Genomic DNA, 123294 nt, shown 5'->3' with positions numbered 1-123294 from the left:
CTCATCTGTAAAAATGAGCTAGAGAAGGAAGGAAGTGGCAGACCACTCCATTATCTTCAAGCAAATCCCAAAACAGGTCACGTAAGAGCTGGACATGACTGACAAGGACTAAACAACAAATCAAATGGATAGTAGACATGCTGAAAAAATTAAAGGAAGAAATTAAATAAGCCTAAAAATATCATGAGAAGAAAAAGGGAAGAAGTAGAAAGAAAAGGTAGGTCATTTCAAACCAAAAGGGAAGAAGAATATAATGATGATGAGGAAAAAACTCAGCAGATTAAAAATCAGTATCAAAAAATCTTCTGCACCTAATGCCACAACAAGTTTATAGCACAGGCCAATGCATAATACTTTAACAAGGAACATATACAACACAATAGAGAAACACAGAGAAAGTGATCCAAATAACCAGAACCCCCAGAACTGCACTCTTAAATAAAAATGAAGCTCTCAATCTCTCTCTTCTGTCAACACATTCAACTCTAGAGTCACAGTCACAGTGTGTCCTTATGGAATTTCTGAACAGAGTGGGCAGCCTCAGAGCAAGAGAGAGGTTAATACCCTCAACAGGTACTATCCTCTTGATCTCACAGCACAATTACCCCGCCATGTCCTCCCCTAGTTGTGCTAAAAGTGTCTCATGTCTTTCTAAATCCTGTCCTTTCCTTCCCTTCCTGGGAGGTATGATATGGTCAATATCACAATGAGATTATGAAAATCTAAACAATAACCAGCATTCATCCATTCCTGTTATGTTTTGAGAATACTCTGTTTTTACTCTCTGGTAGATCGATGTTATGGTCAGTCCAAAAATGTAGGTCTTAGAGAATAGAAAATCCCATTTCCTTCTTACCTAACTTTAAAGACACAATGGCTCCTGTTTATAGGCCAGTCAGATTCCATATCCCAACTACCCAAGAACACAAAAGGACATAAACACCCACACCAAAAAAAAAAATAAGGGCAGGGAGTTCTTTACTTTTTTGTGACATGGAACCCTTTGACAATTTGGTATAGTTTACGGTCCCTTCTCAGAATGTTTTTAAATGCATAAAATAAAATGCATAGGATTATAAAGTCAATCAATTATTTTGAAATACAGGTACCAAAATATATTTTAAAACATGTCCACAGACCCTAGACTAAGAATGCCTAGACACAAAAAAATACCAACTCCATTTTCCAAAACAGCAGATTTTATCCAACAACTTTACAACCTAGCTGAATAGAAGGCTATAATAAACCGTACTTTCACGGAAGTTGGGAAGATTACCCTCTTATTCCCCATCCCAAAATATTTCATCCTCTACTTATCATAATTCTGAACATTCCGATGTTGGAATCCAAAGATTTCTTTGGATCTTTAAGGCTTTCAACCTTAAGGAATCACAAAATGAAATGTAATGAGTGCATTAACAACTTAAGCAATTACCAGACAACATCTTACTGTACCACTGAGTGTACTATGGAAATATGACAAAGGTAGATAAATGAGATTACGGAAAATATGCAAAGTGATTAGAAAGAGATCTAGGATCCTGTTGCAACAATTCGGCTAGCAGTTGTTGTGTGGGGGTGAAAGACCAACACAAGCCCAACAACAAGAATGCTACCAGCACAAGATCTTTTGATCTGTTTTACTAAGGAAAGCAATGTTAAGAGGTTAACAATCTTATTTCAATCCAACATACAAATATCATTCACTTAGTTCAGGAGAAAAAAGTCACCACCTTGAACTTCAGAGCAAATACAAACAAATTACAAACATCAACAGACAGACCTTGTCTGATTCAAATCTTAATGCATAGTTACGAGGGTTTAACAAAGTCCCAACACCCTGGTTTACAAGCTGGAGATGAGAGCTCTTAACAACAGCTCCCCAGAGTCTCCACATCAAAACTCCTCCATGAGTGAGAATCCCCAAGGGAGAATGCCAACCTCTGGGTTTATATATCTTGTTCAGGGTCGAAGGTGAGTCACACATGCAACTCACCCATGTGACCTAAAAGCATCACAAAAATTCGACTTAAACCCACATGGTCTAAAAGCCTCTGATGCCACAAACATGTCACTCAAACCCATGTAAACTAGGCTTTCCCTTGAGACAAGGAGGTCATCAAGGACTCCTAATTTAATCAAGGAAATAAAGGCCAAACTCTTCAAGGGCACTTGATTGAATAAGTGCTAAAAGCCTTCCTTAATTACCAATACAGACCCAGAAGAAGAGACTGAAAAGAGAAGTGGGAAACCAAAGAGGAACATTGCTGACTTCACAAATCAGCTGCAGTCATACACCTCATCATTAGTGAAAAAGATATCCAAAGTGGCCAAGAAATCAAGCCAAGAACTTATAACAGAGCATCTCACTTCATTTATTTCCCTTTGACAAATAGAGAAAGGTGAGGGATGAAGAAAAGGTCACTATGGAAGGCAAATCTTGAATATTTGAGAAGTAATTGTTTTCATAGGTCATATATTTTTAAATAACTTTTTAATCACTGCCCTAACATGCTGCAACATCTCAGCCAAAATACAAACATTTATTTTGGGATGGGAAAGGAAATTAGCACCCATATGAGCCAGGCACCTTATAAAAGCAAGACAGTCCCCATTGGTACAACTATTCTCAGAATCTTCAACCTGGCATCCCCAGGTGAAACACTTGTCATAATTAACAGCATCCTTTGAACTGAACTTCATGATTATGATGATGACACCAAAGAATCATTTCGAGTCTGGTTTTACATAAAGAGAACTGTTCAAGATGAGGAGTTATTAATTGCTCGGTTTGGGAATTTATCAGAGATCCTCTTCTCCCTTCCAAAACTCTAGTCTTTCCTTCTCAGGCTACCTAGAACACTAAACAAGAAATCAAAGACATAATAGCTTTCTCTATCCAATGTCTTCTCATGTTCTGAGAGTCCATATAAATCTGTGTCAGTCTCTGGCTTTCTTTTCACAACTCTTTCTGTTGCCACTTCTCTATCTCAATGGCCAGGAATAAGATGACGGAAATGATGGATCTGGAATGGAGTTCATGGCCGCTTCATGAAATTTACCAAGTAAAGGCAATTACCGTGACAAAGTTTATTTGTGACTATTAGGATCAAATCTGGGATTGCAAAGCAAGACCTGCTGTTCTACTCATTTCTTCCTACCCAAAGCAAGTGTGTAATGAGGCCTATAGAACAAGAAATGAGAACTCAAGAATTTGTCAACTTCTCTCATGTTTACAAGCTGGCCCAAGGAACGGGGAAAAGTTTGCTTGCTTTATAAAATGGGTGTTTGGGAAAACCTACACTGTGTCTATGGAATACAAAGCTCAATCTCCCCAAAGTACTGAAAGGTATGTTAGGAGGACCTGAGTTCAAATCCAGCATTAGACACATTCTGGTTTTGTGACCCTGGGTAAATTACTTAATCCTTACTGCCTTCAAAACAAAAACAAAGTACTGAGAGATCTATTCCTTGTCCAAATCCTCCTATTTACCTAACTTTTGTAGTGTCTGAGCAAGATGTCCCATGGATTATTTGCAGAATAGCTAGCAGGAAAGTTTGCTCAAACAAAAGGTATAGACGTTTTTAAGGGAACCAGTGGAAGATTAGGTTAGGAAAGCAATCATAGAGGCCAGACTGTAGAGGACATTGAAGATCAGGCCATAAAGGCTGAACTTGATCATGAATGTTTATCAGGGTGAAAGGGTGAAATTAGGAGCTAGGGAAGAGACTGAGAATTTTAATGAAAGCATCAAATCAATGGCCTCTATCTGATGCACTTGAATGTGCATTACCTCTTACACATTCAGTGGTATAGCAGATAGAGAACTGGGCCAAGTGGTCCACTTGTCAAAAAATTAAAAGAACTAACAGAAGGTCCCTCACATGTTGAGGAGATCCCCTATGGAGAACTTATAGATGGACATGGACAGGGACAATTCAGGGTAAGAAAGCATGGATGAAGGGGGCAGAGCCAAGATGGCCATGTGAAAACAGCGTCTTACCAGAGCTCTCTCACAAGTTATGTCAGATTCCTATAAAAAAAGTGAATCTGAGCAGATTTTAGAGAGTTAAAAACTGCGAGCAATCTGAGTGAGGCAAATTTCCAAGCCAGGAGAGTCCGGAAGGCTGAGGGGACGAATCTGTAGGCTGGGAGAGCGCTCTGTGTGTGGAGCTGCTCCAGACAGCACCAAAGCAGAAGCAGCTGGCCAGGAAACGCATGTGGGAGACAGGCTGGAAGAAAGTTGGGTGCCTGAAACCAGCGGAGATCCCCAGACCTCCCAACACAGGATGGCAGTCTGTGGAAGCGACGAGAGGCAGCAGCACAATGCCACCAGCCATGAGACATCAACTCCTGAGGCTTGCAGCCCAAAGGTATGAAATGCGGATTCTTGAACTTCCGAAAGACATAATGGCCATATCAACGGCTCTAATCCCTCCCCACCCCCACCCCGACCCAGAGAATTCCTCAGAAAAAAATGAGGGAATCGAGGAGACAGAAGTGGGGCTTCACTGGCTCAGCAGTGGGAGTTCCTGAGTTCCAGAGGGGCAGAACCAGCAGGGGTCAACACCAGGAGCCCAGACATATACTTGCACCCCAAAGGGAAGTGGCAGACACCCGCACAAATAAAAAACAGATGAGACCATTGCTGAAGAGCAACAATGCTGGACAGCAGCCCCAGGGGAAGAGGAGTCTTCAGGTAGCCAGACCCCTCCCCCACACCTCAGGAAACTGAAGGCTATAATACACAAAGCCAGTAACTAGACTCACAATCCCCAGAATAAGAAACCCGGGACAGAGAGCCCTGAGCCCCAAAAGCAGAAATTCATTTTAAAGCCAGGAGAAGGCTAACCAACATGAAGAAGAACACAAAAAAACCGAGGACCATTGATTCTTTTTATGGAGACAGGCATGATCAAAATACCAGTTTGGAAGAGGATAGCAATGACACTATATCCACATCTGATACCTCAAAAGGGAATATGAACTGGACTCAAGCCATTACTGGAAGAGCTGAAGGAGGATTTTAAAAACCAAATTAGGGAGGTAAAAGAAAAAATGGAAAAAATGGAAAAAAAAATCACTGACGAAATCAAGTCCTTAAAAAATAAGATTGGTGAAATGGCTGTGGAATTTCAGAATCTAAATAGAGAAAATGACACCCTGATAGATAAAATCAATCAATTGGAAAAAGAGACTCAAAAGCAAAATGAAGACAGCAACTCATTAAAAATTAGAATTGAGCAAGTGGAAGCTAATGACTCTATGAGGCATCAAGAAGTAGTCAAACAAAATGTAAAGAATGAAAAAATAGAAAAAAAATGTGAAATATCTGATTCGAAAAACAACTGACCTGGACAATAGATTCAGGAGAGACAATTTAAGAATTATTGGTCTACCAGAAATCCATAATGAAAAAAAAAGTCTTGACAGTATCTTCAAAGAAATTATCAAAGATAACTTCCCAGAGGTCCTAGAACCAGAGGGTAAAATAGTCATTGAAAGAATCCACTGATCACCCCCTGAATGAGATCCCAAATTGAAAACACCAAGAAATATTATAGCCAAATTTCAGAATTACAAAGTCAAGGAGAAAATACTGCAAGCAGCCAAAAAGAAACAATTCAAATATTGTGGAACTACAGTCAGGATCACACAGGATCTTTCAGCTTCTGCATTAAATGACAGGAGAAAATGCAATATGATATTCCAAAGGGCAAAGGAGCTGGGGCTACAACCAAGGATCAACTACCCAGCAAAATTAAGCATAATTTTTCAGGCAAGGAGATGGACATTCAACAAAATAAGGGAATTCCAGACCTTCCTGATGAAAAGGCCAGAACTCAATGGAAAATTTGATCTTCAAATACAAAACACAAGAAAGACATAAAAAGGTAAATGGGGGAAAAACCCCACAAACCTTATTAGTCAATAAGGGCTAATTATTTACATCTTTATATAGGATTATATCATCTTATGTATGTGATATATATATGTATATATATTTATGTATATATATGTCAATCTTGAGAATAGTACAGCTATTATGACAATTGAGAGGGATACACATAGACTGTGAATGTCTGTACAAAATAACTGATATGAGGATAAAAAACATAATTAAGAGATGTAAAGGGAGGGTTATGGGAGAAGAGGTAAGGAGGTAGTAGAAAAGCGTAAATTACATCAAATGAAGAGGCACAAAAACACATTACAGTAGAGGGAAAGAAGGGAGGGAAAAGAGCAGTATTTGAGCTTTACTGTCATCAGATCTTTTTCAAGAAGGGAATAACATACCCTGATAAGTGTAGAAATCTAAGTTGTCCTACAGGCAGTAGGAGGGAAAAGGGGGAAAAAGGGGAGGGGGATGGTCAGAAGGGAGGGAAGAAGTAGCAAGAGGAAAACGGTAAGATAAGGGAGGGGAATCAAGAGGGAGGGTAAACTGAGGAAGGCATCAGGAAAAACAAAACTTTGTTGAGGAGTGGAAGGGGAATGGGAGAAATAAAAGCATAAACAGGGGGAAAATAGGACGGAGAAAAAGACACATATAGAAATCATAACTGTGAACATGAATGGGATGAACTCTCCCATAAAACAGAAGCAGATAGCAGAATGGATTAAAAACCATAATCCTATAATATGCTGTTTACAAGAAACACATTTGAAACAGAGGGATACACACAAAGTAAAGGTAAAAGGCTGGAGTAAGATATATTGTGCTTCAGCCAAAGTGAAAAAGCAGGTGTAGCAATTCTAATCTCGGACAAAGCCAAAGTAAAGATAGATTTAATTAAAAGAGATAAGGAAGGACATTACATCCTGCTAAAAGGCACCATAAACAATGAAGCAATATCATTGTTTAACATATATGCACCAAATAGTATGGCATGCAAATTCTTAGAGGAGAGGTTAAGGGAGTTACAGGAAGAAATAGACAGCAAAACTACAATATTGGGAGACCTCCACTTCCCCCTGTCTGAACTTGATAAATCTAACCTCAAAATAAATAAGAAAGAAGTTAAGGAGGTGAACAGAATTTTAGAAAAGGCAGATATGATAGACCTCTGGAGAAAACTGAATGGGGATAAAAAGGAACATGCTTTCTTCTCAGCAGTACATGGCACATAATCAAAAACAGACCAGGTACTGGGGCATAAAAACTTCACAATCCAGTGCAGAAAGGCAGAAGTAGTCAAAGCATACTTTTCAGATCATGATGCAATAAAAATTATTTGTAATAAAGAACCACGAAAAAATAAGCTAAAAATTAATTGGAAACTAAATAATCTAATTCTAAAGAATGAGTGGGCCAAAGACCAAATCAGAGAAATGATTAATAACTTCATTCAAGAGAATGACAATAATGAGACAACATACCAAAACTTATGGGATGCAGCAAAAGCAGTTCTTAGGGGAAATTTTATATCTCTAAATGCTTACATTAATAAAATAGAGAAAAAGATCAATGAATTGGGCATGCAACTGAAAAAGCTAGAAAAAGAACAAATTGAAAATCCCCAATTAAATACCAGATTTGAAAAACTGTAAATCAAAGGAGAGATTAATGAAATTGAAACCAAGAAAACTATTGAATTAATAAATAAAACGAAGAGCTGGTTTTATGAAAAAACCAATAAAATTGATAAAACTTTGCTCAATTTGATTTAAAAAAGAAGAAAATCAAATTACCAGTTTCAAAAATGAAAAGGGTGAATTCACCTCTAATGAAGAGGAAATCAAAACAATAATTAGGAATTATTTTGCCCAATTGTATGCCCATAAATTTGACAATCTTAGGGATATGGATGAACATCTACAAAAACATAAATTGCCCAGGTTAACAGAAAAGGAAGTAAAATTTCTAAATAACCCCATCTCAGAAAAAGAAATTGAGCAAGCCATCAACGAACTCCCTAGGAAAAAATCTCCAGGGCCAGATGGTTTTACATGTGAATTTTATCAAACATTTAAGGAACAATTAATTCCTATACTTTGTAGGCTATTCGGGAAAATAGGTGAAGGAGTCCTACCAAATTCTTTTTATGACACAAATATGGTACTAATGCCCAAACCAGGAAGAGTCAAATCAGAGAAAGAAAATTATAGACCAATTTCCCTAATGAATATTGATGCAAAAATTTTAAATAAAAATATTAGCAAAAAGATTGCAGCAACTTATCACAAGTATAATACACTATGATTAGGTAGGATTATTCCAGCAGTGCAATGCTGGTTCAATATTAGGAAAACTATTAGCATAATTGACCATATCAACAACAAAACTAGCAGAAAATATATAATCAACTCAATAGATGCAGAAAAAGTCTTTGACAAAATACAACACCCATTCCTATTAAAAACACTAGAAAGCATAGGAATAAATGGAGCCTTCCTTAAAATTATAAATAGCATCAACCAAAAACCATCCACAAGCATTGTTTGTAATGGAGATAAGCTAAACGCATCCCCAATAAGATCAGGGGTGAAACAAGGATGTCCATTATCACCCCTACTGTTCAATTTGGTACTAGAAACGTTAGCTGTAGCAAAAAGAGAAGAAAAAGAAATTGAAAGAATTAGAATAGGCAAAGAAGAAACTAAATTATCACTTTTTGCAGATGAGATGATGATTTACTTAGAGAATCCTAGAGAATCAAGTAAAAAACTATTTGAAATAATAAACAACTTTAGCAAAGTTGCAGGATATAAAATAAACCCACATAAATCCTCAGCATTCCTATACATTACTAACAAAGCCCAAGAGCAAGAGATAGAAAGAGAAATTTCATTCAAAGTTACTGTAGACACTATAAAATATTTGGGAGTCTATCTGCCAAGACAAACCCAGGGACTATATGAACATAATTATGAAACAGTTTTCACATGAATAAAGTCAGATCTAAATAAATGGAAAAATATCAGCTGCTCATGGTTAGGCTGAACTAATATAATAAAAATGACAATTTTACCTAAATTAATCTATCTATTCAGTGCCATACCAATCTAACTACCAAAAAATTGTTTTACACAGCTGGATAAAATAATAACAAAATTCATCTGGAAGAACAAGAGGTCTAGAATATCTAGGGTATTAATGAAAAGAAATGCTAGGGAAGGTTGCCTAGCCATACCAGATATTAAAGCAGCAGTCATCGAAACTACCTGGTACTGGCTAAGAAACAGAGTCATGGATCAGTGGGATAGTGAGGTACACAAGATGGAGAAGTCAACGATGATAGCAATCTACTCTTTGATAAACCAAAAGAATCCAGCTTCTGGGCTAAGAATTCACTATTTTACAAAAACTTCTGGGAAAATGGGACAATGGTAGGGCAGAAACTGGACATAGACCAATATCTTACACCATATACCAAAATAAAGGCAAAAATGGGTTCATGATTTAGGAACAAAGGCTGATACTATAAGCAATTTGGGAGAGCAAGGAATAGTTTACCTATCAGATTGAAGGAAAAGAAAAGAATTCATGACACAGCAAGAAATAGAGAGCACTACAAAATGCAAAATGGATAATTTCGATTATGTTAAACTGAAATGTTTTTGTATAAAAAAGCCAAAGCAACAAAGATTAGGAGGGAAGCAGAAAATTGAGAGAAAATCTTTACAACTAGTATCTCTGATAAAGGTCTCATCTCTAAAATATACAGGGAACTGAGCCAAATATATAGGAATACAAGTCATTCCCCAATTGAGAAATGGTCAAAGGATATGAACAGGCAGTTTTCAGAGGAAGAAATTAAAGATATTTATAGGCATATGAAAAGATGCTCAAAATCCCTACTGATTAGAGAAATGCAAATCAAAACAACTCTTAGGTACCACATCTCTCCTGTCAGATTGGCTAAAATGACAAAACAGGAAAATGATAAATGCTGGAGAGGATATGGGAAAATTGGAACATTGCTACATTGTTGATGGAGTTGTGAACGGATATAGCCATTCCAGAGACCAATTTAGAACTATACTCAAAGGGTTATAAAAATGTTCATACCCTTTGACCCAGCAATACCACTTCTAGGGCTGTATCCCAAAGAGGTCACACAAGTGGGAAAGGGACCCATATGTACAAAAATATTTATAGCAGCTCTTTTTGCAGTAGTAAAGAATTGGAAATCAAGGGGATGCCCATCAACTGGGGAATTGCTAAACAAGTTGTGATATATGAATGTGATGGAATACTACTGTGATATAAGAAATGGGGAAGATAGAGACTTCATAATAACCTGGAAAGACCTACATGATCAGATGCTGAGTGAGGGGAGCAGAACCAGGAGAACATTGTATACAACCACAGACATATAGCTTCTGTGATGACTAACTTTGATAAATTTGGCTCTTCTCAGCAATACAAAGTTCAAACACAGCTCCAAAGGACTCATGATGGAAAGAGCTATCTACATCCAGAGAAAGAACTACAGTCTGAATGCAGATTGAGGCAAACTATTTGCTCTTTTTATTCCCCTTTTTTTTGGTTTTCTTTCTTCTTTCCCATGATTCATTTCATTGGTCATAATTCTTTTTTACAACTTGACTATTATGTAAATAAGTTTAATCTGAAGGTATGTGTAGAATATATATTGGATTCCGTACTGTCTTGGGGGGAGGGGCAAGGGAGGGAGGGGAAGAAAATTTGGAACTCAAAAACTTGTGGAACTCAGGGCTGTAAACTAAAAAATAAAAATCTAATTTAAGAAAAAATGTAAAAATGTACAGATTTATAGATATAAATATATATATATATATAAATTTTTTTTAAAAAATAGATAAACCATACCTATGGCAAAAGTTCCAATATATGAGTAATAGAAATATTGTTTTTGTTTAAATGGATTGTCTGCCTATGGAAAAGTACCCACTTCAAAAGTTCTTTGATCAAACTCAAACCACATTCCTTCAATTTTTGCCTAATAACATTTCTCGCTGAATCATTTATTTTGTTGGTTTTTGGTTTTGCGGGGGTTGGGTTTTGTTGTTGTTGTTGTTGTTGTTGTTTTTGCCTTAGACTCATAATTCTAAATGCTTTCTAGGATCCCACCTTGTCTTAACCTCATAGTGTCATGGATTTAGACATTTTAAGTCATCTAATCTAACCATTCTATGTTAAATAAGGAAAATGAAGCAGAGGAACACCAGAAGATCATAGAACTACAACATTTGCCTAGACTGTACGCAGCCGTTATGGAAGGCATAGAAGGAAAGAAAAAAAATTGACATGACACACCATCCCTACATTTAAGGGGCATAAAGCCTAGTTGATGGCAAAGGCACAAATGCTGATAATGATAATAATATTAGGATCACAGTGTAAGAACTATAACAAAACTTGGAGTTCATCCTGCCCACTTCCTTATTTCACAGATGAAAAAGGTATGGCTCACAAAGATTTAATGATTTGCCCAAAGTTTGAATCCTCCTACTCTTGAAATCTTTCCATTGAAGTCAGTCAGCCAATAAACATTTATTTAAGCACCTACTATGTGCCAAGTGGGGCAGCTGGGTAGGGCTGTGGATACAGCATAGGGCTTGGAATCAAGAAGATCTGAATTGAAATCTGGACTAAGACACTATCTGTGTGACCCTGCACAGCTCACTAAACCCCTATTTGCCTCACTACCTCATTTGTAAAATTGGAGCACACTGGAGAAGAGAATGGCAAACTACTCTAGTATCTTTGCCAAGAAACCCCCATGAACAAAAGCCAAGGAGTCACTTAGAGTTGGATACAATTGAACAACTGAAAAACAACAAAGGTCCCAGGTACCACACTAAGCACTATGTATACAAATAAAAAAATAAAGAAAGAAAGGCCCTGACCTCAAGGACCTTACAATCTAATGAGGTAAGACAACATACAAAAGCAAGCTGAAAAAAAGTAGGTGTACCACAGGGTACTGTGGTAGAAGCATGATGGGTGGAAGTATGCTGCTGATAGGAGTATGCTGCTGGGGAGTCAAAACTAAGTGTAGTAGATGATAAAAAATGTAGAGTTTACTGAAAAGTTCTGAGTCTCTAAAATGGAATGAGTCCTCTAAGTTCCTTGCTTTGCCCACCAGTCCTCCATATAAGTGCATCTGAAAACAAAGAGTGAAGGGGGGCGGAGCCAAGATGGTGGCTGGAATGCAGGGACTTGCTTAAGTTCTCCCCCAGGTCACTCCAAAAACCCATAAAAAATGACTGGGGGGGGGGAGCGCAGAGCCAAGTTGGCAGCTGGAAAGGAGGGATTTGCTTACGCTCCCCCCCAGGTCCCTCCAAACACCTATAAAAATGTCTCTGAACAAATTCTAGAGCTGCATAAGCCACAAAATAGTAGTGGGAAGCAGGACTCCAGTCCAGGCCAGCCTGAATGGTGGGTGGGAAGGGTCTATCACTCAGAGCTGGGACCAGAGAGGAACACAGCCCACCACAGCCCACCTGGGCCGCACCAGGACCAACCAGACCAGGAGCCAGGCGGAACAGGGTAGGGCCCTAAATTATTGAGCTGTGGCAATTACGAGACTTCTCAACCCACAAATGCCAAACACAACAGAGAAGGTTAGTGGGAAAAGCTATTGGGACAAAATGAAAGGACTTCGCAGTCGGCCAGCAAAGTCAACAAAGTCAAAGAGCATACATCAAAAGCCTCCAAGGAAAATATGAATTGGTCCCAGGCCATGGAAGAGCTCAAAAAGGATTTGGAAAAGCAAGTAAGAGTAGAGGAAAAATTGGGAAGAGAAATGAGAATGATGTGAGAAAACCATGAAAAACAAGTCAATGACTTGCTAAAGGAGACCCAAAAAAATACTGAAAAAAATACTGAAGAAAACAACACCTTAAAAAATAGACTAACTCAAATGGCAAAAGAGCTCCAAAAAGCCAATGAGGAGAAGAATGCCTTGAAAGGCAGATTTACGCAAATGGAAAAGGAGGTCCAAAAGACCACTGAAGAAAATATTACCTTAAAAATTAGATTGGAGCAAGTGGAAGTTAGTAATTTTATGAGAAATCAAGATGTTCTAAAACAGAACCAGCAGAATGAAAAAATGGAAGACAACGTGAAATATCTCATTGGAAAAACCACTGACCAGGAAAATAGATTCAGGACAGATGATTTAAAAATTATTGGACTACCTGAAAGCCATGAGCAAAACAGTTGCTTAGATATCATCTTTCAAGAAATTAGCAAGGAGAACTGCTCTGATATTCCAGAGCCAGAGGGTAAAATAGAAATTGAAAGACTCCACCAATCACCTCTTGAAAAAGATCCCAAAAAGAAAACTCCTAGGAATACTGTCACCAAATTCCAGAGTTCCCAGGTCAAGGAGAAAATACTGCAAGTAGCCAGAAAGAAACGATTTGAGTATTGTGGAAACACAATCAGGATAATACAAGATCTAGCAGCTTCTACATTAAGGGATTAAAGGGCTTGGAAAATGATATTCTGGAGGTCAAAGGAGCTAGGATTAAAACCAAGAATCACCTACCCAGCAAAACTGAGTATAATGCTCTAAGCAAAATATGAATTTTCAATAAAATAGAGGACTTTAAAACTTTCTCAGTGACAAAACCAGAGCTGAATAGAAAATTTGACTTTCAAACACAAGAATCAAGGGAAGCATGAAAAGGTAAACAAGAAAGAGTAATAATAAGGGACTTACTAAAGTGGAACTGTTTTGTTGACATTCCTACATGGAAAGATTATGTGTGTAATTCATAAGACCTTTCTCAGTATTGGGGTACGTGAAGGGAATATACATTACATAATGTATAATATATATAATGTATAATGCATAATGTACACATATATATGTGTATATATATATATAGACAAAGGGCACAAGGTGAGTTGAATATGAAGGGATGATATCTAAAAAAATAAAAATTAAGGGATAGGAGAGGAATGTATTGAGAGAGGGAGAAAAGGAGAGAGAGAATGGGGTAAATTATCTCACATAAAAGTGGCAAGAAAAAGTATTTCACTGGAAGGGAAGAGGGAGCAGGTAAGCAGGAATGAGTGAATCTTGTTCTCATCGGATTTGACTTGAGGAGGGAACAACATACACACTAAATTGGGTAGCTTACCCCACAGGAAAGTAGGGCGAAGGGGATAAAAAAGGGGGACAATATAAGGGAGGGCAGACAGGGGGAAAAAGTAATCAAAAGCAAACACTTATGAAAAGGGACAGGGTCAAGGGAGAAAATTGAATAAAGGGGGACAGGATAGGAGGGAGCAAAATATAGTTAGTCTTCACAACATGAGTTTTGAGGAAGGGTTTTGCATAATCATACATTGTGGCCTATGTTGAATTGCTTGCCTTTGTAGGTAGAGTGGGTGGGGAGGGAAGAGGGGAGAGAATTTGGAACTCAAAGTTTTAAAAGTAAATGCTCAAAAAAAAAGTTGTGTTTGCATGCAACTGGGAAATAAGATATACAGGCAATGGGGCATGGAAATCTATCTTGCCCTACAAGAAAGTAAGGGGAAAAGGGATGGGGGAGGGGAGTGGGGTGACAGAAGGGAGGGCTGACTGGGGAATGGGGCAATCAGAATATATGCCACGTTGGAATGGGGGGGAAGGTAGAAACGGGGAGAAAATTTGTAACTCAAAATCTTGTGGAAATCAATGCTGAAATCTATAAAATATTAAATAATAAAGTATGGTATTAAAAAAAAAACAGAGTCAAGAGAAACCTGTTAAAGGGTCAAGTGAAGTCAGCTAACACCGATTTTGAAAGGCTTCCTGGAAGAACTGGCAACTGAATTAAGTTTTAAAGAATGGGGAGGAATTTAACATGGGAAAATGAAAAGAAATACCACTCCAGGCATAGGGAGGAACATAAGCAAAGTTTCAGAGCCAGGAGAGAGGATAGTGGATGTCTGGAAGGCAAAACATTGCCCACTTTGACTGGAAAATTGAGTGAGTGGAGGAGCTATATAGAAAATAAAGCTGGGAAAGTACCCTGGTGCTAGATTGTGTAAGGCCTTGAATGAGAGGCAATGGAATTTGAAATTTCCTCTTTAGGTGGTAGTGATTCAATGAGAGTGAGGAGGATACATGTGGTTTACTTATAACCATTAAAATATTTCCCCACCTATGGAACGAAAGGTATTTTTTGTTACTCATACTTTCTGCAGTTGAGTAGTGAAACAACAATGTTGCTAGCAGCTACTGTGGCTGTGTAAGGCCAATAACACCAGCACAGAGAAGGGCTGCTAGCACAGATATTTTGATCTGCATTTCTAAGGAAAGCAACCTTAAAGGGTTAACAATCTCACTTTAATCAAACATACATATATCATTCGGGGGGAAAGCCAGCACCCTGAACTTCAGAGAAAATACAAATAGAAATTACAAACAGAAAATATCAACAGATCAAATAACACAATTCAACAGACAGGCTTTGTCTGATCAAGACATCACATATATAGTTACCAAAAAGAGAAGCACCAACATCTGGGTTTTCTTCAAAGCCAGGTGGCTCTTAACAATGGCTAGCCAGAATCTCCACACCAACACTCTTCCAATGAGTGAGAGCCCCAAGTGAAATGCTAACCTCTGAGTTTATGTACCATGTTCAGGGTCAAAGAGCATCACAACCATGCCACACAAAACCATGTGATGCTTCTTCAAGTGTCACAGCCATGAGACTCAAACATATGTGAACTAGGCTTTCCCTTGATATAAACAGGTCATCAAACACTCCCAGATTTAATCAAAGAAACAAAGGCCAGACTCATCAAAGGCATTTGATTACTTCAGTGCTCCAAAACGAAAAACAATAAAAAAACAAAGTCCCACCTTAATTACCAATACATGTAGACATCTCTGATGACATTTTTTTATCTCCTTTATCTCCTGTCAATTTATGGGCCTCATAACCGATGTTCACTTTCCTACACTATGAGTACTTTCTATAAGGTTTAGCCCTTTCTCTGTCTCCATTCCTTTCCAATTTAAAGTTCTCCTGATTAAATTTGCAGGATCTCAAACACATATATTTTTACTAGTCTTTCACAAGTATACTCAATTGTGAGAAATGACTATTAATAACACATATCTTGGAGCATTCCGAGACTCTCCCCTTTTTCTAAATTCCTCATTTTAAAAAGTTCAGCTCTTCTTCAGAAGGACATTACTGATAATGAGATTGCATTGACTCTCATCCATCTTGGTCAGACCCCACCCAATCTTGTGTTCTGCTCTGGCTTGGATGGGGTATACATTCTTTGAATTGATAGTCTAAAGCTCTAGGTGGTCTGGTATAGAGATACTTTCCCTATCCAAAAGATGTTCAGCCCTTCATTTTAATATAGTCCATCTCCTTCCTGCTTTCCTTCCTTCCTTCCTTCCCTTCCCTTCCTCACTTCCTCCCTTCCTCTTTTCTAAAAAACAAACCATTTCACTCTACAACTCATAGATTGGAGCACAGTAATTCTCTGCCCAAGCACCACTTAATGGCTATATTTTTGGGCCCTCCTGGCTCAGAGTGAATGTAAATAATAACTGTTTCTCCTTTGACCAACAACCCTGAGGGTCTTCCCTCCCAGTTGATATTTTTTTTAATTAACGGGGCCATCCCTTCACTCACTTATTAAAGAGGCCTATTCACTGAATGGGCATTACCTCACTTACAGTGAGCACCTGAAAAGACTTTAGCCTAAAAGAGCCAGGGTCTCCTCTTGCATCCTGGGCCACCTCCAGTCCTCCTAATGAATATCTAGCCACTGGACAAAGATGACTCTGGGGAAAAAAGTGAGGCTGGTGACCTTACACAGCCCTCCCTCACTCAAATCAAAGTCAACTGCTAGTCATCTCATCATTTCCCTGAAAGTCACTGGTCCTCCTTGAAAATAAAGGACAAACACAGAACAACAGCAACAACCAGTCCCTCTCCAAACAAATTATTTGTTTTGATTTGATTAGATTTTATTGCTGTTTGATGGACTACCTACTGTTTTGAGTCCCAGCTGCCATCATTTTCTTGGTCTGAGAGAGACAGGTAAATGGCTATCCTTTTATTAATAACCTACTGGCAGTATTAATAAATTAATTACCCAGAAACTATGTCTCTAGAACCTATTTAAATGTCACACAATCCTTTGTCAAGAATTTAGCATTCCAGTAATTTATACCATGGTTCAGAAATCCAAATCATATCCTCAGAAAACAATGCCTTAATATCACTGAAGCACAGAGTAATGAAGGGGAATCAAACAAAATAAAGCAGAAAAGATAGGCTTGATCCAAGCTAAAGAGTTTATACTTTATTGAGTAAACAACAGGGAGGTATTAGAAGCTTTATTTAGTAAAGAAATAATGAAAAAGAAGCTGGAAATGGCATATGTACACACAGAATCATCTCTGCATTTGTCACTCTTATTAAATAAGTCAGAAAAAAAATATGCAAATAACCAAGTGTTTACACTCCAACGTTTTTATTGACTGTTTTTGATCATGTCTTTGTCAAATGTATGCCTCACTTCCTATAACTGGCCGGAAGCTTTATAGTTATAGATGCAAATGCAGATGGGGTGGAATGTTGGCCTAAATGACTCTGTGATCTAAAGTCTATGGCTTTATGACTTACTTTGTCATTGTACTTCCAGGTATGGTGAAACCTGCACTCAAACTGCTTAGTTATGCTAGTTAGCTCAACCTTCAGGGGGATCTAAGATGAAAGGGGTGATAAATATGAAGAGAACTAGGTTAGAAGTCCCTCTGAGATGTAGATTCTGCCTAGGTCTGGATAGATTCAATATGTACCGTTTAATCAGATTTGGGAGTGGGGCTGAAAAAGGGGCACAGGCAGAACTTGCGCCTAGGATGCTATCTGAAGTGCAAGGAGGGAAACAAAAAGGAGATCTAGAGATTCTCTTTTCTTCTGCTTCTTCATCAAGGAAAGGGGAGTGTGTTTCTGGGTAACTTATTCTGAGAGAAATTTGTGTAACCAATTTGGGTGGGGATGGTTCTACAAACAAAAAACATAAATTAATGTGAGTGAGAAGGATAATTTGTGAAGACTTCACAGGGTAAGAATACAGGGGCTACTCTCTTCAAATATTTCTGGAGTGGGGAATGTCTGAGGGAGTAGGAGAGGCTTGGAATTTAACCTTGTAATGACTTGGCTAACTTCTGGAAAGTCAGGGCCTGAAATTGTAGGTGCCCCTCCCTTCACCCCTCTCGGTGCTACCACAAGAATTTTAACAAATAGGGACATAAAGGACTACACCTGTGAGCTGTTTGTCCTCTGCTCCAGGAAGGTCCCCCTCTCCTTCCAAATCCCTTCTCTTTAGCCATATCATCGCCACATTAGTAGCCAAATAAGAAAAGTATGTATGGATTGCCTCTGTATTTTCACACCTAGACTGTAAGCAAACCACCCAGCCAAAGGTGAGAAGGGATAGAGGTGGGAGGCAGGTGGGAATCTTTGCAATAAGAGTATATCTAGTGCTGCATTTCCTTGGTACTTTACCTCCCTCCACTAGTTTCCTAGCGGAGGTGACCACCCAAATATCCCAAGGTTTGTAAAATAAATTCACTTTGCTTCTCCTAAAGATGTCTCTCCTATTATTTGAATTTCCCATCCCAAACAAATGTATATGTATGGAGGAGGAAAGGAAACAAGAAATGAATGAGATGAGCTTGTATCATGTTTGTCAAAGAGCAACTATTAAGACATTATACAGTTACATGTTTTCCTTTCCTTACTTTACTCCCTGCCCCCAAGCACCTTCTTCTTTCCCCATAAAGTTTAGAACTAAAACCATGAGGGAATGGATGAGTAGTGGAGAAGGAGTCATTAAAGAAAGGTTGTTTGGTTACAAGGAGAGAAGAAAGGCCTGCATCTTCTACAAAAGACTAACTAATTGAGGAAACTCAAGAGGTGAGCTGGTGGAAATAAGAAAGTAGAAGGGAACACAAGTTGGACTAATCCTGAAGCTCGATCATGGAGCCAAGTAGAAAGTGGCTGTAAATGGCAATGAATAAAGAGCAACGGGAAGGAAGAACATGGCATAAATATACCTACCAGGCTAGATATCATTGTTGCTGTTCAGTCGTTTTTCGGTCATGTCCAACTCTCCATGACCCTATTTAGGTTTTCCTGGAAAAGATACTGAAGTGGTTTGCCATTTCTCTCTCCAACTCATTTTACAGATGAGGAAATTCAAGCCAATAGGGTTTAGTGAAACTGAGGCAAACAGTTTAAATTGCCCTGGTTCACACAGGTGGTAAGTGTCTGAGGTCAGTTTTGAACTCAGGAACAAGTCTTCCTGACTCCAGGGACAGCACTCTGTCTGGCTGCCCTAGATATCATAGAGAATAGACACAATGTAAGAAGACAAAGAACAGTAGAGATGCCCAAGAAAATGATAAAAGATTAAAACCAAGAAAAGAGTTGGAAATAAATTATGTCTCATTCTATTCCTATGCTATCCTCGTCACCCTTAGTTCACACTGCTGGAAGGGGTGCTTCACAGGAAGTGAAAACTAATATCATTACACCAAAAGAGATTTCCAGTTAATATTAAAACTCAAAAGAAAAAAATGATAAAATCCTTATAACACCTTTGCTTTGGCTTTAAAAAAGAAAAGTGAGAACTGTTATTGCAACTTTCCTACCCTATTAGTTCCCTAGCTCTCACAGAAATCTGTCAGCCACAAATTTCTGAAAACTTTACATTCTCCCCTTTCTGGAGAGGCAGCTAGGTGGCCCAGTAACCTGGTGTCAGGAAGACTCATCTTGCTGAGTTCAAACCCAGTCTCAGACACTCACTACCTGTGTGACCCTGGGCAAGTCACTTAACCTTCTTGGCTTCAGTTTCCTCATCTCTAAATGAGCTGGAGAAGGAAATGGCAAACTGCTCCAGTATCTTTGCCAAGAAAACCCCAAATGGGATCACATCAGTCAGACATGACTGAAATGACTCAACAACAACTTTATGGAGATCCTCAGGTCCCATCTCTGACACATACTTGCTGTGGGACCCTGAGCAAAGCTCTTCACCACTCAGTGTGTCAAATAACTCTCTAATTGTTTAAGTGGTAGAGAAGGTGCCATATTGCATTCAGAAAGGATGTTTACTCACCCAGGAGTTCCCTGGGGAAGGGAAATCACACGTCCAGCCACTATCCCCTATATAAACACCTTATTCACTACACACACAATTCCTTGAACAAATGAAAGCGAGCAATACTTGTACATCTCCCTCCACTGCCAGGTGTCACCTGTCTTATTTACGTCCAAGCTTAATACTGCTTACATAGATATATACTGCCCTGCCTGAAAAGTTCTCTAGATCTTACCAGGGGAAAAGAGAGGACTGGACTTACCAGAGTTGCCACAGAGACTAAAGTCCTTATTGATCATAAGATCACGTTACTACAGATTTAGGACAGGAAGCAAACTGACAGACCACTTAATCCCGTTATTTTACACAGCAGAAAACTGAGATTCAGAAATGTTAAATTACTTGGTCAGGGTCTCAGGTAAGATCTGGACCTAGATCTTCTTGATTTATACACTTCTTTCTTGAATTATATAATGGCAAAAATCATAGAAATTACATTTATCAGTTTTTCCCCAGACTCTGTATGAATCACATACCTATAACAAGAGCAGAGACTCATTGTATTTGCTTGATTATAAAGGAAGTCAACACCTTTGGTCTTGGACACCTAGGAAGCAGGCTTCTTTTGGCTATTAATCTGGTGCTGACACTTGACAAGGGCCCCAGAGTTTAAAAAGTCTTGGCCCAGAACACATCATAATAATCTTCCTTGTTTGTTTTTTGCTTCCTGTCATTATCAACCCTCCCTCCAAGTTTGTATTGCCCTTAGGTGGCATTCAACAAACAAGCAAAGATTTGCATGGCCGACACTTCCAGAACTCATATAAATCTGTGTGAATCCAGAGTTAATTTTGCACATTTTCCTTTGCTGATTCTCTGCCTTGATGTCCCAGGAAAAGGAAAAAGAGACAATGGAGCTGGAGTGGGATTTGATGCACCGAGGGGAAGTGTCCCAGGTGAGAGGAGTTACTCTGCTGAAGAGCACCTGTGAGTACTGGAATAAAATCTGGGAATTCCAAGCCAAACCTGATGATCTACTCATTTCTTCATATCCTAAATCAGGTATGTCTCTGGGAATGGGGAAATGACAAATAGGAGACAGAACATTTTTCTCAGCTTGTCTCAAGTTCATATCCTGCAGCCCAAGTGAAAAAAACATAGGATACTTTCTAACATAAGACAGGACTTGAGGAGACCTAAGCTGTTGGCACAACTTGGAAAGGAAGGGAAATAGCAATTATGTGGTTACTATCAATTATTCTTCCTTGGTCAATTAAAATTCTCTTTGTAGTGGTTGTTCCAAAGCTTCCAGAACTTTCTTCCTCAATATTCCCAAACCACCCTCACCATCTTGTGTCTCAGAAAAGGACCTCAGTTGTTATTTTACTAAGAAAATTAGGCTGTACTTGGGAAATCTACCACTTCCTCTCTTCTACACCCCAATATCCCTCTAAACCTTTTCCCATTCTCTCCTCCTTTGTGCCAATGTCTAAGAAAGAGGTGGCCCTTTCTTCTTGCTAAGGCCAACTTGTGCCCTTGATTCCATCCCCTCTGATCTTTTCTGGAAGCCTGATCCATTCATTTCCTCTCTCTCTCTCTCATCTTTAATATTTCTTACTTACTAGCTTCTTTCCTGCTGCCTAGCAGCATTCTTAGTTCTCCCACATTCTTAAAACTTCACTTAAAATCCCCACTATCTCCTCCAAATACCGTGTTTATCTCTTTCCCTTTTCACTGCCCACCTCTGGGGAAAAAATTATACTTACTGGCCCGATTTCTTCACTACCTATTTACTTCTGAAATCTTTATAATTAGGTTTTCTCTTTTAACCACAATACTCTATTCTCCAGGGTTATCAATTAATCCCTAAAATGCTGAATCCAATGGCCATTTTTCAATCCATAAGTCTCCTGCCTTTTCTCCTTTTGACACTATTGGCTACCACACCCCCATACTCTTTCCTTGCTTTGCTGCTATGACACTGCTCTCCCCTGATTTCCTCCCCTACCTGTTTGATTTCTCTCAGGTTCTTTTGCTAAAGGAATTATTTCCCAAGTCTTAGATACTCCCTAAAGCTGTCCTAGGCCATCTTCTCTCTTTATACTGTCTTACTGATTCCACCTACTCCCATGTGTACAATTATCATTTTGAGATCAAATGACTCTCAGGTCTATATAACTAATCTAAATATCGATCCTGAATTCCAGTCCTATACCACCAACTGCCTGCAAAACACCCTCCCTCTGAAGCTTGATATGTGTAAAAACTGAATCCATTTTCTTTCAATATTCTATCCCTTCTCCAAGCTTCCTTGTTTATATTGAGGGCTCCACCATCCAACTAACCCCCCAAGGTTTGTAAACTAGACTCTTTTCTCTTATCTTTTATATCTGATCAGCTATCAAGTCCTATTAATTCTGCTTCCAAAATTTCTCTTGCCTTCTAACATCTTTCCTAAATTCCTACATAGAACGTTCACTTCTCAGATAGCTTCCCAGTTGGTCTACTGACTTCTAATTCTTTTTCTCTCCAAACAATGCTCCACATAGCCACCAAAAGAGGATAGGACAGGGGCTGGATCTGTGATTTCATTGATATGGGGAATTTTTGAAACTCCTTTCCCTCCCTTCTTCCTTCTAGATTCTTGTTACAAGGAATGGCTCTCTGGGTAGTGGGTTGAGAGATGTATTTAAAAATGGAAGTGATATTAAAAATAAAAGATAACAATGAAATTTTTTTAAAATAGTCTCAGAAAAAATTATTGTCTTTTTCCCTGGCAAAGAACAGATCCATCTAAAATTCCAACTCCATGAATAAAGCATGGTAGATATAATAGTAAAAACCCTGGCTGGGAAGTTGAAAGATATACATTTTAGTCCCAATTCTACCAAAAGACAGAAATGGGTGTGAGTCTCAGCTCTGTTACTATCTCTTAGATGTGTGACTATGGGCAAGTACCAGGATGTTATAGAATAGAGATTTGAATACACATTTCCTGATTCTAAGATGAGCATTCTTCTCATAATAGCAGACTGCAAATGGGATAGTACACCTAAGAGTTGTATAGATGTATTTTATAACATCTATACACCTCAGTTCTCTTCTCCGTAAAATTTCTCTACTTACTTCATAAGCCTTATAAACTAATGCATGTGAAAGCACTTTGTGAACTATAAGGCATTTAGGCTTCACCCTACTCCTTTTCTACTCCTGCAGACATCCCTCACATAGGTTATCAGGAAGGGGGAAGTCAATTAGGTTTTCCTCCTCTGCATGGCGTATACCTGAGTTCACAGGTTACTTAAGAGTATTGTACCCCCAGTAAGAAGCACTAAACAGCTCTATGATCCCTTTATAAATGCAGATTAAGTCCAGGTAGGGGTTTCATGGAACAAAAGGTATTTGGGAGGTTTGGGGTTCCTTGCACCTATCCAAGGGATCTAACACCCAGTGGTTCCACTGGCAAGTGAGCAATAAATGAGCTGTTTCTTTGCTTGACTTCTTTTCTCATAGAATACAGGCTCTCTAATAATGCCAGAGAAACTCTTCTACATCCATTTCAAAAATGACTAATAAGGTAAAATGGAAAAATTAAGTGCTTCCTGACATTCCCTGTGCAAAGGCTGAATGAAGCAAATACATTCTTTCTGTTCTAGAACTTTTCAGAGTACTTTTTTCATGTTAACTTTGTAAGGTAGATAGTGCATATATTATAATCCCCATTTTGCTGAAAAAGAAACTGAGGCATAGAGAAAAGTGATTGGCCCAAGGTCACAAAAATAGCAAATAGCTGAATAGAGATTTGAATACAGATCTCCTGATTCCAAGATCAGCATTCTTCCCATAATGGCAAATGATAAATGGGATAGTATACCTAAGAGCTATATAGATGTAAATTTCCACATAAGTTAGAGTTACTACTAAAAACCCTCCTTGACGATTCATAACATTCTACCATTCAGTAAATACTGACCTAAATCAGTGGGAAGTGTTAATTTAAGACTTACAAGTCACAGAACATTAGTAGAGTCATAACAACCTGACAGATATTAAACTTCCAGAAATTTTTTTTAAAAACTGTTGTAAAAAACCTCTCTTATACACATCTTATTTTCAGGAAATAGAAGGAAAATGAGGAGAAGGGACATATTACTTTTTATTCTTTTTTTCCCTCTATAGTATTTTGATTGATGATTTCATCAGTTCCCATAGTTTCAAGGATCACTTTATGCTGAGGATTCTCAGATTTACCTATCTAGACCTAATCTTTCTCCTAACCGCCATACTTTCATGTCCAACTGCCTCTTAGATATCTCAAACTGGATGTTTTACCAACATCTTAAACTCAGTATGTCCAAAACTGAACTCATTATCTTTCTTCCCAAAACTACCCCCTTCAAACTTCCCTGTTTCTGTCTAGGACACCATCCTTCCAGTTACTCAAGCTATTTAAAATGGCCCCAAACATAGGGCTGAACTGCTGTCTAGTGTCCCTAAGTACAAGACAGCTCTGATATGCTGTTGCAACAATTCGGCTAGCAGCTGTTGTGGGGGTGAAAAACCAACACGAGCCCAACAACAAGAATGCTGCAAGCCCATGTTCTTTTGGTCTGCTTTACTTAGGAACGCAACATTAAGGGGTTAACAATCTTACTTTAATCCAACATACAAATATCATTCACTCAGCTCAGGGGGAAAAGCCAGCACCCTGAGATTCAGAGCAAATAAACACAAATCAAGAGATAGATTTCTGTCTGACAAAATCACAATGTACAGTTACCAGAGAAGCATCAACATCTGGGTTTTCTTCAAAGCCGGGAGCTCATAACAATGGCTTGCCTAGAGTCACGCACTACTCCTGCTGTGGCTCAGTGCTCCAAAAGAGAAAGCCAACCTCTGGTTTATATATCTTGTTCAGGGTCAAAGGTGAGTGACACGTGCGACTCACCCACATGACCTAAAATCTTCACAAAAATACAACTTAAATCCACATGGACTAAAAGCCTCTGATGTCACAAACATGTCTCTCAAACCTATGTAAACTAGCCTTTCCCTTGAGGCAAGGAGGTCATCAAGGACTCCTAGTTTAATCAAGGAAACAAAGGCCAAACTCTTAAAGGGTACTTGGTTCAATAAGTGCTAAGAGCCCATCTTGATTCCCAACACATATGCCTTAGAGAAAATATGTGTATCAGTTCAGCTTCATTCAGGCATGAGTTATAATGCTATTGAATGGAAGTTCAGCAACAACAATTGGATACATCCCAAAAAAAGAGAGAATTCCTCAAGCTGTATGTGAGGCTGCTCTGGAAAGTGCTAAAGTAAATATTATGAATATGCTTCAACCCAGAAAGACCACTACAGAGTCTAAACACTAAAGAGATCAAAAAAGAGGAAAGGGATCCATGTATACAAAAGGTCATGATCACCTTTAATGCTTCACCTAAAAGCAGGATGAACAGATACAACAGTGACAGAATCAACACTAGGACCATTCGCTTTTGAGACCACATACAAATAATCTCAGTGAAATAAATTCCTGAGACTTTTCTCCCTGTTGAAGGCTTACAGCATGTCTTTCTTATCTGAACAGCAGGTAGGTGGGAATAAGCAAGAGCCTTAGCCAGTTAATCTCTTTTGAACACATTCTCAGTTCCAGCTCAGCAGCCAATCAATCTGTCGAGTCATCACATACTTAATCAACTGGAACCAGTTACAGAATGTCTGTACATGGTCCCAGTTGGCTAGCAGGGCCCTTCCATTGAACTTCATCATGTCTTTTCTGGAAGTAGGCTCCCCAGTCTTTTCCACATGGGCTAGTAGCAGACAAAGCATACCACGCATCTTCTAGAGATGAAACAATAAAATAAACAATTTTGATAACATAAAATTGAAAAAATTACACCAACAAGATCAATACAGTCAGAATTAAAAGAGAAACATTGAACTGAGGAAACATCTTTACAGAAAATGTCTCTGAAAATCTGATATTCAAAATACATAGGGAATGATAGAGATATAGATAAGTTTTGAAATATGAAATAGGAATGTAAGTAATAATGAATGTTCTTGCTTGTTTTATAAAACTTGAAACAAAGTCATCTGCTACAAGAAAGAGAATAGATTAATACAGGAGCTTGAGAAGAAAGGATATGTTGTGGAATAGCTGATTTTGAGAGTTTGATGGAGAATTAATCAGATGCCTAAAAGAATTATCATGTAATGTTGAAGACCTACAGTGATATTATTTAGCATGCCTTCATGTGGTACATATGTAAGCACAGTTTTGTGACTCCCTTGCAGTCCTCAGAGAAGTAGCTGAGAAGAGAGTTAATGGGGGGTGACTCGGGCAGAAGATTAAAAGAGTAGGGACAATGGAGGACAAGGGACCAAGGGATTAAGGGCTGCTTGGAAAGGCTGATTGTATGATCCTGACTGAAGGAAGGGAAGGAAAGCTGTAAAGAACAGTGGGAGAATGGAAAGGGATGGAGGTATTGGAGATCAGGATGAGATTAAAGATCTGCTGTAGGAAGAGTGAGGAAGAGGAAGGGAAGGAAGAGGAAGGAAAAGAGACAGTGATGAGAAAGGTATAATTTTCTTCTCTGTTTTTACTGTTCCTGGTTTAAGTATCAGCACTACATTAGTTTAATAAAAGGGGTTTGGTAGGACTTCTTCTTTGCCTATTATTCCAAATAATTTTTTAATATTGTAATTAATTGATCTTTAAATGTTTCATAGAATTCACTTGCAAATACAGATGGCCTGGGTGCTTTTTTCCTCGGGAACTTCATTTATGACCTGTTCGATTTCTTTTTCTCAAATATTCATTTAGATATTCTATTTCTTCTTCTGTTAATCTGGGGGTTTATAATTTTGTAATTATTCTTTCATTCCACTTAAATTGTTAAACTTTTTGGCATATAATTGGGCAAAATAACTCCTAATAATTGCTTTAATTTCACCCTCATTAGTGGCATAGTCACCATTTTCATTTTTGATACTAATGATTTGTTTTTTTCTTTTTTAATCATATTAACTAATAGTTTATATATTCTATTAGTTTTTCAAAAAACCAACTCCTAGTTTTATTTATTTATTCAATGGTTTTCTTATATTCAATTTTATTAATCTCACCTTTAATTTTCAGGATTTCCAATTGGGTGTTTAATTGGGGACTTTCAATTTGTTCTTTTTATATTTTTTTTAATTGTACACCCAATTCATTAACCATCTCTTTCTCTATTTTATTCATATAAGCATTTAGAAACATAAATTTTTCCTCTGATTTCTGTTTTTGCTGCATCCCAGAAGTTTTGTATGTTGTCTCATTATTGTCATTCTCTTTAATAAAAGTTATTGTTTTTATGACTTGCTCTTTAACCCATTCATTCTTTAAGATTAGGTTGTTTAGTCTCCAATTAATTTTTAATCTGTGTTTCCATGGTCCTTTGTTAAATGTAATTTTATTGCATTATGATCTGAAAAGGATACATTTAGTATTTCTGCTTTTCTGCATTTAACTATGAAGTTTTTATGACCTACCATATGGTCAATTTTTGTAAAAGTGCTACCTACCACTGAGAAAAAGGTATATTCCTTTCTATTCCCATTCAATTCTCTCCAGATGTCTACCATATCCAGCTTATCTAAGATTCTATTAATACTTCCTTCTCTATTTAATAAACTAATAAGAGTATATGGCCAACACAGATCATTCAGGTCAATGTTACACACACTGGAGACTAAATAATTTTACTTTATATTTTATTCTGATCAGATTTACTAACTCTCTTCACTCTGTGCTATTTAGATATGTCCCTACAAATGAGACTTTTAAGAAAACATAGATTTTCATACATCGTGTTTTCTAACTCTCCAAAACCAAAGTGGATTTTACTCAGGATGGTGTATTCCAAGATGGTACCTAATTCTAAAGTGCACTGCATTATGAATCAAAGGTTCAAATCTCAACTCAGCTACTTACTACCTGTGTGTCCTTGGGCAAGTTGCTTTACCTCAAGCTGTCTCACTTTCTTGTCTTTAAAATGGAGAGAATGGTACTAAGTTACCTCTAAGATCCCTTTTTAGTTCTAAATCTATGATCCTATGACTTCCTTGTGGGAAAAAAAATTCTGAGCAGTTTCTGCTATCTAGATATTTCCCTTAGCCTGATTATCTATGTTGCAAGCAAAGTTATTGGCACCATAAAACATTGAAAACATTCTTTAAATAACATTATTTACATAGATGTTTGTGGAATAAGGAGCCAGGAAAGAAAGAAGTTTGCTTTGTTCTTCCCTCAATGTTAGATAGCATCTCTAAGGTATAATAAAATGCAACGATTACGCAAGTTCCCACATTTTGGATGCCCACCACCAGACACTTTGAGAGGTGACCCATAAGAAGAAACATAAGGTGGTTTCACCAGTTTCTACTAAAAATTCCCTAAGACTCAAATCCATATAATCAGTCTATAAATTTCAGTAGCTTACCTCACTAAATGCTAATACAAATTCAGGTGACTGCCTCTACCCCACTCCTGAACCCATGTCACTAACCTTTCAGTTACTTCTTTTTCTCTCCACATCTGTCCCAAATGTCCATTTTAACTAATTTTTACCCATTAAAATATTCAGGGAGGAAGAAAGGAACCCCACAAAGTGTAATTTGTCCCACACCTAGCAAAGTATTCATTTAAGGACAGTTCTCTTGGGGTTGCCAAAGAGTGATCTTTGAAGGTGGCCTAAACTTTGTGTTGCCAGTCATCTACAACTTTAAAGTTTACATATAGTAAGATGATTTAGTTTCCTGGAATTAATTAAAAATTTCCTGGCCATTGATAAGCAAATATAGAAACACTAAGGCCAAGTTATGTAGTATAAAACACCAAGCAAAGTCCACCTTCTCATTCTTTCTGAAAATGTCTTGGGGGACACAGGAGAAAAAGGAATGCAGTAGTAAGATAACATGAGACAGACAGGATTCGGTGCCTTCCTTCTACCTCCACTCAAATATTTTTTTAAAAAAACAGCCTAGAAAAGCTTAAGATCCATTGTCCTACTTTACTAGGTGATTCAATTTGGCATGTCATTTCCATTCAAATGAATCTATAAGTGAAAGAAAGTAACTTTCAGAAATGAATTTCCTATGCTCAGTGAGATGAAGCTTGGGTTAAGAGAAAAAGAATATAGGACTAGGGTCACTTACTATATCACTCAAAAAGAGTGATCTAGGGGAGTCTACCATGATATCATTGTAATATACTACTAATTAGAATAATAATAGCTATAATAATATGTAGTATTATAGGACACTATAAAGTCTTCAAAGCCATTGATATACATGATCTTATCTGACTCACCACAATGAGGTTCAAAGGTACTATAAGGCACCTTATGTACGTTCTGGGGCAGCTAGGTGGTGCAGGGGATACAGTGCTGCACCTGAAGAAGACTCATCTTCCTGTGAGATATTATAAAATAAAAAGTTCAGTTTCCACACAAATGAAGCCACAGGGCCCCTCTTGTGAAATCCTCCACCCAGAGGACTTGACAACCTAAAGGTTGCTGGCATAGGGTCTGCGACAGTCTTGTGAAATAAGTTTCTGAACAGATGGAGCCATAGGGCCCTGACCTCGGGACAGCCCAAGGGTTGCTGAGATTAGAAAAAGACCTTAAAAATAACCTGACCACTCAACCATGTATGGAAAGGCGCGTCCCTCCCTTTCTATTCAAGCCTTGGTCATCAACAATTTAGCAACTGTTTAATAACTAACATGGGCATATAGAGAATGATGTAACGGGGAGGACCAGGACCAACTCTGATCCAGAGGGGAGGGGTTGCTACTAACCTGATCTAGAGGGGGTCACTAATCCCATAAAAAGCCCACCTCTGCTCTTGTCTGGGCACACTTTTCCCTTCTGTGGATCTGTGCCAGCTTATCAAGAACTGAAAGGGGAAACCCTTCAGCCTCTTGAATAAAACGCTTGAGACTCCAACTTCAGAATTGAGTCTGGGGTCTTCTTTGTATCACTCCTGAGTTCAAATTTGGCTTCAGATACTTAGTAGCTGTGTAACCCGGGTCACTTCGCCCCATTTGCCTCAGTTTCCTCATCTGTAAAATGAGCTGGAGAAGGAAATGGCAAACCACTCCAGTGTCTTTGCCAAGAAAACCCCAAATGGGCTCCAGAAGAATCTGACCAAATCCCTCTGAGCAATATTGCTAGAGGCCTCATAAGGCTGTGAAGCAGATGTCCCAAAAATATGGAATGGAATGGTACAACATGGAATGGGGGAGGGAGAGAGTTTGTGTTTGTCCATTAGAGATATTTTAAAGAAAAAAAAACTGTCACAACCACAGTAATGTAAATGAAAGCATCTCTAAAAGGTATCAAAATTCACATCAATGAAAGTAACTCTGGCTACTCCCAACCTCCTACATTGAGCTCAGTACTACAAGACTTGCACTAGTCTGGTTGACAAAGCACTCCAAGCCTGGGATCCGGGTAAAGGGAATCTGCATGAAGACTTTAAGCCAGGAAGAACTGCCCACAAACAGCAGGGGGGGACAATGGATAGCTCTTTTAAAGGGAAGACAATGGATAGCTCTCTGTTCCTTCAATTAAATCAATTGTGTGTGTGTGTCTGTGTGTGTGTATGTGTGAGTGTGTGTGTGTGCAGCCTGTTTCTTCATGAGACAAAAAGCACAAGTGGTTCTTACAGCTTACGTGGCATTAGGTGACCAGCAGGAACTCCCTACAGTTCCACAAATTTACAAGACAGGGAACCTTCTGACTTTTGGATGCTGTTTACACTCTATTATACGTATACTATCAGCACCATAACATGATTAATTAGCACTACTTTGTGATTCTAGCTGAATACTGTTAATTTCTCTTTGTCCTTGTTGTTGAGTCATTTTTTAATTGTATCCCACTCTTCGTGACCCCATTTGGGTTTTCTTGGCAAAGACAGTGAAGTGATTTGCCATTTCCTTCGAGCTCAGGGACTGGAGGAAACAGGGTTAAGTGACTTACCCAGGTCTGAGGTCACATTCTAACTCGGGAACATGAGTCTTCCTGATTTCAGGCCCAGCGTTCTATCCACTGCACCACCTACCTGCCACCAGACGTTTGGTTATATACATGAATAAAGGTAGCAATGCTCACTTGTTCGTTTCCAAATGGAACTTGGCTCAGGAGTCAGAGGACCTGGTTCAAATCTTATTTAATATGCTTACTACCTATGTGATCTAGGCAAGTCCCACTACTCTCTGGGCCCCCAAAAAAAGTCACCTCCCAACATATCCACCCCTTCATCATCCTCCGAGCTCTTTTTGGGGAGGAGTTGTACAATGATAACTGGATGTTGTACCAGCAGCAATATGAAGGACCCACTCACTTTTAATCCCAGTAAACAAGAACTCCCTTTTCCTACTGCCCATGTGAGTGCCCACTCCTCTGACACTAAGATACTACTGCCACCGGCACCCACATTTCTACCCCTGACCACCACTGTCCACCACTACTGGAATCCCAATCTGTTCCATCTTCCTGCTTTTGTCTACCAGTGTTAGAGCCTGAATTTGGACCTAATGCTGTATACCACTAATGGGGCCCGCACATTTGCCTACCGCCCCTTGGCTAGCGCTGCAGGGACCAGTGTTTGTCCCTACTGTCCCTAGCTAGCACCTCCAGGGCTTCTAGCTGTACTCACTGCACAATCTGCCAAGGCTAAATGCTCTGCTGCCCTATAGCAGGACAAAGTGTTGCCAGAGGCCAGAGAGCTATCTTACTGCATATGTGGAGCATAGCTTTGCCTCCTATGTAGGATTTGCTGTTCCTGGCCTATGCTTCCACTGTCCTGAATTGAGCAGGAGTTCTGTCTGCAGGTAGTCTGAGCTAGAGTCTAACTCTGCCCTCCTTTGGTGAGTCTGTGTACTGCAAATCAGAGTGTCATTGCCCCTGGCTGGTCCACCATATTTGTTGAGGTCACTGAAATGCCACATGCTACAACTCAGGAAATACCCCAAAATTCTGGATGATCATTCCAGAGTTTAGGTTCCCTTTCCCTTAGTGCATGAAATTCCCCCTACTACCAGCCAGCCCCAACTGAGATACCCAGGAGCTCTTGACGTCTCAAGCTAACTAGGCTGCCACCCAAGAACAGGAATTCTCAGCTCATAGTCACTCACCTATGTTGAGGAAAAGACATCAATCAACCAAACAAGAAACTCATCTATGCCAATACAAGGGCTCTGCTTGATGTTCAAGTCACTATCAGATACTATGTCTGGAAACTCCAGAAAGAGAGAATTAACAGTTCACAGTTAACAAATGAGTGGGAACTTTTTAAACTGATGCAGCATCCCTGCCTGTCCTCAGCTAATTAAACTGGGGAGGGAGAAGTAAAAGTGGTACATGGGGATGGCTACATGGTGCACTGGAGAGAGGACTGTGCCTGGAATCAGGAAAACCTGAGTCCAATTACAGTCCGAAATATTTACAAACTGCATAACCTTAGCCAAGTTACCTCTGTTTGCCTCAATGTCCTCAACTGTAAGAGGGGAACAGTAATAACACCCACCTCCCAGGGTAGTTGGAAACATCAAATTGGTCTCTGTCATCAACACTGATTTAGATAACAGTGAATCTGTGGTCTGATATCCTACTTTCCTCTACAGCCAAGTATGTTTCACATCTATTGCCCTATTTCCCATAAGACTCAACACTTGGAAGAACAAAAAAGAATAGGTGGAGCTAGGCATAAGGAAGAAAACAATGCATTTAAGCCTGTCACACATATATAAAGGAGAGTAGTTGATTCATAGGTAAGGGCAAGGTATAGATACCTTTGAATGCCAGCCTAAGAAATTTGGACTTTATTCTTGAATAATGGTAAGCGACTGACAGCTTTTGAGCAGTAGGACAATGTGTACGAAATGATATTTGACAATGGATATAGAGTAAATGGAGGAGAAGAAAAGTGGAGACTGAATGAGGAATTAAAAGTCATCCCAATAGATCAAGTAGGAATTAGAGTCTGGCCTGGTAGATGGCAGTGGGAACAGAAGATTAGGGTTGCTGTGAACGTGATAACTGACTGGATATAGCAAGGGAAATGGAAGGGTCAAGAAAGACAAAGGCTTTGCAAGATACATTATTCTTGGTTATACACCTACATTTTTCTTTCAGAATATTGTAATCCAATGATCTCCTCTCATTTATATTAGGAGATTTCAGGACTTACTTATGTAATCCTGAACAGTTCCTTGGTACCTGAAATCATTCTTTCTGGCTGTTTGCAATGTTTTTCCTTGATATGGAAGCACTAGATTTTGGCTATGAAATCTCTGATCCTTTTCCTTGGGATTTTTTAGGGGACAGTAATCCATGTGTATTTTCTATTTTTGCTTTTTCCTCTGGTTCCAATAGATCTGGGCAATTTTTATATAAATTTCTTGAAATATACTATCTAAGCTTTTTTTAATCGTGGTTTTTCAAGGTATCTGATGATTCTTAAATTAATTTCTCTTTGACTTGTTTTCCAGGACATAATTTTTAAAGCACCTTACATTTTCTTCTTCCTTTTTCAATCTTTTGATTCAGTTCTATTCCTTCTTGTACCATGGAGAAATTGGTTTCTTTTTGCCTTTTCTAATTTTCAGGGAGTCTATTACTTGAGTAAGATTTACCACTTTCCACTAATGCATTGTTGATGGCTTTGTGAACTGATCCAACCATTCTGGAGAGAAATTTGGAACATTGCTCAAAGGACAACCAAACGGTGCATACCTTTGAATGGGTGTTACCTCAGACAAACTGAGACCTGGCAAAGACTTAACTTAAAAAGGCCAAGGTCTCCACTGCATCTGGGGTCACCTTCACTTGTCCTAATCTATGTCTTGCCACTGGACCCGGATGGCTGCAGAGGAGAGAGTGAGGCTGTTGACTTTGCACAGTTACTTAAATCCAATTCACTTGTAAGTCAAGACATCACCCTCTTAATGTCATTGCTCCTCTTCAAGAACAAAAGACAAATAACAACAGCCACTAGGTCTGTATGGCAAAGAGATCATTAAAAAAATAGGACCTACATATACAAAAATACCTATAACAGCCCTTTTCGTGGTGGCAAAATATTGGAAATTGAGGGGATGCCCATCAGTTCAGGAATGGTGGAACATGTCATAGTATATGAATGTAATGGAATACAATTGGGCAATAAGAAATGATGAGTGAACAGATATCAGGAAAACCTGGACAGACTTGTACAAAATGATGCAAAGCAAAATGAGCAAAAGCAGGGAAACATTGTACATAGCAACAGTTGTATCAGCTATTCTCAGGGACACTATGACTGCAAAACAAGTGCGAAGGACTCCTGATGGAAAACGCTATTCATATCCGGATAAAGAACTGATGAACTCTGAAAGAAGACTGAAGCATACTTTTTACACTTACTTTATTCTTTTCATGTTTTTTTTTCCTTTTTGATCTGTTTCTTCTTTCACAACTGTGACTAATACGGAAATATTTTTACATAATTGCACTTATATAATCTATATCATATTGCCTAACATTTTAGGAAGGGGGTATGGAGAGAGAGAAAAAATATGGAACTCAAAAATCTTGTAAAAATGAATGTTAAAAATTGTCTTGACATAGAATTGGAGAAAAATACGATTTTAAAAAGACTTGTCACTTTCTGTCTAAGGCATTTATTCTTTTTTCATTTATTTCCTCCAGACATTTTATTTATTTTTTAAATTTTGTTACATTTATTTTAAGTATTCATGCAGTTCTTGTAGAAAAATTACATTTTCCTCTAAGTCTCTACTTAAAATGTTAGGAAGTTACTCTCTCCTTCTAGGTTGGATTTTTTGGTATCTTTGGATCTATTATCATTCTTTGTATTTATCTGTATATTCTTATGCTTACTTATCTCCCCAGATGTAATTCCCAAATTGAGAGTTCATTCCAGTGCCAGACTCTACCTCCTGCCATGCTTTTAGTAGGCAGTCCTTATTCTCAACCTAAGTCATCTGGGTTCCTGCCTTTGACTGTATATATCCCCCTGTATCTTTGAGGTTCTGACCAATAGATGTTCAAGAGCCTATGTTGTGTCTCAGGGGAAAGTGCTTGATACCTCAGAGGCCCTAAGCCTGGGATGTTACAGGTCTTAGCACTACCATGATTCCAGACATAGTACACTGGTCATCACCAGTCACAGTCACTTCCAACTTCTACACTGTAGGTTTCCAACCACTGTGGAATTTTTTCAAGGGAACCTGCTATACTCGCTGCCTCTGAATGTAGATCATGGAAGGTTACACATACCTCTGGATGTTCTCTAGTGTGCTGAGAGGCTACTAGTTTATTTACTTAAGTACAAGTGATAGCTTTTCTAGTGAGCCACATTTTCTGTCGTCTATAAGTTCTGGTTGACTTTTTGCATAGCTCAGGAGTGGAAGAATTCACTGTAGTTCCTCATTGGATTTCTTGATCATTATGCAATCTAACACTATTTTTAGTTGTTACTTTTTTTGCCCTCTGTCAGACAGCTGTCTTGATGAGAAGTGTCCAGGTACTGGATTCTCTTCTACCATCTCTCTCTCTCTCAAACATCAGTCTGACATCACCAATTGCCTGTTGAAATTATGTACTGAATATCCCAAAGACGTCCTATTCAAAACAGAACTCATTATCTTTTCCTAAAAATCCAACCCTCTTCCAAATATCCTCATTACCATCAAGAACACCTCCATCCTTCTGGCATCTAAGGCTCACAGCCTTGACCCCTCATTATCATTCACCCTACATATCCATTCAGTTGCCAAAGCTTGTAGTTTCTACCTCTATAACATCTCTCAAACAAACACAAACTTAGTTCAATTCCCCCACTATCTCTCATCGGGACTACTGTAATACATCATAATTGATCTCCCTGACTCAAGTCTCTCCCTGACCCAATCCAATCACATAACTGTCAAGTGACTTTCCTTAAAACATAGGTCTGTCTGACTATTCCACCCTCCCCCTTCTCAATAAGTTCTAATAGTTCTCTCTTACCTCCAGGATCAAATATCTCTCTTTGACATTGTTTCTCATCACCATTGCCTATAAACACAGATTCATTTTTTCCATGCTTCATTTACAGAAAAGCAATTCCTGAATCTTAATGCTTTATTTGCTTTTTTTCCTACCAGGAACAACATGGCTACAAGAGATTGTAGATATGATACAGAATGATGGAGATGTTGAAAAAACAAGACGAGCTCCAATTAACATACGAAATCCTTTCCTTGAAATAATAAGGCTAGCCTATGATGGTAAGTTGAATATGAACAGTAGCCAATTTATGAACACAACCTACAGATTACCCATAAACCCAATGACCACCCTTACTCCACTTTAATCACATACTAATATTCTCACAACTTAGACCCTATCGTCTCAGAATTATACCACTTCCAAGATCTGGAACTTTAAAATTCTATTCTCTATCCACATTTATTATACCTTCACTCCCAACATCTTGCCTTAATATGACCTGTGGTCCATGATCCATCTCTATTCTCCCTGTCTTCCCCACTCCGGCTTCATTTGCCTCCACACCTAGCATTAACCTCATGTTTTTCCTCCTATATAATTCATTGCCTACTACCCTAGAACCATAGAATCATAGGACTTCAAGCTCAAAGAGACCTTAGATCAACCATTGGGACCTAGTCCAGCCCTCTGGTTTTACAAATGAGGCCCAAAAGTATAAAACACCAAAGGGCACATAGATAGCAAGTACTTAAGCCAAAATTGGAAAGCAGATCATCTGACTCCAAATGTTGTACTGAACACTGCACCACATCCTTGCACCCCTGAAATTCCCATGTTCCCAACCCCTTAAACACTCTTCCCTCAATCATCCCCACCACCTGATTCCTTTGTTCTTGCTCCAGGTCTTCAAGAGAATTCACAAAATGGAACAAATTTCACCTACTTCAAATATTTAATACACAAACTCAACAAGGCCTTTTCTGCAGTTCTATGATCTCCTCTAAACTATGTTTATGGACTCTTTATCTCATTTGCATTAGCAATTGTAACAAATCTTTTCTCCTCTTCTCTCACTACCACCCCCAACTACACTATCGACCCCAACATTACATTAAATAACCTAGCATTCCACTGAGAAGACTGAGACCATTTTTGGTCAGCCTCAAACCCAGGCTTCCCTACCCTGTTCTTCATAACTTCTTTACTGCAGTGGTGTCAAGTTCAAATAGCAAATGGGACCAACTAATCATTATCGAAAAGTTCCCAGCTGGTCACATTTTGACTTAGTTCTAAAACGCAATGTTATCTGTGTTTTGTTTTATTTTTATTTATTTTGTTAAGTATTTTGTTTAAATAAATAGTTAAATGTTTCCTAATTTCCCAATTAAATTTTAATCTGGTTCTTGCAACGGTGGAAGTGCTGTGGACAGGGTGTTTGATACCTCTGCTCTACATCATCACTCATTTTCTCCTCCCTCCCTCTGGTCATAGAAGAGCTATCCCATCCTCCAAATAAAACATCCTTCTAATTGTGACCTTGATTCTATCAGCTCTTGCTTTCCCCAGGATCTTGCTCTAATAGTTGTCTTCTCTATCATGAATCTTTAATCCTTTCCCATCTTCCTAAAAAGGGGGCTTAGTAGCCTCAGTTTAAAAACTAAATCTTATCTTGACCTTTCTATGAAACACAGCTGTCATTCTAGCTGTCACCTACCTCCCCTTCCCTGATAAATACTTTAAATTAAATTTTTTTTTAATTTTGAATTTAACATCCATCAACAAATATAAACATTTCAATATACAAAGAAGAAAAGGAAAGTTTACATAAAAACAGTGAGCTTGTTATATATTGTTTGTTTTCTTAAGAATATATAACATATATATATATGTAATTTAGTAAGGCACTAATAAAAAGGCTTCATTTATGTCCTCTTCTGTACTTCTTTGTTTTATTCTGTGCATTTTTAACTGTTTCATTCTTTTTGTGTATATGTCTGTTAGTAATCAACTACCATGAACCTTCTCTGTTGAAAGGATTGTCTCTAACCAATGCCCTCACCAGCTTACTACACATTTTCTCTTCAATCCCCTGAAATCAAGCATCTCCCTCTACTTTTGAAAATAAAGGAGTCTAAAGAGTAGGATTGACTTTATGTTTATTCGTTTGCCTAAAACACACAAAATCCTAATTCTGTACCAATGGCTCTTCTAATTTCCAGATAGCTTAAAATAGCCAAAAGGAGGGAAATAGGGAAAGGGAATAAGCATTTACACAGCACCTACTATGCGCCAGGCACCGTGTTAAGGACTTTTACACATATCATCTCATTTGATCCTCACAACAACGACAATGTAGATGCTGTTACTAAGCCCATTTTACGGTTGAGGAAACTGAGATAGAGGGTAAAGAACGGGCCATGCAGGGAGTGTCCTCATGAGGCAGGATTAGTTCTATCCGTGGTGCCACCTAGCTACAACATTTGAATTCAGAAATTCAGCTAAAACTGAATTGGAATACAGGAAAGAATATTACATTCTATGCCCACATCTTGCTGTTGTTCACTTGTTTTCAGCTGTGTCCACCCCTGCATGACCCCATTTGGGGTTTTCTTGGCCCAGATTCCAGACTGGTTTGCCATTTCCTTCTCCAGCTCATTTTACAAGTGAGGAAACTGAAGGAAACAAGGTCAAGTGGCTTCATGAGGGGCACCCAGCTAGTAAGTGTCTGAGGACAAATTTCAATTCGGGAAGATGAGTCTTTTTGACTTCATTCCCAGCACTCTATCTCCTGTGCCACCTAGCTGCCCCAGGCCTACATGGACTACTTTTCAAATTTCTCATCTCAAATGTGGTGTTTGAACTGGATGATCTCTAAGGTTCCTCTCAGAACTAAAATTTAATGTTTTACAAGACATACACATGGGGATAAACTGCAAACATAGTTTATGCTTTTCTTCTTGAACTCTTACAGGGAAAATAGCAATGTCCTGTGTATGAAGGGAGTGGCCCAAAAGGTCAGAAACTAGCTTTGAGTTACTCAATTGCCCTCCAAGGTATTGACAGAGGGAAAATAAAACTGAATAGCAATGTATATGGGATGAAAGACCCTCACCAATTAAAAGTTAATAAGAAGCCATCTCAGGATGGGAACAGAAATAAATTTTATTCAATTCTCGAGAATTGGGCATCCCCCGCGAGAACAATTCCAGCAAGGGAGGCGCTTTACAAAATGCAAAGCACCCATAATTATACCTAACACAAGAGAATTTCCGCCCATCTCTGACCCATCTCACCATTGGGTGGGAGGCAGGCTTACAATCTGAGCATGAAAGCTAGACAAAGAACCAAGAAATTGAGGCACATAAACTGCAATTCCCATTCCCTTAGTTAATGATTACACTATAAATCTAAAGAAGGAGAATAGGATAAGGGGAGGGGGAGACACTCTCCATTCTTTACACTAGAGAAAAACAGGTCATTATGACCCTGTTCTTACTAAGCAAATCTTTAAACCAGAACCAGAAGAAAGAACAAAAAGTTTCAGGGTAAACTTTCCCAGAGGCTGAGCCATCAGACTCTCATGGCCTTAGAATTTTTACACTTCCCTATTTCTTGATTTTTAAACATTTCTTAGTATAGATATACATATATATATATACATATACATATTTATACATATCTTCCCTGTGAAGTCTTCACATTTTATTTACCTCACACAATAGCAATGAGGGAATGAAAATAAACTGTCTTGCAGGACTGGACCAGGCTAATGAAATGCCTTCACCAAGAGTCATAAAAACCCATCTTCCTGTGCAACTATTGCCTCCATCCTTCTGGCAAGAAAAGTGTAAGGTAAGAGTCAACATGGTGGGAAGGAAGAAGCAGAGGCCGGGAAGTCATTGCAGATGGGACTATGTGTTACCCAGGCAGAAAAATGGATCAAGTTACATGTCTACTGTGCCACAGCTACCAAGAGTACCTGTAGTTGAGGCCAGAAGACTGCTGCAACCAGGAAAGTAGAACATTATGATTCCCTGTCTGCAGAGACATTCTATGCAGAGCTATAATGCAGAGTGGGGTAAGTAGGATATTACCCCAGGCATGGCTGAATTTAGAGAGTACAGCACTGGTATCCCAAACTTGAGAGGCATTGCTAATAGCCCCAACTGAAAGGTAGATGTGGGAGGGGTCCAGAGATGTACTAGAGTAAGTTCAATCAGATTCATGACCTCCCTCCCCAACTCCAATAGAAGAGGTGCAGGAGAGGAGGGGATATCCTACAGACATGGAGGCTCTAATGTCATAAACTGTCAACCCTTCACCTAAAGATAATTCTCTCCCTTCCACCATTGCCGCCCCACACACACACACACACACACACACACACACACACACACACATATACATAGACAGGTAACCTCCAGCTCCTGATGCCCTTTCTCCTTTTCAAAGGATCTCACGTTTTCTGCCCCTTGCCTGGGACTAGGCCTGGTGCACCATCAGATCGAAGGGGATGACATAAATGCGCTAGTCACTCTTGATGGTGGAAGCAAACTGCTGCAGAACACGGGACGGAATGGGACGGCATGTGCACGTTCAGGAGTTCACCTCAATGGGGGGAAAGACTACGTTTTCATGTGTGACAGATGAAAGAGGAGATAGTGGAAAAAAGGCAACCAAGAAATATGAGATAAGGAAGAAAAGATAAGGGGAGCTCTCAGCTTATTGCCTTAATTTTTCAGTGAAATATGAAGCAAGGTTCTCAGCTCAGAAAGGAGGGCAAGGAGGTATGGGACATTTGAAAACATTTGAAAAAACATTATGTAGTGAATAGGACAGTGATTTGATTAGGCAGGCACAAATGGATCCCCTTGCTAAGTGAGGGCCAAGTTGAGACTATGTAAATTGCAGTAGACTCAGAACAGTTTCATGATTTTCTCTAGCTTCATCCAGCAGATCATGGAGGAGTAAAGGCAGTATATAGCAGAAGCAATCTAAGACCGAAGCCCAGAGGGACAAGATTGGCAACAGCATAAAAGGGCAAGGAAAGTGGGAGAAGAGGAGGGTGTACACTTGAACTGGCTGACCAAGGGGTCAAGATGGGGATTGAGGAGAGTATAGTCGGTATAGAAGTATTTATCTGGGAAAAGATCTGAAGGGTGGAAGACTTAGAGGTCCTAGTAAGGTTGAATAATACAGTTAGGAGCTGCAAAGCACAGGCAGAAGTGGAATGATGACACATTATGATAAAATAAAGAAATTTCAAAGTTCATGAACATGGAAGCAGAGCATATATCGGTATTGGCAAGATCAAGGGGAGTTCCATCTCTGTGTGAAACTGAGCTGAGGGGAAGGAGCAGGAGTAGAGAAATAAGTTAAGGAACTGGAAAGCAAGGGTGTTTGAGGGAGTATTAACAATATGCTGAAGTCCCTTAGTATGAGTGCAGGAGTTTGGGAGGCAAGAAAGTATGTGAGCACTGAAGCACTGAACTCCTAGAAAAAGAAGAAAAGTGTCCTGGAAATCTGTGGATAGCTACCACCAGAATTTTTTAATGGATAGAAATGCCCTTTTCTTCTGTCCCATTTGTTAACTTAGGAAAAGTCTACTGCTCTTGAATCCCCCACCCTTAAAAGTTTCTTTTCTGATTCCAAGATGTTGTGCACAAAGAAGCTTCACCTTATCCCAGCCAGTCAACAAGCATTTGTGAAGTGTTTACTATGTGCCAGGCATTGTGCTAAGTGCTAGGGACATGAAAGAAAGACAAAAACATGGCCTCTGCCTCATGAAGCTCATATTCTCACAGGGGAGGCAGCATGCAAACAACTATGTACATAGAAGCTATATACAGTAGAGCAAATGATCTCAGAGGGAAAGTGCTATTGGGTGCTAGGAAACAGAAGGAAAAGCATCCTTTAGAAGTTGGAATTTGATATGAAGTTTGAAGGAAGCCAAGAAAGCTAGGAGTTGGAGTTGAAAAGGAAGAGCATTCTAGGCATAGAGACAACCTGCACAAATGGACTATCCAGAGATACAGCTCTATGTGAGAAGCAGCAAATAGGCCAGTGTACTGAATTATAGACGGTGCAGAGGGGAATAAAGTATAAGAATACTGGGAAAATCAGAAACCACCATATTGTCTCCATGGGTTTCTATCACCAACCTACAGACAATGTTCAGGGCTCCACTTTCCCCTGCATAAGCCAGTGCTTACCATTACCCTGGAGTACACCCAGTTGCCCACCCCAAGCAAAGCTAGATAGAACATGACAAACATATGGTCCAACTAAACAATTTATGTAATACTAAACTGGTTACTAGTATTACCTAGATGGCACCAAGTTAATGTATTACTTGTCATGAAAAAAATATGATGCGACTTCTGGTGTCCTACACAAAGTGGCTTATTTTTTCACAAAATAAAACCTTAAGCCAAATTCTAATCAAACATAAAGTTGCAAGCTTCTTTAGGAAATAGAAAACTGTTCACTCCTATCATTGTGATCACATCCACAATCAAACTGGCATTAACTATGTTAAGATAAAAATAACAAAGGATATGCCAAGTCCACAACAGAAATTAGAAGACAGCAAACATACACTGACAAAAGATATATCAGTTTTAGCTTAAAACTTTTTCAAATATTTATGTTATGCCTACATGGGATTTTGGACTTTGTGTCCAAAGCAATTTTATTGACGCCTATTTCAGAGAAACAGATTAATTATGAATAAATGTATAGTGAAAAGTATATGTTAATGAACTCGATTTGAAAGCAAACAAAAAAGATATTCTGTTATGGTTACATGATAGGACTAGGAGTAGAGATTGTACCAGTGATTACATCAATATAGAGAATTTGCACTTCCAATGCAGATAGCAGCTTCTTTACAGCTGGCAATCTTAGACAATTACCTTCATCACTCAGCATTTAAGTGACCTTCTCAGGGTCACATAGCTAGGAAGTATCACAGGCAGGACATGAACCCAGGTGTTTCTGGCTTCAAGGATAGCTCAACACAGTCATGTACTGGAGTCAGCCTATACCCTCTCAGAAGAAAAATTTGTTAAACTTTCAGTGTGAGAATTTACACCTCAGAAATCAGACAAGCTACTGATAAGGGTTTGATTGATTGCTTTGTATATTTTCTAGGCCAAAGAAAATTATGTAGAAAATGTTAATAACGCTGATTCAACTCAAAAGTGTGTCAAGTGTACTTATTTCTTTTCTGGAGAGTCAGTTGCTAAACATTTGCCAGTATGCTCCCAGTTGTCCACCACATTCTCTCTCTGCCTACATGGTAGACATGCTAAATACAAAACTTTGTGTTTATCCTTCTCTCTGACAATTTATTTTTCTCCTTTCTTCCTACCTACTCCAGATCATCTATGTGGCCAGAAATCCCAAGGATACCATGGTGTCCTTTTTCCATTTCCAAATGATGAGTAAAGGACTTCCAGATCCAGGAAGCTGGGAAGAGTATTTTGAAAGATTCCTGGAAGGCAAGGGTGAGTGAGGTACAGGAAAATCAGCTCCTGAAGAAAGATAGTAATTCTGTTGTTAAAAAAAAGTGGTGAATATACCTGGCCCTGAAATTTGCTGGAGGATGGATAATGAACCTTGTAACAGTGGGAGTACTAAGGGGTTGGGATTTCAAGTCTATTTACATGCAGGGTACAATTTGGGAACCCCCTTCATTTTCTCTACATGAAAGTGTTTCAACCAGAGACATCATTTAGCATGAACAAATTTAACAATGGCAATAGGCAGCATTTGATTTAAAATAACAACTTTCTAATCTGTAGTAATTTTTAATATGCAAGCATGCTTTCAAAATTACACTCAAATCATAACTTTCTTGCATATGTTTCAATAAACTTTCCCACAGCAATGATCATTGAGAAATTACAACTCTGGTGGTATCAATTCTTGCTTCTCTATAACTTGCCAATGATTTGAGTTGTTTTAACTCTTTCAAGTGTGTAATTTTAACACTTTTCAGATAATCCACCATTTCAACCGTACAGTTAGTAAATATGACCTGTTATTTATCACAGAGGGAAGCTGGCCGCACAGTGGATAGCACACCAGCCCTGAGGTCCTGAGAACCTGAGTTCAAATCCAGCCTCACACACTTCCTAGCTGTGTGACCCTGGACAAGTCACTTAATCTCTCTATGCCTCAATTTCCTCATCTGTAAAATGAGCTGGAGAAGGAAATACCAAACCACTCCAGTAACTTGGCCAAAAACAAAAAAACCAATGGGGTCACAGAGAGTCACATATGACTAATCAACAAAACAACAGTAAAAATTTATCACAAATTTTGTCTGCAACGTAAGACTGAAGTTGCAGTTTTGTGACACAATTGAAAATTATAAGCCACATGAGAATTTAATTTTTTTCTTTTTCAGATTCAAAATTCTTACTTCAACATCCTTTTCCTTGCTTTCATTGTGACTTCACAGACATCTTGCCACTTCACATTTAGCTGAACTTCATCTTTATTTCTTTAAGCCAGATATCAATAAATTTGCTAGAGTAGTGTCCTTAACATCCATAAAGTATAGATTGTTATTGCTGCTCTTTGTCCTTTATGTTTGTCCATCATGAGCCTGATGTCTTCACTTCCACATGAATTGCATTTAAGTGAGGCAGAGCTGAGAAGTCATCAGCCTCACTCTCTCGTCCAGAGTCACTGGACTTTGACGCCTCTGAAGGAAGATATCAAAATAATCCTCAGCCCTAATACATTTCTTTTTTGCTATGATAATTAATATACCTTAGCATTATAGGAATTTGTTTCTCATGAGATATATCTGGTATAGAAAACATCTCTGTAATGTACTTAATGCTAGTTTTAATTTTCAAATTTTCTTTCTGCTTGTACCAAGAGTGGAGCCAATTCCATCACTTTGACTACAGGAAGCCTGAATGAGTCTTAGTGACCATGGTGAACACATGTGAAGAAGGCAAACTTAGGGATTAGTAGGTTTGGAGTGAGGCTTTCCTGAATGAGTCAAAAGAAGATTATAATCCATTCTCAGTTTCCATGCATGGCATTCAATTCCAATATAGTTCTGTATCACAGTGGGTTAGATACTGGACCAGGAGTCAAGAAAACCATAGTTCAAATCCAGCTTCAGACACTGGACTAGCTGTGATCCTGGATAAGTCACTTACTTACCCTGTCTGCCTCAGTTTCCTCATCTGTAAAGTGGGGATAATAATAGCACCTACCTCCCAGGGTTGTTGTGAGGATAAGTCTTAAAGTCTTATATAAATGCTACTAGCTATTATTATTATTACAAATTTGAAAACCTTCCACCATCTTCTCTCCCCCATCCAGTCCTAGAACAATTCAGGGCCTCTGAAAAGGGCTTCCTAAGCATTCAAAAGATTAGCTCTAAGAATCCTCATTGGAAAAAAACATGAGGATACAGAATATCTGATTGTCCAGTACGTGATACGCAATGGACAAACAACCCACATAGCTCCTCCATCAGCACACAATTATAATGATAATAATAATAGATAGCATTTGTGTGGTGGTTTAAGGTTGGAAATGTGCTCTATAAATACATGTGCATATATAAACACACACAGAGATTTTTATGCAGTTTTTGTATTGACCTCAATCTTCTCTCTGAAACTAAGATCCATCTTGTTAATACCCCGTTCCTCTGGCAAAGTTGTATACAACGGCAATTGCAAATAATAGATTACCACAATCTCCAATAATTTGAAGTTTAAAATTGCCCAAAGAGGAAAAAAGAAAGCTGCACCGATTATATATAAGTAATTGCATAGGAGCTGTTATGTAAACATATCAATCAAAGCTGTTATGTAAATATAGCATGCAAAGATGTAGCAAGAAAAATGGTTAATTAATGGTTAACTAATGAACAGGCCACATAACCCATTGATATCTAGACAATGTCAAGAGACATAAAAGGACAGTATATTGAGTAGACCCCCCCCCCACCCTAGTATCACTATTTATAAGACAGAGACAAGAGTCTCACAGTATGGAGATGGGATAGAGGAGTTAATTGCCATGTGCATTATTAAAGGGATTATTTACATCAATGAGATCATAGATTCATTGAGGTACTGAAGAAGATAAACCTCCTGGGATTTTCCTAAGCCACATCCATGCCTTTTAGAGTTGTCCTGATTTCCTTCAGGAGGGTCAGAAGGCTGGGGATCAAGCAGCGTCAACTCAACTATCCAATATGTATATACCATATTGGACATAATATGTTAAAAAACATAACAGTTCTGTAAAATCTATTTACGTATAGGTGATTGTGATTTAAGAGATGTGGCCAAAGTTCCCATGTTAAAAAAATATCACACCCCCTGGGATGCCACAGGACTTGTCAGTCATTATACTCACAGTGCCAACAAGCATTTCCTAAGTGCTTGCTACGTGCCAGGCACCGTGATAAGAGCTGAGGATACAAAGAAAGGTTAAAAACCCCATTTCTGCCCACAAGATGCTCACATTCTAATGGGGGAGACAACACACAAACAATACATACACACAAGATACATGAAGGATAAGGAGGAAAGGCACGAATAAAGGACTCAATAATTCCCCCACATTCACACTGAAATGCAAATATCTCTGGGACAGGTAACACATTAATGTGTCAACAATATCTTAGTGTGAATGACATTATAATATTGCTCTCTAATGTGACAGAATAAAAACTGACCCTCCAGGACTACAAAACAGACATTTTGATAGATGGAAGTGTGGAGAGACATTGTACATACCAAGTTCTGAGTACTGGCGTGAGAAAAGTGCGGTGTTCTGCAAGAAAAGATAAGATCAAAATCAAACATCTCTTACTTTATAGCCTTAGCTGGACTCAGCCCTGCCCTCACATAGGTATTCCAAATGTCAAATCTAGTCAGTTGGCATCAGGCAGGCAAGGTTGAACCACCAAGGTTGCCAAGAGGTAAGAGTTGGCTGGTCAGTAAACATCAGAAGCAGAGGTTGAGATACGAGATGTCAGAATAAAAAGAAGTAAAAAGCAACAAGATGGTCAGAATCAAGACCAATGTTGAAACCAGAAAGTCTGAGGAAGTGGGATCCACAGGTTCAGGGGCCAAGGTCCAGGTCATTTCCTAGATGAGACAGAAACAGACCATATACCGAAAGTGTGCTGATACCAAACATTCTCTTTGCTCTTGTCCCAGGGAGTAAGTAGCAGCAGATATACTGTCCTTAACTCTTTGTGACTAAGATAACCATGATCCTCTCTTTCAGGTCCATGGGGTTCCTGGTATGACCACGTAAAAGGATGGTGGGAAGCAAAAGACATTTATCCCATTCTCTACCTCTTCTATGAAGACATTAAGAAAGTACATAATAATTTGGATTGTACATATGCCTATTTTATCTATCATTTCAATTTTATGAAAGTAATGAAGAAGACTAAGATGCAATATGTCACAATGAATAGACTTCTAGTCTTGGAGTCAGGAAAAGCTGAGTTCAAATCCTACCTCTCATTTATTGACTGTGTGACTAAGGTCAAGTTAAATAACCTTTCTAAACCTTGGCAAACTCTTTGGGTTGCACACTTTCTTTGCATTCTTAAAAATTATTGAGGACCCCAAAGAGCATTTTGTTAACGAGCAGCATCTATCAATATTTTCTATATTAGAAATTATCATTGGTACATTTTAAAATATTCAATTTATTTAAAAATAACAAAACCATTAAACATTAACTTAAATAATATAGTTATACTTTTAAAAACCACATTTCTGAATCAAAACATAATAGTGAAAAGAACAGCAATTTTTTAAGTTTTGCAAATCTAAGTAATGTCTGGTTAATACAAAGCAGTTAGACTCTCCTACCTTTTTCTACATTTAATCTGTTGGGATATGTTGTTTGGGTTGGCATTTATGAAGAAAATCTGGCCTCACACAGATATGTATTGGGAAAAGGGAAGAATTTCTCATAGGCAAAGAATATGTTTGCATTATTAATATGAAAGGGCAGCTAGGTGACCCAGTTGATAGAGTGCTATGCCTAGAGTCAGGAAGACTCATCTTCCTGAATTCAAACCTGGCCTCAGATGCTCAGATGTGACCCTGGGTAAGTCACTTAACCCTGTTTGCCTCACTTTCCTCATCTGTAAAATGAGCTGGAGAAGGAAATGGCAAATCATTCCAGTATCTTTGCCTAGAAAATTCCAAATGAGGTCCTGAAGAGTAAAACACAACTGAAACAACTGAATAACAACAATTACGAAAATAATTTTTACCTCACACACCCCCTGATAGGGTCTCAAGAACCTCTAGGGCTTCCACAGACTAACACTTTGAGAACCAATGATCTCATCTAACCTCTTCATTTTACATACGAGGAAACTTATACCCAGAGGTAAGATAACTTATACAAGGTCAAATCTATATGAATAAGACGTGAAGCTAAAGCAGTCTACATTGCCTGGAATCTGTACCTACTACAAAATTTTAGTTGTGCACAGGTCAATTAGCAGCTACAAAAGATTTATCCAAATCAGAAATCCAACAAACAAAAAATGTTCTAAAAATCCAGATTTCTAGCATCTTTCAAGAGCCTTTTAAGAGTTATTAGTAACTCACAACAAAGTAGCCTCCAGTAACCACTTTTCTACCCATTGCATCATATACTGCTGGGGAGAGAAAATTTACTTGGCTCTTTCCCAGGGACACTCAACTCAATCCATTTAAAACACGGCATTCCCATTTCTCCTGTATTTATGCTTATTATCATCTCTGTTCCTTTTCAAGTTTAAATAAGTTCTAATTCCTTGACTCTCCAAACCTTTTTTCTATGGCCTTTCATTCTAACATTTGAATGATGTAGTGATTGTTTATGTCCTAAATTTCTTCATTGGCTACTGTTCTCCATTATTATTTATGTGATTTTCTTCTTTTCTCTTTCCCTCCCTCCCTTCTCATCTCTGCCCTACTGCTGCCTTCATTTCCACATACAGTTAATTACCCTCCCTTTGGAATATTATGCTGCTTTGTGCTTCCCCCTGTTGGTCAAGAGTATGCTGTTTACCCAGCTTAGAACGAGTGTAGGACCTCAAAATTATATTACATCTGATAGAATTTTTGGCAGTAGTTTCAGGCATCCCACTCTCCTAACCCACAATAAGTCTCTAACTCCTTTCTAACCCACAATAAGTCTCTAACTCCCTCCCCCAAGAACATATGGACCCCAGTGAAAATCCCTATGGAGGTTCATATCCTTCAACTCAGTCATTAGAGGGTGACTTAACCCCTAGGGCATAACTCAAAGATTTCACAATACCAGGAATAAGGAAGATCTCCACACACCCTAGAGGAAATGTCCTTAAAGTCATTGACTCCTACAATGAACTGCTCTCAGAAAATTCAGAGAAGGCGTCAGTCGGAAATACAACTCATAAGCTAGCATAGATAACCAGCTATGGATAGGGATTCAGTGTTGTTTTTATAGCCTGTGTCTGTTTATGCTAGGGCATAAATGATAGTAATAGGTAAGTAAAGCTAATCCAAAGCAGACCAGGAGCCAACCCAAAGGCACCACTAACAAACATGCCTTCAAATTTGTTCAAGTCACTGCCTCAGATCGAGAATCTCCTCTATGCTTCCTATTGAAGCAACTGCCAGTTGAAAGAATGGCTAGCCCAGGAACTAAAAGAGGGAGTAGGTTAGCCACCTCAGGGTAATGGTAAATAGAAAATCTTGCAATGGAATAAGGGGATTAATAAATAATAATTATTATTATTATAACTGGCATTTCTATCGTGCTTTAAGGTTTGCAAAGCACTTTACAAATATTATGATGACTGATCCTCATAACAGGTAAGTACTGTTACCATCCCCATTTTACAGATGAGGCAACTGAGGCAGGCAGAGGTTAAGTGGCTTGTCCAGCGTTGCACAGTTACTCCTGTTTCTCAGGTAGCACTTAAACGTAGCTGGTGTAGAGGATAGAATGCCAGGTCTGGAACCGAGAAGACTTAAATTCAAGTCTGGCCTCAGACACGCACTAGCCATTTGACCCTGGGCACTTAACCTCTGCTTGCCTCAGTTTCCTCACCTGCAAGGTAAGGATAATAATAGCACCTACCTCCAAGGGTAGTTGTGAGAATGAAATGAGATAACAATTGTACAGCACCTCACATACTGCTTAGCATAGGGTAAGCGCTATATAAATGTTCGTTATTATACTCATTATTACTATTCCAGGCACAGTATATATTCTATCCACTGGACCACCTATTTGGCACCTCTGAAAGGGCAACAGAAAAGTCTACTTTGATACGTTAAGGGTTGCTTCCTTCTCTCCATGCAGAAAAAAAAAGACTATCTGTCACATATATGCCCCTTAAGCTGTAGAACAGCAATATTAACCCCTTTCCTCATCACTTATATGCTGCATGAAACAGGCTTTGAGTTTTAAAAAAATCACAAAGTTTACAAATGAAGCGCTAACCAAGAATTAAAATCTTGCTTCCGATGGAACTGGTATTGCCCAAGACCTTTTTAATAGAACTTCCTGTTACAAATCTCAGCTACCCTCAAAACTGACAAAGGTCTTCAGAACAACATCTAAGGAGAACCAGTGGATTTGTAAAGGGATGCATCACCATTCCCATATTAGTCCCAGTGGTGGGATTCAGACGGTTTGAACCGGTTTGGTAGAACCGGTACCTCATTTTAGGTTGGGCTGGCCAAAGCCGCTTGTTAGCACAGGGCTGGGCCTGGGCTCAGTTCAGCAGAGAACCGGTAGTTCACTCATTCGAGTCCCACCAATGATTAGTCCTCTGCTGTTATGCCCATTACCACATTTGGTCTTAATGTAGAAAGAAGAAGTTCTCATTTCTCCTTTCATTCTCTCTGCAGCACCCCAGGCGTGAAATTGAGAAGGTGATGGATTCCTGGGGAAGAAGGTGGATGAAAAAGTTTTAGATGAAATTATCTATTATACTTCATTTAATGTAATGAAGAAGAATCCCATGTCAAACTACACATTTGACCCCTTAATGAATCAATCTGTCTCCCCATTCATGAGGAAAGGTAATGTACATGAGTTTCTTTTCTATACGTTAATTTATTTATTTTAATTTTCAACATTCGACTTCCATAAGTTTTACATTTTCCCCGCCCCTTCCCTCCTCCTCCCCAGGATGACATGCACTTCGATATAGGCTCTACAGTATACATTCCTATTAAACATAGAAAATGAAGTTTCTTCATTATGGTCAGTGTTTTAAATAGATATAGGGAACATTAATAATAATTTGTTTAGTTCAGTAATTGTACCCAACTTTTTATGACTCCATTTGGGGTTTTCTTAGCAAAGATACAGGAGTGGTTTGCCATCACCTTCTCCGGCTCATTTTACATTTGAGGAAACTGAAGCAAACAAGGTTCAGTGACTTGCCCAGGGCCTAAGGCCAGATTTGAACTCAGGAAGATGAGTCTTTCTGAGTCCAAGTCTGGCGCTCTATCCACTGTACCACCAAGTTGCCATCATAATCATAATAACAATAACTTACATTTTTATGCCATTTACTAAGTGTCAAGCACTAAGTGCTTTACAATCATTATCTCACCTGATCCTCACAACCCTGGGAAGTATATGCTATGATTTTTATTCCTATTTTACAGATGAAGAAACTGAGGCAAACAGGAGTTAAGTGACTTGCCCAGGGTCCCACAGCTAGGAAGTGTCTCAGGACACATTTGAACTCAGGCCTTCCTGAATCCAGGACCAGAGTTCTATCCACTATGCAACCTATAGTGACTACTATGTGCCATGATCTTGCACAGTACGAAGTGCTGGACTGGTATAGAAAGTGCTTCATTGGTATAGAAAACTCCTAGATAAGGATGCAACCAGTGCAGCTCAACACTTTCTTGGCAACTTAGAGTCTCAGAGAGTCACCCAGGATCACACAGCCAATATGCATTCCAAGAAGGACTTCAGCTCAGATCTTCTTGGCTTGGGGACAACTCACTCATTAGGCTACCTCCTTAGGGCACTCAATATTTTAAATATCAATATTAATTCATAAGCACTTTTCTATCTTTCAAACTAGAGATAGCTCAGTGTACAAAATATGGTTTCCTTAAATGAAACATTGCTTTACTTGACAATTACCGATCATTTGTGGACAGAAAAAGAGAAGGATGCTTAATGATATATCCATGGATAATGTCTGATGGGATAAATGAGCATCTTAATTTAGGCTAGATACAAAAAGAAGAAGGGAAGGAAGGAAGCAAGGAAGAAAGCAAGGAAGGGAGGGAGGGAGGATAATTCTTGGGGCATTAAAACATTTCTTATTAATAAATTGTGTTCAGTACGTGGTGGTAAAATTATATGGAGCTAAATAGAGTTTAGCCCTTAGGGGTGCTACTTCCAACTACACAACATTTTAGTTGTTTATTTGTTTCAGTCATGTCCAATTATTCATGACCCCATTGGGGGTTTTCTTGGTAAAAGTACTGGAGAATTTGACATTTGAAATTTCCTTCTCCAGCTCATTTTATACTGTCAAGTGACTTGTCCAGGATCAAACAACTAGTACATAGGTTAGATCTGAACTCATCAAGATGAGTCTTCCTGACTTCAGGTCCATACACTGTACCACCTGGCTAAGTTTTGGCTAGCTCATGCTCACTCTAGCAGTTGTAGACTTCAACCAACACCAGTTAATGGTGCTTAAGGAGAATGCCAAGCTCTCTGTTTTACAGAGGACTGCCTCCTCCAGCTCTGCCCTTTTTGCTGATGGCAGCTACTCACTGCATTATTCTGGGGAAGGAAGGGTTAGTATGAATTTATCCAATTTATCCAATTAAATTCAGGCACTCACCCACATGGAAAACTACACTCTCATTCCTAGTCTGTTGAGTCTCAAAAACATTTATCACGTGAATGTGTCATACTGGAATCAACCACACGTCATATGTGAAATTTAACAAAACGCTAAATTGAAGCAATTCTCTAAGCAAGATATCATTTATTAACAGGGGCATGCAACCTCATAATAAAAGATGGGTACACCTTAATAAAGTATGGCACCACCTCTGGCTGGAAGCCCCCTAATTGAAAATGCAGCTCATTTTTATTAGCATAGAACAAAGAATAGAAGAGAAATCATATTATTGGCCAGCATCACAAGGTTGAGGGCTCATTATTAATTACATCAAAGAAATTGGGCGTATCCCACAGGTGGGAAGGAGACCATAGCTCTGTCTCTAAGGAATGCTTTTGTGAATTTTATGGATCCCAGCTGCTTCCTGAAGTTACTGATATGGACCCAAGTATATAGACTCACTGGCATCTGAGGAATAGAAAATTAATTGCTAAAGATGGAAGGTCAGTTAATCCAGCTTCTCAAGAATAAAACCACAAACCTTGCAGGAAATGCCGAAATGATGTTTTATGAGAATGTTGAGAATAGAGGTTTTCTTTAACTAGCAATGAATATGGGAAAGCTTAAGCCTTTGTTATCTATCTTCAAAGAAAAAGATGATTGAACTTTGGCAAACTTCACTCAGTGACAGAGAAAAGGCTTTAGGTTTATTACACAGAATGCAGAATATGATTACAGAACAAAATCACTTATAGAATAAAATCAAATATAAAATACAGGATCAGGAAGTAATTCTCTCTCATATAAACACGGCTTAATTACCTACCACGTTGAGGACCAAAGAAAAAAGGAAATAGACATGAAATACATTAAAACAACTATTCCATAGGCTATTTACCCATAACTGTTCTCAAATCCAGGTTACCTCCGACCTATCTATAAGCATGCCCCAAACCCAGAAGTTACCTGATTCACATCATTCAGGTACCTACACTTAGGAACTCTCACCCAAGTATCCTCAACGTTTAATTTAAAAAACAGCCTAACAGTCCCCCATTGGCTTTCTCATGGGCCGACAAAGGGTCTCAATCAAGTCGATGGGGAACTCGGGAAACAGAGGCGCCTCAGTTCATTTCTTGCTCACCCAAAAGGGCAGCAACTAGCAACCTAGATTCAGATAACTCCTCCTCTAGCCACTTTTCCCCCTCACCATGTTCTGCTCCCACCTTGTTTCCAGCCTCTCCTGCCTCACCGTTGACCACATGAATCTGCTCCCTTCCAAAGGTATAGACAGACTCATCATTATCAAAGGAAAATGGCTTCAGAAGAAAGGCTGTTTTGCCTCTTCTCCTTGCCTCTCCTTTTCTCAAAGTTCATGTGCTGGTATTTTGTGCTATTTCCCACCTTTACCCATCATGGAATTCCAGATACACTTTTCCCAAGCCCTTCAGCTCTTCCCATGTCTCAATACTGAGGAGGCAGCATTGTACAGAGCAAAAAGCATTCCCTGTCTCTGGAGTCAGAGGATCTGCATTCATATGCCATCCTAGATACTACAGGTGACCTTGGGTAAGTCATTTATCCTCTCTAGGCCTGTTTTCTCATCTGTGAAATGAAAGGTTTGAACTAAATGGCCTTTGAGGTGCTTTCCAGTGCTGGAACCTTGAAGAAGGTATATTATTTGGGCAAGGTCCAACTTCAAAAGTTTTATAAGTGCCAACGCAAGGCAAAGGGTTCATGTCTCGTTTCCTCCCCCTCCCCAATGAAGCAATATGAGAAGAGTTACAAGAGCAAAAAGTAAAGCATTAAGTGAGTAGCAGTCTATCCTTAATTAGCCTGCTAGTTAACAGGGTTTATAACTAATAACAACCTCCAGTTAAAATTTCTACTAGGTAGAATAATTAATACCTCTTCCTCCTCATTACAGCATTGATCTCTAGGACTCTCATAATAATGTTTCGAATTTCTAGAGATCCTTTCCTTTCCTCTAAGAAGAGCACAAGGTCTGTAGACATACGAGCTTAATTTTGCTTGAGACACTTTGGAAGTACAAGCAGTTAGAAATGGAAAGTACGTGTCCTTTAACTATCTTCCTTAAAATATTTAGTGACTAATTAATGACCCAAATCACATAAAATCTTTAGTATTTCTATGACACCCAAGACTGCATTTCTCATGCATTATTCATTACCATATATATCACTCATATGGACTTAAAAGTGAAACAGCCCTCTTATATACACATACACAGAATTATTTTCTGCATGAATTTTCACAGGAAAATTGGGAAAAATCCATTTAGGGAAAAATATCGACATCCCACAAACAAGGTCCTGAACTTCTAAATGAACCAAATTTTAAAACAGAGGCAGGTAGGTGGGCCATAGTGGATAGAGCAACAGGCCTAGGAGTAAGGAAGATCTGAGTTCAAATCTAGCCTCAAATGTTTACCAGCTGTGTGACCCTGGGCAAGTCACTTAACCTGTCTGCCTCATTTTCCTTAACTGTAAAATGGGGGTGATAATAATAACACCTACCTCCCAGGGTTGTTGTGAAAATCAAATGAGTTAATTTTTGTGAAGTGACTGGCACATTGCAGGTACTTAATAAATGCTTGTTCCCTTCCCTCCCCAAAATAAAACTCAGGATATTTTGAATCTTGGGGGTTTTTAATGACTTAAATTTTAGCATATATCTGGCATGTTACTATTAATGAAAATTATTTAATGGTTAATAATTATATCTTACACTTTTATACTGACACACTAAGGGCTGTGTTGGAAATAAAGAGAAATGGTACCACCACCAGCCATTATGTGTGAGGCCAGTGAAGGTGAGCTAGTTTGTATGAGTGCAAAGATATTTTTAATCCACGTACAATTCTGTTAGCTTACTATACACTGTTATTTCCAAATACTCAAACAACCAGCAAGTGTTCATTAAGTACCTGCTCTATGATTAATGTTACACTCTGCCATGCGAGATGCTGAGGATCCAGTGACAAAAACAGAGGCGTCCCTGCCCTCAGGGAACTTTTACTCTAGCATGGAAATGCACATGTTGGCAAATGAAAAACGAATGCTAATAAATATAAGGCAATGGGGGAGGGCACTTACCAGCTGAAGCAATCAAGGAGAGTTTCATAGAGGAAGTGACATGAGCTGAATCATAATGACGTATGGGAAAAAGCAGAAATAATTGTAAAAAAAAAAAAAAGGTTTACTCTTTCCATGTATTGGTAGTGTAAGCTCCTACATGTAGGATAGATTTTAAAAAATAAATAGTATCCTTAATTATTAACATGGTAGCAATGTAACCTTAGGGAGTCATGACTAGGAATCTAGGCTCAATTCTAGACCAGCTTCTTTTTCTATAAAATAAGATTGATAATACCTTCCTTTCTCACTGAGACAACATGCTAGGGTGGAAAGGGTTCTGATTAGAGTCAAAGGACCTGGGTTCAAATCCTGCCTCTGCCACTAATTACATGCGTGACTGTGGACAAGTCACTTAAATGACCTGTGCTGGCTGGACTAGATGGCTTCTAAGGTCCCTTTCAGCTCTAAATCTCTACTCCAATCATTACAGCTATGAAAACTCAACATGCTGTTGAGAAAAAAAGGAAACAGTAATAATTATCCACCTTTATACAGCACTTTAACCTTTTCAAAGCACTTTACATACAGTATTTCATTTCAATCTCACAAAAACCCATAAGGTAGGCACAAACAGGCTTACTGTCCTCATTTTACAAAAAAAGGAAACTGAGGCTCAGAGAGATTAAATAACCTGTTCATCATTACATGCCTAGTGTCAGATGGGATTTGAACCTTTGTCTTCCTGATGTCAAGGTAGCGCTCTACACAACACTATGGCATGTGTGTCTAGAGTCATTTGCTTTTATTAAAAACACTTACTAATTTTTTCATTACTATATTTTAGGTGTCATTGGGGACTGGAAAAATTATTTCACTGTACTCCAGAATGAGAGATTTAATGAAGACTATAGAAAAAAGATGGCTGATACTACACTTTCTTTCTCCATGGAATACTAAGAAGGAAAATTTAAGATTGAGACAAAATGATGAAGAATTTTGTACTCACCCAAACCTTTAAAGCTGAAAATATTGCCGCTAACTATACGATATTGTCATAACAATGGCTTAAAATAAGGAAAATTAAATTAAATTAAGGGATGAGAGAGGAATATATTGAGAGAGGGAGGATGGGAGAGATAGAATGGGGTAAATTATCTCACAGTAAAAATGGCAAGAAAAAGCAGTTCTGTTGGAGGGAAGAAGGCGCAGGTGAGGGGAAATGAGTGAATCTTGCTCTTATCGGATTTGACTTGAGGAGGGAATAACATACACACTGAATTGGGTATCTTACCCCACAGGAAAGAAGGAGGAAGGGGATAAAAAAGGGGGGATGATATAAGGGAGGGCAGATACAGGGAGGAGGTAATCAAAAGCAAACACTTTTGAAAAGGGAAAGGGTCAAGGGAGAAAATTGAATAAAGGGGGACAGGATAGGAGGGAACCAAAGATAGTTAGTCTTTCACAACATGAGTTGTGTGGAAGGGTTTTGCATAATGATATATCATGGCCTATGCTGAATTGTTTGAAATGGGGAGAAAATTTGTAACTCAAAATCTTGTGGAAATCAATGCTGAAAACTAAAAAATATTAAATAATAAAGTATGGTATTAAAAAAAAACAAAGAGTCAAGAGAAACCTGTTAAAGGGTCAAGTGAAGTCAGTTAACACTGACTGTGAAAGGCTTCATGGAATAACTGGCAACTGAGTTAAGTTTTAAAGAATGGGGACTAATTTAACATGGGAAAATGAAGAGAAATACCACTCTAGGCATAGAGAAATTTTCTACATAATGGCCTTTGTCGAGCTTTCTCAAAACCCCATTCTCAGAAAAGGTTGTAATATGCTCATAGCTAGATCCACCCCCACAAAGGGGCAATGGGGGTCAACAGGACATTTTGGACGACCCCCTTCTTATGGCCCCAAGGGCTTCAGCACCAGCCCCTCCTCCTACTCCCCAACCTCCCCCAAGCACCCTTGTTTCCTGTGCTCTCCCTTCCTTGGCCACCTCCTCTTTCCCTTGGTTTTCCTTCCCTTTTCCTCTAGCCCAACTCCCCTCTTTTCCTGCCTCCTTCATCGTCCAGGTCTCCTACCCTGCATCTCCTCCCATGGCCTCTCCCCTCTTGGCGACCCCTGCTCAGGTTCCAGCCACGGGTCTTGTTGAGGTGCCTCCCTCTGTGGCCCCTTCCCCTGAAGGGACCCCTACTCAGGTTCTGGCCTCATGGCCTGCCCCTATTTCAGGCCCTGCAGTATCCACCACCATGGGTCCTACCCCCAAGGCAAGCCCTACTCAGGTTCTAGCCTTGGGCCTGCCCCCTGGCAGTACCTCCTCCCCTGGCCCCTCTCTCTGAGGTGGTACCCACTCAGGTCTCTTTGGTATCTCCCCCTATGACCTTTACCCCTCCTCAGGTGCCAGCTGACCCTTTCCCTTGCCAGCCAGATCCCCTGGCCTTGCAGACCAATCTAGTTCAGCCAGCACCCCCTAGCCCCTCCCTCACAATAAGTGGGACTTCATATACCCCTCCCCAAGCCTCAGTTTCCACAGCACCTTCAAGGCTTTTTCCCCTGAGGGAAGTGCCTGCCTCCTCCACGGGGACAATCAGAGTGCATGTTCCATTCTCCATTTCGGATCTTGCTCAAGTTAAAGAGAAATTGGAGAGATACTCAGAAGATCCCACTAAGTTTATTGAGGGTTTTAGGGATCTGTCCCTACAATTTGAACTTTCTTGGGGTGATTTACATATCCTCTTCTCTACCCGTTGTACCACTGAGGAGAAGAGGAGAATCTCGGAACATGCCCCAAAATTTGGGGATCATTTGGCTAGCAATGGCCCCATAAAATACCCCCCAGGAACAGCTACTGTTCCCAATAGTGACCCAGGATGGAATTATGAAAAGAGTGAGGATAGAGAAAAGAAAGACCATATGGTAATTTGCCTGTTAGAAGGCCTAAGAACAGCATTTCAAAAGCAAATAAATTTTTGAAAAATTAGGGAAATTACTCAGAGAGAAAAGGAAATATCTGCCCTCTCCCAAAACATACTAGAAGCTATTAGGAAGTATACAAATTTGGATCCTGATTCTATAGAAGGGAGGCAATCCTTAACATGTTTTTCATTAATCAGTCTGCCCCAGATATTAGAAGGAAACTGCAGAAATTGACAATGGGACCCCATTGTCCAATTACTGGAGACAGCCTTTGGAGTCTTTAACAACAGAGACCTGGTTGCAACAGAGGAAAGAGAACGCCTGGAAAGGGCTAGAGACAGAGAATATGCTCAATTCTTGGCTGCTGCCATGGCCAGGAAAAGACCCAAGGAGTGCCCCTCCAGGGGGCCCCCTTGGAGGAAGCCTGGCAACTTGGACAGTGGGGAAACCTGCTTTCAATGCCACAAGGAAAGTTACTGTTCCAAGGAGTGCCCCTCTAGGGCGCCCCTCCAAAAGAAGCCCTCAGGACTGACACCTCCAGGACCATGCCCAGCATCTGACCAGGAGGGACATTGGAGGAATGCTTGTCCCCAAGGTTTGAAAAGGGGTAGAGCTGCCTCCCGGTACCCTGTCCTTCAGTCTTCTCAAGACTTGGAAGGAAGGGAAAACCTGGGGCTTCTCAGTGCTCCCACTTTCTTCACCTCTCTTGTGGAGCCCTGGGGAAAATCGAGGCTGAAGGCAAGGATACCCACTTTATCATGGCTATGTTCTCTTGTTTTAACCAATTACCCTGGTCCTACCCACTCCTCGACCCATTGGGTCATGGCATCAAAGGGGAAACCAAGGGATGTCTCCAGACATACCCCCTTCCCTGCCTACTTGAGGATCTGTTGTTTGAATGCTCCTTCCTTATGCTCTCCTCTTGCCCTGTCCCCTTGTTGGGAAGGGACCTGAAGGTGAAATTGGGAAGCCAATTTTCTCTAGTTAAACCTCCCATCTCCCTTTTCCCTCTGTTCACCAGACCTCCCTATGTTCCCCTGGAAGTGTATGAGACAGTTGAGCCAACTGTTTGGGATCAGGGAATTCCTGGGCAAGCCACTTCTGCCACCCCAGCCACAGTTCATCTCAGAGATCCTGAAGTATTCCCCCATTGCCTTCAATATCCAATTAGGCCAAGGCCTGGGAGGGACTTCAACCATTAATTGCTATTCAAGGCCCTGACTCACTGCCTCTAGAGTGGGGCCCAGACCAGGCTAAAGCTTTTGGGACTTTGACAACTAAATTGACTACCACTCCAGCAATAGCTATACCTAATCTAGAAAAACCTTTCACTCAGTATGTTGATGAAAGGAAAGGACAGGCTTTGGGAGTCCTAACCCAGTCCTTAGGACCTGAGCCTGAGCCAGTTGCCTATTTTTTCAAAACAATGAGACTCCCTGGCTGCTACTGCCATTCTAATTGAGGGAGCTTCTAAACTTCTAGCTGACCAACCCCTCAAAGCTCTGACTCCCCATCGAGTTCAGAGCATCCTAGAAGCAGAGAGCCACCAGTGGCTTGCTAGCCACTGGCTCACAAAGCATCAAACCTTGTTCTTAGATACCCCTGACTTAATTCTTTGGGTGTGCCACACACTCCTGAACCCCGAAGTAGTGTGGTACACAGAACAAATCATTAGGGGAGCTAGGTACAAAATAGACATCTTTAATTCCCTCCAGGGAAACTGTCTTTTACACCAGGGAAATTGTCCTTTCTCTATCATACTGTCTTATACCATCTGGTTTTTTTTATATTTTTTTTATTATACTCTTATACTGTCTGTTTGGTCTTTGTTTGCTTAACCTCCTTGCTAGGTTTGTCTCCTCCAGGCTCCAAGCCATCAACTTCCAGATGAATCCTCATACTACGTACCCCTTGAACTGGACCCATCGAGGCAGGGACAGCTCTATACCCCTTGCCAGCAGGAAGCAGATCCAGAAGCTGAGACCTTTGTCCCTGACCCCAAAAGAATTTGGGTCCCATTTGTTTGAGGGGGGAATGATGAGGGTACAGTCTCTGGGAACCCCCTTAACCTGATAGGATACAGTCTCTTGGAACCCCCTTGAACTTTCCTTGTATCTTCCCACTTGATCTGGCCTTCCCCTGAAGCCATAAGCCTTTCATTATCTAGGTATCTAGGCCCAAATCTCTACCTAGCCTAACCCTCTATTGTCCAGCTGCTTCCCACCCTTAATCCCATCAAAATCCCATTCTCTTGTTTCCTGGAGTCTAGTCATCCCAGTCCCATCAAGATCCTCCTTAGACTCCTCCTCAAGACCCTCCCTAAACCCCCCCTCTAGTCACCCCAGACTACTTGACCACCCCTAGATCCCTCCCACAGTCTTTCTGTATATAATCTCCATCTTGCCTCCATTAAGGCACTCAGATTCAATCTAGTTCAATAGATTAGATCTGGCCTGCTTGTGAAAACAAGTGTCACAAATAGTGAGAATTCTTAAGATAACCCAATATGATGAATCCTTAATAAACTTTGTTTTTCCTTGGCTGAAAAGACTTGGGTCGAATTCATTTGGCAGGACCCGGCTTGTCGATATTTTGGGGTCTCAAGCACCCCTAGAAACCTATGGTTCCCTGCCCTCATCATTTTTCCTAACCTCACCAATATCAGTAAAAATATGTATTTTAAAAAAAATGTGTTTCCTTCCCCTGGTCCTTTGCAGAGATATGAGCTTATGCGTGAGTAGAGCATTGAAGTCAGCATAAGATTTTTTTCAATGTGTTGATAAATTCTGGTGAATCTTTTCTCTTCTTCCTCTTTTTTCTTTTTTTTTTTAATTTTTTATCACAAGGGATGGAACTCTGGGAGGAGAGAAGAAAAGGGATACAAAAGTAAAAGCAAACAGTATGAAAATAAAAGATAGCAATAAAATTTTATTTTTAAAAGAAGGAACTTTACTTATACATATATGAAAAATAACAATAAAAACAAAACTGAATTCTGTGTAATTAGAATGACTAAGCTTGGCACTAGAGAAGAGTTGAGAAACTTATCTCCTTCCATTCTTTGCATAGGTAGGAGACCATGGGTTTGAAATGTTGCAGATACTGTCAGACATGGCTGCTATGTTGACTGGTTTTGCTGAACTGATTATTTTCTTCCTTTTCTATCCTGCAGAGGCAGGATACATTTAAGGCAGAAACATTTAAGGTATAAAAAGCAAAAGTTATCAATAAAACTTTTTAGAAATATAGAAGTTTATATAAAAGTATTTACTGTTTCATAAAACTTTCAACTCTAAAATTCAATGATGCTGTTACTTCAAGCATATTTGTGGAAATACAGAAAGGGTTTAATTTACTAATGGCTATAATGAAGAGGCCATAATTTAAAAAACTAATTAACTACATGCTCAAGTACAATTCATGCATTTTGCTAATTAACTTTCCCTGTGACGGACAATACCAGCGTAGAGCACTTTAGTCTCATCATAAAATTTCTGAACAAAGTTTGCTCATATATTGGTTGCTCAGAATTCAGAGTACATTTTCCCATAGAGAGAGAATAAATGAAGATTACGTTCTCTAAAAAACCTATACAAGATGATCAACTATGAATGGCTTAGCTCTTCTCAGCAATACAATGATCCAAGACAATTCCAAAGGACTCATAATGGAAAGTGTTATCCACATCCAGAGAAAGAATTGATGGAGTCTGAAGGCAGATTGAAGCATATTATTATCACTATTTTTTGTATGTTTCTTTCACAACATGACTAATATAGAAATGTTTTATATGATTGCACACATATAACTTATATCAAATTGCATACCATTTTAGGAAAGGGAGAAGGAATGGAAGGAAGGAGAAATTTTGGAATTAAAAAATTTAAATGAATGTTAAAAATTGTCTTTACATGTATTTACGCTGTATTTCAATATGATTGGTTTCCTTTATAATCTTATATGATTTTATTGTATGCAATTAAAAACATCATGCTAAGAAGGGGTCAAAAGGCTTCACCAGACTGCCAGAGAAGTCAATGATACAAAAAAGGTTAAGAGCCCCTACTCTAAGCTATTTCTTCTTTTCAAAAATGACTCCTTTCTTCTATCTTTTAATACACAGATTCCCTAAAAGCTCCAAATTTCTTCACAGTGAATCTCATGGCAATAGTTGAGACTCCAATGATTTTCTGGCAGAGGGTAAATGACATTTTAAGCCATTTCCTGCCACCAAGGCTCTTCCAAATCATCATTCTTTTATGTCAGCATTGACTATTGCTCTTTGAATTTAATTAATTCCCTATTCATCCTCTGTGGGTGCAAGTCATGACTAAGGGAAAGTATGAGACAAGTCTGGGAATTGAACAGTTTCCTATTCCCTCATGTTTCAACCAGTTGCTGTGAAACCAGAACAAGAGACATTTAAAGAAGTAAACAATCCACTATGCACAGCCCTTCCAGTTTAATCCAAGGAGTTATTTGGCAGAAAGTGAAGTCAGAAGAAAGGAAGAAGAAAGAAAAAGAGAGAGAGAGAAGGAAGAAAGGAAGGAACTGAAATCTTTATGTGAGTATTTAAACATTTAAAAATAACAATACACAGCATAATAATAAAAATATAAGTATGTGGTAACAAAATTGTATTATAGCAAGAAGAATGGTAGAAGGAGCAAAAATTATAAAATAAAGCATCATTAATTCTCTTGCCTTTTAGCAAAGTGTGTAACTTAGTAATAATATGTGTTTAACACTATCATTTGTAGCAGCATTGTCAACATGGCCTTAGATTTATAGATTTCCTTTCTTCTTTGGAGCACAAGATGTTTGCACAATCTGGGATGCAGCAATGCAATGTATGCCCATATGGTTCTGAAGAGGTTTGGGGTTGAGGGGTGCTCGAGACTCCAAAATACCGACACGCCAGGTCCTGCCAAAAGAATTCGACCCAAGTCTTCTCAGCCAAGGAAAAAGACAAAGTTTATTAAGTGTTTGCCATAATGGGTTGTCTTAAGAAGTCCCACCCTTTGTGACGCTTGTTTTCATAAGCGGGCCAGATTCAATCTACTGAGCTAGATTGAATCTGAGCGCCTTAATGGAGGCAAGATGAGAGTTGGTCTTGAGTAGTCTGGGATGACTAGAGGAGGGGTTTAGAGCAGACTGGGGTGACTGGGGTGAGGTCAGACTCCAGGGTGGGAAATAGCTGAAGGTTCCTGTGGAGATGACAAACAATAGAAGGCTAGGGTAACAGAGCTAGGGTACATAAAAAAAAAGATCTAGTGAGTTTTGTGGATAACTAACTTCATACAAATTGATAGTGTGATAGGGCAGCCCAAAAAAGCTGATGTCGAAAGGCCTTCAATAATTCTCAATCAAGAGAAGCATGGAGTCCAAAACAAGGGAGGTCACAGCCCCATTATACTCTGCTCTCATCAGAACACAAATGTAAGCTGGAAAACATTTAATAGTAGTATCTGGGAAGGTGAAGGGTCTCAAGATCATGCCTTTAACAGCTGAAGAAAATGTTGATGTTTGGGGAAATGAGAGTTTCCTTCAAGTACCTGAATGCCTGACAGAGGGAAGACTTGTACCATATGGCCCCACAGGTCAGAATTAGGAGTAGTGAGTAAAAGGTGCAGAAACATATTTTGCTACCATATAAACAAAAGCTTCTTAACACACAGAACCTTCCAAAAGTAGAATTACTATTAGTAGTTAGTGCATTTTCCCTCAATTGAAGTCTTCAAGTGAATGCTAAATAGACATTTGTTAGGATAACCAGGTTCTGGTTGAAATACAGTGACTCTGAAGTTCCTCTCAGCTCCAAGAATCTTTGATTCTGTGAAAGGAGTATAGTAAACCTGGAGAGCTCTACCAATTTCTCCAGAAACAGATCTGTAACCATCATCATATTATAGCAGAGATTTCAACTTAGACCTCAAAAAGTACTGACATGTTTGACTACAGCCTACTTCCCCTGACAGAGACAGGAGATCTACTGATTGTTAGATTCGATTTGAAAAAAGCCACTAAACGAGTCCCAAAATTATTGTAGGAACTAGCTAGCAATAGGTTCTTGTTAGGGCAGGAAGGGATCTGTCTTAATCAGTTTGAAAACAAGGAAGACTCCCTTGGTACCCTTGGGTGGAACTCCTAGGCCAGATATACAGAAAAATCATTAAGCCAAAAATTAACTCCACAATCATTAGTACTTCCATTAGTGGAAATCATCAATTCTGAGCAGTAGATGACAATCGAAAATGTCCTTCTAGAATGTACAGTTGTTTTGTCTTCTATCTAGATGTCCTTAACTTTCTTCTTGTCCATCAAGACAAGTACTCAGACTTTCTCATCAATGCTCTAACTCTTGACCAGCAGCTTCTGCAACCACCATCCCAATTGCTTACTTAAATTTCTCCAATTACTATAATTGCTGTTTCTACCCTTCATTATTATTTCTAATTCCCACTTTCCCTACCACTGTTCATCTCCATGACTTTTGACAGCTTCTCTCTCCTGATTTCTTATTTCTTGTCTCTCAAGTCTCTTGTCAATTGTCCTTTTGCCTGAAAAAAAGTTGGTGCTTAAACTTGTTGCCAGCCTATCAGGGTGTATCTTTCCTTCTGTACAAAAAAAAATGATTACTCAAAGTGTATCTAATGTAGCAATTATGTCTTCCACCTTATTCAGTTGTTGACGAAGACATGCTCATACATATATTCTGGCAATCTGGTTCTGGATCTGTTTATTACCTCCCCTGGGATCTTTTGTTTCTTTTGTAACTCTCCACCTCCATCTCTCCTTTCCCTCCCTCCTCTCCCTCTGTCCACATAGGGAATCACCCTTATCTGTGGGTGCACTCCCCAAAGGAATATAAATTTTGATCACTGAAACCTCACAGAATGAAGAACAAACAATATCTCTCCATCTGGACTCCTCCTATCTCTGGTTCAATGTACTCTGTGCATCTATGTTCTTAAAACTATAATTCAGGAGTCCCCACCAGTGTATTTACTTTTATTAGTCAAATGGTTGATACAATTAGCTCAAAACAAGGGAATTTACTAAGATAACACAGCATAAACAGTAGTAACAAAATTGCTCCCCTCTCCCCAAACCTGAGACATACTCTCCCACAAATATACACAGCACCAGTGGGAAGAGCAGACATGTAGACATGTAAGTAGAGTACACTAGTAGAGATACACACTTGGGAAACACATATAGCCAAGTTGACCCACGCCTCCCTCTGATGTTGCATGGCCCCAAAATCTTCTCTCTTTTCATGGCATCCTCACATTGCTCCCCCGAGTGTGGTGTCTCTGCTGGGCAAATAGCTCCCCTGGGCTCCCTGGGCTCACCTCCTACCTGGTGTAGTGGCTCCTACTGGGCATTTAACTCCACTGTAAGACTCCATAGTCAATGGTGGGGGAGAGAGGAAGAAAAATCCCTTTCTTTCCCTCCTCCTAAAAGGTAAGGAATATAATTCCCCTTCAAGACCTGGATTCTTCAATGCTGGTTCTCTTCTCAACTTCCAGAGCTTGTATTTCTCAGAGCTGTCCTCAGACTCCACTCTAGACTGATCCCCCTCCCTCTCACCCAGAATGTGCCTTTCTTTTTAAAGAAACACTGGGAATATAGCCAGAAATCTTTTTATGCTGTATTTTATAAATAAGAGAGAACTCTTTCTAAACTTTTTGCTCATAACTTCATCATTGTTTCAAAACTTATTTAAAAAAATTCTTTATCTCTGCAAGGAGCTTTCCTTTTCTCAGCAAACCTGTGATTCGGAAAGCAATTTCCTTTTATTTTCCAGGAAGTTCAATTAGAAGCCAACTTTTAGAGCTAAAAGGGATTGGCTGACAGAATCATTTAATTCAACCCCTTCTCTGTCTGAAGGAAGAAACCAATGAAAACATCCATGAGTTATTTCATAAACTCAAGTGGATAGTTAACAAGAACTTTATTGGTAAACTAGGCTTCAGGGTTGAAAACAAAACTGATCACGTGAGAATCCGGGAGATTTCCGTTACGTGCTTTAACTCAAAGCTGATTGGGTAAAAGTCCTTTTTCATTCTTTCTTTCTTTCTTCCCTATTCCAGATTGAAAGCTAAATTCAGTGTGTTATTCTTTGCAGATAAGCAAGCATTCTCTCTGTGAAACAAATAGCACTTTGAATCCTGACCCGAATGGCCTTAAAAGAGACGAAGCAGTTGAACCTAAAGAGGAATGAACGAATAGATGTTGACTACATAAAAGGGATTCTTCAACCTACACCCACTTGTGCTACCTGGGATGAAATCTGGAACTTTCAAGCCAAGCCAGATGACCTACTTATTTCTACCTATCCGAAAGCAGGTCTGGGGGAGAGGGGCATGAGGGAACTTGGAGGGAGGGGCCTTGGATATTGTGGATCCTGAATAAACATTGCCTTAGTTGAATGACAGAAATGGAATGCTTGGGTGGATAAAAATCTGTGCTGGGTTTGTGAGGGAGGGAGTTAATGGGCATGATTAAGATGAATGTTTCTAGAGAAAGTTAGTGAGAGATTAATGAGAGATGTTGCATAAACATGGACTACAATTTCATAGCTTTGATCCATTTCTCAGGATACTGAAGTGGGAGAAAGGTGTCACTAAAACAGATTAAAGAATATTTGTATGAGAGAGCTGATGAAAAGGTAAAGAGGCAGTTTGCTCAAGTATAATAAGCTCCACCTTCTTGGAGTATGACAAAACATGCTTTTTTTGTCAAATCAGTTTACAGAGATCTCTGTAGAGAAGAGTTCTAACAATATACATAAATGTTTGAGGGAAAGGTAGATGCATCAGTATGTATGTAGTGTGTGTATATATATATATGTATATATGTATTTATACACATATATGTATATGTATACCTGTATATACATATATATACATATGTGTATATGTGCAGAGATACATGAACTATGCTTTCAAAATATCAGGAAAAATCTGTAAGAAGTATGGGCTTGGATGATCCTTATCCCTTACCTTTTACCTATTTCACCAAAGAAATAAATGATTTTATGTGTGCTTGTGTTTATAATCCTTTTATGGAGAGAGAGACAGAGAGAGAGAGAGAGAGAGAGGGAGGGAGGGAGGGAGGGAAGGAGACAGGATAAAGGTCAATCTTTGTCATAGTGAGTGAATGTTTGCTCTAATCAATTTCTTACTCTTATCAATTAACTTAGTTTATTACTTTCTTCCTAATACAATTTGATCAATCAAAATATCTATTGGCTCTGATGACTTCTGAGTGCCTTAAACTTTATTAAAAAAAACACTAAAGCATTTTTCATAAAAAGAAAAAATACTAAAGACTACAAGTAGAGTCAAAGAATAAAATTTGTCTAATAATAATAAATAACTTATGTAACATTTTAAGGTTTGTAAAGCACTTTACGTGTATTATCTCATTTGATCCTCCTAACAACACTGTGAGGTAGGTGTTATTATTATCACCATTTTACAGATGAGGAAACGGAGGCACAGAGAGGTTAAGTAACTTACTCAGGGTGTCACACAGCTAGTAAGTATCTGGGACAGGATTTAAACTCAGGTCTTCCTCACTCCAAGCCCTACATTCTGTAGCTCTTTAGTTACCTAAATTTTTTGAATTATTATACTCAAAAAATTTCACTAAATATAATTTTTGACATTCAAAGAAGCACAGAATTTCAGAAATTAAAGGTCTGAGAGGCTATATAGTCTAATTCATACATAAATAAAACTTTCTCAACACAATAATCAATCAAGAAATATTTATGAAGTACCTACTACGTGTTAGGTACTGTTCTAGATTCTGGGGACATAAGGACAAAAATAAAGCAATCCTTAACTTCTAGGAGCTTATATTATATATGAAAGGAAAATATTTGCATGTACAAATGTATGCAAAGTAAATAAAAGGTAATAGGGGGAGGCACAGCTGGATGAATCAGGAAAGGTTTCATGCAGCCTGTGGTATCTGAAGCAAAAGTTGTGAAGGAAATTAGAGATTCTAAAAGGCAGAGGTGAGAAGGAACTAAATTCTAGACATACAAGATAACCAATAAAAAGGGCACAGAGAGAAGAGATGGAGTGCCATGTGAGAGACACAATAAAAAGTCCTGCTTGGCTAGACTGTACAATTTGGGAAGGGGAATAATACGTAACAAATTGGAAAAGATAGATTAGAGCTAGATTGCAAAAGCTTTAAATTCTGAACAGAGAAAGATGTATTTGATCCTAGAAGTGATCACCAGAGTTTATTGGACAGATGAATAACATAGTCAGGCCTTTGTTTTTGAAATATCACTTTATCAGCTGATAGGACAATAGGAGGATAGACTGGAGATGATGAAAATTATTGCAATAATTCAGGCAAGAGATCATAAGGGCCTGAACTAGGGAGGTTGCCATAGGAGTGAAGAGACACATGGGAGAGATAGTATGGGGTAGAATCAACGAGATGGGACAACTAACTTGCTGAGAAAAATTGAGGAGCTGAAGTTGTCTCCAAAGTTGCAAACATAGGTGACTGGTGGCACAGTGGTACCCTCCATAGAAACCAGGAAGTTGTGAAGGGAGGTGGGCTGGAGGGACAGATGATAAGTTCTCTTTGCAACATATTGCATTTGAGTTGTCTAGAGGATATCGAGGTCAACATTTCCAATAAGCAGTTATAAAATAGACCTAGAATTCAGCAGACGAGTACTGTTATCTGGAAGTTATCTGAATAGAAGTGACAATCAGATCCATGGAAGTGAATGATGTCACTAAGAAAGAGTGTGGAAAGAGACCGCAACCAAGCTATAGGGAACACTCACAGTTTAGGAGCAAGATATGAATGATGAGCCACCAAAAAAGACTGACAAGCAGTGGTCAGATAAAAAGGAGGGAAACCAAGAAAAAGGGGTGCCACAAAAGCTCAGCAAGAATATAGTAACCAGGAATGAACAACAGTGCTAAATGCTGCAGAAAGGTCAAGAAAGATGAACACTGAGAAAATGTTGTCACATACGGCCATTAAGAGATCAGTGTTAACTTCAGAGAGAGCAGTTTCAACAGATTGATAAAGTTGGAAATTTGATTGCAAATGAGTTCAGTGACAACACAAAGGGAAAGTGGCAGCAATGAGTGTAGACAGCTTTTTTTTGGAGTTTGGCTGTAAATGGGAGGAGAAATACATGACTATAGCTTAAGGAAATGGTAGGGTCAAGTGAGGGTTTTTTTAAGGATGAGGGGAGACCTGAGTATATTTGTAAGCAGCAAGGAATGAGCCAATAAATAAATAAATAAACAAACAAATAAATAAGGAAATGGAATAAAGGGGTCAGGTACAGGGATTGACCTTGGCAAAGAGAATTGCTGCCTTTTCATCAGTCTGGAGTAAAGGAGTAGAGAATGGAAGATAATGTTTAAAAGTTTTGAAATACTGGGTATAAAATTAGAGGGAGTTCACAGCAAATGGACTCTGTTTTCTTAGAAAAGTATGAGATGAGATGATGGGAGAATAGGGTAGTAGAAGAGGATTGAGAAGAAGAGATGTTTTAGAATAGCCACGGCAGGGAGTGAAATAGAGAATTAATAAGAAGTAAAAGGATTGCCTTGCTGCAGTGAGGGCCCAGTTGAGATTACATATGCAACAAATGGTCATCAAGTCTCTACTTGAAGACCTCCAATGAGAGGGAATTCACAACCTCCCAAGGCAGATGATTCTTCTTTTGAATAACTCTAAATAGCATAAAATGAGCGAATAGACAGGGAGAAATTATATTATTCTTCTGGTTCATCTGCCTAAGTCATACATCATAGATTTTAATGAATTTCAGAAGTTACATGGTCCAACCTCTCATTTGACAGATGCTAAAACTATGGCCCAAAGAGACTGAGTGATTTACCCAAAGTCACAAAATCATAGAAAATAATTGGAGGATACTTTAAAAATCACCTGATCTAAATTGTATCAGAGTGAGAATACACTCTAACATACTACCAAAATGATTCATCCAGCCCCTTTGTAACCTCTCTACTTTTTCGAGAATGAAATAATCATTAAGGAAAATCAGGAATTGAATACTGGGTCTGCTTTTGACAAAGATCAAGCATGAGTTGACATTTTGATCATTGAAGTTCCCTCCTGCCCCCTAATATCACACCTCCCTCGATATTTTCCAAACTCTGCTTACAATAATTCCATCTGACTAGATAATCAAAAAGGTAATCAAATGGCTGAGTTAAAATTTTGACCCAGGTCAAATCCAGTATTCTTTCCATTGGACTTTGTTGCCTCAAAGAGGAGATAGCTATTTTCCAAATGGCTGTTTTAAACTTGAACCTGGGGTCAATGGTGAGATACCAAATGCTCCATTCCCAGAGAGAATGAAAAACTCAAATGAGGACTCAGATCTTCACTCCTTTATAGAGTGCCATTATGCAATGCTTTTTATCTGTGTTAATAATAGTGAGATTTTTACAAAGCAATATGGAATTTTATTCTATATTGCTTTATGAACTTGATATTATGTCTTACTCCGTATTTTTAAAAAAATCAAGAACCTTCTCAAACCTCCATTCTCACTTCTTTCTATGAAATAAGGGACAACTTGGACTCAGGAGATAGTAGACATGATACAAAATGGTGGCAATATCGAGAAATGTAAACGAGCTCCTACTCATCTTCGGTTTCCTTTCATTGAATATATAATTCCAACAGTAGGATCTGGTAAGTGACAGCATGGCCACCCATTTACACTTGACTATAAACAATGTCTGTCTTATATTATTTCCCTGACAACAAATGAACAAAGGCCAGAGAAATTCTCTGAGTTTTTTTTCTCTGCTCATAATTAATCTTTACCCTTTATCTTTCTGCCTTAGCTTTCCTCTCAACTTCTGGCAGCTGTCTAAGACCCAAAATGACAACATTCTACCCTGTCTTCTCACAGGTTCCCAGGATCAATCCAATGCATCGTCTTTCATGATAGTATAGGCAATAGCAGCACCAGTGGTAGGGTTGACCACCCTCTCCAATGTGCTTTCTATCTGCCCAAGCAGGCACCAATAAGACAATGAATCCACACAGTATATAACATTTATATAACCACTTACAATAATTAGATATATAATTTTAAAATTCTAAACATAACCATGTACTTAATTACAAGGCAAAAAAGAAAACAATATATCAAATAAAGTATATAAATAATAAAATATATCTTGATATATATACACAAACCTGGATAATGCTTTTCAATAATTCACTCAGTACCTATGGTGAACTATGAGAACATATATATTGGAACCAGAAAAGGAAGCACATGAGGGAGAAAAACTTAGATGCTTAGGGTAACTCACAACTGTGGGCTGCAGGCTTCAATGTTATTGTCCATTCAGGAACATCTGTACCACATGAAACAAGCTGAGGCTCACTGCTTGACTGTTGATCCTTACTACTTTTCAGCTAAGGAAATACTATTCTCCCCTCTACTTGAATGTTAGCCTTTACAAGCTCTTTCAATTATAATGTGTTAACTTTTAATGTAAATCACAGTTCTCTTTAAGCTAAGGAACTGCAATGCTCCTTAAACTCTCTCTCTCTCTCTCTCTCTCTCTCTCTCTCTCTCTCTCTCTCTCTCTCTCTCTCTCTCTCTCTCTCTTTCTCCCTCTCTCTCATACAAACTGGCCCATTCAGTTATTTACTGACCCAAATATTTTGTTCACCAATCAGAATAGAGCTCACCAATACAGCTCTAGCTCACCAGGATACCAAAGCAGCTGCAATACCCCTTTGCTTTTCTTTTTCAAGCCAGAGGTGGCAGCAAAGACCAAAAAGTCCTTATGAAAACCTTCACCTTTTGCTAATTATAGTGATGTTGAAAGGTACTAAATATCACTAAGAGTTCTTGGCCAATGAAGTCAATTTTCTCTCCAACCAACAGAGAACCACTCAGCAGAGGCCTTCTCCTAACTGACTGCTTCTAACTGTCACAGCTCCAGTAAAGCAAGTTTTCAGTCCTCATACTATTGCTTTGCTTCTCCTCAGGTTTTCCTTTGGTTCCTAGCTATTCCTCTTCTGCTGCTGCTCAATCCAGTGGCTTAAATAAGAACTTCCTGACTCTCAGTGACTCACTTGTTGCTTAAAAAGTCTCAATTCCACACATTTTTTCTATCAACTTGGCAGTCCTTTTTTAATCACACCTCAGTCCCCAAATGTTTACATGATTTCTCATAAAACATGCACATGCAAATTATCCAAGGTATCCATCCTGTTCCAAAGTCTTCGACAAGGTATGCTATCTCTTGGGTGCCCTTGAATCTATGTGTCTTGACCATCATATTTCTCTAGTTTTAATAAATAAAAAATCTTCCTCTGCCTCTTTATCACATTAAACATCACTCTACTTTGCTGAAAAAGGTCCATGTCCTCACCTCTATGTCACAGATAATTTTCCTGCCAAAACTGTCTAAATTCCATCTGAAAGCTCTTAATTCTTATACATGTATTAGTAAATTAAAACAAAGTTCTTTTTCTACTTCTGTTAGTCATCAAAATGTTCATGCATAATAGCAGCACATCCTACAGAATTTGATAATCAATATAAATCTTTTCTTTTGTGAAAAAATATTTCTCTGTTCTTTTCATCACCAAACAGCTCCATTTAACTTAAAGGGATAAAAGACATTACACTTTAATGGACCATGATCCCATCAGTGTTGGCACTCCCCCCAAAAGCAGAGATCCTAACCCATTCAACTTTCTCCTCCAATCCATACTCTTGTTCATGTTCCCCATTAAATCCTCCAAAGAAGGTTCACCCAATTTCCTGGGGCCCCTCAAATTGGTCTCCCTGCCTCGTGTCTCTCCACTCCAATTCATCTTGCACTCAGCTAAGTGATTTTTCTAATGTGTATATCCAACCCACCTCCCCCACAAAATTCAGTAGACTCCAGTGGCTCCTTAGTACCTCTAGAATCAAATATAAAGTACTCTGGGGTTTTTTAATTGAACGCTTTTCATAAATCAGCCACTACTCAGCAAGCACTCCAGTCTTCTTATGCTTTATTCCCCTCAAAGCACTTTATAATCCAGCAACACTAGATGATTTATGGTTCCTCAAACACAGCACTGCATTTCTTGCCTCTCTGCCTTTTCCCCCATGGCTGGAATCCTCCGGCCTTCCCCCAAGCCTGGAATGTTCTCCCTCCTCCTCTCCACCTTTCAGTTTCCTTGATCTCCTTTAAGACTCAGCTTACATCCCACATTCTGCAGGAAACCTTGCTCAGTCTCCCTAGTTGGTAGAACATTCCATCTATCTCACTAGTCACACTATTCACCCATTAGACTGGGATATCCTTGAAGACATCAACTGTTTTTGTCCTTTTTCTGTATCCCCAGAACTTAGCACCACTTCCTGTCACAAAGTAAATGCTTAATAAATGCCTTTCAATATGATTTCCTCTAGATATTATTACACAGACATTATTGAACCAATGTGTTATATGGACTATTCCTTGGTTTTGCCATCTAGACAACTACCTCTTTTTCTTATAAACATTTATTTGATATCTTTTACATTATTTGGTGATGCATGCAAAATTTTGTATGTGTGTAATGTGTGCATCTATGAGTTGCTCATTTTAGCCAGCAATTTTAATTCCTCAGAAATTATGATTTGTACTTGTACAGCATCACTAGAAGCATATTCACATTAAAAACAGAATTTTGTTTGAGGAAGATCTTTGTGCTTAATAAAAGCCCTTTACAATTTCCAAAATGCAATCCAGCCCACTCTTTCTTCACATTCAGTACTGGGCCAAAGTCATTGCGCATCTGCATTATCTGACCAGGATATATATGACAATGGACCAGTTGTTCAACCAACTAGATATCATTGTGTAGACAACAGACATTTTTGTATCCTTAGTTTTTACCATATGGATAGGGTAAATTCTTGTGTGATTATACTTTTGGGGGAGACTGCAGTGTCTATACCTTGACAAAATCAGACAGACATGACAGAAACTTTCTATGTGGCTATGTAAAACACTGTAGAAGTCAGTTACTTCTTAACAAAATGGAAATCTAGTTCCATTCCACAAACATTTATGAAGCACCTACTATGTGAAGAAAATACAGTGTTAAATACTGAGGGAAATTTAAATATTAAGTAAGACATAGCCTCTGACTTCATGGAGTTTACAATCTAGTGGGAGAATATAGTGTTTTTAAAATAACTATGTTGGAAAATATTTAAAGATGAATGTCTTTAATAATTGCATAAAAATTTCTTTTCAAGATCGCAGGAAGTAAAGGTCACTACTGACTGGGGGCATCTAAGGAAGTTACATGGAAAGGGGACATTTGAGCTGAATCAAATTCAAGAGGCAAAGATGGGGAAAAGTACATTACAGAGGAAGAAATGTTTGAACAAAGTTGGGAAAGCACTGGACATATGAGTGACATTGAGTAGTCAAATTTGTCCAAAATGTTGGGCATATAAAGGGACATAGGTTGAAATAAGACTGGAAAGTTAAAGGGGTGATACACTGTGAAGCTTTTCATGCCAAACTACGGAGTATGGAACTATGAAAGATTTTTTAACAGTAGAATGAAATGATTACACTTTTGCAAAAGATAAATTAACCTGGTAGCAATTTAAAGGATGTATTGAAGAAGGCAGAGAATGAAGGCATAAGGACCAGTCCAGGGGCTATGGTACTAGCCCAGGCAAGTGACAAGGGCTTATAGGAGAATGGAAGCAATGGGAATACAAGAGTGAACAGAGATGAGAAATACCATATAGAATCTCTTGGACTTGACGATTGAATGTAAAAAGGGTGTGAGAGGGAAAAGTCAAAGATTTTAAATTCAAAATACTGGCTGCAAGGTACTACTGACAAAAACAGAAAAGCCAGCAGGAGTATCAGGTTTTAGCAAAGTGAGTTTTACATACCAATGGGGATATCCAGTTATCAGTCCCAATTTTCTATGTATAGATATCCAGTAGTCAGTTGGAAATGTGAGTCTGGGACTTAGAGATAACAATTTAGGAATCATCCACATGGGGGTAAAGCCTTGAAAATGGTTGAGATTTCAAGGGAAAAAGATACTAGAGAAAAGAAAAGAGGGAAAATGAGAACACCTTGAGAAATGCCTACATTAAGAGAAGAAAAGCTGTGTCATCTCCGCCAGTGATTTCTTCTTTGGGCATTTAGTCTTGTCCTACTTCCTTTTCCATCCTCTACTTCCTTAGTGCCTTTTCCACTTCCTCATGTAGCACCTATTAGATTGAGGTGTGCAATCCAAATATAGTAGTTCCACTGCCACTGATGATGAAAACAATTTGTTATAGAATTGTTGTTCCAATTCTGTCGATTTTTTTTTTCTTCCTTCACGTTCATCTATAAATGTCCTTGGGATGATCTGACTTGCTTCAATCTCACACTGAGCATTCTACACACTCAGTTAAACTGCCTCTATTCTTTGCTGTTTTATGAATGATACTTCTCATAATTTCCTATCATTCTCCTTGGTAATATTTTAAAATGAGTGGATGGTCTAAATAATAAAAGCTAGCATTTATTAGGTATGTTAAAGTTTACAAAAAGTTTTACAAAAGACTTAACGTACAGTAGTTCATTCGATTCTTTTTTTTATTTTTTAGCGAGGGGAAAGGCAGGAGTTAAGTGACTTGCCCAAGGTCACACAGCTAGTAAGTGTGTCAAGTGTAAGAGGCCGGATTTGAACTCAGGTCCTCCTGACTCTAGGGCCAGTGCTCTACTCACTGAGCCATCTAGCTGCCCCAGGTCATTTGATTCTACAGCAATACCATAAGTCAGGTGCTATTATTCTCCCCATTTTACATGAGAAAACTGAAGCTATGTGTGGCTCACCCTGGATTACATAGCTAATAGGAATCTAATACAGGATTCTAACTCAGTTATTCCTGACTCTCAGTCCAGCACTCTATCCACTATGCCCCCTTGGCTGTCATGTCGCTCCATTGGTCAAGATCAAGTGTTTGCTGGCTAACTAATTTTCTAGGTTCTTTCAACATTATTTTTGTGGCAATTGTTTTATAGCAATTAAACTTGTATAGGAGTCAGCTTGTTCTTTGTTAATGACTTTTCTTATCTACATCTTCTTTTTCAGCATCAATAGCTCATTTTGACTAGAGCTGATTGAAACCATTGTAACTACACACACTTATCTTTTCCTCTTTTTCTACTTTGGTGTTGAACTTCTCTTTTTTTTTCTAAGATGATCTCACTGACCACAAACAACTAATTTGGAAGTAACTTTCACATCAATAACAAGTTATTTCCAGTCTTTTAAGATACAGTCCGTTTCATTTTTTGTGATGATGTTGAGCTTTCTAAGTCCATCATTTTCTAACTCTCTAACTCCTGAAAGTGGGGGACTTCTGGGTCATCCACACACTCTTTTTGTTTCTTAATCTTGAAGCATTTACGCCATATTTTTCATTGCTGGAGACAAATGGCAAACCACTCCAATATCTTTGCCAAGAACATAAAGCATCAAACACAACTGAAACAACTGAACAACAAGAATCTCTTACCTGCCTTCAAAGAGTATACATTCTAATGGCAGAATACATATGAAGAGGAACTGAATTAAGATATGCTGAACATAAGTATGGCCTAGACATGGCCAAGAATAAGTGGTGAAATAAGAGAAAGGATCACCTATCAAAGCCCAGTGTCCCAGGGGCAGAGTCCAAGGTTCCAATTCCAGTGGGAGGGGGATGAGGATAATAGCAACATGGTATAGAGATGGCCATGGAGATCTAGAGACAACTATAGTGTTCTGGCAGCTGCACTGAATTGTTCCCAAAGTTGAAGCAATGAAAGAAGAAGGTCCTAGAGTCACAATATAAGAATTATGAAAATGGACAAAAACTCTTTTGCAGGTGTGACTCAAGCTAATGCAATGCCATCACCACGCATACTAAAAACTCACCTTCCCATCCAGCTGTTGCCACCATCATTCTTGGAGAAGGGCTGTAAGGTAAGGAGCTGGAGACAAACCTTAGAACCTCTTAAAGCAGGCTTCAGCCAGTCTTCTATAAACAAACTTCTCCTGGTCTCGGAATAGAGGAGGTATGTCCCTATGATTTCATTGGCATAGGGAATTACCAGATAGGAACTCCTCCTATCAATACAATGGGCAATATCTCCAACTTATGGTCTTAAGGAGTTGCCTAGACCAATGAGAGCTACAATGACATATTCAGGGTCACACAATCAATATGTATTCAAGGAAGGACTTGAGTCTGAGGTTAACTCTCTACCAACTATGCCATGCTGTATCTAAGTACAGTAATGTAACTTCCTTATCATAATGACTTTGGAGTCCTTCCTATAACACAAAAATAGCAAGTCACTCACAAGACAGCAACCTCTAAATGTAATTGTGGGTTAGTTATCAAACCTAAAGAAGGCCTAAAGAGATGAGTATAACCAAGAGAACATTGTATCCAGTAATAGCAACACTGTTTCAAGAACGACTTTGAGTGACTAAGTCATTTTGACTATTATAAATATCCAAATTAACAGACCTACGGACTCCTATATATGTCTATACCACCAGAGCACCTAGTCAATATTAGTACTACATGACTGACTAGAAGTCAATTTGTCCAAAGGCTTCATTTCACAGATGACATAACTGAGACCCAAGTCAAAAATAGGTGACAAATGAATCAACGATAGCTGAGATAGTAATTTTTTTTCCTCTTTTTCTTTTCCCCTCCCTCATGACCAATTGCAGATAATCTATGTGGCAAGAAATCCCAAGGACAACTTAGTGTCCTATTACCATTTCCATAAGATGAATGCAGCACTTCCTGATCCAGGAACCTGGGAAGAGTATTTTGAAGATTTCCTGGAAGGAAAAGGTGACAGAATCCAACTATATTGTTGTTGTCAACAAAACCTTGAAAATATAGAGAAATCTCTGACCCTTTCATGTGGAGCTCAACCCTCTTTTGTTTTTAATATCAAGGAATTGGTAGGGTGACCTATACTCTCTCCTGAATGCATCCTCCATTCAAACAAATTTACACATTTTTTACCTGTCTTTCAGTGTGCTGGGGTTCCTGGCATGATCATGTGAAAGGATGGTGGAATGCAAAAGACAAATATCCCATTCTCTACCTCTTCTATGAGGACATGAAGAAGGTGAGGGCTGGATCCAGTCTGGCAATCAATGGTATTTACTAAGTGTCCACTAGGTGCACATAACTATATTTGGCACTTAAGATAGTTTAGAAGGAAGTAGAAGACTGCCCTGATAACAACCTTATCATGTTCAACAGATGCTGTATTCTAAATATTGCTTTACAAAGTAGTAGTAATAAGGTTTTTTCAAATGTATAATTGCATTGTTGCTGTGTATGATTCTAAGAACTAATCATAGAAGCTCTGGCTTTTTGCCCAGTGAAGGTGGTATCTTTATGAACTTTCCCCAGAGTAATGCTCTATATACCTTTTTCTCTGGTATTATAACCTAGCCCTAAGGTCATCAACAAGCACTTATTATGCATTTACTATGTAAGAGGAACTATGCTAAGTACTGGGGATACAATGATAAGAAAAGTTTGTGTTTCCCCAGACTGACTCTCTAAGCCTCTTACTGTTATTATTTCCTAGTCATGAAGTCAAGTCAGCAAGCATTTATTAAGTATTTACTATGTATCGATTGTGCTAAGCACTGGAGATGCAAAAACAAGAAAAAATACAGTACCTACCCTCAAGGAGCTTACTTGGAAGAAGACAATGATAACTAAGATAATTATGCCCCCAGAGTTACTAAACTATCTACACCCTTTGACCAAGCAACACAACTGTTTTTGCAGATAATGAGGCAAAAAGGAAAAAAACCTGAGTGTTCTAAAATGTTTATAGCAGCTCTCTTTATGGTGGCAAAGAACTGGAAATTTCACAGATACCCATCAATTGGGGAATAGATAAACATGTTGTGGTATATGATTGTGATGAAATACTACTGTGCTATAAGAAAGGATGAGCTCAATGATTTTAGAAAGCCATGGAAAGACTTGAGAAACATGAGTAGAACTAAGAGAAAATTGTATACAGTAACAGCAGTATTGTTTTAAGAATGAATTTGAACAAATAAGTTATTTTGACTATTATAAGTACCCAAATTAATTATGAAAGATATATGAAGAAAGATACTATCTGCATCCAGAGAAATAACTGATAAATAGAAGTATGTATAGAATAATTTTGTGTGTGTGTGTGTGTGTGTGTGTGTGTGTGTGTGTGTATCTAATGGTAGACATCTCTAGGGAGAAGGGGGGAGGGAAGAGAAAAAAAATTTGCATAATGATTCTGTTGTATATTTGAAAGGAATGACAAGTTGTGCATAGTAGACTTGCAGTTTCATGTGTAATCATCTTTTCTATTATACAATGTTATGGAAATGCTTGTTTTCTTCCATAAATTAAAAGTTAAATTTAATAATGAAAAAAAGATAGTTGAGAACTGAAAAAAAAATCTAATGCACTTTCTACTATATTGTACTATGTGTTACACTAGGTTGAAGGTTCTCTCTGTCATAAATACTATGTAACACACTATAATACATGATGAAGGTTCTATGTCATAAGCAAGTATGTCAAACTAGAGAGGATTTCCAGAAAGAGAAAAAACATCAGAAGTGGAAAAAGTGTCCTTGAGAAATATGCTTTTCTGTAGAGGTAGGACCCCAGTATTAGATTTAACATGGAAAGGAGCAAACTTTTGTAAAATTATTATTTTTTTCACATTCTTTTTTTAAATTTTCAGTTCAAATTCTCTCCCTCCTATTGAGAAGGCAAGCAACATGATTGTCGATTATATGTGTGAAGCCATGTAAAATATACTTCCATATTAACCATATTACAAAAAAAAACAAGAAAAATGAAGTGAAAAAAATCATACTTCAATCTGCACTCAGAATTTATTAGTTTTCTCTCTCTAGAGGTATATTACATTTTTCAAAAGTAGTCCTTTGAAATTGTCACATATCACTGTATTGATGAGAATAGCTAAGTCTTTCACAGTCTATCATCCTTACAATATTACTATTATTCTATACAATGTTCTCCTGGTTCTGTTCACTTCACTTTGCATCATGTTCATGTAAATCTTTCCAGGTTTTTCTGAAACCATCCCCCTGGTCATTTCTTATAGCACAATAATATTCCATTACAATTATATGCCACAACTTGTTCATCCATTCCCCAAATGATGGGCATCCCTTCCATTTCCAATTCTTAGCCACCACAAAAAAAAAGCTGTTATAAAATTTTTGTACAAATAGGTTCTTTTTCCTTTTTAATCTCTTTGAGATACACACCTAGTCATGGTATTTCTGGGCCCAAGAGTATGCTCAGTCTTATAACCCTTTGGACATAGTTGCAAATTGTTCTCCAAAATGGCTAAACCAATTCACAGCTCCACCAACAGTGCATCAGTGTCCCTATTTTTCCACATCTCCCTCACCATTTGTCTTTTTTCTTTTCTGTCATATTAATCAATCTGATAGGCATGAGGTAGAATCTTCTTTTAATTTGCATTTCTCTAATCAATAGTGATTTAGAGCATTTTTTCAAATGACTACAGAAAGCTCTGATTTCTTTGTCTAAAAGCTTCCTGTTCATATCCTTTGACTATCAGTTGGGGAATGGCTCTTATTTTTATAAATTTGGCTCAGTTCCTTGTATAATTAAGAAATGAGGCACTTATCAGAGAAAATTTCTATAAAACTTTTTTCCCAGTTTCCTGCTTTCATTCTAATTTTGGCTACATGGGTTTTGTTTGTGCAAAACCTTTTTAATGTCATGTGACCAAAATTATCCATTTCACTTTCTGTGATTCTTTCCGCTTCTTACTTGGTCACAAATTCTTCCCACATCCATAGATCTGACAGAAAAAAATTTCCATGTTCCCATAACTTGTTTATGATATCACCCTTTATGTCTAAGGGGGACCATTTAGACTTTGTGTTGGTAAATGAGAGGTTGGTCTATGTCCTGTTTCTGCCAAACTGCTTTCCAGTTTTCCAAACAATTTTTGTCAAATAGTGAATTCTTACCCCCAAAGCTTGGATTTTGGGGTTTATCAAACACTAGATTAAACAACATATTATTTGGATTCCAGTTTCTAATGCACTTCCATTTTGGGGGTGAGTTTATACCATTCACATTCACAATTACTATTACTAACTATGTATTTCTAGGAGCAAACTCTCTTGAACCAGTAAATTTCTAAATTCAGAATAATTGCTTAGGCCCTTCCAAATACAAGAAGTCATGTGATTGGTTTTGGACACTATGATGAAAAAATTTCAATACTTGTGTTTTTTAGCCTTGCTCTTTGTTGACAATGAATTCTTTCTCTTTCCACTCTCACATAGCACCCAAAGCATGAAATTAGAAAGATAATGAAATTCATGGAGAAGAACCTAGATGAAGATGCTTTAGATAAAATCATCTATCATACCTCTTTTGACATGATGAAAAAGAATCCAATGGCAAATTATACAGCAATTCCTGGTGAAATCATGGACCACTCTGTTTCTCCATTCATGAGAAAAGGTGTCTATATTTTTCTATTATTTTCTTAAGAATATTTTCTTCTTATATTTCAAGCCATTTGGAAATTTTCATTTACCCTTCTCTAGCTCAGAATCACAACTACTCAGATGGGTCTAGATATGGATCTTTCAAGAATGGAAATACTTCTCAGAATAAAATGATTGCTTTAAGAGATGGCTGATGAAATGAAAATAATCTTATATTGAGGAGAATAATCTGAAAGTACCCATTAGAAGTTACAAAAATTATCATAACAAAAAATAATATCCTTCAACCCAGTAATTCCATTATCTTGAAAGTGTTATTTAAAAAGGAAAATGAAACAAATGAACAACAAAAAAGAACTATCCCTTGAAAGATTTTCATAATAAAATTATATGTAGTTAAAAATAACTGGGATAGGAACATAAAGACTAGACAGATTTCACTGATATAGGAGCTCCCAGGTGAGAAGACTTCATCTGTCAAGGCAGATCAGCATTTCTCTACCACTTAAAGACCTTGAGAGTTGCCTAGAGCACAGACAGATTAAGTGATTTGCCCAGGGTCACATAACCAATATGTGTCAAAGGTGGGAATTGAGCCCAGGTCTTTCTTCTTCCTAGACTAGACCTCTATCCTTTATATCCAAAAGAAACAAAAAGGCATAGTTAAATAAATTGTTGCACATTCATGTAATGGAATATTATAAGGTAATTGAGACCAACAAGGTAAAAGAAGACAAGAACAATTGAGAAGACCTTATGAAATAATTCAAAGTTAAAAAAAAAAAAGCACAAAACCAGATGAATGGAAAATATACTGTGACCATATAAGAGGTAAAGCTAATGAGAAGAAACGAACATAAAATACTAGTAAGGATGTAGGGGAATTGTTATAATATTTTATGTATTTAAATTAACTAATCGAAACATAAATAGCTATTCAGCAAGTTTAGTTGATTATATTTATGTTAAACATTAGGCTTTTTATAAAATCATTTATTTATTTAATATTTTTAGTTTTCAGCATTAATTTTCACAAGAGTTCGAATTACAACTTTTCTCCCCATTTCTACCCTCCCCCCCACTCCAACATGGCATATATTCTGATTGCCCCATTCCCCAGTCAGCCCTCCCTTCTGTCACCCCACTCCCCTGCCCCATCTCCTTTTCCCTTACTTTTTTGTAGGGCAGGATAGATTTCTATGCCCCATTCTTTGTATATCTTATTTCCCAGTTGCATGCAAAACAACTTTTTTTTTGAGCATCTGCTTTTAAAACTTTGAGTTCCAAATTCTCTCTCCTCTTTCCTTACAACACACTCTCCATAAGAAGGCAAGCAATTCAACATAGGCCACATGTGTATCCTTAGGTAAAACCCTTCCACAATACTCATCTTGTGAAAGACTAACTATATTTTGCTCACTCCTATCCCGCCCCCCATTATTCAATTTTCTCCCTTGACCCTGTCCCTTTTCAAAAGTGTTTGCTTTTGATTACCTCCTCCCCCTATCTGCCCTCCCTTCTATCATCCTCCCTTTTTTATCTCCTTCCTCCTTCTTTCCTGTGGTGTAAGATACACAATTGAGTGTGTACGTTATTCCCTCCTAAGATCAAATCCAATGAGAGCAAGATTCACTCATTCCCCCTCACCTGCCCCTTCTTCCCTTCCAACAGAACTGTTTTTTCTTGCCACTTTTATGTGAGATAATTAACCCCATTCTATCTCTCCCTTTCTCCCTCTGTCAATATATTTCTCTCTCATCCCTTAATTTGACTTCATTTTTTTAGATATCATCCCTTCATATTCAACTCACCCTGTGCCCTCTGTCTATATATATATGTATACATATATATAATATGTATATACATGTACATATACATATATATACACCCACATATATACATACATACACACATATGTATATATATACATACACATATATATATATGCATATTCCTTTCAGCTACTCTGATACTGAGGTCTCATGAATCATACACATCATCTTTCCATGTAGGAATGTGAACAAAACAGTTCAACTTTAGTAAGTCCCTTATGATTTCTCTTTCTTGTTTACCTTTTCATGCTTCTCTTGATTCTTGTGTTTGAAAGTCAAATTTTCTATTCAGCTCTGGTCTTTTCACTGAGAAAGCTTGAAAGTCCTCTGTTTTATTGAAAATCCATATTTTGCCTTCGAGCATGATACTCAGTTTTGCTGGGTAGGTGATTCTTGGTTTTAATCCTAGCTCCTTTGACCTCCAGAATATCATATTCTAAGCCCTTTGATCCCTAGATGTAGAAGCTGCTAGATTTTGTATTATCGTGATTGTGTTTCCACAATACTCAAATTGTTTCTTTCTGGCTGCTTGCAGTATTTTCTCCTTGACCTGGGAACTCTGGAATTTGGCAATAATATTCCTAGGAGTTTACTTTTGGGGATCTTTTTCAAGAGGCAATTGGTGGATTCTTTCAATTTCTATTTTACCCTCCGGTTCTAGATTATCAAGGCAGTTTTCCTTGATAACTTCTTGAAAGATGATATCTAGGCCTTTTTTTTTTTTGATCATGGCTTTCAGGTAGTCCAATAATTTTTAAATTATCTCTCCTGGATCTATTTTCCAGGTCAGTGGTTTTTCCAATGAGATATTTCACATTGTCTTCCATTTTTTCATTCCTCTGTTTCTGTTTTATAATATCCTGATTTCTCATAAAGTCACTAGCTTCCACTTGCTCCAATCTAATTTTTAAAGTAGTATTTTCTTCAGTGGTCTTTTGGACCTCCTTTTCCATTTGTCTAATTCTGCCTTTCAAGGCATTCTTCTCCTCATTGGCTTTTTGGAGCTCTTTTGCCATTTGACTTAGTCTATTTTTTAAGGTGCTGTTTTCTTCAGTATTTTGGGGGTCTCCTTTAGCAAGCTATTGACTTGTTTGTCATGGTTTTCTCACATCATTCTCATTTCTCTTCCCAATTTTTCCTCTACTTCTCTAACTTGCTTTTCCAAATCCTTTTTGAGTTCTTCCATGTCCTGAGACCAGTCTTGGAGGCTTTTGATGTAGGTTCTTTGACTTTGTTGACTTCTTCTAGCGGTATGTTTTGGTCTTCTTTGTCACCAAAGAAAGATTCCAAAGTCTGGGTCTGAATCTGAGTCCGTTTTCACTGCCTGGCCATGTTCCCAGCCAACTACTTGACCCTTTGGTTTTTCTTTGGGGTATGACTGCTTGTAGAGTAGAGAGTACTTTGTTCCAAGCTTGAGAGGATGAGCTGTTGTTTTCAGAGCTATTTCTATACAGCAAGCTCTGCCATACCAGCACTCCTCCTCCCCCAAGAACCGCCAACCTGGACCACAACTCAGATCTGAGCAGGCTCTGCACTTCCGCTCTGATCCACCACTTAATTCCTCCCACCAGGTGGGCCTGGGGCCAGAAGCAACTGCAGCTGTAGTTCTGTAGCTGCACCACCTCCGCTGCCTCCTGGGCAGTGGATGAACTGGGAACTCCTTTCACTCCGTCCCCGCAGCTTTTCCCACTAACCTTCTCTGTTGTCTTTGGTGTTTGTGGGTTGAGAAGTCTGGTAACTGCCACAGCTCAGTGATTCAGGGAGATAGGGCCTGTTCCGCCCGGCTCCCTGTCTGGTTGGTTCGGGTGCAGTCCATGGTGGGTTCTGCTCCGCTCCACTCCCAGCTCCGTGTGCCATAGACCTTACGCGACCATCCAGGCTGTCCTGGGTTGCAACCCTGCTTCCTTGTGGGTTCTACAGTTCTAGAATTTGTTCAGAGCCATTTTTATAGGTGTTTGGAGGGTCCTGGGGGGAGCCCTAGGCAAGTCCCTGCTTTCCAGCCCCCATCTTGGCTCCGCCCCCCTAAACATTAAGCTTTTAATAAAACTGGGAGAGGGAGGGGAGAAAGAGGAAAGAAAATACTTTAAATGGCCACTAAATCTCCCCCTATCTGTGATTCAGGGTCTGTAGGAGACTGGAAGAGCTATTTCACTGTGGCCCAGAATGAGAGATTTGATGAAGACTACAAGAAGAAAATGATGGGTACCACTCTGACTTTCTGTTCTAGTCTGTAAGAAGAAATCAGGAAGAATCCAAACTTATGAAGACTTTACCTGCAAATACTCTTGGATTCTCCTATCATTTATAATAGCACCTATCTCACAGAATTGTTTTAAGGATATTTGTAAGGGGCTTTGCAAACCTTAAAGTGCTATATAAGTGCCAGCCATCATCATCATCATCATCATCATCATCATCATCATCATTATTGTTGTTGTTGTTGTTGTTGTTGTTATTGTTATTGTTATTATGTTTGGTCATCATCATTCAGCTAACTAAAGGGACTGTATTTTCTTTTTATTCCCTTCTCAAGAAGCTAGAAATTCTGCAATTTAATATCAAATGTCCAATACAGAACTCATTATCTTTCACCCTAAACATTCCCTGCTTCCTACTTTCCATATTCCTGTAGGGGGAAACATCATCCTCCCAGTCTCTCAGGCTCACAAACTAAGAGTCATCCTGGATTCCTCATTATCTCTAACTGGCACCACCACCACCACCACATGCCCCCTCCCCTGCTCATCCCTCCACCATATCCAAGGTATTGCCAAGGACTGCCAATTTTACCTTTGCAACATCTCTCTTACATGCCTCCTTCTTTCCTCTGACACTACCACCACTCCGGTATAGGCCCCCATCATCTCATGCCTGGAATACTGCAATAGCCTGCTGGCAGGTTTGCCTGCCTCAAGTCTCTCCCCACTCCAATTCATTCTCCATTCAGCCACTAAAGTGATTTTCTTGAAATTCAGGTCTTATCCTATCAATACCTTCCCTGTCTCCTCCACCCCCACTCGATAAACTCCAGTGGCTTCCTATCACCTCCAGAAGCAAATGCAAAATGCTCTATTTGGCATTCAAAGCCCTTCAAAACCTAACCCCTTCCTACCTTTTCAGTCTTCTTAAACCCTACTCCCTGACATATGTTCTTCAATCCTGTAACACTGGCCTCCTGGCTCTTCCATGAACAAGACACTCATTCTTCAGCTCTAGGCACTTTTTCTGACTGTCCCCCATGCTCAGACTGCTGACCTCCCTGGCTTTCTATGAGTCCCAACTAAGATCCTCCCTTCTATAGGAAGACTTCCCTAACCCTTATTAATTCTAGGGCTTTTCCTTTTTAAAATTATTTTCTATTTATCCTGAATATAGCTTACTTTGTATGCATTTATTTACAGGTTGTCTCCCTATTAGATTGCAAGCTCCTTGAGAACAGGGGCCATCTTTTGCCTCTTTTTGTATCTCCAGAGCTTAGCGCAATGCCTGGCACATGGTATGTGTTTAACAAATGTTTATTGAATTGAATTTTGTATTAGCATCATGGCTAAACCTTCTATAAACCATGTTTGTTACAAATTAATCAAAAGTCTATCTTCATACAAATAAAAAAAATTGACTTAAGTTTGAAAGTAGAAGATGGCAGAATAAGGCAGAAAACCACCTACTTTCCCAAATTCCCCCACAAATAATTTAAAATAATGCCGCAAAGTACATTTTAAGAGTGGCAGAAATGATTAAAAATCAGGGTAAAGCAGTCATCCAGCCCAAAACAACTTGGGAAGACATTAGGAAAAACCTAATCGCCTGGAGTGGTAGTCTGACCTGATCAAAGTACAGATGCCTCCAAGCAGATACCACTGAAACAACAAACAAACCATGGGGGCAGCTATGTCACAGGTAGCCTTTGCTTCCAGGAACTTTCACTCCATGGATGATGTGGGAGTTGTGGCTGATCAGAGGAAGACTGTGAAAGCCCACCACTGGTGCTGAATGCAGGGCCCAGGGATGCTGACCAAGGAGTAAGCACACTCCAATATGTAGGTTACAGAGGGAAAGGACCCTGCTGATTATGGTCACTCATAGGAAAGCAGAGATCCCTGTTTCAGTTCCAGGGCAGAGGGGCAAGCTAACACTTGCAGCCACTTCAAGGTCTGCAGGGAGCAAGAGCATTTGGGACAGCAGTGTTGGGGGTCTTGGTCATAGCTCAGGGGCAGAAAGGAATATCTGAGGTCACTTATAGACTAAGGTGTGAGCCAGAAGAGCAGTGACTACATGTAGCCTTGGATCATAGACCACTGGAAGAACCAAGAGGTCAAGGACTCTCAGATAAAGCTTAGAAAACAATAGCACAAAAACCCTGAAGCCTGAGACACTATCCTCCATACCCCATAAGCAGAACCTAACCTTAACATAAAGTTAACAACCAAGAAATAATCTGTTAAAAAAAATGAGCAAAAAGAGAAAGAACCCAACTATAAACAGCTACTATGTTGATAGAAAAGATCAGGGTTCAAACTTAGAAGATAAAACAATTTCCTGTGAAGTTTCAAATAAAAATGTAAAATGGTCACAAGCCCAAAAATAGTTCTTGGGAGAACTTAAAAGGACTTTAATAAGGGGCAGAGCAAAGATGGCAGCTGGAAAACAGAGACTTGTGTAAGCTCTCCCAAAAATCCCTCCAAACACCTGCAAAAAAAGGCTCTGAACAAATTCTAGAGCTGCAGAACCCACGAAATAGCAGAGGGAAGCAGGTCTCCAGCCCAGAACGGCCTGGATGGTCTCTGGGAAGGGGCAATTGCACCATGCTGGGAGTGGAGCACAGCCCAGTGTGGGCCATGCTAGAACCAACCAGACTGAGAGTCAGGCAGAGCAAGCCTGAGGGTCATGAATCATTGAGCTGTGGCAGTTACCAGACTTCTCAACCCACAAACACCAAAGACCACGGAGCAGGTTAGTGGGAACAGTGGGAACACTGCTGGCTTGGGTTAGAGGGCAGTCCAGCCCCAGCCCTGGGGGTAGCAGAGGTGGTACAGCAGTGGTGGCAGCAGCAACAGGAAGCTCCTGTGGCTGCTTCGAGAGCTCCAGTGTCAGCTGCTTCCTGAGTCCTTGGCTCACGTGGTGGGAGGAATCAAGCGGCTGATCACAGCAGGAGTGCAAGGAGCAATTTGCTGGTGCAGAGGCAGGTTCTCTTGCCTGCTTGGATCTGGGTCACGGTTCTGGTTGGTAGTTCTTGGGGGAGGAGAAGTGCTGCTGTGGCAGAGCTTGCGGTGACAGTGGAGTAGAAGTAGCTCTGAAAACAGCAGCACAACCCCTAAAGCTTGGGACAAAGTATTCTCTACTCTATAAGCAGTCATACCCTGACAAAAAGCTCAAAGGTCAAGTAACTGGCTGGGAACATGAACAGGCAGTGAAAATGGACTCAGATTCAGACTTAGACTCAGACTCTAGAATCTTTTTTCAGTGACAAAGAAGATCAAAACATGCAGCCTGAAGAAGTCAACAAAGTCAAAAAGCCTACAACAAAAGCCTCCAAGAAAAATATAAATTCCAGTCAGGCCATGGAAGAGTTCAAAAAGGATTTCGAAAAACAAGTAAGAGAAGTAGAGGAAAAACTGGGAAGAGAAATAAGAGTGATGCAAGAAAATCATGAAAAACAAGTCAATGACTTGCTAAAGGAGACCCAAAAAAATACTGAAGAAAACAACACCTTAAAAAATAGACTAACCCAAATGGCAAAAGAGTTGCAAAAAGCCAATGAGGAGAAGAATGCCTTGAAAGGCAGAATTAGTCAAATGGAAAAGGAGGTCCAAAAGACCATTGAAGAAAATACCATCTTAAAAATTAGATTGGAGCAAGTGGAAGGTAGTGACTTTATGAGAACATAGGAAAAACCACTGACTGGGAGAATAGATGCAGGACAGATAATTTTAAAATTGTTGGACTGCCTGAAAGCCATGATTAAAAAAAAAAGGCCTAGACATCATCTTTCAAGAAGTTATCAAGGAAAACTGCCTTGATAATCTAGAACCGGAGGGTAAAATAGAAACTGAAAGAATCCACCGATTGCCTCTTGAAAAAGATCCCCAAAAGAAAACTCCTAGGAATATTATTGCCAAATTCCAGAGTTCCCAGGTCAAGGAGAAAATACTGCAAGCAGCCAGAAAGAAACAATTTGAGTATTGTGGAAACACAATCACGATAATACAAAATCTAGCAGCTTCTACATCTAGGGATCAAAGGGCTTGGAATATGATATTCTGGAGGTCAAAGGAGCTAGGATTAAAACCAAGAATCACCTACCCAGCAAAACTGAGTATCATGCTCGAAGGCAAAATATGGATTTTCAATAAAACAGAGGACTTTCAAGCTTTCTCAGTGAAAAGACCAGAGCTGAATAGAAAATTTGACTTTCAAACACAAGAATCAAGAGAAGCATGAAAAGGTAAACAAGAAAGAGAAATCATAAGGGACTTACTAAAGTTGAACTGTTTTGTTCACATTCCTACATGGAAAGATGATGTGTGTGATTCATGAGACCTCAGTATCAGAGTAGCTGAAAGGAATATGCATATATATATGTATATATATATATATATATATATATACACATATATATATATATTTGTGTGTGTGTGTGTATATACGTATATATATACGTGTATATATATATACACACACACACATATGTGTGTATGTATGTATATATGTAGGTATATATGTATATGTACATGTATATACATATTATATATATGTATACATATATATAGACAGAGGGCACAGGGTGAGTTGAATATGAAGGGATGATATCTAAAAAAATAAAGTCAAATTAAGGGATGAGAGAGGAATATATTAAGAGAGGGAGAAAGGGAGAGACAGACAGGGGTAAATTATCTCACATAAAAGTGGCAAGAAAAAGCAGTTCTGTTGGAAAGGAAAAGGGGGCAGGTGAGGGGGAATGAGTGAATCTTGCTCTCATTGGATTTTACCTTCAGAGGGAATAACATACACACTCAATTGGGTATCTTACCCCACAGGAAAGTAGGGGGAAGGGGACAAAAGGGGGGGAATGATAGAAGGGAGGACAGATAGGGGGAGGAGGTAATCAAAAGCAAACACTTTTGAAAAGGGACAGGGTCAAGGGAGAAAATTGGATAAAGGGGGATAGGATAGGAGTGAGCAAAATATAGTTAGTCTTTCACAACATGAGTATTGTGGAAGGGTTTTACATAAGGATACACATGTGGCCTATGTTGAACTGCTTGCCTTCTTATGGAGAGTGGGTGGTAAGGAAAGAGGAGAGAGAATTTGGAACTCAAAGTTTTAAAAGCAGATGCTCAAAAAAAAAAAGTTGTTTTGCATGCAACTGGGAAATAAGATATATAGAGAATGGAGCATAGAAATCTATCCTGCCCTACAAGAAAGTAAGGGAAAAGGAGATGGGGCAGGGGAGTGGGGTGACAGAAGGGAGGGCTAACTGGGGAACAGGGCAATCAGAATATATGCCACCTTGGAATGGGGGGGAGGGTAGAAATGGGGAGAAAATTTGTAACTCAAAATCTTGTAGAAATCAATGATGAAAACTAAAATATTAAATAATAATATATGAAAAAATAAACATAAAAATTTTCCAAACAAAGGACTTTCAAAATAAAATAAGAAAGGCTGAGGAAAATTTGGGAAAAGAAATGAGTAATTCAAGAAAAGCAAGAAAATTATGAAAAATCAACCAATTGGAAAAAGAAATCCAAAAACTTACCAAACAAAATTTCATTTTACCACACTGAGCTTTAGAAATTGAAAAAATTCACCAATCTCAGCCTGAAAGAGAGTTCATGACCACAGGATCACCTCAATAAATACAGAAAAAGCCTTTGAGAAAGTTCAATACTCTTTTATACTAAAAAAAAAAGCCCTACAAAACACAGACATAGAGGGACCTTTTTTTTACTATCATAAAAAGCATCTATCTAAAATAAGCATCATAGGCAATAGAGATATACTATAACAATTCCCACTGAATACAAGAAGCAAGGATGCCACTATTTTTTGCTATAGTTCTAGAAATGCTACCAATACCAAAAATAATTAAAGAAATAAAGATAGGTAAAGAGGAGATAAAACTATCCCTGTTTGCTGATGATATGATGGTTTACTTGGAAAACCCTAGTAAATCAGCAAAGATACTGAGACAATTAATAGCTTCAACAAAGTTGCAGGCTGCAAAAGAAATCCTCATATATTGACAGCATTTCTATATGATAACAAAAAACAAGAAACAATAATAGAAAGGGAAATCCTATTCCAAACAATTACCAAGTGCATAAGATATCTGGTGATCAGCCTCCCAAAGTGCACAAAATATTTGTAGAGATTCAATTACAAAGCACTCCTTAAAGAATTTAGAATAAGTTATAGACATAGAAATATTCAGTGTTCATGGCAAAGCCATGTAAATATAATAAAAATGACAATACTATCAAAACAAATTTATGCTTTAAATGATATAACTATCAAATTACCCAGGGGTTACTTTATAGACCTTGATGAAATAATAACAAAATTCATTTAAAAAAAACAAAGGATGTAGTTGAGAAATAATGAAAAGAAGTGAGAACAAAGGGGGAATAGCACTTCCAGACTTCAAACTATAACATCAGTCACCAAACCATCTGGTATTGGTTAAAGAATAGGGAGACAGATCAATGGAAGAGACTAGACAAGGCAGATCCAAAAAGAATAGAAATCAATAACCCAGTGTTTGATAGAATGGAAACATAAATAACCTATGGAAAAAATCTCTATTTGTTAAAAACTGCTGGGAAAACTGGAAAGTAGCCTGGAAGAAATTAGGCTTAGAGCAATACTTTACATCACATTCCACAATATATTCTTAGTGGAAATGTGACCTTAATATTAAGTATCATGCTACCCAAAAAATTAGAAGACAAATACATCATATATCTCTTATAACTTTGGGTAAGAGATGTATTCTTAACCCAACTAGAGACAAAGATCATTACAAAAGGTTAAAATAAATTAGTTTGATGACTTAAACTGAAAAGCTTCTACACAGACATTAATGCAACTTAGATAAGAAGGGAAGTGGTCTAATGGAGGAGGGGGGAATCTTTGTATTAAATTTCTCTATTAAGGGCTTGGTATCCAAGATATATGCACAATATACATACATATGTGTGTATATATGTGTATACATATATATATATGCACATATATGCCATTCCTCAACAAAGAAATGGTCTAAGGATATGAAACAAACAATTCTCAGAAGAACTGCAAAGTATTCACAAACACATGAAAAAAAATGCTACAAAGCACTAATAATATGAGAAATTCAAATTAAAACAACTCTGAGATTTCTCATCTCATACCCCGCAACTTGGCAAAAAAAAAATGACCCCAAAAATGGCAATGTTGGAGAGGTTGTGGAAATATAAATACACTAATACATTGTTGGTAAAGCTGTGAAATTATATAGCCATTTTGAAAAGCAATTTGGAATTATGCAAAGCAAGTGACTAAAATGTCCATATCCTTTGAACCAGAGACCTCATTACTGGGCTTCTACCCAAGGAAGCTATCAATAAGAAAAAAGTCCATATAGTACCAAAAACTGTCCCTCAGTAAAAGAAAAAAAAACCTCATAATAATACACCATTCATATAGTACTTTGCAAAAGACTTGCTATATCCTTCCTTCCCATCTTCTATAAGGGATACAGGGCCCTGTCTTGACCAGCATTCAGTGTAATACATGATTGTAATGATTCCCACATCTTTCAGGGCCCATTATTAAATGAGACGATGGCTTAATGGTATATTAAAAGAATACTGTTCTGAGTGTCAGGACTTCTAGTTCTAGTCCAATGTATAACCTTTGGTTAAATCACTTAACTTGAACTGAGCCAAAATTTCTCATTTATAAAATGAAGATGCTGAATTATGTGATCCCTAAGGTCTCTTCTACTTTGAAAATCCTATGATGCTATAATATAGTGTGCAAAAATTGACTACATATGCTTGTGTAATTGAAATGTAGGGCTTATTAAATAGTGATTAAACAGCTCCCTCTAGGGTGGAAATCCTGAATTAGAGTTGATTGGGGTAGAATTAAAAAAAAGTGCTCAAGTTCTAATCCATTAATTATTTCTCAAAAGCAAGTATCATGAAAAGATTTCTAAGACATGGTAAGTAATATAAATAGCAATATAAATTTAAATATCAAAAAGTAAACATCCAAATTATAATTGGTCCGTACAAATTTTTTGTACTTCTGTAATAGGGGCTTAGCATACACCTAGACCATCTAAGATGGTTTTATCCACCTAGATATTAGGGGATCTGCTTCTCAGAGACTGGAGAGCTGAGACTTGTTTCAACAATCCAGCTAGCAGTTGCTGTGGGGGTGAAAAACCAACAACCAACTCACAGAACACTGCAAGCCCAGGTTCTTTTGATCTGCTTTACTAAGGAAAGCAACGTTAAGGGGTTAACAATCTTACTTTAATCCACCATACAAATATCATTCACTTAGTTCAGGGGAAAAAGCCAGCACCCTGAACTTCAGAGCAAATACAAACAAATTACAAACATCAAGAGACAGACCAAATACAATTCATAGTTACCAACATCTGAGTTCAGCCAGGAGCTCGACAAGGGCTGGCCCAGAGTCACACAATACTCCTGCTGTGAGTCAGAGCTCCGAAAAAGGGAAAGCCAACCTCTGGTTTCATATCTTTTTCAGGGTCAAGGGTGAGTCACACATGTGACCTAAAATTGTCACAAAAATGCGACTTAAACCCACATGGTCTAAAAGCCTCTGATGTCACAAACATGCCACTCAAACCCATGTAAACTAGGCTTTCCCTTGAGGCAAGGAGGTCATCAAGGACTCTAATTTAATCAAGGGAATAAAGGCCAAACTCTTCAAGGGCACTTGGTTGAATAAGTGCTAAGAGCCCATTTTGACTGCCAATACACCTGTGAACATTCTGCAGTTGGCCTGTCAACTTCTTCTATTGGCTGCATAGCCAAAACTGTCTGTGTCTCTAAAGCTGCCTGGCTAAGTAAGTACTCTTCGGGGCTTTTTCCCTGCATTCCTATCTGAAGGTGAACTCCTTGACTCACAGCTGCGGGGAGGGCCTGAGGGCCACTTCCTTCTCCCAACCCTCCATCTTGGGCCAGGTAACCTCAAGAAATGGCCCTGGGGTTTTGGCCTTCTTATTCATGTTGTTGTTTTGTGAAAGGCAAAGGTCATGGGGATCCAGTAGATCAGGAATTCAAGTCAGATACTATAGTCAGCCTAGCAGAAAAGCCCTAAGGTGAAGGCATCTAGGTCAAGGACCTAAGAGGGGTTTGGACTTGAATTGGGTGGTACTAATGCTAGTTTGAGCTAAGTTGTGAGCTGAATCCCTGTTCTTTCCCTCAAGATGTAGGTGGTATGGGGAGAAGGGGATTCTACCCCTGAGGTTCTAAAGGAAATGTTTGTATACTCACTCTTGCTGTGTGGGGTGAAACCACCTGCCAGCAATTAATTAAAAGAGTCTGAGGTGTCATGGTAGGAACAGAAAACTTCTTTATTATGATCCCAAGAGAAAGGGCGATCTCCGAACCAATAGACAATCAGCAGGGAGAGGCAGGGTACAGGAAGTAAAGCCTAACTATATACCTTAGTGGTTCCATCCTCTTCCCACCAATAACTTTCACCCTCATTGGTGGAGTTCAGGCTCACAATCTGGGGAGAAATCTAACCCAGGTACAAAAGACAAGAAAATGCTAATTGAGCCAATAACAATTCTTAAGAACACTTTTACCCTTATTTGGCAAGCACATGGTTCAGGTGATTTTTGTAACTCGAAACTTAAGCCTAGCTGTCAGTCAGAAGCCCTGAGCCATGCCGAAAGATCCACACCCCCATTCATCCCACTTAACTCATAGAAAGGCCAAGATCCAAATTCCATGACAGGGCTTCACCATCCCACTCATTGCTATATCACTGATGTACAAATGTCTTTATAAAAGCTAATCTGATATTAAGTGGGTAAATGGAAATGGAGTGCTAGTCACTGGGCCCCCAAAATTGGGGAGCTCTCACCAGTGACAGAGAAAAGGACTCCCCTACCATCTCAGCGTGCCAGAGAATCCTGTTAGGGTAAAATATAACAGACCCAGCCCTCAGAGAATGAGTCCAGAACATCCAAGTTGCACTTCACTATAGTTAATTACAAAACTGCCTTAACAACAAAATCAGAGTCAGAAAATGATTTTCATGTATTATTCTGCTATTTTAGTAATGCTACAAAAGACATACCACACACACTCATACACAGAACAGAGAGCTTCAGAAATATGGGGCATAGTTCACAAGGTCTCCACAAGGGCCAAGAGTAGCAGAATATCTTGAACCCACAAGTTAAGTAAGGAGATGGTCAATGATGCTTATAAGGCATTACAACTGGACAACATTAGTATTAAATGTACTATTGATCCCTTTAGATCAACTATACCCATATATAGTACTTAGATTCATAGGCTACAGTTCCATATCAGTCATGCTTTTAAAAAAAAGGCAAACTTATTAGTATTTATAGTGATTAAAATTAGAAGATATGGAATTTAGTCACTCATTTTTATCATTCATAGTATCTTAAATTGACTGCATCTATTAACATTTATTTAGCTTATATGGCTAACATGGATTAATTTCATCAAATTAAGAAATTTATGTGAAAAAACCAGAACTAATATAAATGTTATACTAATTTTATTAAATAAGAATGTGCTTAAATGTCTTGTCAAAAACAATAACTATATTTGCTTATAATACACTTATGTCTATTTCTACTTTGAGTACTTATTAGTTGTGTGACACTGAAAAAATTGTTTAACACCTATAGGTCTAAACTTTACCATCTGTAACCTGAACAGACTTGTACTAGATCAAGGTTCTCAAAGTGAGGTATACAGACTCCCTGAGATCCTTTCAGAGGGTAAAAACTATTCTCATAATAATTACCAAGATGTTATTTGAATTTTTCCAGAGGCTATATGGTCTGTGAATTAAAGATATAACTTAACTAAAATGAAGAATGTGTTAATATTTTGCCTGTGGAATTGTACTTTTGCCTTACAAATGGACAGATTTATCGACATGGCAAAACTTGCTATTTTATTTGTATTCATTCAGTAGCAGTACCAGCTAATCATCAAAGAACATCTTCCTTTAATGTGAATGCTTAGCAATAAGTATTGCACTAAAAGAGTCAAAGTGTTTAATATCTCTTTTGAACCTGATGGTTTATCCTTGAACAACCATATTGACATTTACACCGATGATACAAAAGCAATGATGGGTAAAATTGCTGTCTCCTGTAAAGCCAATCAGTACGTGAAAGATCTTTCCCACCCATTGAATAGGCTTCAGGTGGGGCCAACAAAGGGAGGCCTGATTACAGACAAGCCCACACCCTTTCACTAAGGAGATGTCAGGCCCCAGGCTAGTTAGCAAATTAGTTTGCTAGTTTGTGAAAGGCGTGAAGCCCTCAGGGCCCTATGGAGAGTTGCTAAGACCGAAGTCAATGGTATGTGCACTGAGTTCTAGTCAATCAGATGACCACTAGGACTGTATAAAAAAAGAGCCCAGAACTCGGAGCAGCAGAATTGGAAGCAGCGCAGGGGAGAGCGGCAGAATTCAGAAGCAGAGAGCCAGCATTGAGAGAGTGCAGAGCAGAGAGTGCTGAACAAGACAGAGTTGTGGAGATCAAGGAAGTCGGGAGTCAGTAGAGCTGCAGGAGAGAGTGCTGAGCCAAGAGTGAGGATTCATGAGTGATCTTTTACAGGAAGGCCCTAGCAGGGGAAATTATAAGTATGACTTGGTTCCTTGCTAAATATTTTGTTCTAATTTCCTTGTTACTACAATGAGGTGGGCTTATCGGTTTTGGAATATTATTGCTACAATATCAAATTGGGGGCATTGGTCCTTGGGTCTGGTCCTCTGGAGTCTAAATAAATGTTATACTTCCTCTGCTTTCTACCTAGAGAATTCCTTATACTTAGTGATTCCTAACCACTTAGGCATATCCATGGCCCTCTCCAAGGTCATGAATTTTGCCTTACTGCTATATCTCCTGACCATGAATGGAGACAGTGGCACCAAAATTCTTCACTACTAGGAACTCGCAACAAAAACAAGAATGTTCTTAATGAAGCAATGTTGCTGTTGTTCATGACCCCATTTGGGGTTGTCTTGGCAAAGATACTGTTTTGCTATATTCTTCTCCAGCTCACTTTACAGATGAGGAAACTGAAGCAAACAAGGTTAAGGGACTTGCCCAGAGTCGCACAGCTAGGCAGTATCTGAGGACAGATTTGAACCCAGGTCTTCTTGACTGAAGGCCCAGCACTCTCTCCTCTGTGCCACCTAGCTGCCCCAATGAAGCAATAAAAATTATTAATTTTATTAAATTTCAACCCTTGAGTATAAATCTTTTTACTCTTCTGTGTGATGAAATGAAAAGTGCACATACACACTTCTGCTACATATGGAAGTATGTTATTGTTGTGCATCTTTTGTTTTCGAGGAAAACCAGTGACATCACCAGGTGATGTCTTGACTAGCATGTGAATTGGATTTAAGTGAGGCAGCATCATACAAAGTCATCAGCCTCATTCTCTCTTCCAGAGTCATCAAAGTCCAGTGGCAAAACAAAAGTCAAAATGACTGGTGGTGGCCAGCGATGCAATGGAAGACTTTGGCATCTTTGATGTCTGTGTTCAGGGAGGACTAGCACCTCCGGTGTGAGGGTTTTCCAGGCCCTTTTCAGGGCTGCTCATCCACCTTTGGTGTCCACCCAACTCTCACCTGTGTCTCCAAGAAGCCGTAGCGTGTGAAGCAGCCAAACCCCAGTAGGTTAAACCAGGTTGTAGATAACTAACAGGCCTCAAACTTGTTGCTGAGTTGGGGAAATGTCTACCCCAAGCATGTGAAGACTTTCCCTGGCAGAATGGATGGATGAGAAAAGTTGAACAATTTGTTCCCAACAGACATGAAGGCAGCTGAAGAGGGCAGAGCTTAGAGCTTGGTCAGATTGGGAAGAGTGATGGCTATCTCAAGGAAAAGCCTTTCATATATGTGTGACTTGCAAGGTGAACCAGCCACTTTTTCCAGCAAACACTGTTCTTACTTGAAAGAATGTATGATAGACAAACTATAGTTATTCAGACTTGGGTATTTGGCAGATATTTTCTGGAAAATTAATTGAGTCTGTCACTTCAAGGGAAAAACAAATGTCTATTTATTGCCAGTGATAAAAATTAAGCTTTCAAGTGAAAATGAGAATATCAGAGAATTTTTATCCACCAGCATAAGCCTGACAGCTTTCTGATACTTAAAGATGGCTCTGATAAGATCAGCACGGTATTAACAAATGGAACATTTTGATATTGTGTAAGGAAGCATGTCAACATCAGTGAACTGTTATCTTCCACATGACCAGCAATGATGTTACCAAATCATGCATGGGTAAAAGATAACAGTAACATTTATACAGTGCTTAATACGCATCAGGCGCTGTGCTGAGGACTTTACAATGACTTCACTTGGTCTTCAAAGCGACCCTAAAAGATTAGTGATATTATTTTCCCCATTTTATAGATGAGGAAGTTGAGAGACCGGCCCAAGGTCACACTAATAAGTACCTGAGATCAAGCTTGTAACTCAGGTGTAACTCAGGTAACTCAGACTCCAGGCCTACTGCTTTATCCACTGTGCCACAGATACACCAATGGATTTTAATGTAGCAGAGTATGAAGTCCATTGATACAGTCTCAGATTCTACCTTGCAACTAACCTTTAAGAAACAGCCAAGTATTTCTTGCTGTTCAGCCATGTCCCACTCTTCATGACCCCATTTTGGGTTTTCTTGGCACAGCCAGGGGAGTGGTTTGCTGTTTCCTTCTCCAGCACATTTTACAGATGAGGGAACTGAGGCAAACAGTTAAGTAACTTGCATAGGGTCATACAGCTAGTAAGTGTTTGAAGTCAAATTTGAACTCAGGAAGATGAGTCTTCCTAACATGCCCAGCACTCTATCCATTGCCCCACCTAGCAACACGTAGTGGTTAATATTAATTGGTAAATACACTGACAAGGATTTATTAAGTCTCTTACTGTATAAGTAGGTAGTATGCTGGACCTTTGGGATTCAAATACAAAGAATAAAATGATCCCTACTCCGAAGGAACTTCAATTCCATGGAATGAGGTAATTTGTACATACGTAAGCACACAGGGACACACACACACACACACACACAAACACAAAACTACACACAACATAAAAACAAAGGTAGTGGAGGAAATGAGGTAAGGTTTCATGTGGAAGGTAGAAGGTGGGATTTGTTATGAAGGTTTTTTTTTCTTTTTTCCCCTCAATTTGAAAATAAGTAGGAAAAAGAAAAGGAAAGGATCACTGAAGTTTTCATTAGAAATGCACAAACAAGACAGCTTATTGAAAGTTACAAGTTGAATTTATCATATAATTTCAAGAAAAATCAGTCAATATATAATAAAGATTCACAGTTTCACATACAACCTTTTTTCTTTTCTATTATTTTATTGGTTTAAGATCAGAATTTTTAAAAATCCTTTTTTAAAGTGGTGTATGTGTTGTGTCTTAAAGAAAGGAAAGGATCCTACGAGGTGGAAGTAAGCAAGAAATACATTCCAGGGAAGGGGACAGCCAAAGTAAAGATACAGAGACAGAAGATGGAGTGCCATGTGTGAGAAACAGAGAGAAGACCAGTTTGGCAGGATTTGGGGGAGTAATGCATAATGAGTCTGGGAGGATAGGTTAGGACTAGAGTATAAATGTCAAACAGAGGAATTTTTATTTTATCCTAAGGCAACAGGGAACCATTGCAGTTTACTGAATTGGTGGGTAACATAGTCAGACCTAAGAAAAATCTGGCATCTGTGCACAATGTGGAGCATAGATTTAGAGTTGAAAGGGGCTTCAGAGGCAGTGAGTCCAGCCCCTTCATTGAGGAATGAGGGAACTGAGAAGCAGAGACCTACCCAGGACCAGACTGTTAGTATCTGAGGGAAGACACGAATCCAGGTCTTCCCAACTCCAAATCCAGTGCCTTATCCACAAGTGGGAAGGAATTTCAGGCAAGGAGAATAATCAAGAAAACTGTGTTGGCTATATGAGTAGAAAAGAGACAGGTGGGACGGATGGACATATATATATATCAATCAAAGAAAAATGAGAATGGAGGAAAATGCTGAGATTATGAACCTGGGAGACTGAAAGAATGATGGTGTCTTCAACAGAAATAGGGAGGTCTGAAAGACAGTGGGTCCAGAGGAGAAACATGAGTTCAGTTTTGAATGTATTGAATTTGAGATGTCTCTAAAACAACCAGTTTGAAATGTCCAAGATGGTTGATTTGGATCTGAGGCTCAGGAGAAAGACTAAGACTGGATATATAGGTCTGTGGGTCATCTGCAAAGAAAAAATTTAAACCCAAAAGATCTGAGGAGATCACACCAAGAGAAAGGGTATAGACATAGATGGGATAAGGGGCCCAAGACAGAGCCTTTGGGAATACCCACAGTTAGGGAACATGGATGGTGAACTAGCAAATGAGAATGAGAAGGTGCATTCTGATAGGCTGAAAGAGGACCAGGAGATAACTACTACACAAACAGGAGGAGAAAGCCCAGTGTCAAATACAGCAGAGAGATCAAAAAGGATAAGGAGTGAAAAAAAAGACCATTGGATTTGGCAATTAAGAAAATGTTGATGACTAGAAAAGATCATTTTTGGTTGAGTGAGGAGGTAAAAAGCCAAACTGCAAAAAGACAACGTTAAAAATCAGCAAAACTCAGATCAAAGAAGCAATGTTGATTCTATGTTATTACATTTTAACAAATTCTGAAGCCATGGTGTTATTCAGAATTCTAAAGCCTTTCAAAGTTGTTTATCTTTACTTGTTGTTTTAATATTGATCAATTTCCTGATTTGGCTTATTTTTTCTGCATCAGTTCATACAAGTCTTCTCAAGTTTTTCTAAATATTTTATAATCATCTTTTCTTACAGGACAGAAAAATGCCATTATATTCATATACCATAATTTGACCATTCCCCATTGACTCAAAATCAGTCGGACAATGTGGCATAGTATTCATTAAACCCAGAGACATCAATTACTGTTACAAACATTCTCTACTTGAAAAAACAAAAAGCAAAAACTGGAAAACATTCTGGCAGAAGTTATATTCTAGACCAACATCTTATATCATAGTACCATAAATAAGCTTTTTTTGAAAAGTGATATCATAAACCTATTAGAGAAGAAAGGAAGGATTTCTTTTTCACAACTATAGCTAAGAGGTTAATTCTTAACTGAATATGGTATAGAGGCCATCCTAGAAAACAATGAATACTTTTGATTATTTTACGTTGAAAAGCTTTTGCACAAGCAACCAGTAAAGTTAGAATTGGAAGAAAAACAGTTAACTTTAGATTGTGAGCTCTGTGAGGACAGGGTCTACCTGTTGCCTTTTTTGTATCCTCAGCTCTTAATGCAATGCTTGGCACATAGCAGGTACTTATTAAGTACTTATTGATTGACCAACTGTTAAAAACTTTGTACCAGATGTCTCTGTTAAAATATTGATATCCAAGATATAAATAGGGAATTGATATAAATATATAATAACAATAGCCATTCCCCAAAAAGGTCAATGACCAGAGGACATGAACAATTTCAAGCGAAGGAGTGCAAGCCATCAAGAGCCACATGTTGAAGAACTGACTTAGTGCTTTGCATCCCCAACTTAGCTGAGATACTCTTCTTTATTTCTTGCTCTGGCACAGGGAAAGAGCATTCAAACACAAATGTATGTGATTAGTGTCATGAAAAACTCTTCTGCATGGCTGAGCAAGACAAAACATTTTTATAATCTTAGAAAAATTAAATCCAGCAAGAGTGGTTCAAAATGAGCTAGAATGAGGTAAAAAGTCTAAATAATACTGGAAGATTCCATGAAAGTAAGGACCCCAGGGAGCCAAGCATGTTTTTTGGACTATTCCAAGAAGGTAAACTATTAACAGATAATTGATTACAACAAGTGAGCAGGTACTTTTTGATCTGCCTTAGCACATAGTGATAAATGCTTGCTGACTTAACAGCAAGGTTTACTAGGAGTGTCAACCTCATAGGATTGTAGATTTAGAGTAGTAAAAGACCTCAGAGGACATCTCATTTGACCTTGTTTTAGAGTTGAGGAAGCCCAGGTCCAGAGAGGTTGTGACTTGCTCACAAAGCATTAAGAGGCAGAAGTAGGATTCAAACCCATCTGTATCTGGGCAGACAATCATCATTGACACAGTCTTGTAATGCCAAGGTCTAGAGACTCCTGTAGGTGCTTTTTTTGTGATCAGAGAGCACAAGGGCCATCATTTTGAAAATCGGGGACCAGTTACAGGGCAGAATATTAGCTTCCCATTAAAGTGGGAGCGAATTCATTTTCCTGTTAGTAGGAGACCTTTTTTTTGAGGGGGAAGGTGAGGCAATTTGGGGTTAAATGATTTGCCCAAGGTCACAGTGCCAGTAAGTGTCAAGTGTCTGAGGCTGGATTTGAATTCAGGTCCTCCTGACTCCAGGGCCAGTGCTCTATTTACTGCGCCACCTAGCTGTCCCAGACCTTTTTAATCTTTATCTATGAGTAAAACATTTTTGGTCATTTAAGTTTCACTTCGGCATAAAGTTTAGCTGTCTTATTTAAAACGTACTGCCCTTGCAGGCTCAGGGTGATAGGCACAGTAAGAAAAAGTTGGGTCTGTAGTACCTTGAAGCTTTTGTTAACATTTTTCCTGTAAAGTGAGTATCTCTGGTGCTGTTGATAGGTAGAAGAATCCCTGATCTAAGAATGAATTCTTTTAAGAGTTTTAGCAAATCTAGCAGAATCTACCTTATTCCAGAGTTGGGCTTCTACAATTCCTGAATGGAAATATAAAAAAACAACTCCCTAGAACAATATGAAATAAGTCCATACAGTTAAAAACATCCCCCACAATGAATTGCTCTGACATACTTTTCCATATTATGGGCTCAACAGATAGTACAGATTTTGCAATAGAACATAGTTTTTCCAGTACTATTGGACTGCTCTTTTTTTTTCTAACTACTGCAACCTCCCCACCATTCTCACATATTCCACACTTTGGTGCAAGAAAGCAAGATCTGAGAGTGAAAGTCCTCCAACAACCATTGACTAAGTACTTACTATATGCCAGTCACTGGGCTAAGCTCTGTGTATACAAGCACAAGGGGTGTACGGGGTATTCAAGGAGAATAAGCATCTCTGGTGAGGGCTCGCCAATCCTTGCTGACCCTAACCCTAAAAGCACACTCTAACCCTAGACTGCTCATCTACCTTTGGTGTCTCCCTGGCACTCAATTCTCACCTGTGGCTCCAAGAAGCTGTAACATGCACAGTGGCCACATTCCAGTAAACCATCTCAGCAGAAGGGCTAAACCAGGTTGAAGGTAATTAAAGGGCCTCAAACCCATCAGTGAGGAGGGTGTTTGTCTACCCCAAACATGTGAAAACTTTCCCCAATGGAATGGGTGAATGAGAACGATTGTTGCAACTACCTGGAAGACAGATGAAACAGGAGCTGTGGAGCACTCAGAGCTTGGCCAGAGACTGAAGATGCCCAGGTCATCCAATGCATCCTGGGCCATTGCCAGTCTTCTTGACCTTTGTCTTGCCACTGGACTTCGATAACTCTAAAAAAGAGAATGAGGCTGATGACTGTGCAATTCTGCCTTACTTAAATCCAATTCACTTATAAGTCTAGACATGAACCCATAATGTCCTCTTCGAAAATGATGGACAAACAACAACAAGAAATGACCGCTTTTTGAGTTTTGGTATAGAATCAAAGAAGAATATTTATAATTAACTGAAAAAAGCATCAAAATATTCCTCCCCTTTCCAACTACATATCTCTGTAAGGTTAGATTTTTTGATTTACTTCAACCAAAACTGCTTACCACAACAGACTGAATGAAGAAAACAGATATAAGAATTGAGCTGCCTTCAATTAAGCCAACATTAAAGAAATTTGCCAAAATATATATATGCACATATATATATATAATGCCCTTCTTCTAAATTTTTTGAAACATAGCTAGTTTTCATCAAAAAATATATTATTTATATTAACATGTAATAGGGGTTTATTACTATTATTTTAAATTAATAAACATTTCAAAATTTTATCCATTTTAATTAATAATATGGTTAGCATTGATAGATATGACACAAACAAAAATTGTCTAGGTCTCCATTTTTAAGAATGTAAAGGGGCCTTGAGACCAGAAAGTTTGAGAACTACTGAACTAGATAATCTCTAAGTTCCTTTCCATCTCTGACATACTATAGTCCCATGCCCATAATTTTCAAAGAAAAGGAAAAAAAAGAAAAAACCTAGTCTTTTAGAATTATTTAAATTAGGAAAATGGATAAAAATGGAAATGTGTTGTAAATAAAACCTAAATATATATAACAAGAAAAATAATTCAGTCAACACTATTTTCTGCTTCTGGAAGAAGCAAGTGATCTTAAATTAAAGTGCTTTTGCACGGACTTTCCCCAATGCCTGTAACACGCTTCTTCCTCACCATCATCCCTTAGGATCCATGCTATCATTTCCTCTAGTTGTTTCTGACTCTCTGTGACCCCATTTGGTATTTTCTTGGCAGAGTTACCAGGGTGGTTTGCCATTTCCTTCTCTAGTTCATTTTGCAGATGAGGAAACTCCCAGGGTCATGCATCTAGTAAGTGTCTGAGGCCATATTTGAACTTGGGGAGAGGAGTCCTCCTGACTCCAGGCCCAGTACTCTGTCCACTGCCCCACCTGTAGCTACCCAGTTTTCTCTAGATCTCAGCTCAAATACCATCTGAGCTTAGTTTTCATTTCATTCCAGGCTACACTCCTGACTCTCCTCCTGGATTCAGCTTTTACATCCTGGAGCTCATGCCATCCCTGCACTTCATATATCAGAAGTAGCTTCCACCTAGTGGTATGCTTGAGCCAGCTCATACTGGCTAGAGCCAATAGTTAAAATTTTACAAATGCTACAAATCAAGACTTGATTTACTGTTTTGTTGACTATCTGGACATAAGGAAATGATGAAGAAAATGTTAATAAGGGAAGGGAATGAGCAGTTACACAGCACTACTATGGGCCAGGCACTGTATTAAGTACTGTTTACAAATATTTCATTGTCTACACAACAATCCTGCAGGTTCTATTATTAATCCCCATTTTATACTTTGGGAAACTAGGGTAAACAGAGGTTAAGGGACTTTCTCAGGGTCACACAGTAAGTACCTGAGGCAGGATTTGAACTAAGGTCTTCCTGACTCCAGGTCCTATGTTCTATCTACTACACCACCAGCTGCCTCTGTGGAGGTAGTTTAAACTTAAAAGCATATCATGCATACACTTTTTCTGAGAGCTATTTGTTAAACACTTATTATCTCTGCCCCCATCCCTCTGGCCTCTCCTTCTGATTGTCTGGTTCCTCCCAGAACCTTCATTTTAATGGGATATTGAAGCCACCCAAGTCTTCATTTCTCTCCCAGCTTCCTCTCCAGCCAGCATTCCTGACTCTCCTACCAGACTTTCTCTACGATGCTCCTACATCAAGTACCTTCATCCATACCCCCTTTCCACCTTGCTTTTATGTCCTGTCTTCACCCATTAGAATGTAAGGTCCCTGAGACACTGTCTTTCTTTCTGCTTGTATTTGTATTCCCAGCACTTAGCACAGTGTCTGGCCCATAGTAAGCATTTAATAAATGCTTATTGACTTGATTTGATGTTCCACACAAAGCTTTTCCTGATTCCCTTCAACTGCTAGTCTCTTTCCAAAAAAATTCCTTTGTATTTACTTTGTATGTATTTTGCATGTACATATGTATGTATATACATAAACAAATTGTCTCTCCCTATAGATGTAAATTCCTTCAGGGCAGGACTGTGTATTATGAAGGCAGAATTTATGATTTCAAAGAGAATCTCATATATGTCTAAAAGGTTAGGAACCGCAGGATATAAGGAATTTTCTAGGTAGAAGGCAGAAGAACTAAAACATGTATTTAAACTCCACAGTTACAGACCCACAAACCAGCGTCCCCATTTTGATATTTTGATCAAAAGCTTCCAGGCCCAATAAGTCCACCTCACAAGAGTAACCAGGAGGCCACAGAGAAGCATGATGGTATAAAGCAAAATCGTGTACATGCTTCCCCTCTACGGTAAGACTATTACCCACTGGTCACAAGTCCTTGCTCAGCACTCCTCGCTCCGCACATGGGTCAGCTCTGCTACCGGCAGCTCCCGCGTCAGCTTCAGCTGTAGGTGTCTCTGGCTCCAACCAGAAAAGGAAAAAAGGGATCTTCAAGCCGTCTTCTCCCCTCTTATAGAGTTTTTGACATCATCAAGCGCTGCCTGAATGACCAGGGCCAATTGGTTCTTGAGTTGGCCCCTTCCGCTAGGTTAACACCCAATAGGGCGTGGCTCTGGAGTCAACACCTCCCCTCAGCCAGCCCCATGACTCATCACACAGGAAGTTCTCTGATCCCCGGCATGGTCTGTGGGCTTCCTGCCCTGGAAGAGGTCACACAGGAAGTTCTCTGCTCACAAGCATGTGTCTCTGAGCTTCCTGCCCCGGAAGAGGAGCAGCAAGCCCGGCATCCAGCAAGGCCCAGTGAGATAAACTGAGCCACCCAAAGAAAACAAAGGCCATTCTGGCCACAGACTGTCTTTGTATGCCTGAAGCCTAGATTATTATACGACGTCAGAATCTCTAAAAACATAATGTGAATGTAATGTAATTGGCAGTGGCAAATGACAGCCCAGTTATCCATCACATAAACAAATTCCAAATGGTAAACAAATGAAATGGGTAATATTGTCCATGTATATACAAAATAGTAGACCATGATATAGCTAAACTGTTTTGTTTTTTGAAGGTGGTCTTTAATGATTGATGCAATTTCAAGACACTGTTGATTAGAATATGTATGATTTCTGGGCATAATCCATGTCCTGGATTTACATAGAACCCAGAACCAACTGTTCATTGTCTTGGGAAAGCCAGAAAGGTAGGAAAGGACAGAAGGATATTCTTACATAGTCAGAACAGTGAGAGAAACTGAAACCATTCAGAAAGGCAATAAAGCCTTTTCCTATGTTGGTCATATATATGTGTGTATGTATATTTACATCTATCATATATATGTGTATGTGTACACATATATATAATTCACTCTGGTTAATGAATTACTCAATTAATTCATTAATTACCTGATTTCAAACCATGCCACCAACACTGCAGTCATCTACTTATCCCCCTCTCACTAGAACCTTGGACTTCGCTGGGGCACCAGGTTCTGATAGGTAAGCTTGTGCCTTCTCTTGCCTAGAACCAGGTCTCAGTATCACATCCAGGCCACCATTCTATACCATGTGGCCTTCACTCCAGCTATCATCTATTTCTTTGCCTCCCCCATCCCCCATACAAACATAGGCCAGAAACTTGGACTCTACCCCTGGAATTTAATTCTGACAGATAAGTTTTCACCTCATCTTGCCCAAAAACAAGTCTCTAATCCACTTCTTCCTTCCTGGTCACAGTTTCCAAGCCATTGTTGGCCAATATTACCCTACCCCTTCCAGTTCCCATTTATGTTATTCCTTGAAGGCAGGGACTGTCTTGTTTGTATTTGTATCCCAAGGTTTTTAGAATAATGCCCAGTACATAAATGTTTTCTCTATCCATCCAGTCATCTTTCTATTCATCCATCTTTCTACCTATCTATCATGTACATGAGGCCACTGCTCTCTGCAGATTACAGAAATCCGGGAAATGAATCAGTTGGGTAGCTCTGGCAGCACCATTAATTATATACCTAATACCACCTATACAATCTGTCTGACTAAGAAGGCAAGGTCACTGGTCTCCACCCACCTAGATAGTATGCCTTCCTTTGTTATGCCAACAGCAAAACCCTATTTGGTTAAAAATGTATTTTGAATAGTGAAATACTATTTCCTTAAATACTGAATCATTCCTCCCTTTCTTGGTAGATATTCAAAAAAGGGCAGCTCCAATGTAAATCTCATTAAAGTGGGCATAAGAGAACTGGTATTTCTTAATCCTGTAATATACTGGCTTTTTAGAAACCTCCAAAATGGGCCTTTTAGCCATGGGGTGAATTGCACTGCATTGCATATAAATGGGTTACACATCATTAGTAGTTGATTTTGATTTTGATAAACAGGGTCTTCTCTTAGTCTTCTCTTTGAAAAATGGCTTGCTTGGTATGAAGAACAATAGGAATCTGCCCCACAGGCTTTTGAGAAGAGTTAAGTATCCTGGGTTAGAAACAGAAACTGGAAATGTAAGAAAATTTTTAAAGACAGGAGAGTTTTAGTTTGAGGAAATGAAAATCAAGACTGGAAAGGACTTAAATTTCTCAAGCAGTCAAAATAATAGGCTCAGAACAAGAGATTGTGAGAGAACTTTTTGGGTACCTAGGCTTGGGTCTCAGAGTGAGAATAGGCTATTTTCAGAAACTGATGATAAAGAGAGTCGAGGGACTCAAAGCAATCAATAAATGGTTGTAAATCCAAGCTGTCTTATTCTATTAACCTGTGATTGCCTAACTTGTCAATAGTCTTTCTGTATTGTCCTCATTGCTTTCAGTAAAAATTACACTAGAGAAGGCTGGTTTTAGCATATGTTATTGGTATAATAACAATGTAATATAAGGAGAGATACAGATGGTCAGGGAAAGCCACTTTTGTTAAGGCCCAAGTAAGAGAGAGGAAGCCCTCCAGTCCCTAATCCTTGCCAACAGTGAAAAAAAGATGTAACTGATGAGGTTTAGATTGTGGGAGCCCCCTTGAACTTCCTTTGACTGCAGGCCCAACACTCTATCCACCGCACCACCTAATAGCCCTCAAACTTAACTACAAGGCAATAAACTCAGTTTGCATCCCAGTGGGGCAATGTAGACTAGATCAGAGAGTACTCCTTAGGACTAAAAGGCAAAAATTGTCATTTTCTTATATCCATGGTGTTTCAGCACAGCAAACAATTTAAATGATTGCTATAGCTAATAGGAAATAGTCAAGGATATCTATGTCTATTCTGAAGCAGGGTGTGAGAACGGACCTATTTTTTCATGTATCACTAAGGGGTTGCTGTACTCATTAAATATCTATTTGCAAGGTAGGCTAGACTAGGTGCCAGACACTGAATTAAGTGTTAGTGAATAAAAAATAAAAGATAAATGGAACCAACATAGCAAAAGAAAGCTAAAGAGGGAGGAGAAAGAGTAGAAAAATGTGTAAAAAAAAAAAAGGATGTCTGAGAAAAACACTTCAGGTATAGGTTACAGAGAGAAAGAGATCAAGCTATTTATCAAACATTAAGGAGCATCTTTCTTCAGTGTCCAAGGAAACTGAGAAAGGGGGTCCTAAGTAGACTGAGAAGCTTACTTCTTAAGTAAAACTGAAAAAGAAAATTAGATTTCTCAGAGAGACAGACAAAAGGAAGATCCAGACCAGAACAGTTTGAATTTTCTAACTAAATGAGCAACCAGAAGGAAAGCTTCATCTCTCAGCAGAACCTTCTAAGCTTGAGATTGACAGAATAAATCAATCAAGTTATCCCTGCTCACTTAAAGTAAATGATAAGATACCCAGATACCTAGAAAAATCTTGGGCTTTATTTAAAACCCAAAAAAAGGAACAATTATTGCCAATTCATCCACGCATCAATCAAACAATTTAGATTAAGTGGAAAATGTCCTTCTAGGACCTGGAGTGACGTTAATAGGAAGGGAGTTCAGTTTGGTTGAGGAAACTTAGATGAGCTAAGAGTCACAGATAAAATAGAGGACCAGTTCAGAACCCAAGTTATTTGAGCAACTGGCAGAGATAAGGGACTCCAGTGAGCAAGGGATGAGGAGAAAGGGTTCCAACTAACCCCCAAGAAGGATCTGCTTGGGGAAGAACAGACCACTTTATCCTGGCCTTAATCTCTCCCATCACCCACTGGCTAGAGGAGAACCTTGTGAATGTATCCTGATATGCAGAGGCCTTCCCATCAGTCTCCTAACGGCATCCCTAGAAGAGCCATGTCCACATTACACACCAAGGACAGATTGTACAAATATTTGCAAATCTACAAAGATCCTTGCAAAAAATGAAAAAGAAAAAGCCACAGCCTAAGTAGACCTTTTGAGCACTCCCCAAAAGAGAGAAAATAACTTCCAAGAACTAGAATCTGTGAGTTGCCTCTTTACCATATATGCATTCTAAGCTTTAGCCCATGTTTTCCTGGACTCTTCATATACTGGTGAAACAGAATGTCACAGTCTTTTGGAGCGGATGTATTGTACCAACTATAGCACCTTAGTAAATTCTTCTTTCTAAAAGGTACTTAAATCTGGCTAACTAAATAATATCAACTGATAATCATAGCAGGAAACATATTAATGTAGGCTTATGATCTAGAGTGCTAGAAAGACATTCCTCAGTACCTCAGGGATACCTGTGATCTCTGAAAGGATGTAGTAGCCAAGCCCTGGGAATCCAGCTCTTTATATCAAGTCGAGCTAGGATAGTAGCTCCATACTATGTATTACAGCCTAGTTAAGCCATGCCTGCAACAGGTTCACAGCAAAATCATGAACTCAGGGAGACAAGCAAAATAAGGGTCACTGCTGCTCAGCAAACTCCCCTAACAAAAAGGTAATGAATTTAAGGTGCAAACTAAGACTTTTTTCGGTACATGGCCAATGCAGGAATTTGTTTTGCTTCACTATGCATATTTATTATAAGGAACTTGTTTTCCTTTCTTTTTCAATGAGAAGAGGGAAGATAATAGGGAGAGAAAAATAGATTTTTCTTAACTGAAAAAATAAAATTTAATTTTTAAAAATAAATTAATCAACAAGCATTTATTAAATAACTATTATATTTTATGTAGCACTTTAAAGTTTTCAAATAGATATTACCTCATTTGAACCTCAAAACAAACCTGCAAGATAATCCCTATGGGCTTATTACTTTGATTTATGGATACAGAAACTGAGACTGTGAGAGGTTAAATGGCTTACCCATGGACACAAACCTATTAAATGTAAGTCTTCCTGACTCCAAATCCAGCACTCTATCATTAAAGCCATGCTACCTTTCATGTCGGATGAAAAGCAACATGAAATAAGACTGAAGAGGTACACGGGAGCCAGATTGTAGAGGATTTTAGATGCCAAATTGAGGATTTTGCTTTTTATCTTAGAAGTAATAGTTTTTTAAAATTTTTGAGAAGAGGACTGATGTGACCAGCTCTGTGTTTTAGGATCAATTTGGCAGTACTGTGGAAGATCTTAACAGAAAGGAAATGATTCATTACTGAAACAAAAGTCATGTCTGACTCAATTGTCTGAATACAGTTAGGTCCCTATCTTGTTGGATCAAAGATCTAAATTAGTACAAAGGTAAAATAAAGAATTTAAAATGATGATAAGATATGGCATGCAAATAAAACAAATTTAAACTAGTTCTTGATGATGAAAAATGGGATATAGTCAGAAGAAATGATGAAGACAATTACAATAATTCATACTTAAATTCAACCAATACAAGTCAGTTGCCATACTCAGGGAATTAAGAGTCTACACAATAATCAGCAACATGACTTGCCAAGCAAAAATATATGGCAGCCAAAGGCAACACTGCTTTAGAATATAAACTCATTTGTAAAACGTTACAGAAAAGAATAATGGGAAGATTATTAGCAGTGTTTCCTTATAAAATAGGGAAAAACCAGTTTAGAGCAAGTTTTGTGACAGACTGAATTAAAGGAAAATCATCCAAAGGGTACATAAGGATAAAGCTAGATAAAGGACAACAAACAGATAAAATAGGAGAAAGCTCTATAATAAATTCATTTCATCTTAAGGACAGTAGAGCCACCCACTTGGATTCTAATATCACAGCTCAGGATGTACTTATAGAAAAGGTAGAAATGGCATTAAAAAAAAAGATGGGAAAAGCAATTGGATCCACAGGTGGGGAACCTGTAGCCTCAAGGCTACATGTGGCCTTCTAGGTCCTTGGGTGCAGCCTTTTGAGTGAGTACAAGTTTTATAGAACAAATCCTTTTATTAAGGGGATTTGTTCTGTGAAGTTTGAATTCAGTCAGAGGGTTGCACTTTGAGGACCTGGAGGATCACATGTGGCCTCAAGGTTGCAAGGTTCCCCAATGCTGGATTAGATCAACCATATACAGAGGAGAACTGTGTTCAAGGTAACAAGTTTATAAAACGTGTTGAGGGGAGTGATTCACAAAATATCAGAAGGAAGGAAAGATACTAAAGGTGTAGGGAAAATCTTGGGCTTTATTTATAACCAAAAAAGGGAACAATTATTGCCAATTCATCCATTTGCTGGGTCTGCCCTACAGCTTACTGGCAGATAAGCTCCAGCACAACTATACAGCACAGTCTGAACAGTAGACATTTGCCATCTGCATGGTTTTTCCATGTGGACAGTAATGCCAAACTTTTTAGAACAGCCAAACAAGTTGTGGTATAGCATTATGATGGAATTCTACTATGCTATAAGAAATGAGCTTGATGATTTTAGAAAAATACGGATAGACTTGCACAAAAAATGATAAACAAAATGAGCAGAACCAAAAGAATGTTCTACAGTAACAACAATATTGTTTTAAGAACAACTTTGAGTGACTAAGTCATTTTGACTATTATAAATACCCAAATTTACTACAACAGAGCTATGAAGGAATACACTATCTGCATCCAGAAAAAGAACTGATAAACAGAATTATGTACAGAATGGTATATTTGCATCTAATAGTAGCCATCTCTGGGGGTGGGGGTGGGGTGGAGGGAGGGAAGAAAAAAGAGCGTTACATAATAACTTTATTATATACTTGAAATAGCAAGTTGTACACATTAGATTTGAGGTTCCATTTACAATCATCTTTTTTTTTTTTTGCTATTCTACCACATTATAGAAACGCTTGTTTTATTTCTCAAGTTCAGAATAAAATAAATAAGATTTTTAAAAACAGAATGGTTGTGATCTAGAAGGCTCCTCAACGTTCGGAGTCATTTTGAAATTTGCAATTCCATTAGCAAACTAGCATATGAAGGACCTCACCATCTCTAGGTATATCCCTTCCAGCAAGCTTTCCAGAACTGATGATATAACTTCTTTGAGGGGATTGGAGTTTGAGATGAGACTGGACAATATCTTCTTGTCTCTGCATGAAGTTTGGGGACACTTGGAGATGAGTGAAGAAAGACAGAGAAGAGACAGTTCTAGTAGACCAGAGGTCCACAGCGGGCACTTGAGGCACTGGCAACAAGAGTGGAAGAGTAGTGTGGAAAATATTATACTATTTTATATCATTTCTAATTTCTACTAGACCCAGAGCCTGAATTAATGAGTAACTGGAAGAAGATCCAGGACCTGGGCTTCTTTCTTCTCTCTAAAAGTTTGCTCAGGAAATACCCTTACCACTGTCAACAAGGCCAGATCATTAAAGGATGAGACCCTAAACCCAAGAGAGACTACCTCGCTTAATATTAACTGACCTTTCTCAACATTCTTTCCATTAAGGAAAATCCTCTTCTTGTATCATGGTTAAACATACATGGGGGCCATAAACGTGAGGTAATACAGGCTTGCTAGGTCTGCTAAAATAACGTATATAAGTTTTCTCATTCCTTTGTTCAGACAGCCAGAGCCTATGCTCTGACTCCTTGTACGTACAAGTAAGCTAGCTTAGCAATGCTTTAAGAGAAAATAATAAACAACATGGATTTTTCTATCACCTAGCTCTGTTGTTTCCTTCAACCAAATTTTCAGGTTTAACAGTTATGGTGCCGTGACTTTCAGATGGAAATGATGGAAACGGGACAATGCAGCCCAACCTTGCCAACGCTTTTGGGCGCCATAGGATTAATTTTTTCTGGAATTTTGGCCTTGACAAGGTGGGGTAAGTTGTCTCTCTTCCCAGCTTCCAAAAAGAACTCCCACAAAATTGGTTGAAGTTTGAAAATTCCCTTTAAGCTAGCTCTAGGGGCAGAGATCAGATCTGCAGGCAAACGCACATAGATCCCCTGGAAACACTGATTGATCTAGAAAATTAACTATGGATCAGTCAAAAACTAGAATTAGAAGTCCAACCGTTCCTCCACTCCCTCCCTTCCTTCCCTTGGAGGCTCTGGTCCTGGGGAGAAAAACTGCACTTTGCTTTTTCCCTCCCCTTCTGCCTCCCAGGAAGGGCTCTGATCCTGAGGGAGGTAACTCTGTTCTGCTACCATTGCCTCCTCTCTCTCTTCCCTCCCCACCCCTTTCCCCCTTTCCCTTAAGGGCTCTGTATTTACCTTCTGCCCTATTCCTGCTTCCTTCCCTTGAAGGCTCTGATTATGGGGAGGATAAATGCATTTTATCCTTACTCCTCGCCTTCCTTTACCTGTCCTAGTCCTCCTCCATCTCCCATTTCCCCCTTCCTGAGGGATAGGATATGGAGAGTCAGAAAAATCAGGACCATCAAGGCTTCCCCAAATACCATAGGGGTGCTAATAGCTAACTCATGAAAGCTTCTAACTCTCTGTTGTTTGAACTCTGAGCTCAGTCTGTATTTGTTCTGTATTTGCTTTGTTGATTGTCTGTTAACTGTCTGTGTGAGAGCGTGTACTGTGAAATGTCTATACCGTGTAAACCCTGAAACGCAGGTAGCCAGAGAATTCTAAGGCTGCAGTTAGGGAAACAGAGACTCTTTTTTCTTTTTCAATGTTTGGCCTGGCCAACCAGACTTGAAGAAAAAAAAACAGAGCTGAAACATTTTAGCATATTCTGGGATTGATTATTCATTAAAAGTTTGGAAATTGGTTAGTTGGATTTTGGGACAGAATTCCTGAGACTGTAAAATCCCTCCAGGAGCTCACTCTTGCTAAAACACCTTCCCAATGCTGATCACTTAGATTAAGTTTACTTGAGTTACAATCATTGAGATATTTCACCATTGTCTTGTCTCTGACCAAGCCAGAGCTGCAGTAAAAGTTAGAACAGCTAAACAAACTCCTCTCTTCCCAGATCAGATTAGGAGAAGATAATGCAGGAGAACTGCAGGGAAAACTTAAATCACCTTTCCCCACCTGGTGAAAAGGAGGAGAAGGACAGAATCTCACAGACTGACAGTATTCTGACAGTCCTGTGCCCATGGGTACCTTTGTAGCCCATCCTTTTTGGCAAAGCTTGGAAATGTCACCCAGGTCCTATGCATTCTGCCCACTCTGTCCTAGCAGCTCAGTAACTTCTGCAGTTGTGGGGGAAGGGTGAGGTAGATGGATTTGGACTTCCTGCCTCCCAGAATTGTCACCACTGGGATACTAGCTTCTGCTCTAGGTAACTTCACACTTCTTGTTCCAATTGCAAAACTGTATTTTAATCTCTGTTTGACCTGTTTTCTGATTTGTAAAGGGAAAGCAATAATGATGGTTGTTATGGGATCAAAATGGTAATGATTGTAAAATGCTTAACATAAAGTCTGGTATATGTTAGATACAACATTATTATCATCTCTCTCTGATTTAATGTAATTGTTAACCTTTGAAGTAGTTTTTAAATACCAAAAGTAATAACCTGAATAATTTCTACATGTGGAAGTCTGGAAATGCAATAGATGTCATCTGAAAATTATTGTTTCTGTATTTCTAAACTTGCATTGTGTTCCCAAAATTCTCTTAGATTGTGGAATTTGAGAAGACCATTGTGTGGTAAGAAATGATATTATAGCAATTTTAATCTGATTTTGATATATGTGAATTGGGTTTTTAAAGGGATGTGACAAAATTTGGAACTGTTATATGTGGTTATAACAAGTAAATAAGAAATAATACTGATATTTAACCATGAGAACAGACTTTGTGAAGAAGTTTTCTATTATGAGAATATGTCTGGTGATTTAAAGTTATAGTTTCAAATGATGAGATGAAAGATTCTCTGTGCATGGAGATTTAGAAATATGTTCACCTAACTGATAAATGGGTTGTTTCAAGTTTTAAAATGCATAGTTATGTTTAGGGCACTGTTACATTTCTAAATTGTATAATTTGACAAACAGATGTATCAGCAATATTGAAAAATGTGGTAATCTTTTACAATGCTAAGAGTATTGGGCCTTAGAAATTAAAATGTTACCACTAGTGATTAAAATAATTCCTCTTATAATCTGGATGTTGTTAGATTAAGAATTGTAGTTAATTAAGAAATTGAGGTTATTAACTGAAACAAGAACTTTTGAAACCATCTAGTCATGAATTCTTATCAATCTTGTGTGGTTTTCAGTGTAGAGGAATTACTCTGGAAAAAGCTTTTTAAAGTCCTGGTAAACCTTATTATTGTGATAAGGTAAATTTAATTGGGTATGTAATTTATAGAAACTAAGTGTCCTCCCATTATAACACTTTTTGACTAAGGAACTTTGTAATATCTAGGAATTCTGTGCAATATTTGAGAATGAGGACATTTGGTACCAACTTAGTTAACGAATTCCAGCATTTAAGGGTTAATTTGCTTTAAGGAAAAAGAAGGAGATGTCTATCATTTTAAAAATATATATTTATACATGTTAATCTGGAGGTTTATGGACTAATTGGTGATGGCACTTTGGGAATATGAATGAATCCCAATGTTTAAAGGTTATTTTGCTTTAAGAAGGAAGGGGGAGGGGCAACAATTACTGGAATTTGAGTTTTTACTGAAAGAAAGAACAGTAGGGGTCAGAAGCCTAAAAAAAACCTGGCTTTTTAAAGTCAGCAAAAGTGATGCGTTTTTAGGATAAGATTGGGTTTCGAGGAGGATGTGGGTCTTAAGGATACAGTTCTTATTAGTGAAGCTTGCCTTCTGATGGAAAAGAACTCATCCTCAGGGGGAGATGAGATGGCAGATCTCTCTAATAAGTGTTCCTTTCTTTTAGAATGAGTTATCACGAAAAACAAATCCCCTTTTTTTGTGTGTCTTTGTGTGTTTAAGAAGCTGGAATGGGATTCCAGTATACACAGTTATGACAATGAAAGTACTAACTTATTTTTGTCTTATGGCTGAAATGAAGACTGAGTAATGGGTTTGAAAGATTTGGAAAGGTAAATTAAGGTTGAGGGAAAATAGGAAAGGCAGATAAGAAAGTTTAGGGACAAATGGAAGTTAGCCAAGCCTCTCCTGTCCCAAGGGAATACTAGTTTCAAATGGTTTAAGTTGAGAGTGTGAGAAAGTATTTTAGAAGACAGAAAAGTTATGTAGCTTGATTTGATAATTATTAGCTGAATGAAATTTGGGACAGTCCTATCTGAAGGATATTTATTTGCTATTTAAGATTTTATGGGACTACAATTTAATATTGTTTTAAGCTCTGATTACAGGTATAGGTCACATGAAGCCAGTAGTGGAATGGCAGGCCTTACAGACTGAGAATTCTTAAAGGTGGATGTCTATGCCTGGGAAAAAGTCTTGAAGATGACCTTGGACGCAACCCAGGTAAGATCTTCCTGACTCTATTTCCCAATTCTGCTATTTCCTTTCTGAAAAGGAAAATCCCCACCTGATTACTCCTAAGCCCTGCTTTCAGCACCTAATGGCTATATGATTGGCTATCAGATATGACTCATGCCTGGAATCAAACAGAGCTAAGGAAGTTCTTTCCTTCTGTTAAGATATATGAAATTGTTCCTCTTTCCTTTCATAGCAAATTTATATTAACAAGAAGTTTTGTAAGCACAATGCTAAATCTATTAGGTAATAGATGAATATTGAAATATCTGAGTTATTATAATAGGATACAGGTATGAATAGCTTACAATTTTAACCTATGCTCATGACCAAATAAAGATTTAGAAGGATATAGAGATAACATCCTCCAAAAGGAGGAAATGATTAGACAGAGTAATAAGGCAAAGATGTAATGTGATAAATGTCTAATTAAATAGGATAGCAAATTTTGAGGAAAAGGCAATAGGATCAAATTGACTCCTCTAAGAATTATATACAGATGTGTATGATTGGCTCCAAAATTTATCAGTCATGGAAATTCAAGCTAATAAGTGTGTTTTGGTAATAAGATCTTAAATTTGGATTTTTGCACAAGGAAATTGTATAAGATATTGTTACAAGTGAAATTGTATCTCCTTTATTAAGGTATCTGTCTGATAATTTTAAAAGGAAGATGAATTCAATTTATGGTTGGACCTTTATATTTTAAAGGATTCTTATACCAGGTACAAAATTTAGGTAAGGTTAGAAACAGTAGATGATATATGAACTGAAATATTCTGAAGTTAAAAGAAGGAGAGCCAAATTTAAGTGATTGTACTAAGTTATATTAAGTTAGAATTGTTTGAGAATTTCTAGATCTGAACCAAAGAAGCAGAACTCTCTTTTACTATCTAGGAACCAGATAACCACAATCAGGCATCTGAAAAAAAAATTTTTGTTGCTTTAAATGGACATTGGAAATATGTAACTGGGATTTAAAGCTACTTTGTATTTGTACTGTTTGAACTTAGCCTTGCGTGGCTGGGACCTATGTTGCGCTATTTTTCTCTCAATTATCAAATTATATGTGTTCTGGGAGCTCCTGTCAGATCTGACTACTTCTACAGCTGCCAACTTGTGGATATGGACTCCTTGATCCTTCTATCACATCTGATGATTGCCCGTGCTCCTGAGTGGACATCTGAGCCCATAGGACACCTTGCTCTCCGGTTTCAAAGAGCCTGAAGGGGACAGCATCGGACACAGGCAACCTTCCTAAGAGCCCAGACCAGAATCTGAACAAAGAACTTCTCTTTCCCTTTCTGAGTCCGTTGCGTTCCCAAGACTGCTTACTTGTACCTTTGGTGTCTTTAGCTTATTTTACTTAGGTGCTCTAGTTTCCCCACTGTGCTTGCTACTGATCCCCCTTGCAACTTGCTCCCCCTGCTTGTTTACAAGTAGTTTATAATTACTGTCCATCTCTGGGGATGTCCAAACACAGAAAGAGAAAAAAAAAACCTGAATCCACGTAGATAAGGATCTTTACAACTTTACCCCTGGGGAAGATAGAGGTTTTTCCATACCTTAATTGGTCTTCAGGAGAAGTTTTCAGCTTACCTTTGACCAAAAGGAGGAAATGTGGAAAATATTATACTATTTTATATCATTTTTAATTTCAAGTAGACCCAGAGCCTGATTTAATGAGTAACTGGATGAAGATCCAGGACCTGGGCTTCTTTGTTCTCTCTAAAAGTTTGCTCAGGCAATACCCTTACCTCTGTCAACAAGGCCAGATCATTAAGGACATTACCCTAACCCCAAGAGAGATCACCTTGCTTAATATTCTACAGGTATATACTATGTTATGGAACGTAATGAGACGCAGAGATGCTGGGCTATAGTTTCAACTGACTTTTGTCAACATCCTTTACAACTCTATTCCATTAAGGAAAATCCTCTTCTTGTATCATGGTTAAACATACATGGGGGTCATAAAAAATGAGGTAATACAGGTTTGCTAGCTCTGTTAAAATAATGTATATAAGTTTTCTCATTGCTTTGTTCAGGCAGCCAGAGTTTATACTCTGACTCCTTGTACATACAAGTAAGCTAGCGCCGCTATGCTTTAAGGGAAAATAATAAACAACATGGATTTTTCTATCACCTAGCTCTGTTGTTTCCTTCAACCAAATTTTCAGGTTTAACAATCTGTAACTTTGCAATTTTTTTAACATGGACAAGACAACATAAAAACATTGCAATCTGAGTTCTTGGAAGTTTTGAGGCTTTTTCTGGGAATATTTATATATCAATTCACAAACTTCCTTTAGTTTGCTTAAGACTATTAAACAAGGGACTGATTGGTGTGAAGAATATGTTATAATTTTTATAAGGGATATAACCATTGAATGAAATGGCATTTTTTAAAGGTTCCTAGTTAGATTCAGAAATGAAAAAAAAAAAAATTTTCAAATCTTACAAAAGGGTAAGAGCAGCCTGACTGCCCCCATTTTCTTGAAGGGATAATTCTTCCTGGCATTGCTAACAAGATTGGCAGAGGAAAATATCTAGGAAACAAGTAGTGAAAGAATTTCCTAGGTAGCTCCAGAAAGTAATGAAGGACCCCATACTCCCACCTATCTGTTCTACCTGCTACTGCAACCCTTTCCTCATCTATTCTTGGAACTACAGGTTTGGAAACATAAAGTAGCCAAGTCAAAATGTAACAGAGGAACTGAGCTAGGCTGGCATAAGAAAAACAGGAAATAGGGCTGACGCAGCTCTCTTCGTATTCCATGCTTAGTACAATTCTATTTTATTTATGGTAGATAAAAAAAAATCTGTCCTCTCCTTTGGAAGTAATAAATATTCTAAAGCAAACTTCTTTCCCAATGTCTTTTTCTGGGAAACTTTTAGGAGGCTGAGATGATCATAACATCTTTTTAGTTTCATTATGATTTTGATAAGGTTATTAGTCTGAAAACTATTTTCTTCTAAGCTATTAACCGATAGGGATCTACGGGATGATTATAAGCTCTTTAAAGTGGTCATTTCTCTGCTGTAGCATTAGCATAATGCAATTTACTGCATTGAACAAAGCATCCTCTTTGGAATTTGAGTTCCAGCTTATTATTATGAGCCCTTCCTATACATGGAAAAAAAATTAAAGCTATTTATAGTCATTTGTCTTAACCACTACAAATTCAGCTTTCAAGTTTTTGTTGATTTATTCTATTATTCAGAGAATCAAAAAACGTACATATCATCTTGTCTAATCCCACTTTATAGATGAAGGAAACCAAGGTCCAGATAGGTTAAAGTGATATGCCTCAAGTCACACAATGTTTATGGCTTGGGTGGCATGGGTACACAGTTCTCCTTACCCCCAATCCAGCCTTCTTTGCACCTCATTATGCTGCCTCCCCCATTACACTTCACTGACTAGCCATTAACTTTACCTGCTACTTACATAGGCGGCATAATAGATGCCAGACTTGTGATCAGAAAGACCTGAGCTATATGTCCCAAGGCAAGTCTCTTAATGTCTTTCAGTTTCCTCATCTGCAAAATGGGATCAGACTAGCACCAACCTCATTGGATCGGTGTGAGGACCAAATGAGATAACACATTAAAGCACTATACAAATGTGAGCTATTTTTATTCTCCCTGTATCTCTCAGTTCAGCAAACTGGCTTTCAAAACCTGTCAAACTATGAGGTTTCTAACTTAGATATGAATAACAAAAAACTAAAATGACTATCTACCCAGAAAAAAATAAGCAGTTGAAAAATTTCTGCCATTCAGAATATGACAGATAGGGGGATAGCCAACATATAGAGTTCATATAATTGTATAATATTGTGAGAAACGTGGTTTTGGGGATCACTGGACTTCCCCAAATTGTGAGAACATGTGGCTTTGGGGATCATTGGACTTCCTAGGCAGGGCCAAAGTCCTGAGGAAGAACCCTGTGATAATCCCTAGGGAAGGCTGTACAGACCACAGGACTCCCAGAGGAAGACCAAGTGGTAGCCATCCCTTAATCTGTGGGGATCACAGGGCCTCCTAGACATCAGACCCTAAGGAGGACCCAAGTGATGGCCCCTTAGGATGGCTGTAAAATCACAAGGCTCCCGAGACAGGG

At 38.6% G+C, this 123294-nt stretch overlaps 1 protein-coding gene and 1 pseudogene across 2 annotated transcripts; both read left to right on the top strand.

The window, feature by feature from the left end:
- The first annotated feature begins 20947 nt into the window (after positions 1-20947).
- LOC118847572 lies at positions 20948-57181 on the top strand (annotated as a pseudogene).
- Positions 57182-67014: 9833 nt separating this feature from the next.
- Positions 67015-88048, top strand: SULT1C4 (sulfotransferase family 1C member 4). 2 transcript variants are annotated; one of them, XM_036757222.1, is made up of 8 exons: positions 67015-67074; positions 67155-67375; positions 71621-71746; positions 77955-78052; positions 78815-78941; positions 79130-79224; positions 82466-82646; positions 86587-86852. In XM_036757222.1, the coding sequence occupies exons 2-8, from the start codon at positions 67207-67209 to the stop codon at positions 86697-86699; spliced, it is 909 nt and encodes a 302-aa protein (XP_036613117.1). In that variant the 5' UTR covers positions 67015-67074; positions 67155-67206; the 3' UTR covers positions 86700-86852. The 2 variants fall into 2 exon arrangements, with proteins under 2 accessions (XP_036613117.1, XP_036613118.1); XM_036757223.1 differs by lacking the exons at positions 67015-67074; positions 71621-71746 and having other exon boundaries at positions 67109-67375; positions 86587-88048.
- The last annotated feature ends 35246 nt before the right edge of the window (positions 88049-123294 follow it).

The sequence above is a fragment of the Trichosurus vulpecula genome, chromosome 4 (genome assembly GCF_011100635.1).
Source record: "Trichosurus vulpecula isolate mTriVul1 chromosome 4, mTriVul1.pri, whole genome shotgun sequence".
Taxonomy (NCBI): Eukaryota; Metazoa; Chordata; class Mammalia; order Diprotodontia; family Phalangeridae; genus Trichosurus; species Trichosurus vulpecula.
The sequence above is the reverse complement of the archived record's forward strand: the minus strand, read 5'-3'. Positions and strand labels throughout refer to the sequence as shown.

Bases quoted from the DNA above. Each gene is read 5' to 3' on its own strand.
- SULT1C4 (XM_036757222.1), top strand. From the start codon at position 67,207: ATGGCCTTAAAAGAGACGAAGCAGTTGAACCTAAAGAGGAATGAACGA. The intron at 71,747-77,954 runs GTAAGTGACAGC...ACTCTTTTGCAG, and splicing joins AATTCCAACAGTAGGATCTG to GTGTGACTCAAGCTAATGCA. The intron at 79,225-82,465 runs GTGAGGGCTGGA...ACTCTCACATAG, and splicing joins TCTATGAGGACATGAAGAAG to CACCCAAAGCATGAAATTAG.